The 133,649-nt window shown below is 33.8% G+C and overlaps 7 protein-coding genes across 9 annotated transcripts in view; 4 read left to right on the forward strand and 3 right to left on the reverse strand.

Annotated features, from left to right (window-relative positions):
- The first annotated feature begins 2,301 nt into the window (after nucleotides 1-2,301).
- LOC149424697 (chitin-binding domain protein cbd-1-like) lies at nucleotides 2,302-56,146 on the forward strand. The gene is made up of 2 exons (XM_089631467.1): nucleotides 2,302-2,993; nucleotides 53,440-56,146. The coding sequence occupies exons 1-2, from the start codon at nucleotides 2,948-2,950 to the stop codon at nucleotides 55,392-55,394; spliced, it is 2,001 nt and encodes a 666-aa protein (XP_089487593.1). The 5' UTR covers nucleotides 2,302-2,947; the 3' UTR covers nucleotides 55,395-56,146.
- A 1,788-nt stretch (nucleotides 56,147-57,934) lies between these two features.
- Wdfy2 (WD repeat and FYVE domain containing 2) lies at nucleotides 57,935-77,146 on the reverse strand. The gene is made up of 8 exons (XM_089630944.1): nucleotides 76,962-77,146; nucleotides 76,571-76,751; nucleotides 76,234-76,400; nucleotides 74,606-74,719; nucleotides 71,895-72,020; nucleotides 70,516-70,712; nucleotides 69,286-69,427; nucleotides 57,935-61,420 (listed from the first exon to the last, which is right to left on the reverse strand). Exons 1-8 carry the CDS (start codon nucleotides 77,120-77,122, stop codon nucleotides 61,270-61,272), a joined length of 1,239 nt encoding a protein of 412 aa, XP_089487070.1. The 5' UTR covers nucleotides 77,123-77,146; the 3' UTR covers nucleotides 57,935-61,269.
- A 1,047-nt stretch (nucleotides 77,147-78,193) lies between these two features.
- Nucleotides 78,194-83,789, forward strand: LOC149424699 (endonuclease/exonuclease/phosphatase family domain-containing protein 1-like). Its single transcript, XM_089631468.1, has 7 exons — nucleotides 78,194-78,351; nucleotides 78,436-78,733; nucleotides 79,225-79,933; nucleotides 81,439-81,594; nucleotides 81,951-82,123; nucleotides 82,232-82,399; nucleotides 83,346-83,789. Exons 2-7 carry the CDS (start codon nucleotides 78,463-78,465, stop codon nucleotides 83,591-83,593), a joined length of 1,725 nt encoding a protein of 574 aa, XP_089487594.1. The 5' UTR covers nucleotides 78,194-78,351; nucleotides 78,436-78,462; the 3' UTR covers nucleotides 83,594-83,789.
- Nucleotides 83,790-94,983: 11,194 nt separating this feature from the next.
- c11.1 (maestro heat like repeat family protein c11.1) lies at nucleotides 94,984-114,413 on the reverse strand. Its single transcript, XM_089631096.1, has 11 exons — nucleotides 114,160-114,413; nucleotides 113,605-113,776; nucleotides 105,076-105,265; nucleotides 101,993-104,846; nucleotides 101,763-101,916; nucleotides 101,413-101,673; nucleotides 100,500-100,714; nucleotides 99,861-100,058; nucleotides 99,221-99,500; nucleotides 98,146-98,383; nucleotides 94,984-97,302 (listed from the first exon to the last, which is right to left on the reverse strand). Exons 1-11 carry the CDS (start codon nucleotides 114,411-114,413, stop codon nucleotides 97,109-97,111), a joined length of 5,010 nt encoding a protein of 1,669 aa, XP_089487222.1. The 3' UTR covers nucleotides 94,984-97,108.
- A 1,122-nt stretch (nucleotides 114,414-115,535) lies between these two features.
- Nucleotides 115,536-117,153, forward strand: EMC5 (ER membrane protein complex subunit 5). The gene is made up of 3 exons (XM_089631470.1): nucleotides 115,536-115,953; nucleotides 116,049-116,101; nucleotides 116,329-117,153. The coding sequence occupies exons 1-3, from the start codon at nucleotides 115,878-115,880 to the stop codon at nucleotides 116,548-116,550; spliced, it is 351 nt and encodes a 116-aa protein (XP_089487596.1). The 5' UTR covers nucleotides 115,536-115,877; the 3' UTR covers nucleotides 116,551-117,153.
- Nucleotides 117,154-119,932: 2,779 nt separating this feature from the next.
- Gar1 (Gar1 ribonucleoprotein) lies at nucleotides 119,933-121,027 on the reverse strand. The gene has a single exon (XM_089631471.1). The coding sequence runs from the start codon at nucleotides 120,843-120,845 to the stop codon at nucleotides 120,108-120,110; it is 738 nt and encodes a 245-aa protein (XP_089487597.1). The 5' UTR covers nucleotides 120,846-121,027; the 3' UTR covers nucleotides 119,933-120,107.
- A 10,873-nt stretch (nucleotides 121,028-131,900) lies between these two features.
- LOC149424703 (uncharacterized) overlaps nucleotides 131,901-133,649 on the forward strand; it is a 14,728-nt gene continuing 12,979 nt past the window's right edge. For all 3 annotated transcript variants that reach the window (XM_089631472.1, XM_089631474.1, XM_089631473.1), the window contains exons 1-2: nucleotides 131,901-132,023; nucleotides 133,555-133,649. The exon at nucleotides 133,555-133,649 is cut by the window's right edge and continues 71 nt beyond it. In XM_089631472.1, coding sequence (XP_089487598.1) covers nucleotides 133,556-133,649 — 94 coding nt within the window. In that variant the 5' untranslated portion in view covers nucleotides 131,901-132,023; nucleotide 133,555. The remainder of the gene's footprint in view (nucleotides 132,024-133,554) is intronic.

A 133,649-nucleotide genomic window follows, 5' to 3' on the forward strand; every position in this document is an offset into this window, starting at 1 on the left:
CAGGAAAATTTTAATTCGGAGCCTACTTATTATATTATACACCAATGAAAAACTCTGAAGGTTTTTTCCTTAGACTTTCAGAGTTTTTCATTTGTGAATATAGTTAGGCAATCATGTGACGTCACAATATTTCGGTTCCAATTTTCGATCGGAGTTATACCTCCCTGGGCGATGCACTACGTCGTGCAACATTTGTAATAAGGCCGCTAACAATAACACGATGGCGATATTGTTAAAATTCCTGCCTTACACCGGTCGCCTGTTTTCATTTATGCAAGAATAAAACTTCACCAAAAAGGAACAAATATTTAAATGTTTTACGATCATTTTCTAAACAACTTCATTTTTGACATTATACAATTACACCAAAACTGAAAAAGCGCTCGTAAGCAGAATATTTTGAACTTTAAAGCAATTTTTTCTGAGCTTTAAAAAAAAATGCTCGATTATTTCAAAGAGGAAGATGTGTAATACTCGCAGTATACTAAAATATTTCTAAGCGATAAAATTTTCTAACAAAAAACACATGATTTTACTTCGTAGTCAATTCGTAGTGTTTCGCCTTAAAGTCAGTTAGTCATAATCAGAAAGATGCACACCTGGATCAAAGCGCTACACTATTCAATACCACGGACCCCGCATTTCAACCAACAATAACACAAATATGACTCAATATTATTTTTTTATTTTTATAAAGTAATTTTTAGTTATCAATTCAAGGGCACTTAAATTATTATAGTAGGTATTGTAGTGTTCAAGTTGTCTCAATAAACACTTAAAAAAAATAGATCATTTCCAGAAACAAATAAGGCAATATAAACAATTGAAACATATCACTTGTAGGTTTTTACTTTTCGTAATTTTTAATAGGAAGGTATGTAAGTCCGCGGATTTTGAACTCATATGAACTGGGCAGCAGACAGCAGGTAGCCACGTTGGTTGGAATTAGATCAGGTTTATATACTCCCTTTGATGTCGGGAAAAACACGACAGTCAATCAACGGTCAATTGATAAAAGGGATAACCATTGGTCAGGGCTTTCCGATCGTTTAATATCGACGAGTGATGGTGTGAATTCATCAAAAGTGGGGAATTATTTCAATAAATGTTTTGATTCTATTATTAGGATACCTAGGCACAGTTTTAAAATTGTTGCTATATTTTCTTACAATCAAAAAATTGCACATTTCTCAAATATTCATAAATTTATCATTTTCATTAATCGGCCGTCTGACGGTGACTTATTTTAAGTCGGGTGTACGCTAGCCTAAAATCAAAACTTCATAGGAAAACAATAATAAAGTTGTAAATTTTATAGATACCTAGGTAGTTTTCACAATGTTTTCACACAGTCAACAAATTTTACGTTTTATACATGATTTATCAATTATTACATTAACCGGTCGTTGCGACGCCGACGGTGACTTATTTACCGTCAGGTGTCCGCTAGCCTAAATCAAAATCTCTCAGCAGATCAATATATTTTGAAAATCTTATCATTATTTTTAAAACTTTGTCGCTGGGCTTTTAAATACTGAGCACGTTTTCCACAGCTTTTAAATAATTCGTAGTTTTACGGTTAGATCTACAAGTTGACAAAAACCCTACCAACCGAAACAAAGACCTTATAACTTATACGATTTCAGACATCTATAAAAATAATGATAAATATCCAGAATCACTGGACATCGTTTGAATTACCATCAGCTTAATTACAATGAGATAAAACTTATTCAATCTCCGGGGAAAGAAAATAATGCATTTTAATTATACCGTTTAACTTAATATACGGATTATTTAACGTATTTTGTTCGCGGAAGTTTTAACAAAAGAAAATTGTTTATTTTAGGCTTATCCTTTTTCTTTTTTAATTAAACTCAAATTAGGTGAGAATCTATTTCAGGTCAGTGTTCTTAGTTTGGGAATAAAGATCAAGAAAAACTAACATAGAAAATATTTTTAACATTATTTAAATGTTATTTATTTCAATTTGAACGAATTTAATTTGTGTAAAAATGCATCAATTTGCTCCTCCTAGTACTTTCACCTCATTATAATTGAATTGATACAAAGATTGTTTTTTATGATTTGTGTTTCCGATGTATCTGAATATTTACCAAATATTCTACTATTTAACATACTTGTACAACGTGTGCGACAAAACATTGTAATATATAAAGTGTGATAATTCGCAGTGTAACAATTACACAAATATTATCTCCTCAGTCGGCCCTGCTTCAATCTCCCGCCCACTCGCTATAAAGTGCAGTGATTGTCTTTACCGACCGCCAGTAGGTCCCTCACTCCGGACAAGAAACCGCGCGTAGCCATCTTGTATTTTACCGCGCTCGTTACGAAAATATATTCCGATTAACAATCAATCAACTCGGGACACATGTCAACACACTCAACCGACTAACTTCAATCGTGTTCAATCTTTCCCTGCCTCTAAATGTTACAATATAAACTAATTTGGGACATGTCAACATTAGTTTTGGAATAAAAGCGCGGGCGGAATACCTGGAATTCGCTAAACTTTCGGGAAGATTCCAGAAAAGGAGTTACTAAATAAATTCTCCCTTCTCATGTGTACGTGCGGCGCGGCGGGAAGCGTTGATCTCTTTAGTACGAAGTGAATTTTATTTCGTCTTGTTCCTCTGAGCGCGCGGTTGATCTGATTATGTACAAGCCTGGTTAACATACCTCTCGGGTATATAAACTGTAATTTTTTAAAAACGAACAGTTCACATCTGAGCTTCGAACGATTTGGACCCTCAGAAAAGCCACAGCTTTCACCAATAGAAAATATTTCAGATCGATCCGTTGAACTTAAATAAAAAAAAATAAAACTTTAACAAAACGTGCTTCGAAGTGAAAATACCTTGACACAATATTCTTAAAAAGTGCTTCGGTTGCTGAACTTGTCAAGACTTTTTTGGCAACAATCATGGCTCGCCAAATATTTATATTTGCCGCTCAAATGACGCTGATAGGTAAATATAACATTTATTTATATATTAATAACACAAACTTGCATTATTTTAATAATTAGTAAACACTAAACAACGTTCTCACTCGAATACAATAAGAAGCGATTGTTAGTTGTGAATGAAGGATACAGTAATTGACCTTTTGCCATTTAATAATTTATTATTTGGCCAATGTTTGTGTTTTATGTTCGGGGATCACATTTCATCTATTCGAGAATGCAGCGGAGGAAACAATAATAATTATTAATGACCCTGAAAATGAATTTTATCAATTGATGTATCAAACAAATAGTAATAATGTTGAATCCGGGATCAACATAACGACTTTGTATTTTTCTAATGTTGAGTTCAAATAAAAACATCAATTTGGTTAAATTTTCATAACATTGTAATTTTTGTAACAGATCTAACTGAGTAATATTTCACCATCGCAATGTCAAAAACATCAGATTGTTTCACAGAATTTGAACATTTCATAAAATTTCGAAGTTAATATTCAAGTTCCATAAAAGTTCTATTCAAGAACTGTGAAACCACTGGCACATAGAGGTATAGTAACAGAACTTGAGTAGAACTTTCACAGAGCTTGAATATTAACTTTTTAAATTTTTGAATTGTTTTAGTTCTGCGTGAAACAACTGGCTCTAAGAAATTGAATAAATCATTGAACTTGACCAACATAAAAATTTTATTAATGGTGTTAAAAACTTACAGCGAATTGAAACGTAATAATTCATAATATTCATTAAAATGATACATAAACATTAGCTGAGATCATAATAAATTGTAACAAACCTGAATATAGGAACCTAGTTAAGTCAATTTTTGATCTGCAGTACCATGTTATATTGTACATACTACCTCTATGGTATAATTTTTTACTATTTACAGGTAGATATTTGTAAAGGCATCGTAAATTAATAGAAGCAATAATTTATAAAGGTTTTAAACGTTTTTATTTACTAAGCTACTTCAAATCTGCAGCTCCACGTACATCGGTATTTATAACGCAACCAAAACAATGCTTACAGGAAACTTATTTATTAATTAAAATTACGAAAAGTTTGTTATTTCTATTTTAACTCTAATAAATATGTAACTACCTTGAAATGTCAAACAAACGCGATAAACTTTACGGAGTTTCTACATCCAATCATTTAATTTCTATTTCGGTAACTAGACCTAGATACAAAATAGAATAAAAACAGTGGAATTTATTAAGATAAATTATTCTAAGCTCACATTTTTGTTAATTCCAACATTTAAATACCTACCTACGTATCCCATTGCGAACAACTCGATCTTATGGAAGTTAATATGAGATTAGATCCAATATAGTAAAAATACTTACTCGAATGAAAAACCGTGAATTTTTCTTCTTTTCCGTACATTTCCCTTCATTTTGGCCAGTGTAAAAAACAACGATCATTTCATTGCTTTTTTTTACTAAGGTGAAAACGACAAACTACAAAAAAACCTCACTTAAACGACTCTATTTTTCATCGATATTTTTTTGTTTGGAGAAAAAATAGCAATTCACAAAAGGCCTTAATTGAGAATTTATAAGAACTGTAGATTAATTGACGAAATAAAATATTACTTATTTTAATAATGACGCTTTAGAATAAAATAATAATCAATGTGAATAGCAATAATCATCTCTCAATTCAATAAATATAATATCTCAATTTAATACTCGTATTAAATATTGAATAGTAAATAGGGATTTCGATAGTCAGAGATTTAGATTCAAGGGCACAAAAGTACCAGTAAAACAAGAATATGTGACACAATGAATAGGCACCTTCATATTCTGCCGTAATAAATACAGTACTTAATGAACACTTTGTTGTAAGGAAATAAAATACATTATTAAGTGTTCCTCGTGGAAGGAATTTTAATAATATGTAAAAATTAGTTGCAAGATAATTTTGTTAATTCTGAATTTTAAATATGAGATCGACCAATTTGATGCTTAATAATTAGGTCCCAATAGTAGAGTAGTCAAACAAACCTGGTTGTACCGGTATTACAGAGATTCTGGATTCGATTCCCAGTTGAGCTACTAAAGTAATTGCTATATATAATGTTTAGACTGTATTTCTCTATACAAATCTCTACATAATAAAATTAAAAAAATAATCAATGTTCTTAATAACAAAATCTATAACTCTGTGATGTGTGGTTTGTTTTGAAATAAAAATTATTATTTCATCAATTTCAGTAGTCGTAATAAAAGGATCGCAAAATATATTTTCGTTATGATATTTTGTCGTGTTTCTGTATTATAAAAACAATGGATTTTCATTTCTAGTAAACTCATGCCATTGTTGGTTTTGAAGTAGAGAAAAAAATTAGTAGACAAACAGACGGTTATGAAAATACTATAAAGAATAGGTTCAGTGTGTTCAATACAACGGTTAATCATATTCTCTTCCTTAGGCAAAACATAGCGAATTTTGTAGATAATATTGCTACCTACTCGTACATCAATTTTAAGAAAGAAAAAAACAAAGTGTCCAGACAAGATATTATATCCACAAAGAATAATATTTATGTGTTCTTTGTTTCACCGAGATTGGACATGAATGTGTGTATCTAGTTGTGACGTGAATCACTCCATGATGCGCAAATATCGGTATTCAATGTGTAAACATGACGACACAAAAAGAATATCTCGCTTCTGTGTGATATAAAGACACTGTGATTGCGAGGCGCCTCGCTTGTTGCTGTCACGGGTCAATGTGGAAATCATTGATACCCTTTATAAAACTAAAAATATACTGAAATATTGTATTTTTCTTGCAGAGTGCGTCATGGTGTATTTACTAGTTGAGACCACAGAAATAACATCTGCTTTAAACACCATAAACAAAATATAGTACAGGGGTACTGTGGTAAAAAATGTTAGTGAAATTATGGTCTGCGGTGACATTTTTTAAAGTTATTTTTTAAAAATTAAAACATTAAAAATCAGTAAATAAGTATTGGATTGTTAGGGCCGTGGTATGGGGTGGGGGTTTTGCGTTAACTAGGCAATGACAACACGTGGAAGTTGTTTTTTTGTTTGGTTTAAAAAAATCGGATCCAAAATTTGGTTTACATTTTTACTCCAAATAATGTCAGGAATCTAGAACTTACCTTAACACCTTTTATAGTGGAAACACAGTATTTGTAATGTGTTAATATGTAATGTTTAGTGCACGTTTGAAGATTCCCCTTTTCCTTGTATTTTTCACGTAAAAGCATCCGTGTATAACTTACCAAACCTCAGAAGTAATCAATTCTCCCGTGACGATAAATGGTTTTTTTTCAGTAATAATTTTTTTATAAATGTTGATTTTAAATTTTGTTAATTTTAGGTTTAGTGTTATAGTGACGGCTCTGCTGGTTAATAATATATGAAGTTCTACAAAATTACAACAATAAGCGTTATATTTATTGCATTTAGCTTTAAAATCATATGAAGTAATAAAAGTAGGTACCTACCTATTTTAATATTATATTTTTCTACGTATTCGTAAAAAGCGTTTACTTTGTGGCGTTCTATAATTTTATGATACAAACGCAAACATTTGATTACATTGTTATATTTTCATTTTTTTTTGTTTTACGTATTTACTTACATTATTCTGAATAATCTCAAAAAAACATGCTTCCATGAAAGAAAAAGTCAAATTTTGCTATATTTCAAATAGCTTTTTTTCTTGATTTGAAATAAAAATTTGTGGCTTGGATGTAAATTTCTAAGAATAATAACTTTTATTAATACAATGATAGTGCAAACATCAAATTAATGCAGGTATTTCATCATTTGCCAGCGGCGAATTATTAGGCTTTTGAAAAGTAGTCTGACACGACAAATATTGTGCAGTATCTTCTCAACATAAGTAATTTAAACACGTCCAACCAAGCATATTTTGAATTATAATGCTACGTATACGTACGCGAGCCGAACTGCCGAACTGAACCTCAACTTATGGGAAAGAAACGAAGCAACCGCAAATGGCGCGAAACGCTGCTTACAGTTGCTTCGTTCCTTTCCCGTAATTCGTGGCTCGGTTCGTAAGTGTATACCTACCATTATATTTAATCTAGCCAACATTGCACAGTCAAATTTGGTTGGGCGCCAAACCAGTTTTTTTACACCAAGAAATTTATCTGTACCTCATAAAATATAGGCTACTACCATTGACTAAATGGTTACTACGTATGTTTACAGCAATTATACAAATATTCCCGGAATTTAAACTTTAAACCAGTTCATCTATCAATCATTACATAAAAAATAACATGATATTATGACCATGTTAGTTAGTTGTGTACTATAATTAAATTATAATTAATTATTTACAAGTTTCGTGATATGTGGGGAATTCTAGAATGTTTGTCCTGAGATTTTCTGGGTTACGTTTTCTGGAAACATTGGGTTACGCACGTATGTTCGGTTAGATAAATTATAAGTACTTAAAAACTCGTTAGTTTCGTATATTATTTAATATCAGCATAATTTGAATTGATCCATTGGCAGAAAAAATCTTTGTGATTGATTGAAGCAAGCCAATTCAAATTTCATAGAAAACATTCAGTATTGAAAATGGCTCACAAGATCGAAAATTCTAAATGATCGCGGTTTTTAGTCATGTTTAATAACCACGATCATTTAAAGATTTCGATCTTGGGAGCCATTTTCAATTCTGAATGTTTTCTGTATTGAAAATGGCTCCCAAGATCAAAATCTTTAAATGATCTTGGTTTTTAAACATGACTAACTAACCATCACGCAGTTTCTCCGCAGGGGTAGGCAGAGAGTAGCATAGAATGTCTTGACACACACCCCTTGCTTCAATCACATTAATTTACGCCTCAAACACACTCTTCTGTGTTATTTTGACTATTGATATGTCCCTACCCAAGTATTTGATTCACTTTTTCGTGCCATGTCTTCCGTATTTAAGAATAATTATAATAATACGTACATTATTTTTTTTTTAATTCTACCTTTTTATTGAGTAAAAGTCTAGTCGTAGGTAGGGAAATCAAAAGTATACCTAAATAGTTACCTTTACAGACTATAATAATAATACAGTAAATATTTTCCACTTGTTTATTTTTTACTGCTATCATCTACCATCTTTATAACAGTCTGAAGATGCTCGTTGCAAGGTGAAACCGGTGCGGTCAAATAAAAACATTTGGAAAAGGTCACTCAAAAAGACATTTGAAAATGGAATAATTCTACCATGAATTAACAGTTTTAAAATTAAAAATAATCTATCAACTCAACAGCGAGCTTTTAAGCGAAAAAAACTGTCACGCGTAAAAATATTCACACAGCAGAACGTTTATAAACAGTTTTATATACAGGGTAAATATTATTTAATATACAGGGTGTTAAGGGACGTACTTAACTTACTTTTACCATTGATTTTACTTAAAAACATAGAAAATCAGTAGGGAAGATAGAGTCTATGTTAGCATTTGGGTGGAAGTGGAAGATTTTTTTTAATTGGTTTTTAAATAAAAAAAAATCAAATTTAAAAAAAAAAATACAAAAATGTCACCGAAGACCAAAATTTTATTGACAATTTTTACTCCAAATAATCTCAGAAATCACTGGTTAGTAAGTCTAGTACGTCCATTTAACACCTCCATAAAAGAAAACTTAATAATATATTATTTACCTGCTGTACCTACCTAATTTCCTAGGACGATTATGGTTTTGAGAAACGATTTTGCAGAATTGTAGGTAAAGTTTCCAGTTAATTCTCTTCGATGTCGGCCTTTTAGTGCGGTTAATTTAATTATTCGAAATTAACTAATGATTTTCCTGTGAGAACTTTACAAGCTGGTACCACTTGCCACCAGAAGTGCGAGATCATTAATCATTTCCAAGGTAGATTCAAGGTAGGTACTCTGCCGTCATTACCCTAATATTACGTTCTTTTTTATTCGTTATAGGTATATTATAGAAAAAAATATGTTACCAAATAATCATTTGATATTTTTTAAGGGCTCACATACCCTTGCACGATGAAACGGGCAACCTCGAAACATAAAATATTGAAGTATCCTTCGTGGCCTCTGTAACTATCAACTAGTGTATTTTTACCACTTGCCGCAAAATAATAAAATAAAAAGTATTTAGCTGTAGTCTCGAGTATTGATAAGGAAATTGCACTTATATGCAGCCAGACCATAGGCCCATTACTACCTCCTAAAATTACCTTGACATCACCCCAATTCCTTTTAAAGAGTTTACCAGGGTTTTCACTGGGTATTCATTCAACTATGTTTTCTTGTTTAAAAGCATATCCTCCCAGATATGAGACTTCTTCCGAACATTACGTATCAACATATTGATCCTTCTAAAATCGAGTTGCCCTATGTACCTAAAATTAATATATTTTATCTACAAATCTGTTACTTTACAAAGTGATCTTTTAAAGTCATATAATATGTGTACAATTCGCTTTGATCACTATCAATCCTACCTAAAGTATATCACCTACCTACCTAAAGTACTGATAACCGTCTATACAAAATATGTATTTTTCTCCAAACAATCAAAAAAAAAAATCATAAGAAGTATATTATAAAATTTTCCGCACCTTAATTTAAACTCAATATCATGGCCATAATCAGAACATTTCAATAATCGCATGTTGTAACATAATTTAGGTAGGCACAGTAGAATTATCTTAGAGATATTCTTTATTTTAGGTAGGTACAGTAGAATTATTTTATAGAGATTCTTTATTTTAGGTAGGTACAGTAGAAGTATTTTAGAGAAATTCTTTATTTAGGTAGGTACAGTAGAATTATTTTAGAGAGATCCTTTATTTAGGCAGGCACAGTACACTTATTTTAGAGAGATTCTTTACTTAGGTAGGTACAGTAGAATCATTAGAGATTCTTGTTTCCGTTGTGGTGCAGTGTACTACTGCGAGGTAAAAGGATACTGAGGGTGGATGTTCCAAAATATTTCGAACCAGTTTGCACCACTACCGCTATACAAAAATACATTCAAACGTGCGCTCATAAAATGATTTGCCGTAACGCAACATCATTCGATTGTTAAAATGTTTCGATTATTGCCATAGTGTTAAGTTTAAATAATAGTACAGAATATTTTATAATAAACTTCTTGGGGAAATTTTATTGTTTTTTTAATGAATGATAAGAGAATGTAATTGATTTATTATTTCTTAATATATATCACGAGTTGATTAAAACTAAAACTGTTACAGTTCGTTGCGTGTTAAATAGTGCAAGAAAAATAAAATTTCCTTGCGGTTGGGTTTACGCACTCTGGGGAAGTCCACACAGATGATCGGTTAGTTTCTTGGAACGTTTTGCATTTTTGTGGTCGGCAATCTTATGTCAAATTTGTCATGTCATATGTCAATATTGTCATGACCTACATTTATTTTATTTAATAATCTTCGGGAAATCAATAGTTGAATTTGAACACTTATTGCATTATATCAAAAATACAACTAATTATACCTATATCTCCTCCTTGTGACAAGAAATAACACAGAAAACAAACGGAATGATGTAATGATATACTAAGAAGAAAATATATTAAAAAATAATTTTAAAACTGAATTTATAAACAGCAATAGATAGTTAATCATAAAATTTCCGAAAAACTCTATTTTATGGAATTTTTAAATTTATACAGCTCACAATTGAAGTTGGCCACCATCCACTGTTTAAGCAAGAATTTTGTTCACGGTTTGTTTTATATTGATCCGATTTGAATAGGACGGAAGAGCGTGTGGAGCGAAATATCAAACTGTGTGATATTTAGCAACTCCAGGCATAAAATATTTACTTTCTTAATCAAATACTGCAGATTGCTCAGATTTTTTGTGATAAATTAGTTAAATTCAAGTTATTAAAAAAACTTGTTTTAAAATATATCCATTTGAATTTCACTTCTATTTTCGGTAATGAATTAATGCAAATCATGGAAGCGGAATTAAACCCACTTAAGCTGAAACTCCGCAGATGGACTCGTTGACAATGCATTTTTTCAACTTTTGGTGGAAATTACTTACATAACGCGTTTCTCTGAAATCATGATGACATTACAGCAGTTAATGTACGAAATAAATGTCGGTCCTACCCAATCGGCATTTTTCGAGTTTGGTTGGTTGGTAAATATATATATGTATTGTAACCAGTAAAAAACCTCGTTGATGAGCTCAGTTTGTTGTTATTATGAGGGATTTTTAAAATTTATTTTATTGTATTGGGGAAACATCAGTTTCACAATTTTATATAAATAATTACATTTTACATGTTGCATTAACCAGTGAAGTTTCCACAAAAAAATCATGTTACATGCAAAAAGAAACATAAAGAAATAAAAAACACCTAATGAAAATAACTGAGATACATTACCTGATAATTCGGTAAAACCCACCTGCAAGAAAGAGTTCTTTGTGAGCATCGCTTGACCCTATTTCTTAGAAAATATCGGTACCTAGTGCATAAATGAATGGGCGGAAAACATTATGTAAACCATTGCAAAAAAAAAGTTTGACTAAAGAATACCGCGAAAAGTAGGTATGTTTTCCAAAATTCAACTAAGCTGATGGATGACACTGAAAGTCAGTAAACACGTCAATCGATGTCCAAGGTTTTGAATAGAACGAAAGTCATAGGCCCGGTATGTACATGAGTTGATTTTAAGCTCAGCTTGGTTGGAATGTCGAGCTTAGCACGTTTTGGAACATAATTCGTATATAGGTGGTAAGCCTAGATATCAGTAATAAGTAACTACTGTCTACATGAGTGATCTATGCTCTCTAATGACATCGCGAATTTTCAAAATGTCAGCGACAGCGGTTTTTATTTGGCGGATATAATTTACGAGTTGATTTTTGATAAAGTTACCCACTTCAATGATCATGGTGCCATATGAGAGCATACTAATTTTAAATAGTCTTTGTTTTGCTGTGTAGTGCACACTCTAAATGAAATTTTATTATACCTTATTAATTTTATTAAATTAAATTAAACCCTCAAAAACAAACCGTCCTAACTATGAAACATTTAAAATCTTTGTTATAATACCATACCCCACTATTTTATTTTAATAACATGAACATTCATCATTACTCGATGCATATATTAGTCAATACTGAAAAATTGGGTAATTTACGTAAATTTTGGTGAGACGCAAATTTCACATTTGGCATGTGTTACGCTAATACCTCGGCCGCCTCGGTGTCTAAATAAGGAACTATTCTGCCGCTTATGAAGGCTTGAGCAAAAGATTTAGCCCGCTTAAATTTGAGCAAGGAATGTCGTACGTAGCGTGGATACTAAGACTGACTGATATACTGGGCCACAGTAATAATATGCATACATTTTAAGTATATAATAATGGTATGATATTTTTCATTAATCATCTTCTAACTTAACTAACACAAATGAGTCTTTCAAGCTTTACAAGGTCACGGAGCAATCTGATAAAGCTTTACTAGGTCACGTAGCAATCCAATCAAGACTTAATAGGTCACGTAGCAATCCAATCAAGCTTTAAGAGGTCACGTAGCAATCCAATCAAGCTTTACTGGGTCACGCAGCAATCCAATAAAGCTTGATTAGGTCACGTTACAATCGAATCAAGCTTTACTGGGTCACGTAGCAATACAATCAAGTAGATGTACAAAAAATGAACATTGGAGTGGGAAAGTTGAGGGTTTTTCAACATTCAGACTAGACCTATTTTTTTTAATAATAAGAGTCTGGGAGAAACAGTTTTAATTCTGACACTTATGATTTGAGGTTTTCACGTTCATATTTTTTTGGGTTATTTTACCGTTTTGCTCTTTTTTTCGGGCAGCGTTACAATGGGGTGTAGATGCAGAAGACCAGGCAGGACAGATGTAGGTGCAGAAGACATCTTAGGGCAGATGGACACTGTAACGCTGTCCGAAACGTTGGGTAAAGGATGAGGAAACGCAACAAGACATAATAAATTACACAATAATTAATCGCGATAACTTTTAATTCTGGTTTAATTTATACCATTTCCATTAATGCTTTTCCTCAAATAATATTTAAAATGTGAAATGGCTAATAAGAAATAATCAAATTTTGCTTAAGTTATTATTTTAAAAATTCATTTTGTTTCGCATTTAGCTTGTGTAAAAACATGTATATAGTAAAAGATACTCTCAGAACCCCTGGTAAAAGACAACAATTGACAGAAGTTAAAAAGACAGAAATGAATCGTTCATTGAAATGGTTTCAGCTGTGTTTGTTGACCAGATCTTATTTATTAATTTTCTACTAAATTTACATTACTGTATAAATAATAAGCACCAGTTATAAATGTTAATAATCAGTAGGTGTATGGGTTGGTAGGAATGTTTTGTGAATAACTGACTAGGAGAACCTGCGCTGAGGTGTTCGCATGTTTTTCCACCCGTTATAGGCAGTATTGTATACATTCCAGGTACTTTCCCACATTCCTCTTCCTCATCTTCTACCCCTCCCTTACTACCTTCAGCCTTACCGTATTCGATGGATTCCAGTGCTTCTCTGCTTTAACTTAATTTCATTTTCTATTTAATTTTTAATTTATTAATCTCTTTTTATTTATTTTACTATATGTAAATATTATTTGTACTTATATCCTCTATGGGATGTGTGGGATTGCACTAACCTCCCCACATCCTGGAATAAAGAATTTATTATTATTATTATTATTATTATTACAACTTACAACACACCCCGAATTAGGGATGCCGTATTCTCACTGGCTTCAGACGGTTGAGAGCAGTTGGATCTTTTGTGAAGTATTTACTTAAATAATCTAAATAAATATATACCCTCCTGCTTGCTGAGCATCGTGACGTCAAAATTAATAATCATAGAGCACGTGATAAAGCCATAAATTTAATGTTCACTGTTACTAATTTGTGATAGAGATTGCCGCATTCCACTTTCGTCAGATCTGACCATTGACGTCTGTCCATTAAGGGAACAACATCACCTGAAGTGGCCAATTAACGGACGTCACGCCGCACAGTGGTCAAGAGGCGGAAAAATACGTTTTTTTAAGTAAGTAAGTAAGTACCCTAGCTTTCTTGATATTGTACTGAAAATTCTTAATTTTGGATCCGCTCACATAGTACTAAAACGTTTTTTAGGTAGTCATTGCTTGCCAGCAGATGATTGTCAATTTTACCGATCGACTTTTTAAAAATTGTACTGAAAGATTCAAAGTCAAATCCAAAGATTTTTTCCTTTACTTTTTAAATAAAATTTTAAACTTATGTTTCTGAAACAAACGTTTTTCTTTTTTAAATGAGCGGAATCGTGTAATTGTTAAATTCAATAAGGGGTTCAGTCAACGACTCTGCGTTTTATGTAATAATCATACTTGTTATAAAGTAATTGTGATATTATTGATATTAGTGTATGAGCTCACCCATAGATGGCACTAGATTAGTCTATTTGGTTATTTGTAGATGAGGTTAACCATAAATTTGAGTATTGTATGGACCAAAGGGGATAATAAATAAGGTGGGAAACTCAAGGTCAGGGTCCATATTATTCCAACCGCCTGCTAATTAAGATATCACCAATTAAGATTCCTACCAGGTCAGTACGGTACTGTTTAATATCTGCCTGTACAAAATATAAATAATTGTAGAAATGTATCATATATTTGTACAGCGCCCTTTAAGTGATTTTGCACAAAAACGGCGCTACACAAATCATTAAAATATTATTTTATTATTATTATCAGTGCCTATTAATTTGATCACATTAAGGAGGGGTTTTAAATTTAAACTATTACAAACTTAGGAAGGGTTGTTTCGGAGAATTTGAAGAATTCTTCAAATTTCAAAGTTGATTTTCAAGTTCTGTTATTATTTCAGTTCTGTCAAGTAACTGGCCTATAATGATGTAACAACAGAACTTGAATAGGACATTCACTGAACTCGCAAAATAACTTAGAAATTTGATGAATTGTTCAAATTCTACGAAACAACCCGTCCTTAATATTCAAATCCTATTCGAGTTCTCTTATTATCCCAGTACTCTGAAACATGATGATGATGACGTACAGAGCTTAAATAGAACATTCACAGAAAATGAAATTTAACTATGAAATGTGATGAATTATTTAAATTCTGAGACACAGCAAACACGCTGTGTTTGCTGTGTCAGAATTTGAAAGTTATTTGTTTTTGGGGTTTTTGCCGTGTTGCGCTAACTTCTTCTTTAGCCAACGTTTCGGACAGCATTGCAGTGTCCATCATCAGGGCAAATGTGTTATTATGATGATGGATGTGTTATTATAGATGCGCAACACGGCATAACACCCCAAAAACAAATAGCAAAAATACTTTTGGCCGTGAAAATCTTAAATCATATTTGAATTTGAAAGTGTTTTGTTAAGGCCGGAGTATTATTTAATATGAGGGTTTGTTAGAAACCCCGGGATACACAACAGTAACAATATCAAAACGCAATTTCTTTTTGTTTCGTTAAATTTCATTTTATGTTAATCGAAATTATGGAGCACTGTGTGCCGGGGTGGCGCTCGGCCCGGGCTAGACCGAGGCCCGCTTCCCGCGGCCATATTAACTATCAACATCAACTATCAGTCAATCAAGCGTGGAATATTTTGTGTATTATCGGCAACTAATGACCTCAAAACTAATTGCATTTGGAAAGGAGTTTGATGTTTGCGGAAGTGACAATTTCTTCTTACGGATCTAAGTCACATTCTGTAGTGACGAGATTATCAGGATCTGACAATGATTGGTGTGAACACAACGTAACTGGTGGATATTGATTTATTAATTTATTGATATTAATTATCTATAAATTACGTATTTCGAATGTTACTTTCAGTACATACAATGAATTTATGCCACCGTTCTTACAATCGTTGATGGTTGTAATGGTCAGCCTTTCAAGCAGTTGACCGGAGTTCGATTCTCAACCGTTGTAAATTTTTGTTTTTGTTTATTTGAAAATTTTTATTTTATTTTAAATATCTTCTTACCCGTTTCACGCAGCCGTGACAAGTTTTTTTTTGCATTGGAAGTAGACCGGCGTTTTTTTAAAGAATTCTGTTACTAAAACTGTTTTAAAAATAAGTTCATGCTATTTCATTATTTTTCCAAATTTCCCTAAATTTAAATGTTTCAATGAGACCATAAACATAAACTCTTCTAGATAGATAGGTACTTACCATGATTAACCTACATTATTTTTCATGTTTAAGGCGATGCACTACGTAGTAATGCAAAATCATGTGTTTTTGGTTTGGAAATTTGGTCGCCTAGAAATGTTGCAGATGCTTTAATTAAGTACTGCGAGTAGAATACATCTTGGCCTTTGAAATAATCGAGTATTTTTTAGATAAGTCTTTTTATAAGCCCAGAAAAAAAGAATGTATAAGGCCTATTAAAACTGCTTTAAAGTTCAAAATCTCCTACTTATGAAACCATTTTCGGCTATTATTTTATTGTATAATGTGCAAAATTAAATAAAAGGCACTTTTTGGCCATGTTTTTTTCTTGCATAAATCAAAACAGGCGGATGGTGTTAAGCGGAGATTTAAACCTTATCGCCATCTACGTAAGGGGTGTTATTGATAACGGTCCGATTTAAAATGTTACTTGACGTAGTGCATCGCCTTAAGGTAAAATAAATTGGCACAATTTAAGTTTTATAATCTTACTTAATACCTATGATTTTTATTTATGTTTTAGTTTACATATGAATTTAGTTTTTTTTCGCACTTTAACTAGTATGAATGACCTGTATAGTATAAAATTATTATCATGCTCACATGAACAAATTTCTTAAACAAATTCCATGACTCTAACGATTAAATATTATTACATAATGATAATTGCCTACAGTTATATTAAAACTCTCAAACAGTAGTTGACCTATAAACTCATCCTTGACCTTACAGTGGTTATTTGTTATATACGACTGGTTAAGTTCAGAGCTTAAGAATCCAAGATCCTGGATTTTTAATGTTTAATCAAATTTATCTACAAATAAACGATTGAAAATAGCTTTGATTCCGGAAAACTCCTAAAGAAGATAAAACGCAAAACAGAAACAACGAATAAAATAAGCAAATTACAACCATTATTTAAATATAATACACATTTAATTTTTCATTCAACTCTGGCCCATTCAACTTTATTGTAATTCCGGACGCTAAATGGCCATTTAAATTAATTTTGCTATCAATAAAAATGCAATTTGTCGTATTCTAACGATATGATTAGTGTCGTGTTTACATTGGCGGGCCATCAATGAGTAAATGATATCCCGTTTGAGACAATGGACATAAAATTATTCAATCTGCTTAATTATTTAGCGCCGCCATTATGTCGGATGTTTATGACATAAAAACTGAAGAATTTCGGAATCTAATTTCTAATGGATACAACAATGGCGCCAGCATTATTAGCTGAACGACATTCTGGCATCTGATTTTCAGTGCTACCGGATTTCTATTATTCAATTTGGATTTTCCATATTTTACGAAAATAATATCCCACACATAGACATATGAATATTCATATGTCTGTGATCCCACATCAATTTATTATAAGTATATCAAACACAATCAAAGTCTCCCAAGAAAGTCTACTAAGATTCAAACCTATAAATGTTGCTTTGTTTGAACTACTATTTTTGTTTATATACGCCAACCGGTTTCGTAACAAACGTTCCTTCCTCAGAGCAAAGCTTTTTATTTATTCAGTGAAATGGTTATTACAATTATTTGGTATATTTAGACCACCAAGCTAGGCACATACCCGTGGTGTGGTGGCTGATTATATATACAGTACATTAAAATAATAAAAAAATATGAAATATAGAAGAAATTAAAATAAGTATAAAAAGTATATTATATAAAAGAAAATATGAGGTATGGAGTTCAAGAGAATATATGTAGTATACAACCAATTTACGAAATAAATGTACTAATAAGAAAAGAAAAAAATAACTGTTGAACTTTTATGTGTGGGTTTTATATCGAAAGATTGAAATATAAAGGAATTTAAAAATTATAAAAAAGTATAGAATATGAGACATAGTAAAGAGTTAAGAATTTATATATTTATACTTTCTATATATCTAAGAAATTATTAAAATTATATATATATATATATATAGCATTAAAGTGTTAAGCGTTAAATTATTAACTTGACATTACAAAACAATGAGTGAACATAATATATTATTACCAAGTGTTAAAATAGAGAATATATGGTGCGAATGCGAATGATAGCAGAAGTCGGGGACGCCCGAGGATGATGGCACGATCAAGTGAATCAGATACTCGAGTCGGGCCATTTCAAGATTCAGAATAATAGAATAGTATGCATGAGACGATGTATGAATGTGAATGAGGCAAGAAGTGTGTTCCAAGACCGAATCGTTCGGTGGTCCGTCCTCTCTGCCCACCCCTGAGTGATAGAAATAAATAGAACCAATGGTTAAACATATCTGAGATGGGTTTCTAAGATAATATTTTTTGTTTCATTTATAGATAGAATTCAAAAGCATTATATTAATCTTTTTATTTCCTTGCCGACTAGACTTTCACAATCTTGTATGATTGTACGAAAAATTACTTTCAATAAGCACAGTTAAAAATTGGCCATGTGCAATGAACAATTTGAATGTTGTCAGATCCTTGATCGAGCAATCAACGGCAACCACTAAATAGATAATACACACTTGAAATGCTTTCCGTATAGATTTGAATGAAAACTAATATCGCCACTGACTTAAGAGGAAGCTACAAGCCAAAGATGTGTATATTTTTGGCATACCTTATATTACAGGTAATAGGCATTAAAATCGCTTGACAAGCGGAGTCTATCGTTCGATTTCAAGCACAAAACTGGTTTTTATTTACTTTGTAAATAATTTTATAAGAAAACAAAAAAGTTAATCAAGTGAAACTGTCACAGATAATCTTAGCTATAATACTGTATTTTTTTAAGTTGTTTCCTCTACATGTTCATACATTTCTATTGAAATATATATATTTTTTTTGTTTACATATATTATTTATTGAGTATTTTTTTTAATTTGTATTCTACTCAAGCGAAACGATAGGAAAACCTTCAATTTATCTAAAACATGTTTTTTGGTATTCATAATGTACACCAATTCGTTATAAAGATTAATCAAAATAGTGATTTAGCATTAAGCTTCGCCTTAATACATTTTGGTTCTAACCCATTCATCGTGGGCTCTGTCTTGTTCTTGCCTGACATCTTGTATAGCCATCCCATTTGAATTTTATAATGATGATGAAACACAGTTTTTTTTTTAATTTACTGGAAAAAACTTTCGAAGAGGCGCCCTTTCGGAGATGTAAACGGCATTCTATAAAAATGTATTTTTTTGATTTCTGTTGGAAATTCCCAGTTCTTGCATGTAAATAATTGCCAATTACTTACATAATGTATGCCAATAATTCAATCACCGCGATCTATTTTTCAATATATTTTTTTAATGTTTTTTGTGGGTTTTCCGTGAATATAGTCGCCGTGCAAGAGTTCAATTTCGACAACAAACTCTTTGTCATTTTGCAGTTAACATCTATTTCATACATTTTGTTCATCATCTACATAATATGTATTACTGTACCAACACACGATTTTATCACTAGATAAGTATCGGGTTAAATCTTCTGAACTAACTAACCATCACGCCGTTTTCCGTAGGGGGTAGGCAGAGAGGATAGTCAGCCACACAACTCTGTCTCGGTACACACTCTTTGTTTTATTCACCTTATAATCTCTTAGGATGGGTTGTTTTACAAAATTTGAAGAAAACTTCGAAGTTCAAAATTGATTTTCACGATCTGTGAAGGTTCTATTCAAGTTCTGTCGTGATATCAGTTTTGTGAAGCACTGGCCAGTAATTATATAAAAATAGAACCTGAATAGAACCTTCACAAAATTTGCAAATCAACTTCTAAATTTGATGAATTGTTGAAATTCCGTGAAACAACACATCCTTCAATTCTATTATTTTCTTTTACATTGCATACTTTCTATGTTTCTTTTAATATTTTCTATATTTCATATATTATTTTAATGTACTTTATATATAATTAACCACAACCACACTAGCATGTGCCTAAATTGGTAGTCTAAACATTCTTAAAGACTGTAATAAACACTGTACTGAATAAAGAAAAAATTATAAACCTTCAAATATATGGTCTTATAAATTAGTATGTACCAACATAGTATAGGTATACGCGAATTGCCGCTTTAGGTGATATTGAAGTTAATTTCGAAGAAACATCGAAAGATAAACTTCGTGACAAAAATTACATCAAATTTACTTTCGAAATTATAAATAACTCTTCAGAATCTTTCCTCTTGGTCTGTTCATTTCCAAATAACCAATTAAACACCCTATTTATTTATTATTTTATTAACGCCATTTATATGGGCTTCTGTGCCTACTCTTCTGTTAGACTGACTCTTGACTTAAATGTTTAATTCACTTCTTCGTGCCATGTCTTTCTCGGGTGTCCCCGACTTCTTCTAACATTAGCTTCCGCGTCATATATTCACATTATGTCATATCGATAAGGAAGAATAAGTCTGAATAAAAACTACGGATACATTTAACACAATCCTTACCTTCCATTGAACTTTAATATCACATGGATATAAAATAATCTTTCATTCATTTAACACTAGCTGACGTGTACCCAGCGTTGCTCTACTTTTCTCTACTATCCATAAACATAATATACATGAATGTATTATATACAGGGTGTATCGGCACGTACCCGTCAAACTTTAACCAGCTATTCCTTAGCGCATTTGGAGTAAAAAATGTTATGGGCACTTTGCTGGCCGGTAACATTTTTTTTAATAAAAAAATTACCATTCATATTTTCACCACATGTCACCAATGTTTTATCCTTTGTCAAAGTTTGAAAACCCGTCTGGCAATATTTTTTTCGAATTTCGTTGAATAATGTACGTACGTACCTACATTGGCGCGCTTTTACAATCACAACGAAATGGCATGGCACCATTCGTCCCATTTGTAACTATTATTATTTAGTGTGTACGAAAGAGTGAGGACACTTTTTGACACACTCGCTAATAACAGCTGTTGAACACGAGAAACAATTCCAATGACAGTGACGGAGTGTGGATTTTTTGTTTTTAATTGATAAACAATGTTACCAGACAGCAAAGTGCCCATAACATTTTTTACTCCAAATGTGCTAAGGAATAGCTGGTTAAAGTTTGTCGGGTACGTGCCAATACACCCTGTATACAAACCTCCCGGAAGAAATTTTCTAAATGATAGTGAAAACCCTATCAAACTCCGTTGCATTGTTTAGAAGAACTAAGCGCACAAACAAACAGACGCGGATAGTAACTTTTTTTTATACTATTTAGAGATACCGCTACCTAGCAGTGATCAACCGTGATTTTTATTTAGCTTTAGTGGTATTGTTATTTTAGAAGTTTTAATTTGTTTTGACTTCTTCTACTATTCATACAGCTATATAAACGTTCCTGACACTAATAAGAACAAACTCTATTAGTTTTTAAGTCTACAGGGCACACACATATTAACTTTGCGTTTTATTTATATAGATTAAATATTCCGATGATTTGAATGGCATTGTAATGAGTAATATCTACCTACTCCTGTTCTAGAAAACATGTCTGTTTCACAACAAGTCAATGAATTGATAGGAAGTTATGACGAAGGTGGAAATGCAGGTAGACGAGGTAATTAACATACAGTAATAAACTAGATCGGCCCTCTGGAATGAAACAGTTCATATTTTATTTATTTATAATGTATTACAAAAAACATGGTAAGTAACACATTATTCCCAATGAGTTGAGATAAAACTCATTACGGGAAGTACAGACATAAAATACATTTTACAAGGATATTACACTTTTAAAAAAATACAACATATTGAAAAGGAAAAGAAAAATAAATAAAAAAGGAAAAATACATTGTTAAGAATAGAGATTTTAGAAATACTGAGAGACATCTATACACATGAAACATAGTAAACCAAACATATGAAAGCGAGCGAAAATTCACTGGTTTAAAAACATTTTCAGGAAATAATCTTTAAGCGTTTTAACTAATATTTTTTTGTTAGTTACTGATTGCTTTATTTCATTAGGTAATGCATTGTATTGTCTATATGCAATATATTGTAATGAGTTAATACCAAATTTTGTTGTGTGGGTAGACGATGCTAGGTGTATTAGATTTTGGGACCGTGTTTTGTGCTGGTGTATGTCTGAATTAAATGCTGGTTTGATGTTAGTGTGTGAGGATCTATGTATGATTTGTAATATTGTACAAGTGATATTGTATTTAGGTAGAACCGTAAAAGGAAGTATGTTTGTCTTTAAATATATATCTTTGATATGTGTATCCCACGGTAGACGGTAGATATTCCTTATTGCTCGATTTTGAATCACTTGTATTTCTGATATTTGTTTTTTAGTAATAGTGCCCCAGATACTAACTAAATAATATTAATAATTATAATAATGTCTTCATGAAAGTCCATAATATATAAGCTACGAATCAACGCACGATAGTATTTTTATACCAAAATCTTAGCGTGGCAATCACTTTTTAAATGATATATTGAAGCAATTTTAAACTTTTTTCCACATATTTTTTTTTTACCATTACCAATTTCAGCTTATTATCGCCATTTGCAGACTGCTACCTACAATTATTCCTGAAACTATGATTTATGGTTCCATGCAAACTCAACACAGTAACTATTCAACACACTTTTAAAAAGTGATTAAAAACGGTGAAAAAATTTTTTTTAACCTAACCTACTTAACACAGTTAATAAAGTTTTTTATCACTTTCCATGACTTTATATAAATTTTTAAAGATGTGATGAATTATCATTTTGTTGATTTATCCGGTCACCATGATTTATACACACAACATTTGGGGGAGGGGTGGGGTTTCACAGGGATGATATACAATGATGTTAATACAATTGTATGAATTTTCTTCTCTCCGTCGCTATGTGATGTTTTACAGCTGAATTTTCAATATTTGGGTTATTACCAGCAGGCATAATACCTTGATTGTATAGATTAATTTACTATTTATTTGGGGAATACTCTACTATAATGGTTATAATCCAATTATTACAGTTATCAGGCAGATGTCTGTCGCTTTTTAAAGTTAGTCGCTTCAGGAAATCGAAGTAAAATAGTTTAGATTTTATATAAACCCAAAAGAATAATTAAAACGATTTTATTACAAAACACGTTCTACTTAATATTACCAAAAGAAAATTCTGTTTTTTGCAACAAAAAAAATCTCTCTCAGACTACCTGTATCTGTGAGTTTAGACACTTTTCAGGCCGAAGATTATCTCTCAATGAGGGTAGATAAATTTCTTTAAACGTTTAGAAACTAAAATCTTGATATTTTAATCACACACATCGAAACGAGGGCAAGGGTTCAGGTAGTATATTCTATGTCAATGGATAAATGTTACTGATTTTTAATTAAATTGGTTATAATAATATGATATTTATCTTCTTGGCAGCATAATAAAATAACTACAATATTAATTTATTGTAAACATTAAGTTTCCTTTAGATTTAGTATGTACTTATGGAACTTAAATCATCGGTTAAACGAGAATAATCACAATATACAGGTACAGGTAAAAATACGTTATTTATGATGTTGTTACAGCTGAAAAGAAATATATTTTCCAAAATTTGATTCAGATTTTTCAGTTTGGGGAAGCTTTGCGCCTTTTAAAATCTTCATACTATAGACCAAAAATTAGTAAATAAAAAAATATTTCAGCTTCAACAACATTAATGTCGTATTTTTCAATCTTATCACTCTCACTGAACCGCCACTGGTACCTACCGACTTATTGACCAAAATAACAAATTACATCGTTATTTATTGAATTATTATGCAAATTTATACCGAGGTGCGAAAATGCGGTTTCGCTGTAGAAATAAATAATGAAAACAATTATTACAATAATAACGTCAATCTGAATGAGGTTTGTCTACAATATATACATGTTTTAAACATGATGTTTGTGTGTCTGTCTGTTTTTTTATTCTTTAAGCAAACATTTGAAAAGGTTTTGTTCTTTTAATGACCAAGTGAAATCTTCCTGTTTAAATATAAGTATAAATATAAGTAATATTAATCGCAGGCAACGCCGGGCGCCGATTTATGATTTCCAGTACAATGTATCTGACCCTAATTGTTTGTTTTTCCCAATGAAGCTGCTACAATGTCTGCGGTAGATAATAATATAAAGTATCCTCGACAAAACGTTTAAATATTTAAAGCTAATGTTCTCAAATGCATACAAGTATATGATGCATGTATGCGTACCATACAAATATAGCTAGATTAAGTTTATAAAACTGGATTCATCTAGTTAACATCAGTTACCTTCATCGACCAAAATTACATTCATGGTTACATTACACACTTTAATCATTCGTCCTCTTACACCATTGGCTCTAAAACCCTTGAACATCAGTTAGATGCATCGACCAAATATAACATCCATGGTTACATTACACACTTTAATCATTCGTCCTCTTACACCATTGGCTCTAAAACCCTTGGACATCAGTTACATGCATCGACCAAAATCACATCCATGGTTACATTACACACTTTAATCATTCGTCCTCTTACACCATTGGCCCTAAAACCCATGGACATCAGTTACATGCATCGACCAAAATCACATCCATGGTTACATTACACACTTTAATCATTCGTCCTCTTACACCATTGGCTCTAAAACCCTTGAACATCAGTTAGATGCATCGACCAAAATTACATCCATGGTAACATTACACACTTTAATCATTCGTCCTCTTACACCATTGGCTCTAAAACCCTTGGATATCAGTTACATGCATCGACCAAAATTACATCCATGGTTACATTACACATTTTAATCATTCGTCTTCTTACACCATTGTCTCTAAAACCCTTGGACATCAGTTACATGCATCGACCAAAATTACATCCATGGTTACATTACACACTTTAATCATTCGTCCTCTTACACCATTGGCTCTAAAACTCTTGAACATCAGTTAGATGCATCGACCAAAATTACATCCATGGTTACATTACACACTTTAATCATTCGTCCTCTTACACCATTGGCCCTAAAACCCATGGACATCAGTTACATGCATCGACCAAAATCACATCCATGGTTACATTACACACTTTAATCATTCGTCCTCTTACACCATTGGCTCTAAAACCCTTGAACATCAGTTAGATGCATCGACCAAAATTACATCCATGGTTACATTACACACTTTAATCATTCGTCCTCTTACACCATTGGCCCTAAAACCCATGGACATCAGTTACATGCATCGACCAAAATCACATGCATGGTTACATTACACACTTTAATCATTCGTCCTCTTACACCATTGGCTCTAAAACCCTTGAACATCAGTTAGATGCATCGACCAAAATTACATCCATGGTTACATTACACACTTTAATCATTCGTCCTCTTACACCATTGGCTCTAAAACCCTTGGATATCAGTTACATGCATCGACCAAAATTACATCCATGGTTACATTACACACTTTAATCATTCGTCCTCACCTTACACCATTGGCCCTAAAACCCATGGAAAGTGGAGAGTACACATTTTAATGCGCACACGGGGCTTTTAAATTGGTTACATTGAATTGTTAACAATTTTGTACATAAAAGTTATAAACAATGGTTCCTAAAAATATTTTTTTAACACAGTAATGGTATATATTATAAATTGATATTATCATAAATAATAAATTGACATAAAAAAGTTTAAGTATGTTTGAAACCAAGAATTTTTACATTAAAATGTCGATGTCATTGGTATATTCATTTCCTAAACTTTGAAGGAGAGGAATTGGCGTGTTTTCTACATAATTTGTTTTTGAATGTTGAAATTGAAATAGGTCATTGTACCTAGTGTGTCGAGTAGGCACTCTTAAATTGACGAGACTCAGAAGTTTGTTTATCCTATGCCGAAAAATAAAAAAAAGAATAGTCATTTGGTTCTGATGGAATATTCAACACAAAATTAATAAGGGTGGGATGTTTCAAAGAATTTGAACATTTCATCAAATTTCAGCGTTCATTTTCGGTTTCTGTGAAAGTCCTATTAAAGTTCTGTTATTATATCATTATAGGCTAGTTGCTTGTCAGAATCTTTCAAAGAACTTTCACAATTAACATTGAAATTTGAAGAATTATTCAAATTCTCTGAAACAACCCGTCCTAAATCATAAAAACTTTCGTTTAAATATTTAGGAAGATTCTCGACACTATTATCGCTCTTAAAATAAATCACGTACAGTTATTACATTTAGTACAAACTATATGCAAACATGTAAAAAATTATTGTCAAATAAACGTTTTTATTATTATTATTATTATTATTATTAATCGTCACTGATTTAATAAATCGAATATTATAAAATATGCTATCCCGGATTTGTATAAATTAAATATTTACTTACTCCAAAGAACTACAAAAACATTTTGCGGTTGATTGAAATTACCACCAGTTAAAAAACCACATGTTTACAAATGGAGGTGATAAGTTTTTAATAAATAAATCGGTCTTATAGTTTTTTGGTTCTGCGAAATTATTTTATTTACATGAAAAATGAGAACAAATGGTTTTATTTAAGTACAGGGTTTTCCAATAATAACGAATAACTTACTTCGGGGGGTGATCCTAAATTATTTTAGAAGTAGAAAAGAAAAATAACTTTTTTCGAAATTCCAACCTTTTAAGATAGTTTTTAGGTTAAAAAGTTGAATTGTTTGTATGGGAAAATAAATATTCCCTTCTGGAAAAATATTTAAGTATGGGATGTTAGTGCACTTTACTCCCGGACAAAAAATTCAAATATATAATTATTGATAGAAAGGTCTTCGCAATATTGTTGTGTTTTGTTTTTAATTTATTATTATTATTTTTGTATTAATTACCTTTTCAAAATAAAAGTACAACAAAATTACGGAGACCTTTCTATCAATAAGCGTAACATTATTTATGCAGTAATAAAACAATTCTATCATTGGATTATAGTATTATTATTTTAATTTATTATTATTATTTTTGTATTAATTACCTTTTCAAAATAAAAGTACAACAAAATTACGGAGACCTTTCTATCAATAAGCGTAACATTATTTATGCAGTAATAAAACAATTCTATCATTGGATTATAGTATAGCCAAGTTAAAAACTATTGTAATAAATATGGTGCAAGCATGACAGTTCTAAATTAATTCCTAAATATAAAATTTAGGAATTTGACTTAGTCATCGCAGCTATAATAGTGTTTACCTTCCGCCGCAGATAATAATAATACGTTGTCTGACTTCGTGACAATTGAAATGTCAATACACTAGAGCAGTGGTCGGCAAACTTATTGGCCAAAGAGCCAAATATGTACATTACAACGATTAAACAAAAATTCTCGTCGGAAGTCGGAAGAATTTACAGTATCACAGGGACTTAAACAGGGGGACAGTCTGGCTCCCACTCTCTTCAACATTGTGCTCGAACATGTAATACGAAAAACACTAATAGACACTGGCTCCAATATTTGTTTCAAGAGCAGTCAAGTTGTCGGATATGCGGATGACATCAACATTGTCGGAAGATCAATTTCAGCCATTAAGGAGGTCTTCGACCCTTTAGAAATAGCGGCGCGGGAAGTAGGACTGCGAGTTAATGTTGACAAAACAAAAATGATGGTACAGAGCAGGAACCCTTCGCACAGAAGAAGAAGTAGTGCACTATTTAAAGACAACTACTCATACGAAGTGGTCGATCAATTCACCTACCTGGGCTCTAGCCTGACAGAGAACAATGAGGATCCAGCAGAAATCAGAAGAAGAATCACAGCAGCCAACAAAACATACTTCTCTTTGGTGCCAGTGTTTAAGTCACGTAGTGTCCACAGAAAAACCAAAATAACCATATATAAGACCATTGTAAGAACTGTATTGGCATATGGATGTGAGGCGCTGACACTGACAGTAAAGATGGCTGAAATGCTGGATACTTTTGAAAGAAAGGTGCTGAGAAGAATATGTGGACCGGTGAAAGAGGACGAACAGTGGCGTATCCGGCACAATAGAGAATTGTACGATATATATAAGGCCCCTAGCATCTCTGCACACATGAGACTCCTCAGGCTGAGATGGGCTGGTCATGTACAGAGAATGCCGGATACACGCGTCCCAAAAAGAATTCTGACTGGTCACCCAGGTGGAAAGAGAAAAGTGGGAAGACCCAGACTGAGGTGGGAAGATGAGGTAAGAGGGGATGCAGCACAGCTTCTCCAGGTGACAAACTGGAAGTCAGCCGCTGAGGACAGGAGGAGTTGGAGGCGACTGTTGCAGGAGGCCAAAGCTCGATATGGGCTGTAGCGCCATCGAAGAAGAAGAAACAAAAATTCTCAGAGCCAAATCCGTTTTAATTTTAGTAAACCTATATTCTAATTTTAGACCTTCATTAAATTACGGGTACACTGAATAAAACTTGATTTCACAAATCACACTTAATACAGATTTATTCGTTGATAAACAATAATATGAAACTAAGGTATGCATAAATTTAAATCATGACAATGACTAACAAACACTCAATGCGAACAATGTCATTGCATCTCCTTGGAAAGATTCAGCAAGTCAGGTTTGTATATAGTTGTTTTTAATTTTAGGCATGATTCCAGGTTCTCATCAATAAGACAACCTCTCAGTTTACTCTTGATAAAGTTCATGCTTGAATAAGATTGTTCGCATGAATATGTAGAACCAAAAAGGGAAAGAACAGCAAACGCGAGTTTTTTCAGCTGATCGTAAGAGTCATGAATAGTATTCTTTTCGTTGAAAATGATCATATTTTTCCTTCTCCAGGTCTTTCAAACAGACCCCTTGTGCTGTGAACTAAGATCACATTTTTTCTTCTCCAATATTTCCAAATCAATACAAAAACGTGAAATTTAGAGCTCCATATGTCCTTGTTTTTTAAATCCTGCAATTGTATTTAAAAGTTACTAATGTCAATGCCAAAAGGAGAAATTTTCAACTCAGTTATCGTAGCATTAAGAGGATTTTTGACGAATGCTAACTAAGGTCGCTCTGCTGTTAAACTCCTAAACTCCTGAAACCTGCTGATACCTGCTGTCCGTGGATATTTGTGCCAGAGCCTCATTCAAGGAGCCAAAGAGCCGCATGCGGCTCCGGAGCCGCACTTTGCCGACCACTGCACTAGAGGTTTGGTTCGTATGACCGCTATTTGTTGTTAGAACCATAAGGTCAAGTCATCACAAGGTCGCCAAAGAAAGTAATTTTACCCACAGGTAAATAGTGAACAATCAAAGTGAATCATAATTGGCTAGCAACGTTTGTATTCGGTCCCTTCCGCCTTAGTGTCCTGTTGTATAATCTCTCGATTCCAGTTTATTTTCTCGTCTAGACAATGTGGCACATAAATAACAATTAGATAGTGGGTGGGGTTATGGAGTTACTACCCAATACAGCCTTCGCCGTTTTCCGGAAGCCGGCGAGCATAAATCTTAACCGGATATACCTAGTTTCTACAGTTACTTTGTAGGCTTGAGCGGTTTTTGACATTCATTTTATAGTTTGATTTATAACTTAAGAATGCTTCATTGCGTATAATTTGCTGTCTTAGAGACTTATTGACTGAGCATAACTAAGTACTGTTTGAACACGGCCCTGTTGTATTTCGTCTGCCTTTAAATTTCCGTTTCAAGATGGTGACCGTTTTAATAATTCATTAAAGATTTTTCAAATCGGAAGTCATCGTATTTATTTTATAACATTATTGTACCTACCTGCCTTAAGAAAGTTTGATAGAGTTAGATAGTGACGTTTCTTTGGACAAAATATAAAATTCCTAATTTGAATTTTTTTTAATGTTGCATAAAATAAATCATTTATATATCAAGTAGGTGGGTATTTAAGTACCTACTTACAAATCTAATGATTTCAGAGGAAATTCGGGTTTTGATTTATTAACATTATTCTGTTCACAGAACTACTAATTTTATCAGAGATTTTTTTAATAGGTACCTGTATAAAAATATTCTGAAATCCTTTACCTTTTTAAGGAGCAGAAGTTTAATTTTTGTCGGTTTATTTAACGAGCTTGCCATTAAAATTTAGTAAATTCCAGATTATATTTTTAATGATCAATTTGCAGCAAAAACTCGTAGGATGGACGGTAATAACTTACATGAAATTACTTAAGTAAATCTTGTCGCATATTTCCTTGGAAAGGCATGCAATTTGCCTTAACCGCAAATTAGCTCTTACGACACCTGCAAGGAAAAAGGCCGCCTCCGGAAATGGTCGGAAATCCGAATTGCAGAAGAGTATTGGGATTCCCCTACGCGGTCACTTTTTGTCGGATTTTATCTGATGTTGTCCGAGTCTACTGAGAATTACATTATTACACGGAAAATTGGTTGTAATATGATTTCAGACAAATAAGATTTTGACTCCACGGGGATATGCGTAGGTATCTTTATAAGAATCTTTACCTATGACCACACGCTTTTTCAATCTCCTGGAATCTACGAAGTAACGCAAAATCATATGACTTTGGTTTGAAAATTTGATCGCATAGAAATATGTCAGATGCTTTAATTAAATACTGCGAATAGAACACATATTGGCCTTTAAAAAAATCTAACCCTTTTTTGATAAATCTTTTTATAAGTCCAGAAAAAATAAAGTTAAAACTGCTTTAAAGTTAAAAAATCTCCTACTTCGAACTCATTTTCGTTTATTGTTTTTGTTGTGCAGTGTGGCAAATTAAGTTTATATTAAGTAAAATATTTATATACTTGTTCTTGAACTTCGCAAAATAAAATATAGCACACTTTTTGGCGATGTTTTTTTCTTGCACAAATAAAACGGGCGGCTGGTGTTAAGCGGGAATTTAAACCTTATCGCCATCTACATAAGAATAAATCTACCTCATGCCTTTATTAGTACATTTTCCTCTCTGGGTTTCTCACGCTCGATGTAACCGCTAATCATCTTCACAGCACTTTCATCATAAAACTATTGCTGGCGATCAGAGGTGATTTAAATATGTTATATATCACATTGGGAGATCAATCGGATGTTCAAAAAGGGAGAAAAGAAATTCACTCGTCTATAAATCTTATGATTTAAAAAATAAAATTTAAAAAACTCATTTTATAAATATGATTTCGGGTTTGCATCTACGGAAATATTAACAGAAATTGAATAGAACCTTCATAGAACTTGAAAATCAACTTTGAAATTCGAACAATTCATCAAATTTCATGGTTGATTTTAATTGTTCAAATTCCGTGAAACAATCCGTCCAAAGAATCATAACTTTAAATAGTTTACCTAATACTTCTAAGATAAGTACTCCTAGATTCTAAGCTGTTTAACATAATTTACCGTTTAAATCAACTTATGCATAAATACGTCATCGTACTGCACGGTCTTCATACAATTATTGTTGTAATGATTTAACTTGAAACTGATGGAGACGTGGTGAACTTAACATTTTAATTATTAGCTTTGCTAACATTTTCTGATATTCTACTACAGTATAAAATATGTGTTGGTGCCCTTTCCCCATTTTGATTTGGCATCATCAGGACAACTACGATTAATATAAATTAATGTACAAACATATATTGTGTGAACGCGAAAAGTGGTATTTTTATTTCATTAGTACCGCATTATATCCTAGTTTTTAATATATTTTTTAGGATCTCTTTCATTTTTTACAAATCTTTCGCAATCAAACATATCATTGTTTTAAAGTATAAATGCTTCGATATCGAAAGTCCGATCGGCTGTTTACAAGTTGCATTTTATTGAAAAGTAAATCGATAAGTACCTACATGAAATAACAAAAAATGTTGATTGCAATGTTAACTTCATGTGTCCGAAAACTACAAAACATTTTTATTATTAACTAGCTGTCATTTCATATGTCATCCTTCGGAGCTAGACATATACCATCGGGAACTTTTTTGTAGGCCTTTTGAAGATATATAATTCCGTATTACATTCTTTTGATGTGTATCGTAAGAATTAATCAGCTTTAGCAATGTAAGCTCCCGAAAATATTTTTTTACGACTTGATTACAAAACATCGACTTTCTGTAAATAGTATATCCATGTGGTATATACAGGGTGTATCGGCACGTACCCGACAAACTTTAACCTGCTATTCCTTAGCACATTTGGAGTGAAAAATGTTATTGGCACTTTGCTGTCCGGTAGCATTTTTTTTTCAATTAAAAACAAAAAATTCCACACTCCATCACTGTCATTGGCATTTCTTTTCGTGTTCAATGGCTGTTATAAGCAAGTAGGTATGTCGAAAAGCGTCTTCGCTCTTTCGCAAACACTAAATAATAATAGTTAAAAATGAGACGAATGGTGCCGTGCCATTTCGTTGTGATTGTAAAAGCGCGCCAATATAGGTACACACGTGCATTATTCAACGGAATTCGAACAAAATATTGCCAGATGGGTTTTCAAACTTTGACAAAGGATAAAACAGAGGTGACATGTGGTGAAAATGTGAATAGTAAATTTTTTATTAAAAAAAACCTTACCGGACAGCAAAGTGCACATAAGATTTTTTACTCCAAATATGCTAAGGAATAGCTGGTTAAAGCTTGTCGGGTACGTGCCGATACACCCTGTATATAAACCTTCCGGAAGAAATTCTCTAAGTGATAATGAAAACCCTTTCAAAATGCGTTGCATAGTTTAAAAGAACTAAGTGCACAAACAGACAGACGTGGATAGAGACTTTATTTTATGCTAGATTATAAGACAAAGTCGCTTTATAGATACTTGCTTTTATAGAGGTTAATCGAAATTAATTGTGAACACTTGATGAGAAATTATATTTGTTCATTTCGATTCGTAAAATACCAATTCGTTGTACGTATCTCGATGACATCCATATCGGGGCCGTGGATCTATCCGTCTGTGAGTGATTGTAACTCTGGCTCAATAAACTCAAATATGTTTTGAATTTAAGTGTGATTTTCAAAATCGGAACTGATTGTCTCTAGAATTCAGACTAGCGATACTTACGATAAGTACTTACATATAATATATTTTGTTTGACCTCTAATAAAGAAAATTATTTTAACTCTATATTTGAAATGTGTATTTCTTTTGTTTAAACTTCTTAGGGTCGACAAGTATAATTATTTATTATTGCATTTCTTGATTTTTCACGCGTCTTTTTTAAAAAATTAATTCCCTCGGCACAGGAGGCCTCGAGGAAAATAATTTCACTCGTCACCTTTGGGGATGCATGAGTGGAGGGTATTTTTGAGTAGTGAAACGCATGAACTACCTGAAATCCCCGGCATTTCCCGGGCTTTTCGTTTATTTTTTATATCACGTAGAAATAATGACTTTTCTCTTGTTTTGGAGTAATAAACTATAGATTTTAATAAAAATTCGATTCACGCTGCCCGCCCGCCACAGACTATCTTCTTTATATGAATATGGTATTAGTGGTCGAGATGTCAAGTCACGAACTTTCGTGCCAACTTCTGGGATTCAACTTCATCCTCGGCCTTCGCGGAGTTACATAAGCCCTTGGTGAATACTTATTGCTGCTTACTGCTTACTGCTCGGCTCACAGCAGGCGTAGGTCGCGGTCGTGGACTAAAACCAATGTAGGTATCTACCTCCTTGCCAGAGAGATGAGCGGATTGCTGTGCTATTCTACAGTCGCAAATAAATTATAAAGTTTACCAGCCGCAAAACAAAGCGTGGATACGCTTTGTGCGATGTTACAAAGGTTCAGATGTACAGATGTTCGCCATTATTATTTTCTTTTCTGGGTTCATTCACTGTTTTGAAACAGAGTAATTATTATGATATCTTGTCAATTCGGTTATGCACCAATATATTACAAAGAAGATTACAAATTTAAGGTACATGTAAGTATAAAAGAACATGGGGACAGTTTTATTATTTTGTGACATACGTGAAAACATATTTGCAAAACTGTATGTAATTGACGTTAAAAATGTTGATGGTCAATGCAGAACATGAGTCGCTCTGTTGATTGGTGAATTTTAACAGGCAGAAGTCCTCGCTTTCGGAGTATAAAAAAGTGCACGGAATCTTCTACGAGTATACTTGAATGGCGCATATAATTTAACATCTTTCAATATAAGTATCGTTCCAGAGTATATTTTTAAAAAAATTCGGCATGATTCTAAGGTGTTTAAATCGAGCATTCTTGTTAAGAACAAGGATGGATACAGGAATGGATAGTACGTATATTCTCTCATATGTAGTATGGGATACACATTTATACTTATGATTCCATATTCACGTTTTCCCCTTTTTATTCTCCTTTAATTCCATATACACAAATTTTGAAAAAGATAAAACAAATAATTTGTTGTTTAAATATAGGTAGGTACTAAGTACCTACTTTATCCCTTGTCTGAATTATTCTTCACTTCACATCAGTTCGAATTTTTAAAATGACACTTATGTTCAAATCAAATTTGAGTTCATTCATCCAGATTTCACGCAGTATTAACGCACAGGTAATCGAAATTAGTATTTTTGATTCTAAACAATAATAGGACCTTAAATCGTGCAGAAATTGAAAGGATAATATTTATCATGCTAGGTGTAAAGAATATATACGTCAAGATGTTTTAATTTTTTCAATATCTTGGACAATACTTCACATGGTATCATTTTTTTTTTAAATTCAAAAATATATTTCTTTTAAAAATAGGCATTTTTTACTAAATCACCGAAAATCACAATTTATAAATTTGAAACCGCTGTTCTGATTTTTTTTTAATATGTAGCTGGTGTTTATTTACCTGCTTTTTAACTTGATTGATATATTATGCACAAACATGTTATTATAATGTATTACAATTACAGTAAATAAATTTTCATCTTTGTCCGTAGCCATACAGCAAATGACTAAATAATGATCGCAGAATTATAAAAAGTATATTTACTATTTACCTTTTTGAAATGTAATTTTATGTTCAACGAGTAAAAACTTTATTATTTTTCTCTTATTCCGCTTCACTCTTAATACGCAATATTTCACTTTCAAATAAATGGATTTAGCTTTATTAATTCAAAACATGATTTATTTTGTCGGGGGAGACGGAAAAATACGCACTTTTAATTTTAATTTCGTTTATTAAGTCACTTACGCGATTTGTCAATTAGTATGCGGCGCCGTTATAGTCACAGCCGACGGCGACTATGTTCATATCAAGAGTTGGATTATATTCATAATATCGTATTAGAATTAAATCACAAACCAGTCTATACAAACCTAGCGTAGCCCACAAACTACTTGAAAACTGGGATATAACTCTAAAGGGGACGCGAGCAGGCGTTATTAAAGGTTCCCCAACATTTATAGTAACTTTTAGTAATAATATAACTAAATTCAAGTATTAATTCAAAGTCAACATTCCATATTTACCGTGAAGCGGAATTCGTAACCTTTACCAAAACTTTGACTGCAGTAAAACGTTCCCCTAGACTCCAGTGCATGTTTCTTCCTAATGTCCTTATGTCACCCTCGTCTACCACAAGTTTTAAAATAAATCTTTATTGAGGTTGATCGGATTTCATATCAGTGGGGTGCAGTGGCGGTTCGTGGTCTTTTTAACAGGGGGTTCAGAAATTCAAGAGAAGATAAACATATCTAATTAAAATTTACTTACTGTTGTCCTACGTCAAATAGTCGAATACGGCAGCAGTCACACAACTTAAATAAAGTTAGTGGGAGGGGTACCTACATATTACTGTTTTTAAATCACTTTACCTAGACACAATTATTAGATAATGAGAAAAGTTTTATAGGAATTAAATTGTTTAATGTTTTTATAGCACTCAATGTAGGTACGTTGCTAATTATTATTGTTTTTTAGAGAAGAATAATTTCGTAGAATATATAATAGATATTTTAAAACATCAAAAAAAACAAATAAAGGTGGCACGAAATAAATTTAAAAATAGGTAGTAGATTTACAAATGCCATAAGCAAACGGTTGGAGAAATGCAGAAACAAGAAAACAAAAATATGTACAAAAATGACTACAAAGTTAAATACCATAATATAACATAAAAAAATAACACTTAACTTGCATCCCTATGGTTCAAAGGTTAAACGTCGGCCGCGAAGTTCTCGGGTTTCTTCGGTTACATTCGTCAATGTTCGGAGGTCACGTGATATCACAACGCGTGTTCGGCGCACACAATTTGTCTTATTTTTGCAAAGAAAGACCAAATTTTGTATATATCACCGTCATAGGGTCTGTACCGGCTAAGATTATTTTGTATGGAGAGTTTGGCGCGGATTTTAACTCGCACAAATTTGGAATAGGCATCGTATTTTTCGGTGGCGCGGGTTTTGAAGGCGAAATTTTAATAGCGTGCTATCTATAATGTGCTTATATTATTATAAAACAAGGATGTTTTATTTTCTCATATTTTTAATGGGGGTTCGCCGCACAAACGCACTTTAGAGAAAACCGCCACTGGTGGGGTGTAATCGCATAAAGGTTTTTTCCATTGCAAAAAGCGGTTTCTCTTGATAAATCAGAGATTGCATCGTCGAGTCCATAAAAATTACAAATGTATGTTTGAATATCTCTGCTGGAGAGATTGTTCGGTAACATTATGAACCGAGGGCGCTACACTCTGCCTGGTGGGGGGAGGGGGGGACAAACAACAGCCAGCACTGAGCTGAGCAGTGTCAAGGAAAACCTGCGCCCGCCAGCCGGATGTGGATGCGAGTGCCACAGCCTGCAGTGCCGCAGAGCCTGCGATCGGAAAACAATAGCTACAGTGGCGCTCAACCGAACCAAGGCTGTTCTAAACACTTCACCATTATTTGTATTTATTGTTGTTACTGTATCTAACGGAATCGATTCATTCAACCGATTTACATGGAAAATCTGCGAAGAATCAATTGGGATTTACGTCTAAGCTCATTAACTCAATCCGATACGTTATTTAGTTATCTTGTAAGAATTATTACGTTCGATTTGTAACCAATTTATTTATTGACATATTTAGCGAAAGCCCCCCGAAATAAACTAAATTTCTTGAATCGCTCATTAAAACTTAACTCATTCTTCTCTCGTCTCTTGTTATAACTTAACTGAACTCAAACATTATTGTCTCTTGTTATGACTTAACTAAACTCAAACACTATTGTCTCTTGTTATAACTTAACTGAACTCAAACATTATTGTCTCTTGTTATAACTTAACATAACTCAAACATTATTGTCTCTTGTTTTTGTTGTTGTTGTTTACATACTATTATTTTATGTTTTCATACACCGTTATTGTGCGGTTGGTATTTATTATTTGCTATTTTTTACGTTACAATTGTTAATCCTCTGTCTGTTGTATATATCTATCTATATGTATAAATAAAAATGTAAATGTTCGTTTATTAAAATCTTATTTTAAATCTTTGAAAGTTCTTCACCGGTTGCTTTGAAATTTTGACACAACTTTGCATTAGAATACGCGTGTGTTTTTATATAGATGTCACCTGTGACAGGTAAAAACATGCAATTTTAGGCAATATGTTGGACAAGCATGATGTTTTTTAAGTGCTATGTTTTGGATGTAAAAGCAACACGCGCTTTTGTTTATCTATCTATACAAACAGAGTGTACCACAGAAATGCGTGGCGGAGTACAGCTAGTTACTAAAATAAAATCAATAAAAGAGAAACCTGTCCGGTATTGCCTATTACGTTGTTTTTTTTTAAGTATGTACGATAACCTAACTGACACATTTGTACGTGTTTGCTGAATCAAAATCATTTAGAACTATGAGATCTAGGTCAACGCAATTCCAATTCAACGTCATTTCTATCGTGAACTTTGATATTTCTGAAAAAAAAAAGATAAGTATCCACTGTTAAAATTTATAATTCAATAAGTTGAATATGTTTCTTAAGAATAGTTTTGAACTATCGGGCGAAGACGAGTATAGCTACCATTCAATGAAACATTTTTAGCGTTGCACTGCACTAACATTTTTTTTTGTTCAAAAGAACAACAAACATTCCCGGGTTTCGAATAACCTGCCAATATTTTTAAATCTCCTACTACCACCACTGTAAGCAGAAAATTTGGGACCCAAATTTGGTGGGACCCAAACGCGATGCCAACTCAGCCTCTGACCGTTCATTTCAATCAATCCTTTGTGTTTTTAATTCTTCTATGAAGATCAGTATATTAATATGTAGTATAAAATCTCCCTCGAGACGCTCCATACATTAAATACCTTTTTTAGATTTTTTACACGACATTAAAAATGTCGCCGTGAATGAATCGGATAACGAGGTTATTATTTTACCATTTCACTAATTTATTATTAATATAAATAATCCGGTATCGTTAACATGGTCTAATCGGGCATTGATTATGATAATGACCGCCATCAAATAAACGTTTGACAAATTATAAGCTTTGTATTAGCATTCAATGAATGAAAAAATTAAATAAATAATAATGCTGTTTCGTCTTCGTTTTCATATCCTGCTCGGCGCAGAGTTAATCCTGTCCCCGCTACAAACACTAGTCGCTAGCGGTAGAACCATTCTGCTTAAGATAGGGGCACCATCTTTTATATAAATACTATCCAACTAATAAACGTTCAAATAGAAGAAGAAGATTACTGGAGATGGTTCGAAGGGGACGTTATTATGTTTGACTGAGGATTGAACCTTTCTACCCAGGAACTGTAGTCAACAACTCTACCAACGGACCAAAATCCCGATTGGATAAGAACGACATGTATTTTAAGAGCCACCGTAAATTACAAATAAGCATAGCTCTCATACGCACATACTACACACGCTGCCACAAAGCTATAACCCATAAATGTGTATATTCTTGGTATGCCTTATATAGCCACAAATATAGGTAATAGGCATAGACTAAATTAGACTAGACACGGCATATTCATTTAAAAATAACCCCAACACAATTTTGGTTTGGTTCACGTGCACATTTATGAAAAGGCCCACGCACTGTGTCGCAATGCGAAATGGGCACTGTGCATTGCGTTTTACCTTTTGTTGGTCTAGAGTAAGCTATTTTGCTTCTCAGCTATGCTGAGCAGGTTCATTTTTTCAATCGCAAAAATAACCCAGTTCCAAATATTTAAATTTGAATTATGTCCAAATTACAACACCTCTGACAACAAATTCTCCGTGGTTTCGCGTACGAGTTTGAACGCTTGTACAAGGAGTTTAAACAGAGTTGGGTTGTTAAGTTCATCACCATATTTGTGACGTACGCTACGTGGCGTTATTTTTAAAATGAATTTAACTAGACAGGGCTAATCTAGTATAATACATCAATGGTAATAGGTAATAGGCATTAAAATGACTTGGGAAATGGAGTCTAAAAACGCTTGATTTCAAGCGACTAAGATTTTTTTATTTAGTTTTTCAACAATTTTATAAGAAAGAAAAAAAATAATCAAGGAAAACTGTCACAGATAATCTTAACCATAACATTGAATTTTGAAAACTTCTTTCTTTTATGCGTTCATTCAATTCTATTGAAAAAATGCGTTTATTAGTAGTTTAAATTTATATTTTTTTTATTGAAGAATTAATATTTATATTTTAATTCTACTCAAGGGAAACGATGGGCAAAGCTTTAATGTAAACCAATTCCTAATAAAGCTTACTGGAATAGTGATTTAGCATTAAGTTTCGCCTTAACGCCAAAATGTTATTGAATTGCGAAAAAATGTATATATGTCCTCGTGTGTGTGCGTGATTGCCACCAAAAGTTGATAGAATGCATTGTCATCTACTAAGTTTCAGCTCAATCGGATGCCGAAAAGTAGGTTAATTTAAACTTCCAAGATTTACATGCATTCTTTTACGAAAACAAAATTCAAATTCAAATTTATGTATTTAAGTAATAAAAACGATTGTAATTAACAGGCATAAGCGAATGTTGTTAAAGTATTGAATAAAACACGACTTATTTAAATAGAGAAAAAATCTCTGGACATTTGCGTTACGTAGAATTTAAAAAGACACCGTGATTTTTTCACACCTATAACATGTTAAATAATGGATCCGTAAATATGTCTTTTATATAATTTACAGAGCATATCTTGCAATTTAATCCTACCGTATTTCATATATATATATATATATATGTTATGGTTAAGGTTTTCACGGGTGTAAGATGTAGAATAATGTTCTCGGTTTACCCGCGTAAAGTAGTCCTTAAAAGGACTTTTTAATTTCTGACGTTTCGGACAGATCTCACTGAAGATGGACAGTGAGATCTGTCCGAAACGTCAGAAATTAAAAAGTCCTTTTAAGGACTACTTTACGCGGGTAAACCGAGAACATTATTCTACATATATATATATATATATACTAGAAAAACCAAATAAATACTCATTAAAGATACGTGAAAAACAGTGTGCCTGTTTTGTGGCTAAGATATAAGAAAAAAAAAGAAAAGTATAAAAATCTGAAAAACACAAGACGGAAAGCCGAAAAATACAAAAAAAAAATAAAAAAAAATAATGAATTAACGATATTTAGTAAAGAGTTGATGAAACGGTAATCCCCTTCTTGCTAGCAATCTAATGCAAAATTTAACCATAAAAAGACGTTTCAATTTCGAGTTTCTAAAAAACACCACAAAACACTATACATGCTAAAACTGCATTAAAATAATCTATACGTAAAATACCTACATTTTCTGGCTAATTAAAAAAAGTATGTCAGTTTTTTAAGTTATCCAAAAATATGTGTACCTATAATATTTCTCGTGTAAGTTAATTTAACGAATTAAAATAACTAATTTTATTTGACTGTGACATACAACTATCTGCCAATTTCATATGAGAGATCAATATACTATCTACATCAAAGGCGTCATTTTAACGTGTTTGTTAATAAACAATGAAAATATGTACATCCTCCTTTGTTAAAGAATTTTTGTCCATTTGAAAAATAAGGTCATAATATAAATAACGATTAAATTTCAGAAATAAACATTAGTATAAAAGATTTCCCGGATATATTTGTCTAATGTGTAATAAATATTCAGCTATTTGGTAAAACGAAACTCGTTTTCAGTTATTCTTCGTCCTTGCAACAATGATATCGGAATTTCCTCCCGTTGTGTACCGGATCAAGGTGTCGCCAAATGTCGCCAAATGTCGCCTGTCGCCTGTCCCCTGTCGCCATGTGATTCCACGGGAGTTCATTCAGTCGATTAAAACAGATAAGATCCGTCTGCATTCATGTCAAAAAGATCAAAACACTATTAAAAACCTCGTTAGCCGCATATAAAGCGGAATTATCTCTTTTGCCAACAAACCAAACGTGAAAATTCCGCAACAGATCAATAGTTGATAAAATATTCGGACTTTGAGGAATTTTAATTAATTTATTATTTTGACATCAGCGGGTGGTCACAGCCGCGTGCATAAATATCCGATGGCTGTTGGAATGAAATGTGAAGGCATTTGTTTTAATTTTTATTTCAATGTTAATGCGATAGGTCCGGCAACCTTTTCAATAACCTTATTAAGGTAACCCCACATTCAATTTGTCACTCAAGTCGCATTGTAAACCCGTTCAACGTGTATCTTACTTTGTTTGTACTGAAAATTCACTCATGAGCTCATTTAATACTTGGCTATTACACGGACAGTCACTTGAAGCAATAATTATTATTTGTCGATTATCATTAGGTGCATAGTTGTTCTGTAATTAAGGTGCATATCCGGCTAGACAGCTATCAAAGAAGGGATTTTCTCTCCCATCTCTATCACAGGTATTTCCTAATGAGACATAATCAGATATTCATTAACTTCTCCAGCTGATGTTTTCTCACTGAGCATCACAATTGAGGGTCACAATCTTCAGGATCTCTCCGTCCTCAGCAAAGTTCATAGCACTGGTAGCGCCAGACCCAGACGCCCATGGTCCGTGGAACTTCGTAGACTTCTTTCTGTTTCTGTCGTTTCCTACCACGGGGAGCTATTCCACACGGAGAGAAATAAGTATTGCTAATTAATTCAAAATCACTTTCTGAAAATTAAACGCTTTTTATGCACCACTTTTAATATTAATTTAAATATTTAAAAAAATATATCCGGATAAAAACGGGATTGCAGGCCGTTACCTGATAAACTTTTAGTAAATTCCTAATTTATCGGAACACGAAAGGCGAAAATATTAGGATTTTTATGAACCTATTCCGACATCGTGATAATTCATTCGTTTTTTACTAAGCTTATCAGGAAACCTATCAATTAAGGGCCTGCAATCTCGTTTTAACCGGTTCACGAATTATTAGAAGAGATTCAATAAATTATCAATAGTTATTTTTCTTCGTGAAGAAAGAATCGAATTATGTTTATATTTTTTACTTTTGGCATTTCATCTGTCTGTAAATGTGTTTGTGTTCGGTTTCCACTTTCGATGATCTGCTGCATCCACTTTACCACTTTACTATCCAAACAAGCCTCAGTTTGACTAGACGGCTAACTCTTACTAGATGGCTAATTCTGAATAGATGGCTAACTCTGACTAGATGGCTAATTCTGAATAGATGGCTAACTCTGAATAGATGGCTAACTCTGACTAGATGGCTAACTCTGAATAGATGGCTAACTCTGAATAGATGGCTAACTTTGACAGTAAAGATTTTTTGTTCAGAAAATTTCTTTGTTCAGTAATGATTTTTTTTCAAATATAATATTAAATGTACTACCACAACACGGGCATTAGCCTAGTGTGATAGTCAAAAGGAAATGTACTGCATAATCGTGTAAATATTTATTAATAAAAAATAAATAAATAAATATCGTCGTGTTTATTTTGATCGCATTTTTTCAACATATAAGCTGCTCATGTAGACCATGTTAACTGACAAAAACATATGAGCTACTCGGGTGTAGACCATGTTACCTGACAAAAACATATGAGCTACTCGGGTGTAGACCATGTTACCTGACAAAAACATACGAGCTACTCGGGTGTAGACCATTTTACCTGACAAAAACATATTATCTACTCAGGTGTAGACCATGTTAACTGACAAAAACAAGTTTTGAGATAATATATCATTTTGAATGTTTGAATGCATAAAAATAACATAATTCGTAAAAAATTTAGAGTCGTCTATATTCCTTATTAAACTTTTATTATATGGCAGTACAAAGTTATGGTCATTGAAGCAATATGATTTGAAACAAAATATAAAAAAATAAATTAAACCTAAATTGGGAAAAAATGTTGGTTACCATCTTTTACATGAACACAAGAGCCAATTTATGGTATATAACATATGTATATGTTGCAAATCTTTAATAAGTGCACAAAATGAATAAAATAATAGTACAAAGTATATTAAAAGTGATATTAATGTTAGTTCAAAAATGATATAATTTTTCATCCACGATTAATCATCCGGATCCTCGTGAATCACAGTATATGTAATCGATTGATAACATGACATGTTATGAAATTTTAAAAAAATCACGTAAGCAATGGCATGTGCAAGTAGACATCAATAAAAGCCTTTTAAAGCCAAGTTGTAGCGTGTAGAACGTGTTAGTTGAAAACACTTAACATGCTTTATATGAAACAGGCTAAAAATGCATCAACATCTTATTGTGGTCATATCTTCACTACTTGAAGAGTTTGGGTTATTAGTGGGTGGTTTATTTATGGGTTATTGTTTTCGACAGAAAACACGAGATCTGTTACACTGTCATCGCTGTCAAAAGAATACACAGAATGTATAATGTTTGCAATCACTTCATCCAAAAATTGTGAGGACACAGAATTTGATGTGTCGGCCATCTGCCATCTTGCATCACTTACCATTCTTTACATGAAACAGTATATCAGATACCATTGATTACATAGCCAAAATTGTCTGTTAAAACACTCGTACTACTACGAGAGTGATCCCCAGCACAAGAAGACGTCATAAAAAACCATTTGCACGAATAAAACTATTTTTTGTAAAAATGTTAGTTAACATGGTCTACACCCGAGCAGTTCATATTATGGTAAGTACCAGCCCAAAGAAACTTCGAAAAACCAATTGTGACGTATCTTTAGACAAATTGTATATTTCCTTTTAATTATAATTTATTTTTTACTATATTATATTAAAAATATTTTTCCCGTGATTTTTCACGACTCTGCGCTGTTATATTAATATTTTGTATGGCTAATTATATTTTATTTAATTTGGCTTAAGAGCACCGTCTGTATACTTGACGATCTCGACACAAGAGTTCGGCCAATAACATCGGTTCAAAGACTTTGGGATTCCCCTCTTGAGCAAATATTATAGAAGGTATTATATTGCGCCTACGTTAATATAATTAAATATGGTAATTTATTAATAAATCTGAGATGTCAATATTGATTAACGACTATATTTATAGAAACGACTATAATCGGTAAAATCATAATGCTTCTTTTGATGGATGCATGGTCGACCAACGCGCAACGTTCGACCTTTAGACATTCCACGTATTTTTATTTTGCACGGGCTTTATACAAAGTTTTTAGAAATCTGATGTAGACAGTAACCTTCCTCTTGTTTTGAAGGTCAAGTGTGCAAAATTTCATCAGTCTCGGAATAAAACTGTAGATTTGTACACAAATCATATCCATTCAGCCCGCCCGCCCGGTGTCCGCAAAAGACAACATTATAATCACAGACATAGGAATTATTCATATGTCTATGATTATAATGAATAACCCGTATAAAAAGTCCTAAAATGTAAGAGAAACCATGTTAACTATTGTAATATTTGAATTACTACACTATCATGTAACAGATTTTTAGACATTAATAGCGAAATCCCATATACTCGTATCTGACAAAAATGAAATACTTCGATTTGTTCGTCGTAATGCGAGATCATTTACTAACGGAATTACAATATGAAGCCTTTGTTCGCAGTATCCTGGAATATAGCTTCATTATTTGGGCCCCTTCTGAAAAAACCATATCCTAGAAATAGAAAAGGTACAAAAGAGGTTTATGCGTTAATTATATATTAAGAAATATACTTAGGTACTATCCATCCCTGTATCAGGAATGCTCGATTTCAATACATTAGAAACACGCTGAAAAATATTTGTAGGCAAACATATCAAAACTAATCTCTGAAACTATACTAAATTACCGTTTTATGTACAACGCGAATATGCACATGAAAGAGAAGAGAAACTAGGCATATTAATAACCGAGCAATTGTTTTACCTCGTCGTGTAGGTCACCTATGAATCTAGGCTCAACCGGAGAAATGACCAACAAGTCTCAAGTACCTGCATTGCTATTTAGTTGCCGATTGTTTCGATCTCCAATTTGCCATTATTGTTCAATTGTTCTAACAGCGTTGCTGGCGTGGAGTGGGTGGCCGATTTTAAATAACTACACATCAATAAACAAAAATAAATGAAGCCGTATAACTACATGATGCATATATAATAGAACAGCGCGTATAGTGGAAACATCCTAGACTCTAGAGCAGAGGTTCCCAAAGTGGTCTGTATGGACTCTTTGCTGCGATTTCTACTTGATTGGAGTCCACGTCAGCAAAAGAAAATTGGGGGTCCACGAAATTACGTCGAGTAACCGTCAACTTTCGGATGAATTCAATTTACATATTCAAACGACATAATACACCCAACCCAGATTTTGTCTACAAAATACAGAAATTACTTATTTGATGTATCATAAAATTGTTTATTGAGATATGTAAATAGAGTATACGTTATTTTTCTTCAGATAAAATCGCCTAATCATTCTATAAACGAATTTGAACTGCAGACGGTCACACGTGCCCCTTTTTTAGCAATTCGTACTCTGCATCAATTAACGAATGATGAAAAAACCTTCAAAAAAAATAGTAGCAGATACAAATGCTGATGCCTCAATATGGTGGTGCGGTCCGCACTTTATCAAGAATTATATTGAAGCAAAACGTTGCACATTGGAAGTCGCGAATTTTCCCAGTTCCCAACATGCCTTTGACAAACGTCACAACGTAAATATACTTCACAAAACTAGGTTTGAGGATGTTTGACTTTCAAAATACCACACTGGATTATAGATCCATACGGTGACATTGAAGATTCGGATATCATATATTATGACAAAAATAACTGATCGGAATAAGCAATAATAAAGAACTTAATGGGCTTAATTAGAACTTATTAAAGAAAGTTGTTGAACTTTTCCTTATTTATACCTGGTGAAAGGGATTTTAAAAAGAAAAATTTAAAACACATTTGACCTAAGTAGTGAAATATCCTTGATATTAATGTAAAAGCTCACACACAGATGATACTAGTAGTAGTCTATTAGGTTACCCATAGATGACCCGAGTGTATAATAATTAAGGTGGGAACCTCACATAATAAGAGAGTGTGTGATGCAAAGATATTAGAAGAACGAGATGTGCTATGAGCAGTTCGTACTGTGTGGAATTGTTTTGCCGAGTGTCGCCGGTTTTGTTCACCAATACTACTGCACACCTTCGCTCACGCTAAGGTAGCCGCACTAATACATAGAACAGATTTCTGTGCGTACACGTCCCGATACCGTTCAAAGTACCCTAATTAGGTAGTACTCCGCCTACGGTCCGACGGACAACATAGCATATCTCGTTCTTCTAATATCTTTGGTGTGATGTAAACCCCGGAGACACAACAAATATCTTTAGGAAAATTCAATATTCGACAGGTGGTCTACGGAAAAAGAGTGGTCTACGGCGCAAAAAAGCTTGAGAACCTCTGCTGTGGAACGATCAGCAAGGTATTTGTGTTTGGTTTTGGGTAGAGCACGCCCTTGATAGGTCACCCAGTTCCCGCGCTCTATGTAGACTAGTGTTGTAGCAATGAAGATATAGATATGCAGTGGGTAGGCACGGAACGTAGTGAAGGTAGTATTTTGATATTTGTGACGAAATGCGTCAGGCCCCTTTTAACTCGAAAGTAACCGATTGGGTCTATTAAAACCAAGCTTTGTTGATACATTTTTGTGATTCTACTAAAGTCTTACGTCTACATTGATCCTATCGAATTTCTCATTTGATTCGATATTCTATTATGTAAAATCATTCTTCAATTCCCCACTGAAATTAGCTCGGCCCCTCGTAAAATTTGTCGTTTTTTGTGTTTAGCCATGGTTTAGCTTTTTTGCTTTTTATTAGTAGTTCTGTGAAAAGTAGACATCGCGTTCAAAAAAATCAAAACCGAAATTTCCTCTCAAATCATAAAATTTGTAATTAGCAGAGATATGCTTTATTTCAAATAAATCCATTTCAAATGGGTATTTTCCATTTTGCATTTTAAATGCTTTTCTCAATGCATTTTCCATTTTAAATGCTTTTTTGCAACATTCTTCCTACTATCTCCACTCATCTTTTTTTCATAAGCCCCAAATATCAGTCGTTCCTCAACCTCGCTATGAGAGATAATTTACATTTGTCAAGTTGCTCCCTGGCAATTGAGTGATACCATTACAAAAAATACTGATTCAAATACTGAACATGGGGCCATGACGCTGTAATATTAAATGTTAGATAGCAGTTTCTATGTTTTTACGTTGGCAACATTAGTCCCGCGCAATTTTTTTGTGGTTTTTGGATTTACCATCATGTAATAATAATAATAATAATAATAATAATAATAATTGGATAATTTGTATAGCGCCGTTTTTGTGAAAAATCACCTCAAGGGCGCTGTACAATTTATTTCCTAGGATCTACATTTGTTATTTAGACCAACTGTGCCAGCACGAGGTTCGTCATCCGTTCAGGCATGTGTCTGCCGCCAATATAGCGCTGACATGTATCTGCTGCCAATAAAGAGCGCTGACACAACATCCTCACATAGACAACAAACCTTGGCAGCACCGCTGTGACGCTCGACGAAGACAGAAGATGGAGACTCTGCTGCAAGAGTCCTAGGTAGCGAAGGAACTGTACCAGCTGCTGCAGGGAGAGAGACCACCCCGTCCACCAACTGTGCCAGCACGAGGCTCGTCATCCGTTCAGGCATGTGTCCGCCGCTAATATAGCGCTGACATGTGTCTGCTGCCAATAAAGAGCGCCGACACAACATCCTCACACAGATAACAGACCTTGGCAGCACCGCTGTGCAAAATCACCTCATCCTAGTTTACCTTAGTCTCTCCAGTCACCTCCCAGCCTTTCATGCCACCTAGTGCATCCTCTCGACCCTTTCAGACTCCTTCCTGGCTCCAATACATTCTTTCTATTGTCGTGATCCGACGATTTCACACCTCTGTCTCAGACCCTTAGGGCTCGCTTATCGCAGGCTATCATAAGCAAAATCTTGAACCAAAGTCAAAGTGAAGTTTATGAGTGTCATCTGTAACAAAATACATAAACAAAAACAGAAAAAATAAAAACAAAGACAAAAACTTTAAACAAAATATGGCTTATCTGTCCTCCATGCAGACATCCTCGGTTGAAAAGGTCCCGTAAATCCCAACACCACTTGACACTTGAGTCAGGTATAAAATCTTCGACTGCATTGAGAAATCTTCGTTCTAGCTTCACTTTTAAAAATTAATCGGTTTAAAATGCTATAATAATTGCAAATTCCGGCTAAACGGTAGAAGTTACGCACATTTCGTGAAATAAGAAGGTAAGCACTATATAAAACACGGATGCTGAACAATTTTCAGCGATCTCTTAGCAAGGGAAACCTTCTGAAAGGATCAAACAAACCGGAGCGGTTAAAACACGTCCGCAACGAAGAAAAGAAGTATTAGTGTTGTTTGTTCTACATTGATGTCCATTATTAAATGACAAAAAAAATTTTAAATTCTATAATTATTTTAATTGTTTGACATTAGAAACCATTTTGCATTTTCAATGCATTTTGAAAATAGGTATTTTGCATTTGAAATGCTTTTCTAAAAACCATTTTGCATTTTGCATTTTCAAATGGAAAAGTTTTGACCCATTTCTATTTTGCATTTCAAATGGTTTTGGGTACCCATTTTGCACATCTCTGGTAATTAGGCACGTGAATACCTTAAATATAACTTAACTGGAATAACTTAATTATAAACCTTTTATTTTGTGGCGTTTTTTTATTATTTCAAATAAGTAATTATTCAATTTGTCCTAATGAACGTCAATAACAAATAACTAACAATAACTCAATGGAAATTATTTGTTAACTTTAAAAATACTGTGTAGATTAATTAGGTTAGTTATTAGTAGGTACCTACCTACCTACTAATAACTAATAATATTAGGTTCCGATTGTTTTCGGGTTAGTTCCATTTAAAAATGAATGTCCTCTCCCCGCTACGGAATGAGGTTTAGAGCATTTGACTTTCAGACTTCTCGGTGCACATCCAACCAACCATCTCCGTTTAACCTAACCTAACCTAACCCAACCAACACCATCTCGATTTGCATTGTAAAAGTGCGCTTGAACTTTGCCGAGTCGCGAGTCACGACGCGTCGGCGTAGTACATAGCAAGACACAAGAAGATCACAAGTTATTCGCATCAGGAACTCCTAGAGACTGAGAACAATGCGGTGGAATGGAGTGAATGGGAGATGGCAGCAGCAAGTTAGTTTGAAGTATCAGTCTACCCGGACACGCTTAGAACCCAAATATGATATTATTGAATAGGCGCCAGATCGTTCTCCATTACCCCCAGACAGAGTTAACTGATCTTCAGCGACGATCAATATTTAAAACGTGATTAGCGCGCCATGTTTACCGCTTAAATTATGATGTCCCGTCAGCCTTCGATGGCGATCAATTCTATCGGTCGAGTCCGCTAACTCGCTCTCGACTTTCAGCGAATATCAAAACCTCCGACTCGTGTTTTTTAAAATTGTATGAATTTAAAAAACGCACAAAATTCCCATCTGCCACTGCCCAGTAGAAAAGAGTCAACGCCAATTAGGATGTTGCATTAGAATTATTAGAATGTTGTGCAACTGAAGGAAGCGGGGAGAGAAAGAAGACGTAGAAAAGAAAGGTTGTGAAGTACCTACTAGTGCCCACTTGACATAGCTAAAGCCATTTCGATTCTGAATAGTTTTCTTTTACCAGGAACCTCTTCTTTCTTCTTCTTTAACGTATGTTCAAACTGTAAATGGTTGTGTAGACAGTCCTGATTTAATTAACCTCATTGAATTTCATACACCTAAGAGAGCTACTCGTTCCAAAATACTGTTTAAATGTAACAATACCAGGGCTGAGCATTTCAAGCACTCGCTTGCACGATCGCATGTGGCGAATCTATTTAACTGCACGGAATGTAGGTACAAGAAGGAAATACTATCATATCTTCTCAATCAATATTAATTTAACCTAAGTCTGCTTATACTTGTTTATTTTATTTTGTATCTACTCGTATATGCTACTTGTATATCCTTCTAGAGCTTGTATTTATTTTATACTTTCTGTCGTCATTTTACGATCAAATTGCCAGTTACTTGTTTTTTATTATTTCTAGTATTTGCTTATTCTCGTATTTTGTATCACGAAATTATTGTTGTTTGGTATATTTATACCATGGATATTAAATAAATAAATCCTTCGAGGTGGAAATATAATCTGATTTAAGTTATTTGCGAGATGGACAATACTAATTTTATTATTTCAGTTATTATAAACATACTAAGGATAAACTAATAACAAAATGGTTTTATATACATTTTTTAACACTAAATTCGAAAAACTTATTAAATACTAATTAGCATAAAACAACAAGAAACGCCTAAAGCAATACAAATTATCATCCAGTCTAGGACAAATATACAACAACATAACTGCAATAACTTAAGCCGAAATAAAATACTTGGGCATTACAGTAGACCAATGCCTAAAATGGTCTACACACATAAATAAACCATTCACTATATCGATATCTTCGAGCTTTTTGTATGAAACAAATTGGTCCTAAAAAACCATAGATATATCAATATATAGAAAGTAAATTCTCATTCAGAGCCTACTTATAATATAATATACACCAATGAAAAACTCTGAAAGTTTATTCCACAGACTTTCTGAGTTTTTCATTGGTGGATGTAGTTACGCAAACATATGACGACACAATATTTCGGTTGTTCCAATTTTCGATCGGAGTTACACCCCCTGAGACAAGAGTGAGGAAACTAATATACATTTAGATAATCATAACATCTTTAGAAGTCTAAGACATATACTAAATAAAGATTTACTCAGAATGACATACTTTGCTTTCTGCCGATCAATAATACAGTATGGCATTGTAGGATGAGGTGGAACTTATAAAAAAAACACACACAACAGCTTTACATAACACAAAAATAAACCATATACATATTCATCAGAACTTTTGGTTAAAGAATTTAAAGTCAGAAAACTGAATACGTTATACTTCTACCAAGCAACATTACAAATTTACAAAGATAATATTCTAATTAAAAATGCACAATTTAAAAACAATAGATTACTCTGATAAACGTCAATTTCATCAAACTCCCAATTCCTAAATGTAAAAAAAACAATGGGGCAATTCAACTATAAATATCTTGGAGTAAAATTTTTTAATGCATTACCAGAAAGTATCCGAAATGTAAATAACAACAAAGATTTTAAAATTCTCATTAAAAACACACACTGAAAATATAAACGGAATACTTTGGCGTATACCTACATAAAAAATAACCAACTAAATGGCACATCCCCACACACACACAAGTCTAGCTTTATTATAATGGTACATATTACGTATAAATTAGTTGAAATAATTACTATATCTTCTGTAAATTTGTAACATTGTTTTTGAATAAACATTTTTAAACAAATTACTTATGTATTAAAAAAAATAAGATTCGCTTATCTTGAAAAGCGAACTGCTCTGTCAGCGAGCTGTTTCGAATGCCTTTTTCTGATTATTAGTAGATAATAAATAATAAAATAACTTTTGTTAAATATCAAAAAACGAAAGATACTGACACTACTAATCTTAAATATTGTAAAGTGTGTGTGATGTCACCTTGATTAGTTTATTTCCTATTGAGCTTTAAATGCTTTTACTAGGATATTTTCAGCCTTCAAAATCTTTTCCTTTCATCTTTTCCTTTTCCACGGAAATCAGACAAGCAAATATAAAAATTTCGAAAATTATTTTTTAATTGGAACATATTTATTCCCTTTGATGGAATGCGATATCCAGATACACACTGTCCAGATATAAAGGACAGAACCTTCGGAAAGTGATTCTGCATGAAGATGGTAGAAAGAAAACTTTTTCAAAGTCAATTCTCGTACACACATATCAACATTTTTACCTGAAAATAATCTCTATCCTGTTTAGTAGAATCACCTCACAAAGTTACTGCACTCTGCACTTTACCCCCGAACACCTCGTGTGTTACAAAAATCATGCCATTTTGTTTAGAAAGGGGGGTTGAGGCTTTTAGTACTACTTCTCAAGTCAGAGTTTTAGATATCTTCATTGTATCCACCATCGCGGCAGATGTTAATGTAGAATAGACATTGAAATAAAAATATTCGGGAAGAATGACTTCGAGAGAAAACTAAAAACTATTCAGAAGGCACATTTTTAGAATCACTGGTGTTTGATCAAGTTACGTGTAAACACTGGGTATCCGGATACACCGATAATATGATAGAAGATGCTGTTTCCTGATTTTTTAAATAAAATATTACGAGACCATTATTTATGTAGTCACTTATAGCTATAATTTTGCGCAAAAAGTTGTTTGTTTACGTTCGTGTTGGAGAACGTTAACTCGTTTCACGTGGATAATAAAGGTTCGTGTTAATTCAATCGATTAGTTATCAATTATTTTTATTATTATTATTGAGTAGGGTACTCGGTAAGTTTTAGTAACCTGGCGTTGAAAATAATTGAGGAATTCTCGTCTTCTAAATATTATAAATAACTACATAGCTCCGAAATCAGCTTCTTCGAATAGCACACAAAACCATCCCTTTATTCGTTTCTTCGCCCAATAATATCACAAAAATAAATGTTACACGGTAATATTATACAGGGTGCTAAGGGACGTACTTTACAGGAATTTGAAATTGGGTTGACACAATATATTCATTGCTCCTATCATCACATTGGTTACAGTTAGAAAACTAATGAAAGAACGAGACACAAATTATTATTAATTTAAGATTTTAAAATGTGATTAAAAATAAGATTTTTTTACAGGTTTGATAGCCGCTAATCACATACCGGAAAGTCCCGATTGCATCGGAGACGGTTTGCAGGCCAACTACACCAGCGGCTGCCAGCAGTACTACCGCTGCTCCGAGGGCAGCGTGAAGACCTCCTACAGCTGCCCCCCCGGTACGGCCTTCCAGCCCGCCGTGCGCGAGTGCCTGCCGCAGACCGACGTGCCTTGCGTGCGGCACCTGTGTGCGCCCCGCGACACCGCACAATACGCCGCCCCCGGCACACAGTGCCAGTTCTACTACAAGTGCGGGGGCGGGGTCGCCGCTAACTTCGTCTGTCCCTCGGGCACCTGGTTCGACACCAAGAAGCAGGACTGCTCCCCCGCTGCCGGGGTGTGCTACGAGCCCGTGTGCACGGGACAGCGCGACGGCCGACACCCCGACAGCACGCAGAGCTGCCGCCGGTCCCTGCTGTGCTCGGGGGGCAGCCTGGCCGCTGTAGACAGTTCGGGCGACGTCCCCGCGCGCTGTCCTAGCCCGCGCTCCACCTCCGTGGCCTTCCCCATCACCGGCAAGGACCGCTGCGCGCACCTGCCGGACGGACGCCACCCCGCTTCGGCCGTGCGCTGCCGTGACTACGTGCTCTGCAAGGACGGCGAGACCAAGGCCTCCGTGCGTTGTCCCGAAGCCTTCCACTTTGACGGAGAGAAGTGCTCCCCAGCTGCCACCACTCCTTGTGTAGATGGCTGCTCACACCGAGACAATGGCTTTCACGTGGACCTGGCTTCCGGCTGCCGAGAGTATTTTTACTGTTTAAATCAAAGCAGTCTTCTAGTTGCCATGTGTCCAGATGGAAGTCTCTTCGATGGTCAGTCATGTGTACCGTCTACAACTTACAAATGCCCAGTGTCTGCAGAGAAAAACCCTTGCTCCAAGCGAGAAGACGGATTCTACCGAGATTACAAGGATTGCTCTTCGTACATCTACTGCTCGTCAGAGCGAGTGATGCTTCGAGAGTCTTGCGGCGATGATGAGGTGTGGAACGGCAAGTTGTGTGTCAAGTCTAGCGACTTTCGCTGCGAGGGTCCCGAGCTGTGGTCGGGCTGCGCAGAAAAGGCATCTGGATACTATCAGGACCGCAACAGAGATTCTGACTGCAAGAACTATTACCACTGCAAGCGAGGAATGAAGATGAGTTTTAGCTGCTCTCCGGGGTTAATATTCGACGGAGAACAGTGCGTTCGCTCAGAGACCTACACCTGTCCGAGCTTGGAAAAAGATTCCTGTGACTTTAAGTCAGATGGGTATTACCCGCAGACTAGCGGTGGCTGCAGGGCTTATTACATGTGCACTAACGGCTACAAAGTCATTTATTTATGTAACGAGTCTCAAATGTTCAATGGAGAAAAGTGCGTAAGTGCAGAGGACTACAAATGTCCATTCCTATCTGAAGATTGCAAGGGAAAGTCAAACGGCTACCATCAAGACGTCCAGTCTAACTGTAGAAAATACTTTTTCTGTGAAAATGGAGAAAAGTTGACTACTATACAATGTTCAGGAAGCAAAATTTATAACGGCCAAAGCTGCGTCAATACCAAGGAGTATCAGTGCCCAGTGGGTCGAGGCAATAACCCGTGCCTCTACAATCCAGACGGCCACTATGTCCAGAGTGGAACTAAATGCAGGAAATATTTCAAATGTACAGACTATAAAGTCATAGACCACTACACGTGTCCATCCGGCCAAGTGTTTGATGGACTGGACTCCTGTGCCGTGAGGAACTGCTCCTCACAAGCCATCACTTGTGAGCGAGACGGGTTCTTCCTGGACCTGCCATCGCGCTGCAAAACTTACCACATCTGCACCGACAAGAGGAAGAGCACCCTGCAATGCGAGGGGAACAAGGTGTTTAATGGACAGCTGTGTGTCCCAGAGGACACATTCCCCTGCCCGGACGAGTGCTCGCAGAACCATTGCAACAACACCGTATGACTGCTCACCCCTTCGCCCCGAGGCATCCAATAACAGGTGACTTTTTTCCCCACAAACAAATACCTCAGTAAAGTTAATGGAGTACGCTTGTTGAAGTTTACTCTCGTTATCTCAATACAAGAGAGTCAATAATATTTGTTGACAAAGTCGTGTGACGATTGACAATATATTTTTTAATTTGACGAGACACAGCCTTCAACTGTTACAGATATTGGACTTCCAGGGTGTTGGTCAGGACGATCGGATTGTGTCATGTGTAATATTATTTATTTATTAGTAGACTAAGTACAAATGTTCCTAAAGTCAACAATATGAAAGTGAAATATTTATTTTTGTGAAAAAAATGTGTTCAACATTTATAAGTCTCAAATTTTGATATGTACTTATTTTATATCTGTATGTAATTTATTATAAGCCTCCTCGATATTTATACATTTAGTTAATAGTTAGTATATTAAGTTACTGTAAGTAAAGTGAATATTGCCACTGTTTCTACCACCGCATACCGTAAGTCATCCGGAAGTCGCATTTGATGTTTGGCTGTATTATGTATTTGTACATCACTAGAAATTAAATCAGATTTTTCCCAATGTTTGGGAATGATTCTACAAAAATATTATTTTTAGTTTGAAATCACCGCAGAATTTTTGTCACTTCCAGAAAGGGGCCAAATATATTAAGCAAAGACGGATTTACATCGACGAAACAATAAGATTAATATTTAATAAATTATATTTTTTTACTCAAATAAATAACAATAAATTATGAAATATATTTTTTTGTTTTATTGCATTGCATGAACTTCCTAAGATAACCATTCATAGGCTTGCTTTACACACACATTTTTTTCTCATAAGTCACTTATGCGAGTGACTCATGGCAAATTACTCATGTAAACAACATTGTAAGTCACTTACTTTAATTTATAGAAAGTTATTGAAGTCGTAAGAGGCGTGAGTTTTTGACAGGTCAAAAATACATAATACAAAATTGTCAATAAAAGCGAGGAGATCGGTTTGAAATAACAATGCAAAAGCACACTTTGAAGAGTACATAATATATTTATAGACTTATACACATACAATATCCAAAATAATCCTTTACAAAATAATATAGATAGTACACAACATCTATTGCACCAAGGGTTTGCGGTGCGGAAAATATGTTGTAAAAGAAAATGCTCTAAAAGAAAGTAAAGATGATCACTTCAAAAATATTTAATAATTTAATCTTATTTTTATATATTCGTTGTTATGTATGCACTCTAGTAAAAAATTGTTAGAAAAATGAAAATTATTAATAAATAAAATCAAAAGAAAAGAGATTTTCAGTAAAAAAATACAATAAAAATCCAAGTACTGTGAAACAACTGGCCCATGATGAAATAATAACAGAACTTGAATTGAACTTGAATTTTAACTTTGAAATTTGATGAATTGTCCAAATTCTGTGAAAAAAACCCGTCCTTAGGCATCAAAAAAAAAAAACAGAAAAAGTTATCTCCAGAATTCTTTCCTACAAAGCAATTAATATTTTTGTGACAATTAAAAATACCAACCAAAATCTGTACATAAAATCAAAAAGTACAGAAAAAAGGGTTCCTTGATATTTCATCAAAATGAAAATTCAACACACCTTTAGAAAATAATATAGAGTCATTCAAATTGATGAAACAAAAACTAGGTTTAATAGTTTTTCTATGTAACATAGTTTTTGTTTCATCACTTTGAATGACTTTATATCACTTTTTGTAGGTGTGTTGAATTGTCATTTTGAGGAGATACCCGGTCACCAGAAAAATGTCATAATATACATCCAAATTAAGTAAATATGATAAAAACATATTTTATGAAATTATAAAAAAATTTTGTGACTTACAATAAAAATAGTTACATTCATATTTTGTAGCTTTCAGTACTGTAAAGAATATATTTCAATTTTATGTTTAACCACTTGATGGCCGAAATATCTATAAATTTGACCCGTTGAACGCCTATGTATCCACTATCCCCGTGTATCTGACATTACGTAATACATTTTGCTGGTGGGATTTTCATCCTCAGCACACTATGGAGGTATTAGGTCGCAGGACCTCGGCGTTCCAAAGATTTTAGATTTTATTAGAAATGAAAAAAGGTTTTCATAAAGTCAATAATTTATTATGGAAGAATGACGATTATCCAAATGTCAATTAACCGAAACATCCATTTAGCAAAAGCTTCTTGAAAAAATGTATTATTTAGGAAAGGCAAAAAACAACAGAAAAAGTAGATAACTTTACTTATGAAAGAGATTTTACAACATTGAAAACTGCAATGTTTGGATAATTGACGTTCTGCTCAATTATTTTAATTAGTAGTTTTTCAATTCCATGCTTAATATTTATTTATGGTTTGAAAAAAAATTAAACATTAAGAGAGAATAATTAATAATTATTGTCAATTTTATAAGGACAAAATAATATAAAGGCACATACTGTGTAGGTTATTTTCTCGGGAAGTGTGGACAAGAGGAAAAGAAAGAAAAAATGTTTTAAATAATTGTGTTTAAAGGTGTTAAAGAATATTTAATATTTTTAATGCAGAAAACAAAAGTTACAATATACATATTATGAAATAAATAAAATGTTCCAAAAACAGTATTTTGGTTTACTCGGAAATCAATTTTGGGATTTCCCTCTTGAAAGCCTATGAATTCTATTAAGTGGTTTAACTTATGAAACCGAGATATAAATAAAATATATTATGAAATACCTAAATGAAATGATTAAATAATAAGCTTAAATACACACTATCACATATTGTGTTGCAAACGCTATTTGTATCTACAACGACAACTAAATAAAATAATGCAGAAAACTCTTTCTAATAATTTTATATCCAGAAGTATTTGTTACTTTTAAACCTTGGAAATGGAGTCACGGGTATTCGCTGTTCTTAAAACTTAAAACAAGAATATTATACTGTTATTTATAAAGCTGAAATTGTTAAATATAATTTGGAATGCCACATCGATAATTTTGTTTTTATGAAATAACAAAACAAATCTTATTTTGAAAAAAGTCCCAATCTGTTCACAGTTTTACTGTTAAAGTCACAATATAATCAGAAAATGCATATTTTTATATAAACTATTTAAACTCAGTACCATACAACATTTTTTTTGGTTTTCTACAAAGCTGTTGTTTGCCTAAAGAAATCATTGACTAGTAAAACGATAGAATTTATGTAATTTCAATGTTTGCAGGAGGAGCGAAATTCCTTATACATTTTTTACATCATTTTAATTAAACTACACACTTGCAATGAGAAAACAGTCAGTTGGAAGTATATTATTTTGGTTGTATGTATCACTCTCCAGCGATTTACGGCATTATTAATACATATGTGTCGTATAATTTCAAAGGCGGCAATCTGACATTTTTGAGAAAAATGAGTTAAGAATGTGGCAACATATCTGTATTAGAATTCCAAACCAAAAACTTGCCTGAAATACCCATACAAATTGAAAAAGATAAAATAAATGCCGCTGACGGGAATTAAACACGCATTCTTCTGATTGCCTGTCAGCTGCTCTACCAATAAAGCTACGACGGCTTATTCCGAACCCGCCAAATAATTCAAAATGTACTAGTATTTTTCATTCAACAATTATTGCTTATTACATTTTTTCACCTGAAAATAACCAACTTTATTTTTATAGGAAAGGCTTTGTTAGTGCTGAATCACCCACTAGATGGCGTCGAGACATATTATATCTTCATTTATTGATTTTTTTGCAGTTTGTTTGTATGGAATTTCAAGGGACTGAAAACAAAACTTCTTGAGCGTGAAACTTCTTAAGTGGGAACTTCTTATGCGAGTTTCACTATATATATTTTTTAAATCCTTTAAACGAACCAGAAATAAACAAACCTATTTCACAAAAAGCAGTACATTTATGTGATTTTATTCAAGTATTCTGAGGTTTTATTGGTCTGCCGAAAATATGACGTAACATCAGATTGCTGCCTTTCAAATTACACGACTTATACGAACCAAACTCTCGTACTATTTTACAGAAAAAGTAAAATTATAGTTATATGTAGCACTTAAATTATAATTAATAAACCTTTTTAATACCTAATAAAGAAAATATGAATATTTCGAGGGGTAATTACTATGTACAACTAGGTAACTCCCAAATATGCATCAATGTCAGCATAAATCAACATTATTTCCTCGCTCGTGTATGCCGCAACACATATTATGACATCTTGAAATAAAGGTACGGTTTGTGTCACCGCCATCTTTTACTAACACAGGCCGTGCTGTAGAAAAAGAACCGATAGTTAAACATCTGCTTTCGAACGTTTGCACCGGATATGGTGGTAAATTTAGTATAGGTTAATAGCAGGGATTAATAACAAACCCTGTTAAACCAAAACCTCCTAGATAACAAGGCCGGGACACTGAATCTTTTTTTTTTAACTCACCAAAACATTTTCAGGTTTCAATAAAGAAGAATAAATTGAAAAAAAAAATTATATAAAATTTTTTGTAAAATCCCATACAAGTTAGGAGGCTACTTTGAATAAGTGTCCCGGCCTTGTGATCTAGGAGGTTTTGGTTAAACCCATTGCAAAAATCTAAAAACAGGTCTCTTTAACTGTCAGTTCATTTTCTACAACAGCATGTCCTGTATTAATAAAGATGGCGGTGTTTGTGTGTAACTCAAAACGCGAATGAGAGTTACCTAGTTGTTGTAATTACCCGGCGATTCATCAATATATTTTTTTAACCAGTGTTCAAAACAATAGTCAATTTTGATTTCTCTATCTAATATTTATAATTACACTTAAAACTAATGCAAAACTTTTCCTTTACAATGTATTATCCTTACATATTGTGTTTGAAGAACTTGTCTTGCTAACCCAATTGCATCCTTCGTGAAATAAAAGTAGCATTGAACACTTTAAAACTACTTAGCCTAAACTACAATACATAATATGTATGTTACAAGATATATTATTGAACAAACATGAAAGTTGCCATAAAGCAGCCCTAACCAATATTAGGAATATATCAGTCGTTGAGCCATTCACTGAGGAAAGAAAATACCAAACAGAATATAAACCCATATCAAAGATTTAATATAAATTCTGAGAAAGCAGGACAAACTTTCAGTATTAGGCTAAGGCCAAACGAGCGTAATTTTGTGAGTTGTGTCGCGTAATTTACAGTGCATTCGGTTTCATATAGAAGTCCGGTTTGTGCCAAACGGCGACGCAAAATGAGTTGACTGCCGACCCAATCGTGTAATTACGCGTTTCACGAAATTAAGCTCGTTTGGCCTCAGCCTTATAATGTACCTTTTCAGTTTTAAAATATTTCTTTAGACAATTACTTCAGATCAAGAAACTAAACATAAAAGGAAATACAAGAAATTTCATGACACATTAATCAAATTGTTCTTGAAAAGTAATCATCACAGTACATTAAAATCTCAAAAAATAATTATGTCCAAATTCAATAGTAAAATGAAAAAAACTCCCAAAGTCTACAATTCACAGCAACAAGAGATTGCTTGGGCTATTGTGGTTTCATCCCCACAGTAAAGTTGACTGATAATGGACACAGAAAGGCTGGTCAAAGGAGAAGAAAGAGCAACATGGCTCAAAAACAAACAAAAAATCAAAAAAAATTAGACTATTTGCAGTGAATATCTTAAATCACTTCAGGAGATTTCTTTTATATAAGATGAAAAATTCATTAAAAAAATTATATAATGCTTCGTTAGGATTAAAAATGATTAAAAAAATATGCAGGCGTTCTACGGTGGTTAGTTTGATCTTCTAGGGGTTAAAAGAAAGCTTCCCAAAGGTGTGGGGACACAGTTAGTTGGGGGCGGGAGTGAGCAGCGGGGAGATGTCCCACAGTTTGATAACGCGGTCGTGTCCGGTGGTGCACAGGCGGCCGGTGGACTCGTCCAGGTGCATCTGCACCACGCTGTGCTTCACGTCGTGGAAGGAGGCCAGGGATTCTCGTCTGCAATAAGACAGAAGTCTTCAATATTGTAATCACCTTCTATTTAATTATTTGATTCTGAAAAATCATCACAAAAATCGAAAAGGCAAAAATTGGATTAATCTTTGGTCTAAAGATTTGCATTTGTACATAATATAATTTCGCTGGCTATAGACGTAGCCAACTCTTCAGACATATTTTCCATTAAATGGTTTTGTACGTTTTCTGAACACATGCAAACAGTACTTTATATGAAAATATTCTGCCGCCATAAGCTAAAAAGCAGCTAGGAATTTGCAATAGTCACATTCTGATCTTTATCAACCTAAAAAGCATATCAGTTCAAATTCCCAGCTACCTCTTTGCTTATGACGGCAGTATTGACAATATCATTTTTCTACATTAATAAAACCAATTTTCACCACAATCTACACGTCTGCTCTGATGATGGACACTGCATGGCTGTCTGAAATTCTGGCTTAAGGCGAATGCGGAAAATGGCACAATACCCAAAAATCTCAATAAAACTGAGTATAAGTATATGTTTTCTGATTTATTATTATCATGAGCGAGTTTTTGGCATTGTTGTTTTTACAGGGTGTCCGAGGGTAAAATGCACCAACTACGGGAGGTGATTCTACATGATGGTAGAAGTAAAAAAAAAAAAAAACTTTTTTCGAAATTCCTATACTTCACTTTACACCCTGGACACCCTATATAATTCTGTAATGAACATAATAAATGTTATTTTATCTTCTCTTCATATGACATCTTCAATTTAACCAGAATTAGCTTCATAATTTATTTATTTTCACAATCAATTTTATGTCTCTTTAATTTCACTATTTTTTATGTTTTTGTATTGGAGGTAAAGTCACAAGGAGGAAATCTATAATTGGTTTTATTTTGGCTATACTACATATGTAACTAACTGATAAAATATAAACTGTCGATTTTCCGAAATTAACACATTGTAGTCGGGAGCTTCAAACAATAGACTCTAGCCTATAGCGGGTGTTTTTCGCAATTAGCGCAAAAATATATCGCTTTCTTAAAATTGATACAATTTCTAAACCAAATAATATTTTCAATTGAAATTTTCAAAGAAATCGTATATGACATTTGATCATCAAAAATAAATTATAATTGCTTTGATTACATCATAATTTCACCACATTTCAAAGCTGAATATAAAAACCTTATATTAATTCAGTAAATAGCATTCAATATTCAATATTTGAAAATTCCATGTAAAAGATAACATGTTTTTTTATATCATATAGTTATATAATAAATAATAATATATATTTGCCATGCCCGCAATTTTACAATCTCTGGATGTGTGAAATCTGATCGCGTAAATATTGAACAGTGTCGCCTAAGGCCGAAGGCGAACACTGAATAACTCATTTTAATTGCTTCTTCTCAAAAAAGAGTTGGTTGCCTCGCCTAATTGAAGAGCCCATTCCACTTATGAATGATAGTATTTATTCTTTCAAAAATCAGTACACTTCATATTTTGATAATCCATCACACACCATAAGTGCATGTATCATTGGCTTGTAAAGACATTTTTGTAGGGATAAAGTCCTATACAATGCTAATATGAGTCGTATAGTTCCTATCTACGATAAGTCCACTATTTTCCGAAAATGAACTAATGATGCAGTTTTACTCTAGCGGCTCTTTAGCACACTAATCAAATATCAATGAGTTCAAAACGGCCGTAAAATCCTACGAAAAGTGGATTTAAAAATCGCAATGAGTTCCAAACAACGATAAATCCACAGAGCAGTATGTTCCAAAAGTCGATAAGTCCACCGCTCGTGCAGGCAGCCAATGAGCGAGAAAGATTTCGTCCAGGCAACCAATGGGGGGGAAGCATTTTTCAAATTCTAACATGGCCGCTGAAGCAGTTGTTGGTGTGGTGTTTTGTAAAAGTGTCTGCCTTTTTATACGTTTTTACAACTAAATAATGTCCGATCTAACCACAAATGTTGTTCAAGTGGCGGGTAATACATCTAGAAAGCGAGTCATCATCAAGGAATCTTGGAAAAAACACGTTGATAGCCATAATAGGTCCTTAAAAATCTCCTATTTTGAGTGGAATCATTCATTGAGAGTCGGTCATTACTGGGTGATCCCAAAACTTCGCTCAGTTGTTTTTAATAATTTTAAAGTTTGTATTTATTGTTTTCAAGTTTAATTTTTATTACAGTTTTTTTATTATTATTTCTAATAATAAGTAAGGTACACAATACTATTAACAAATTAACAATTTTTTTTATTTTATTTGTTTATTTCTTGTAATAAGTAAGGTACATAATATTATTGGCAAATTAACCAAAGTTTTTTAATAAAAATAATACACTTGTTTTGTAAAACCACGAGTTTTTATTAAGAATTAATAATTGAAAATATCTGTTTTTGAATTTATCGAGATGAATACAAAAAAAAATACTATCATCATAAAATTGCTACATTTCTTTAATCATTTTAATAATACATATTGTTCTATAATTTAGTTTATTCGCACAATAGCTTTTGAATTTATTGTGATAAATACAGAAAAATTGTAATCACAAAATATTTGCATTTCCTTTTTTATAATATTGTTGTGTTTTGTTCTATAATTTAGTTGATTAGCACAATAGTTTTTGAATATTTTGTGATAAATACAGAAAAATTGTAATCATAAAATATCTGCATTTACTTTTTAATAATAACATTATGTTTCGTTCTATAAATTGGTTTTGTTTAATTCTTAAATATTGCAATAATTGTTTACTTTTGTTTAGAGTACAAAAAATATTTTGTTTATTTTTTAGGAAAAAAATTAAAAAAACATTTTTAGGTTTTCTTTTTGTAAACACATATTCTAATCGGCACGCACAAGCACATAGATCATTGTAAATGCCGATTTCCATTCTCTTCTAATGTTTTTATTTTGGTGTGAGAATTGGATTTTGATTTCTAATCTTTATTTTTGATGTAAATTTATCTTTATTTTAATGTTGTTTTTTGTTTAAATGTATAAACTCGTATATTTTAAAATGGGGGCCTCAGCACGGGTGAACAACCCAGTGAGGCCAACGTTGCTGAATTGAAATGTAAAGTACTGTAGAGTAATGTATCAATAAATAAATCCATCGGATTTTTTTGTAAAAAGATATGAAAAAAAAAATCGAAAAAAAAAATTACGTAAGTACCTACATTTGTATTTTATTTTATTTTTCTTCTATGCACTTTTCTTAACTAACTTTTATTAAAAAAAAATTATTAAATATTTTCGTTTCCTTTAACTTTTTCGCCGCTACGCGCATCAATTCATGCGAAAATAATTTGTGCCCCCAGCGCTACGCGCATCATATCATGCGTTTGACTTTAGCGGCTGTATACTACGTAAATACGCGACGAATTTAGCAGATAACTGAACCAAAAAATAGTTCAATCCTTTATCTTACTGACATCTTGCGTTTGCTGGTTAAAATATATTAAATTGTTTACATAAAACATTGTGAAGGCCATGATTCGTTAAATCTTCATTCAGTCATTTGAATGTCGCGCCGCTGAACCGTTGTGTCATCCATAGTATTTCTTAGGTGATCCAATCTGCTTTGATGGACTTATGCGTCGATGTAAAATAATGACCGCTTTCTATTTTGCGAATCTTTTTAAGTATTTTATTTTTCTGTGGTACATTAGTTTGTTTGTGAAATGAAGTGAAGTGACGTGTTTTAAAAATAGTTATTTTACTCAAGACTTTTTGATTGACTTTCTTTTGTGATTTTATTTCTAAATTTAGTGGACAACCTAAATTGTAATATATCTGTCTATATTTATAGGCTTACCGTTTATTTATCAAAATTGAACTCCCTTAAAAATGGCAAGCCGCAGTCTTACGGAAGACGAAATTTATGAAACATTTTTGGACATTGACTCTGATTTAGAAATAAGTGAAGATGATCAAGATATACCAATTACTGAAGAAGTTAGTGACAGTGAAATAAACGCCCCCGGGACAAGCCAAGATCATGACTCTCGTACACCTAACTTAGACTATACCGTAAATGCAGACTGCTTTTCTTCTTGGACCTCTGGTCCATTTATTCCAATAGTTCATGAATTTGATGATTTTGTGTCAGGTTTTGATCCAGCCACTTTAATTTCCTGTAATTCATCGGAAATTGACTTTTTTGAATACTTCTTGAACAAAGAAATAGTGACAAAAATTGTGATTGAAACTAATCGACATTAAAAAGCCCTCATATCAAAATAAGAACCTTCCCAAAAATCCAGACTTCGTTAATGGGTTGACACATCTGTCGAAGAAATGTACATTTTTTTGCACTGTTAATGTTAATGACTAGAAACCGACATCTTACTATCGAAGAACACTGGTCCACTGACCCATTGCTCGCTAGGATCGTTACGAAATTATATTGCGAATGTTACACTTCTCAAACCCCGACACTCAAATTCCTGGTGACCGACTTTACAAAATTAAAATCCTAACTGACCATACCCGAAAATTGTTCAAAAATACTTACCTTATGAAAATTTACGCATCCATGAGAGCATAATTGTTTTCAAAGGGCGTTTAATTTTCAAACAATATATACTATCCAAACGTCACCGGTTTGGAATTAAAATGTTTGTATTGTGTGACGTGAAGACGGGTTTTATATTAGACTTCATTATTTATTGTGGCGAAGCGACTGACATAACTGACTCTGAATGTCTCGGGGTTTCGGGGGCTGTAGTAACGACACGACTTCAAGATTATTTAAATAAAGGACATAATCTTTTAATTGATAATTGCATGTGGTACGGTGCGGAAGACACGAAAAGACATGGCAAAATTTAATAAACTTAAAAAGGGTGAAATGAAAGCACAGCATGGTGGACCTCTGTTGGCTTTAAAGTGGTGCGATAAAAGAGAAGTTCACATGCTAACAACCTTACATGACGACTCCATGGACATGACGGGAAAAGTTGATTGGAAAACTCGTCAACCAATTATGAAACCCAAGTGCGTTCTAGACTATAATAAGTGCATGGGTTCTGTTGACAAAGTGGACTTGATGTTAAGTAGTATTAATTGCCTGCGAAAAACAATTAAGTGGTATAAAAAGTGGCCTTCCATATTATTGGTCTATATTTATTGAACTCTCATATAGCTTTTAAATCAATTACAAATAAAAATGTCAGTTTAGCAGATTTCCAATTAGCCGTAATACGATAATTGTTGCTGAGGCATTAGCAAAACATATGCCCCACCCAATAAAGGGAAATAATTCTCAAAAACTTCACAGAGCCTGCCGAGTGTGCGCCATTTCTAAAAAAAGGAAAATGTCCCAGTATAAATGCCCAGAGTGTGATGTGACATTGTGTGTGTGGCCATGTTTTAGAAACTACCACGAAAAACAAAAGTTATAAATATTTCTCCTAGTGTTAACTTTTTATTAAAACTTTTTTTGTTAGTAGATATAATAATAAAAATAATTCTGTCTTGATGATATCGGCGCAGTGGTCCAAATCCCATCAGACCGGGTAAGTAATTACTATAAACAATAAAGCAGTGTGCATGCGTATGGCGACAGTTCTTGTGGATTTCTTGTGATGGGTCACTGTTTATAATATTATATCTGTATCCTGTGGTTTAGTGTTTATTTATGTGTTTCAAAAAACTTCAAGAGCATTAATAAAGCTTTTAAGATAAGCAAATCATAAATCTGTCAAAAAATAAGAGATTTATAGCTGTTTAAAGTGGTAGGTTTTGATTTTCAAAGTGAGTACCGCGTATGAGTGTAATTTTCGGTACATTTGATCGCGGTGAAAAGGTTAAATCAAATTTTTTGTTGGCCCTATACTTGTCATTCACATGTCAACGGTGTTGAGAAATGAACACCGATAAGTCACAGGCTGGTGAGTTCCTATATACGATTAATTTGACAGTTACTTTCAAATGCCGATAAGTCCATCATTATTTGCGTAATTACTCCTTAACTATTAAGAAATTCATGGTTTTATCTTATTATTTACATCCGTAGTTTGACAACAAAGCCCACCTAATAAATAATTCTCTCGTTTTTATTTAAAAAACCTTTTAATTAAAAAATATCAATTTGCCAACATTTCACGAAAGTGGACTTATCGTAGATAGGAACTATACGACTCATATATTCAAATAATAAAATAGCAAACAGTAAACAAAACAGTGCGAGCGGTATGAAAAATAGTCCAATACGTGAAATGACTCAAACTAAACTGGAGATTGAGATCGCATAAAAACTGTAGATTTCTGGCGACGCCTTTACAAGCGGCACACTAGCCAATCCGGACAAGGCATCTCAAATAACATCGACAGACTGTCGCTTAGCACCCAGGTAGCAAATTACCCTTCAAGGTGTTTTATTTCACGCTGATAACAAACCCGTATAGTGCCGATTCCCGCCAAAAACCGACAGTCGACAAAAACGGCATTTGCCGTGTTCCGCAGTTGACCGACAGTCCGCCAAAAACGGCAAATGCCGTGTCCCGACGACAATGTGTTAATATATAAATAAAACTATTAATGTTTATTTAGCAATTCTATACATACATTATATGATATATGTTAGCAGCAGTTGTTTTCTTTATCAGCGCAGTTTTATGACTAGCTCTAATCACAAATGCTATTGTGTTTAACCCCTATTATGCGGCTGGCTACATTTGCAGTCCAGTGATATTATGACTGTCTCGAGATGCACTGCAGTGTGCAGTGTGTAGAGCAAGGTTTTAAACGTTTTGAATGCATTTCATTACTGTCCATGAAACATCCAAAGTAAAAAAGATAATTTTGTAGAAGTGTGTCTATTATTTAAAATTTATTTTTCAATATTAAATTTGGATTTAAGAAATTTGCAAAATTTTATGTCTCCTAGGGGTGAAATGACTACACCACTTATTTATCTTTTATTGTCGTAACTAAGCATGTCTTTACTTCACGGCAGAAATATTATTATGGCAAGTTCAAAAAACTTTTACATGTCTCCTAGGGGTAAAATGACTACAACACTTATTTATCTTTTATTGTCATAACTAAACATGTTTTTACTTCATGGCAGAAATATTATTATGGCAAGTTTGCAAAAACTTTTACATGTCTCCTAGGGGTGAAATGACTACAACACTTATTTATCTTTTATTGTCGTAACTAAACATGTCTTTACTTCACGGCAGAAATATTATTATTGCAAGTTTGCAAAAACTTTTACATGTCTCCTAGGGGTAAAATGACTACAACACTTATTTATCTTTTATTGTCATAACTAAACATGTTTTTACTTCATGGCAGAAATATTATTATGGCAAGTTTGCAAAAACTTTTACATGTCTCCTAGGGGTAAAATGACTACAGCACTTATTTATCTTTTATTGTCGTAACTAAACATGTTTTTACTTCATGGCAGAAATATTATTATGGCAAGTTTACAAAAACTTTTTGAGCGATCAAATATATTAAACCTAAAAATATGGGATAGGCGGCGAAATATAGGTGGATTCATTGGCCTTAAACCACAGCAAGCAGTTCATATGTTTCCATATTAATATGTTGAGGAATGATACTAATACAATCAATCGCTCGGGTGGATAAGTCCATTTGTAACATTAAAATCTGAAAGAGTCATCTGCTTTTAAAACAGTATTAATTTTGGACACTAAAAAACAGCGAATCTATTGGAAAATTAATGTCAACCAGGAATATTGCTAAATAAATCATAAATATCTGACAGATCATTTAAAGTAACATGACGACAAAATCTCAGAATACCCTAGAGGTTAATGGTTAGATAGAATACTTTAGATGTTTGTATGTGGTGTTGTGTTGAATAGATACTCACGGTTCGTCCTTGAGTGTGACGTAGCAGGCGTTACAGATGCGCTGGGGGAACTCGAAGCCCATGACGGGCAGCGGCAGGCGGCCGGGGGAACAGGCATCGCACACCGCCACGCCGCACCAGCGACAGTGGTGCTGCCGGAGACCTGCACAGACACATGGAAAGGGTTGTTGCGTCAGATCACACTAATAACAAGGAACTATACATCTTCATTACAGACGGGCAGGAGACTTTTAAAACAGTCTCCAGTTAACAATAATATGAATAAAATATAAAATTATGTATTGAAATATTAAAAATGATTACTGATCCATGAAAAATCACAGAATAATGTTTTTTTGTTAAGAATATTATATTATAAATATATGGTTAGGTACTTTATCCATATCTGAATTCTTCACACAATTGGTTCAAATTAAGAAAATGACGCTTGAATAAGAGTTATGCAGGAGACAACCAAAATTAGTATTTTTGATTAATGGGTAAGTGCCCCAGTAAAAGCAAACCAGAAGCAGGTTGGGGAAAAGGGTAGATAAACTTTGTGGAAGAGGATTGGAGCAGAACGGGAAAGACTGAGGCCTGGAGCATTTGTGAAGGAGGTCAAATCCTACCATGGGATGCAAGGCTGCGATGATGATAGGGAGGTGTTAGATGGTTCGTGTTTTAGGTTATTTTTTCCAATATATTGGTATTAATGTATCATTAATCATACAACATAGAGAATGTGGAGTGTTCAGAAAGTGGAAACACAACCTGCAATAGCCATCCCATGCCAAGATGTGAACCATTCTCAGGCTAAATGTCACTGGGGAACTGTGTCACGAACGGTGCCTCTCAGATACAAGGTTACATCTTGGGAGTATTTAGACCTTACCCCAGCACTTGGGACTCTGCCGAGGAGGACCATCCATTTTCCTAGATACTTGCGGGACCAAAATTGGACCATTCAAACAAAAAAACTATCGGTATTTGGGGAACCAAGGAGGATTGGAGACTACCTCATTAGACTCTTCTCTCATGGGGCATTCAGGGAACCAAAACAAAAGGGGACTTCCGATGGAAAAACCCTTACCAAGACAGGATCTACACACGATAAAACAGGGACTGTCACGGGGAATGAGGTGAAATGATAGATAGCACAATGGGCTCATGGCCTGAGGGTACTCTCTGTAAAGAGCCTCCATTTTAATAAATAATAATAATCATTAACGGTAATGCTAAAAGTACACATACCAAGCTGCCTCTGGTCCATCATGGCACGCAGATTCCAGAAGAAGGGCTTGTGGCAGAGGTGGCACAGGTCAGCCTCCTGCCAGGTGGGTGTCTCGCGGCGCGGCTCCGACATGTCCCAGCAGCCCACTGCACCATCCGCTCCCGCCGACAGTAGCCGCCGACTGCCGCCCGCGTAGCACAGCCCCGTCACCTTGTTGCTGCAACACACACCCGCCCGCCACATCTAATTATTCACAGGTATTCTATATAACCAGGGTGGCAGGAAAGAGAGAAACGTAGAAATAACTCTAGAAATGTTGTAATAATGAAATTCCGCTATTGTCTAGATATTAGCAACACAGGACAAGGGAGAAAGGTATTGGCCTCGACAGACGTAATGTTAATTACCTAAAATCTTGAAAAAAATTTCATTTCAGTCACAAAAATAAGGATTAACAACTTCAAAATTTAATATTACGAATTTTCAACATTATGTGCTTGTGTATTTTGATTTGCGATGGCAGCAACTGGAGAATGTTTTAAATATGAGATTTGTGGAATGGCCAGCAAGAATGCTATTAGATAAAAAGATTAATAAGCAAAAAAGATTACCATAATGTGGGGTGACATTTGTGATTATATGTCGACTTTGATCACACCGGATATAATCTATAATAATTCTCCCTTCCCAACGTGGATGCAATAATGCTTCTAAACTAAGTGTGAAATTAATTGTACATTTTATAAATACCTCAACGATTATAATAGTGTTGTGTTATTTTTATTAGTGTCTATTGATATAACCACTTGAACACTCGTATTTATTTTTTTACATATTATTTTGAGATTGGCGTAACTTTGTAATAAGCGTATATAAAGCTTTTTATAAATGTGCATATTTCACTAGTTTCAAAATATTGTGCAATGATGACAATAAACATGGCTAAAAATTTTCTGACAAAATATGTTTATAAAAAAGTTTTTAGTTACAAAGTTAAAAATTGATAAAGTCACCACATTTTACAGTACTTATAGATTATCTTCATCATTCTTAAAGATTTATATGTAATCTAATTTAAATAATTTGAAGACAACAAAAGTTCGACACTAATACTACTATGGATGCTATAGAACTATGTATTTTGCTACCATGTCAAATTAATTTATTTAATAATCCTGTAGAGTATTTAACAAGCGGCATTCTTCTTCTTTAGTTGTTGCCTCATTGCTGAGAATCATAACCCCACTTCAAGAGTCTTGATGAAACGAGGCTCCTTCTTGCCTCACGGTCTTGCACACCATGGAGAACAAGCTCTGCTTCTCCGGCCTTCCATTTTGCCAGTGACCTAACTGGCATTGCGAGTGATAGTATATGACTGATGGAGGTTAAGGTAGATTACCTGTGCCCCTGGAGCTCATAGGCCGTGCCCCGCTGCTCGCCGATGTCCCACACAATGACAGACTGGTCGAAGGAGCCACTGAACAGCAGCTGCGGCAGGGGGGCCCACGTCAGCGCTCTCACGGAACTGCAAATAAATAAGTCCACCAGGTTGTACAAATATACTCAACCGACCAGTTGGAGAGGACAGAGGGTCTCTCCAAATCAGCCTCTCCCGATCTGGCACACCACGCAGATAGTGGCCAGGTGCATCCTTAACACACCTCTCTTACAGTTCTTGACCCTGTTCGGGGACCACAATCACAATCTTGACTACATCCAATGTACAATGTATTGTGTGTGCCTCTAAAATCATGCATAATAGAATTCTTTAATGGCCTATATACATAGACTAAATTAAACTAGACACGGCATATTCATTTAAAAATAACCCCAACACAATTTTGGTTTGGTTCACGTGCACATTTATGAAAAGGCCCACGCATTGTGTCGCAATGCGAAATGGGCACTGTGCATTGCGTTTTACCTTTTGTTGGTCTAGAGTAAGCTACTTTGCTTCTCAGCTATGCTGGGCAAGTTCATTTTTCCAATCAAAAAAATAACCCAGTTCCAAATATTTAAATTTGAATTATGTCCATATTACAACACCTCTGACAACAAATTCTCCGTGATTTCGCTTACGAGTTTGAACGCTTGTGCAAGGATTTTAAACAGAGTTGGGTTATTAAGTTCATCTCCATATTTGTGACGTACGCTACGTGGCGTTATTTTTAAAATGAATTTAACTAGACAGGGCTAATCTAGTATAATACATCACTGCCTATATTTCATAATTTAAAACACAAATAAATAAAGTAGCATATATACATAATAGATATACGCTATACCTTTTGATTAAAAAAAATTAATATGTATTCAGTTTGGTTGGGAATTTTTGCCTTGCAATCCAAATTTAAATTTTGTATGAAAAACGCCGAACAGCCATTCCTCATAATGAATCATTAAGACCTGCAATCTGCAATAGCGAATCATTTCCTTCATCCCCTCCCTTAGCCCACCTTAGAATGTTACGTGTTCGATAAATATAGTTCCCCTGGCATTACTGTGTAGACAGGAAAAGGAAGGAAGGACGAAAGAAATTTTAAAGTAATAATAATGTGTCCTCCTTTAATTGAAAATATTTTAAAAATCTATGAAATAAGTAATCACCTACCAACAAATTAATCATGTTGCATGTAAATTGTTGGACACCTATATATTATAATATACAAATCAAATAATTTCTGATAAGATAACGCCTAATCTACATAATGTGTCAGCAACCTACATGCACTTACCTAACAAAACAAAAAAATTAGATCAATCAGCTAACATTGTATTAGATTTGATTTGATTTGATGAAATTGATGTTTCTATTGAACCACTAGAGTCATTGCGGTGAAATCAATGAGTCATGGCAATAAAATCAATGAATTAAAGTAAAGTACCAATAAAGTTGGATTAAATTGTTAACTTAATGCTTGTGAAAGTGTTTAATATCATGGCACAGTGCCATTTGAAGAAAATGTTCCATTAATAAGTGAGAAAATAAACAATGTTAAATGTTGACATCACAGATTTATAATGCTGACAACATAGTTTGTTGACAATGAGTCACAACGTCCTACATTATCGGCTACATGGAAACAAAAAAATATGTCTTGAATTTGGGGCCATTTGCTACGAGAAGTAATTAGTTTAAAATTTGAAAAAGTATGTTAACTACATTCGCTATGATATTATACTAAACTCTTTTTAATTTAAAAAATGTTGCTACTGGTTAACTCATAATAGATAATACAGAGGGATAAGAATAGGTTAGTGGAAAACGTTACTCATAATCTCGCGCATGCTTACTGCGTATACCGGCCGTAATACCGCAGTATTGGTGGCTGACAGATTTTGGGACCCCCAGAATTAGGGACATATTACGATCGTATTAAGGCGGAGATCGCGGACTTTATTAACAATCTGGTTGATTGGACAAATATCAATCAGTTGCGCAGTTAAAATTTTAAAAAGCAGTAATACCCATTTGCGGCACTATCAGAGGAATATTTTAAATCGAGATATCGATTTACCCAAGCAAATACGGAACGCATAATCGAATTGGCCAAATTTCGAAGCAATTCAAAACAGACAGGGTCAATGAAATCGCAAATGTCATCTGAAGAAACGTGAAATTAGCAACGAAACGCGAAAATGACCATGCTTTTAAAGATTGGAACAAAGTGTAGCTAGTCTAAAAAAATCTTGCATGAATTATGAGTAAAGATTTTAATCCGAGCAGTACAAGTCCCTCTTCACCGTATAGATAAACCATCACTGCAGCGGTGTATTAGGTAATCTTTATAAGTAATACTGTATATGTACAGTTAAGCTATGCTGATATTGTTGATTATGATAAATTTGTAAGCACTATAATATTAAAAAATGTGAATAAAAAAGTCCAAATAAACACGACAATTTCACATTTGAAAAACGAATCTTTACGAAACCATTAAGGCCACCATTTTCGAAAGGAAACGGGATGTACAAACAAATTTACAGACGAAATGCAAAACTGTCGTGTTAAAACAGAACTTCACTCCGCTCAGTCAATAAAAGAAAATGAATTAGAAGTGTTATTCTGAAATACACATGATATTTGTAATAATGAAAAGTTGAACATACCCACTGTGTCCCTTTAGAGTTGTGACAAGGCTTGCTCCATTGTTGTCCAATTTCAACATACTAATCTGTCCGCTGTAGTCTCCAATGAAAGCGAGCTTTGACTGGGAATCAAATCTGATACCGATAGTTAAAGAAACTACACATGTATTAAAAATAAGCACAGTTCTAAAGGGAAAAGAAAGCAACTGAATAGTATCGTGAAGAGACTCAAGTTACGGGGAAAGCAAACGAAGTAACAATAACCAACAGTACCTGACATTGACAGCTTAAAAAGCATGCCGAGTTTTTTTCCGCTGGTGAAGCATTTTTTTGACTTTCCCATCTTTTTTTTTGTGAGCACTGTCCCAGATAATGCGATGTTGATTAATGTGTTTAACGAACCTCACAAAAAATTGTTTTGCAGCCATTGTAACAAACCATGATAAATAAATAAAAACCTTTATAGTAATTTATTTTTGGGAATTATGCAGTGTTGCTTTACCTCCTTCTTTAGCCAACGTTTCGGACAGCATTACAGTGTTCATCATCAGGGGAGATGTGCAAAGATTATGTTGAAGAGTGTGCTTATGTATGTAGATGTGATACTGTGTGGCCAACATTTGATATTACAGTATAATTTTAAATGTTTTTCTGCGTTTAGTTTTGGTTTAGCTGTCAATTACTGGATACCAAGAACTATTGAGCTTAGCCCCATCGTCTTTATTAATATTAGTGAGATTTTTATGAATTTCAATCGCCTCCATAATTAGGCGTGCTCTGTGTTTTGGGTTTTCCCAGGACATCAGGAACAAATCCAAAATGGTGGCCAGTTGCAATTAAATGCTCGTCAATTGCCGATTTGTCAGGGTGGCCGAGTTTACATGCTCGAAAGTGTTCTGATATCCTTTTGGAGATTGTCCATTCTGTCTGGCCTAAATAAAATAAAAACCTTATTTTTTTATTAGGCTCCTAAAAATGCATACATATGTCATAATACATATATGGCCTTTAGAAGAAATTAAGCAACAAGTAAGCTCTATGTAAATATAATCTTACAAGAAATGAAAAGAATATCTAATACTCAATAAGTGTACTGGGCTTGTATCACAATTATGCAATATTATTTAATTTATTCAGTCAACAGAAGAGAGAAGTGACCTTTACTTTCAAGTTACCTATTAGCATGCCTGTAATTGCCTTTGTGCAGAATCTCTAACAATTTATTTGTTTAACGCTAATTGCAAATAAAAAATGGTCACACTGTAAGTTAGCCATTATTTACTCTTTTTCTTTCCGTATCATTATTAAAAAGTATTCGGTCCCACATTCACAAATTTAAATAAAATACCAATCTTATCAAACTATTACATATTTAATTTGCATAATGCCAAGCCGCTTATCAAGGAAATGCAAATGTATGTGGGTAGGTACCTATATTTTCACTATAATACTTGTTTACCTTATCAAAGTAACACCAACTTATATTTTGAACAATAATACCACCAATTTTATACCAATGTTTATAGTTGAAAAGTGTTAATAAATAATAAAAAAATTAAATTAATGTAAGAGAATTAGCGTCAGGAATTTAGGAAAATATTTAGTTCTACTAAATAAAAGTAATTTTAAACTAAATTTATAAAGGATACTGCAATGCTGTACACCAGGCTTCGAATGTGTATCCTCCAAGCCGTCTGCCGGTTTCATTGCAATGGTAGGAGAAAAGCTTGTCACGACCAACTGACAAAACCCACTCGCAACCAATGGAAAACATTACCCCGGTCACGCGAGATGTGTGCGCCAAGTATTCTTTTACCTAAAAAAAAATTACCATTAGTCATAAATATTGGTAAAAAAAATTCTGTAATTATCCATAGCTATGGATTATTGTTTGAGAAGATAGAGTATTCGAAATGAAATGTAAACACGGGCAAGGGTGAGTCAATGAATGACAAAGCATAATATTATTACTATTATGAAAATTACCGGGTTGATTCTATTGCAATCAGTTTCCAGTGTGAATTCAGAAACTGTTCCATTCTCTTGTCCTATAAACAGTTGACGTGTTTCTGGCGTGTAGAACATCGAAGTACACCCGGAAGGCATGTATTGACAAATACTGGGCCAGTATTGCCCAGAATCCCGTTTCAGCCATACTCGAATAGTTCTGAAAATGTTAATTTAATTATTTATTGCGTTGTCGAATTATACACAAAAGATTGGCTAAAAACGTATTTTCTCAAATGTCAACAATAGCAAATGCGGTGCCAAATATAAAAGCGGGCGGGGTTCAAACGAATTATTGTGATAAGACGCAACGACAACACTTTTGTGCAATTGTCATCTGTCAAACACAAATAATAAATACTATATTTACTTGTCATCGCAGACGCTGATCACGCCGTCTTCGCCAGGAATAATTACTGCTCCGTTAATATCATCGTTACAACCTTCTAATTTGCTTAATAGAGCAGGTTTTTTCCCTGTAGAAAACCTATCACTGACAGTACGAGGAGCTGGTTTTATTTCGGCAGCCATGTTTCTAGAAATTAAACTGCTCAGATAAAAAGTATATTTGACAATACCCCGGTGTTGCCAAAAGATTGAATGCAATATAATGAAAAGATAAAAGGTCCCTCTCATGTTTGGAAAATGGAATTATTTTATGGTGGGTGCGGGAGACTGGGGGAAAATGCAACTCTTGGCTTGAATCAGAATAATGATTAGCTGATGGCATGGACTTAAAAAGCCCTGGACGCAGCAATTCGACAACAATTTGAGGCGGTAGGGTGAGGGGGAAGATGTATGGAAATGCCAAATCTACTTAATTTTTTTAATGACATATCCCATTCCTTGTCTTATCAAATACTCAACAAAATTCATAAACCGATATAACTGCATTAACTACACAAAATAAAATAATAATAGTTCATTACGCGCTACTTTGTCCCTAGTCTCGGGCTTTTTAGGTCTATGGCTAATGGTGGAGACATTACTAAATACTAATATATTACTATGTAGGTAAACCTTTTTTCATTATTTGTTGTGTTAATAAATAGTTGTTCATACATTTTTTTTTGTATTATGCATATCCCCATAAATAAGATGGGCATACAATATTAATAGATTCTAAAAAATATATATTTTGATTTTAAGGTAGGTACCGACAATGTGTTTGTATTTGTACTGTGTACTATTAACGAAACGTTTCTCAATTGAATAACACTGCGTAAGAAAGGGGAATAAGGGATTGCAGAAATAAGTAAGAGTAGTGTTAATCCAATTCTCCGAAGCCTCTGATCAAATTAATAAAATCGTGAAATACTTCTACAAAACATTTCAAAACTCTAGAATTGGGAACACTTCTACAACATCGTGGATATAATTCAGATAACTCAACGACATGATATACTTTATTGCATTGATATTATAATTAAATGCTTATTGTAAAAATAAAAAATAAAAACGACCTATGTGGCGGCCACGGCGGTCAGTGAAATTTATTTTGGCGCTGGAATTTTAATGTTGCCCTATATACCTAATACCGAACATTGATAACATACGTCACTTTAATCTGAAAGATCTCAAAATTGTATTGAGTTTGCCCTTTACGTCAAATCACGCTAAATGTAATGATAGCGACGGGTTTGTGCGTAAAAATCGGCCTATGGACTTGACAACAACTAGGAAATGGATATGTGACAATTTAAATAATGTGTTCGCTGAGGAAATATGTTCACATTACTTATTCAAAGTTATTTTCTCAAGTAAGTGATTTGTGTGATTTTGTGTAAATGAAATATCATATGACTGAAACAGGTTCATTGAATAATGTGTCCATAATGTTTTAGGAGTTTTAATTCATTTTTAAAACCGTCATGGGGCAATCACCGAGTAAAGCTGGTCGAGTCAAAAGTGGCAGGAGAAGGTCTCTAAGGTCCCCTCACAGGAAATCCAAATCTAATCTTAGCCATACATTCAGTTTCTCTGCCATCAATGAGAATGTGGAACTTATCAACGTCAACCATGCCAGTGAAGAACAACTGATGACCTTACCAGGCATTACGAGGCAGGTGGCCCAGTCCATAGTCGACCACCGTCAGGCCATTGGACGATTCAAGAAGATTGATGATCTGGCTTTGGTATCGGGTGAGCACACTTTCTATAAATACTGCCATTGTTAAATTCCCTTATCTTTGATTAGTTACAAGATGAATAATTTATAGAGTGTTTCCGCTCTATTGGCCTTTAGAAACTATTCCAAGTACTATGTACTTTTAGTGATTCTTGTCTTTGAATACTTATCATAATGTAATCCGATACTTATTCTGTCACACAACCCCCGAATGGGCATGCCTAGGTATTTATGTTTGATAAAATTAAATAATACACGTAAGTTGGTGGCGTTAGTTAGGTGCCACAATTAAGACCCTTATTAGTATTATTACACCTACTGAATTTATCTGTGATTCTAATCAGGATTAATGGTATCTATTTAATTAGTTGTATTACGTCTGTATTCTAAAAAAATTAGGATTAATCACATTGTAGAAAAATTTTGGTGCAAAAAATATTTCCTTTGCGTAGTAAAATACTATTTTATGTATGTTTTATAAAAATGAACTTTTCTTGATATTAAGGAATGGGAGCAGAAAAACTGAACACAATCAGAGCAGAAGTGTGCGTGGGCCGCAAATTAGTTTCAAGTTCCAATTCGAGAGCTCAATCTCTTGACAGCATCGGGAGCGTAGAATCTGCAAGAGTTCAACTGAACATCAACACGGTGAACGTATTTCAACTTCAATGCATTCCCGGACTAAATCAAGAACTCGCAGCAAACATAGTCGACTACCGGAGCAGAAAGGGTTTATTCAAATCTCTAGATGACCTGATCAAAGTCAAAGGAATAGATACCATGAGACTAGGCTCCATTAAATCGCATTTGAGTTTAAATCGCGATGATGAATCACCTAAAACGTTGACAGATAATTTAATAAATCATCGAGTGAATGGAATAAACGGTACACCGGCGATGCATGTATCCAAAAGTGCCTTATTGAATGGATCTGCAGCGTTACCCAGAACGCCGGGACATCGTAAATCTTTGTCAGTTCCCATTAAATGCACAAACAACTTGTCTAATGGATTTTCAATGGCCCCTGTCAATGACATATTTGACTTGCTGTCAGCCTACTCGCGGAGACCAATCATAGAAGAAGAATTTACATATGTAAGAGATGGCAAGCCGGCATACAGAGTGGCCACTTGGAATTTACACCAACTGAGCAATGAGAAAGCTAACAATCCCGGCTTCAGAGAAGTTGTTTGCAGAACTATTTTAGAAAACAAGTGAGTGTTGATCATTGATATAAAATTTTATTTAAACCATATCTGCCGTCTGTTAAGCAATTAAATTTAATTGGCCAATTGATTTTTTTTGCCCTTGCAAATATTCATTGCTCCAGTAATATATGTTAAGTGACAGTCGTAATTGTCGAGGAGTTCAGTTCAAATTGCAAATGAGAGGTGTTGTGGTCAGGTATTAGCCGCAACTCATATTACTGACATTCAAATTCTTTGTTTCGTTAAAACACTGTCGCTTCTACTACATTAGCGAACAATGACACTTACATATCAAAATTATATTCTTTCTTTGCATTAGTTAAGATTTATTTATAACAAGAGAACACTATAAGTTTTCTATAGTCTAGTTAATATACTTATCAGACTACTAACATTTGGTAAATTTTTATCACAAATTTCCATCTTGTTTCAACTATGTATTTTCATTGTTTTAAAGGTGAAAAAATAATTACATATCATCTTATGAACTTACCCATAAAGTTTAGACTTTGCTCCCATTTTACAGATTTCGGATATTGATTAGTGTATCTTTTTTAATGATACAATGTTAAAACTTGCCAATAATAACCCTTTTTGATCTAATAAATAAAATACTGCGATAAACGGCTTACCTTAATTATAAAAGATAATGAAATACGTCTACAATCTTGATTTCGTTGTATAATGGGTTTTTGGTACTTATACGGACATTGCAAATTTGGCTTTGTGATATTGATTCATGACAGCTATTAGTCATCGAAGAGTAGTTCATACATTGATGTTATTAGTAATAATATTATGAATCAATTTAATCAGATTTTTCCTATATTGTCTTACTTTTACTCATCTTGTTTTCATTTTGTTTACAAAATAACTGAGCCCAATAATAAATTAAAAAGTACTTTAGACGGTCTAATCCTATTATTCGTAAATTCACGTGACCAAAAAATATTTTCTTTGATGATGCTCAGATGATTCAGTTTTAGTTTATAAACTCTCTGTTAAATGACATTTGAAATTAACAAAGTGTGAACCCTCTTTGAACAAAATGGATCAAGTTTTTAGTTAAAAATATTTTTTAATTTTTGTCATTCAATAAAAGTTGATCAACTAAAAATGAATCATCAGAGTGCGGCAATTAGGCATAGCAGTTTGTTGGAGTTACTGATCTTCTCAAGTTTGTAATATTAAATATGCATATTATGCACTTAAATTATTTTTTTTATTTGAAAAATATATTTGCCAAATAATGTGTTTTTATACATTTATTAGCACACACAACGATGTGAGCTAACTTAAGATTAGTTAAATAAAAATAAATAATACATGATGATTTTCAGTAGCCTCAATAACCTCTTAGGGCCTATGTCATCTTTGGGAATTTGTGTCTTTTTGAGGAAGGGAAGCAGTGAACCTAGGTCTTAAAGAGACCCATGTTGTAGAAGAGAGGAAACGCAGAGGTCGGCCAAATCATTCCACAATTGTTTATCTATTTTTTTGTAATTTTGTAGATTTTCAATTTTGGGCATTCAAGAAGTTCTAGAGGAAGACGCGCTGAAGACAATATGCAATGAACTGAATGCACCAACGTTAAGAAGGGTGTGCGAATGGAAGGAGAATAGCAAGAAATGGCAATATCACATCACACCAAGTCAAATTGAAACTGGGTAATTAATATTCATCATTCTCATAATCAATCTCACCATTCTCATAATCAATCTCACCATTCTCATTATCAATCTCACCATTCTCATAATCAATATCATCATTCTAATAATCAATATCACCATTCTAATAATCAATATCACCATTCTCATAATCAATCTCACCATTCTTACAATCAATATAACCATTCTCATAATCCATCTCACCATTATCACAATCAATCCCACCATTCTCATAATCAATCCCACCATTCTCATAAACAATCACACCATTCTCATAATCAATCTCAGTGTCAGATTGTATCACTTAGCACGGACACAATCTGTAACAAATATTTAAAATGTTCTTTTTTTTTCAGACAATACTTTGGCATCATTTACGATGAGTTTAGTGTCAATATCCATATAGAAATTTATCCCTTTAATAACAAGACTGAAGAAAATACTAGTGTTTCTATTCCCGAAGAAAATACGGACGAAGAAAAAATATTTGAAGATGGACAATATTCTAATCTTAACTATGCAATAATTGGTAAGCTATTTCAAACAGATTTGAATCTAAATTTAATATTAATTTTGATGCACTTTCTGGAAGTGTTAATTTTTTTTATGTTTAATAAATACGTATTGTATTTTTCAGATTGTAAGGTCAACAAAACACATATCCTTTTGGTAAACATTTATTTAGCTGGAGAGAACAATCCAGAGTACAGCACGACTCTACTCTGTGAAATGATAGATAAGTTATTGATAAATAGAAAAAACATTATTATTATTGGAGATTTTCATTCTTTAAAAAATGTTGAAGGTAAGAATTTTTCAAATTATTACTATTTACTAATATTTATTTTATATGCGTTTTAACCTTTCCGTCGCCAACTGGGGTAGTTACCCAAAATCTCTGAAACTACTTTTGTAAATAATTTTAAATAGAGACCTAATAGTTTTGTGTAAGTCTTAAGAATAATTTGCAATACAATTAATGGAAAAATGGCATTAAAATGATAAAATCCATGGGGTAACCGAGTCACATCTCCGTGGCAACCCAAGTTTGGTTTTGCATCTTGGCATACCGAAAGTTAGGTAATCTATACACTTCAAACAATAGTTTTGACTAACTTGGTTCATGCTATATAGTTGGTTTGTACATTACATAAAATATATAAGTAATATGGTTGAAATACTTCTTGCAAAACAATCGACTACAAATAATAACCAACCTTGGATTAAGTTACTTTCACACTGATCACATAAGCGATTAATTTCCTTGTTTTCATAGAAAAAAGTAATAAAAAGATTCTATTTCATTTATTGAATCCTGATAGTTTGGCATTCTGGAAAAATAATTGTTTGTTAGGTAAAGTTCTTTGCAAATTGTTGTGTTTAAAATAGTGTAACTTTGCTCTGTGAAGGTGTTTTTGTCTTATTATATTTAATACATTCGGGTCAGGGGTTTACGGGTTAGTTATTACATGGAAGAAATGGGCGGTATAAAAATCATTATCGATTTTTTTTAAATAAATTGTTTTTCAATTTCTTACTTTTTCCGCCATAAAAAAAAACAGTCGGCATCTTAAATTTTCTTATATTATGATGCCAAAGAGCCATTTTTTAGTGATCGCTTAATTTTCTTTGTTTCTTTTAATGATTTTTTAAGTAGATGTCGAAGTAGTTTGTGTAACGGACCTCTCATAATGTAACCAATATTTGCACAAGTCGAATTACGTATGCATATGTTTTTTTTTTGTTTCCAGACTTAGCTTCATGTTACAAGTCTGTGATAGACCCACTGTGCAGCACGTTTGTGGACACGTCAGGTGGTGCGTCGCACGTGATCGGGCGCGCCGCCATGTTCGTGCCCAGCGACAGCCAGCCCCTGCATGCCGACAAGTCCGGTATCGTCAGGAGCGGCCTCAGCCATCTTGCCATCCCCCACGGCTGGTCCTGGGGCGGGCCTGCCTCACCGCACTGCCCCATCTGGAGCGAGTTCTTCACGCACTGACGCTGCAACAGGACATGCAGTATACGGGGCCCACAACGTTTAGAACCTGCAACATACAGGACCTGCAACAGGCAGGATCTGCAATATACTGGACTTGCAACACACTAAATCTGTAACAGATAGGACCTGCAATATACAGGCTCTGCAAGGTGGCGAATCCAGCTTCATCTAACAATACCAAGTTTATGATAATCCTATGAGTTTAAAGTTCAAAGATAATTTATTTAACAAATTATTCAAAATGTATGAATTTATAATGTCAAAAAAACACTTCTTTGAATACATCATATAATTAATAAAAAAATTGTGAAAGGTTAACTGATTTAAAATAACTTATATTATTCAATTTCCATATATATTAATAATCTAATTAATTTATTCACAACTGAAAAGGACAATCGAAATATCTAATAACATATATTTTTTTAAAGTCCTCCAGCTCTCCATAAGTTTTTTTTAACTATTGATGAGTTAATTCTGTCATTCCTTTTATAAATTGTTTTTTTATGCAGAAGATATTTACAGAAAGTAAAATAGTATTGAGTGTTGTATAACTAATTCAATTTTAGGCAATGAAATGTGACCAACAATGTTAAATGACTTTGAAATATTTTTTTATTGTATTCGCTTCGTGTGTATGTACAACATGGTTAATCATTTTATTGCCCAACAAATATCTATTTACATCTAATTTAAACAATAAACGACATTGTAATGTAAACATAACATAACAATATTATGATGTAATGTATCTGAAGATATAAATGAATGAATTTAATTTACTATAAGTTTGCTCAACTAAAGGTTTGTGAAATGTTGGTTTCTGATAACATTTATTTTTTAATCTCTGGTTTTCGAAGTATGTATTATACTTCTAACATAAATATTATTCTTCTCCAAATCACTTACACTTTTACAAATGTATTGGCAAAACTGTGGAAATGAATGTAAACTATTTACTAGGCAAGAATTGCATTCTGTAATTTTATTTAGAATTTATGCTATATTAAAAGCGATACACTTGAAAGATGTTAAAATGCCTTACAAAATGTGGTGTTGGTGCGATGAAGTACGTAGTGAGTATATTCTGTGAAAAGAGTCTGAAATTCGGATTAAGGATTATTTTTTTTCATTTTTTCTGGCTCCGATATGCAATATGTTGACATAAAGAAGCAATTAATGCCTTATATATAAATTTCGTAAAATTGTGAATAAAATGAATGTAAATTAATAAAATTAAAATTAAAAGCCATACTTTTTCTGACTAGATATTATTTGTAGGTAACTGCGTTATTAATGTATGTGATGGTTTTGTTTCTGAGGCAAGTTATCAAATTAACGAAGGTGGGTCGAGGAGTTGATACTTTCATATAACATTCCCTCTAAATCGCTACAGTTTGCCTTGCGGCATTATAGTCCTGGTGAATGTTTACATTACCTCCCAACCATATTTTTAAATATTGTGTACAATATACTAGCATCGTCAAATCGATGTCTTAACAATATTAAATCAATAATTGACGGTGATTTTCATTCACTTCAGATTGATAGTCCACATGTACTTTTTGACATTAAAAAGAATTAATTATTGTTCAATGTGGTTTTTAGCCATAACTCTTGATATTCTGAACAACTCTCTGAATTTCGTTTCTCCAAGCTAGAACGGATTAAATTGATCGCGTTTACGATGTATTTCAATTCTACAAGCTTCGTTATTCTGCCTCCGTTCATTAATAAGCCAATAATTTAACTTAACGAACATTATTCAGAAAGTTGTATATATTGACAGTTAACCGAAGCTTATCTGCCACCTTAAATTCTGCACTAAAATTAGGCGGCTTTTGTGAATCAGTTGTTGATATATTTTATATGTTGACCGTGTTTGCACATACCGCCTAATAACCATAGATAGCAGATTTAGTCAATATCATATTGATACTGAGTTTTTGATCGACCGTGCTACTACTATTGACCCCCTAATGCTAGATGCAAAAATGATGAGTTAGTCAGAGTTACTGCGAAAATGTCTTCTGTTCACTTTCGATGATCATGCTACCTAACTCTGTCTGCCTTTGAAGAGATATGTCCCATAAGCATTCAGCTACTGTGTAATCTCTCTGATTTAATCTTATTCTTTTTAAAGTGTAGCCAAGTTCCTTTAATAAAGTCATTAGTGTTTAACGAGGCCCGCTGGTTCACAGCATTATTCCCGAGATCTGACCCTTTTCCCCACCAGGAGTGGTCATTACCACCATGGATTAGTTTTAATGTTGAAATTTGACATCACAAAGGCGTTTTGAGCAATAAAGTGTAAACTCTGCTGATTAAATAGAATTGTGGAATATTTTCACAGTGAAGTAATTGCATAGGTAGAGGGAATGTTGTTTACGTTTTTATTATTGTGATGTATCTGTTTATCCAATTATTTTCACCCAATAAAAGTAAGTGGGCATTTTATAGAAAATGAGTAAGAGCAACTTGAAATTAGTAACAGTTGCCACTAATCATTAACTGTATTGCTGTATCGTTCCTTTTTCTTCCATTATTTAATGTTTTTAACTAATATTCTATATTTTAAACAAATGGATGTTTTGAAAAGGTATTACTGAGTGTGGTTGTGGCTTTTTTTTATTTTTACTTAATATAGTATTTCCGTGTTTGAGGAAAATAAACAATGCAAAATTTTACAATAATTATAAAGTATCTCAATAAGACTGTTGCCAAATGAAGGGTAATTAATTCCCTTCTGAAAATAGATCCCGAGAAAATAGGAGGAAACGACATTTTGGGGAATGTAAGGATATTCACAAAGTTACCATTTTATTTAATTTTTATTATATGGCCTCACCAAGTCCAAATGGTGTATTATGAGCAACTTTCAATGACTAGTACGTTTTTTATTTATTTTATTGTAGTCATTAATTAGCTCGTTAATGAATTCCGGTAGCCGAAATGAAAATGTTATGGGCATCATTTTTAGTCACATTTAAATTCTTTATATTTAAGCAAAACCTTTTTTCGTATTTTCGTATGACATTATAAATGGAATACAGATACTTTGTTTTCAACACAAGTTATTAATATTTCAGATTCTACATGCATTCACATTCATAACAGAATGATAAATTTGACAAAAAGGCAACTTTGAAGAAGAAGAAAATTGGAGAAGCAAGTGTGTAAAAATTATATCTGGTCAGCATCTAAAATATTAATAAATAAGGCTTTAAGGGTTAAACGAAGAAATTCTAATTAATTATTCATTCCTCATTTACGCCATTTTATTAAATTCATACCATGACACTGCTAGAAGGATAGATCTCAAATTCTGAAATAGGTACCTACCTGCATATTCATTTATAGGAAAAAAAATATTTGACTTGAACAAATTATTAGCGGAGAATCCCTCTAAGTATGTATGTATTCACCTAATCATAATTATTTTGAAATTGATTATAAATTTATCCAATAATTTCATTTAATTTTTTCATTAGTAATAAATTTCAAAATCTTTTATTGAAACTTAAGTTTATTTTTATTATCATGAAGCTCTTCTGCGATAAAATGGTGATTATAAATTAAATGTTAAATAACCTTACGAAACATCTAGCATTACCATTAAATCCATCAATTTTTATACTGTTTTAGTATTTGTATTTGATACATTAATTTTTATGTAAATTATTATTATTATCCACACATTTATGTAATTTTCTCTTTCGCACTTTATTATTGAAAATTAATCTTATTGTAAAACAATGAATTAACAAATTTTGTAAGTGTAAAGTGATGAATGGATTAAAACATCAACAGCTCTTTAGAGCACTTTCGTGGAAGGATATAAAATATATTGTTGCATGTTTGTGTGTTTGTAAATGTGATAATTATTTTAAATATAATATTATTGTGAAACTACTTCGTAAGTGCCTCATAATATTATATTATTATTAATGTTGTTTGTATGTTTCTGAATTACCTACATAAAATATTATTTATACAAATAATTTAGTTAGTTTGTTCGTCCATTATGCGTCTTATTTTTTCTAGGGGCCATTTTATTAAACTTTAGCGTGGGATCTAGAAAAGTATTATTTTTTTTTAATTTGTTGTTTTTTTTTTGTTTATCATTAAATGTAAATACCTATCTTTATAATTGAAGGTAGTTTACGTCACATTAAGCGCCCTTGAGGTGATTTTCTCACAAAAACGGGGCTATACAAATAATCCAATCATTATTATTATCGCAATATTTGCGTAACTAATGTATTATCATTTTTGTGCTTGTTCACGTACATGTCGCAGGTGCTCTGGTTTTGGTGTTTTCGTGTTCAAATTGCGATTTAGCCGTTACTGAGTGGCTTTAGAGTTACTTTTATAGGTTACTGGGTGGCTGTGACTTATCGAAGGTTGCTATATTGGAGGAGGAGATGAATTTTCCTTTTGCAGTAAGTGTAGTGCGCGATAAATCGAAAGAATCCAAAGAGGTAGATTTGGATCACGGCTCCCGCCATATGTATTTAAACAAGCACTTTATCTATTAAATTTACCTCAATGCACAAATAACAAGTATTTTTAATAAACTAACTTAAAGTGTCATATTCATTGTTAATAATAATAGTTCTCTATTAAACTATCTTTAACATTAGGCTAGCTTTAGACTTGTAAGTTTTTTCGTAAATTTACGACTTCTAGCCAATGGGCATATTGTATTTTCAAAATGCAATATGTCCATTGGCTAGAAGTCGTAAATTTATGAAAAAACTTACAAGTCTAAAGCTAGCCTTAAACTATATTATGTACTTGCAAAATACTTCGCAATGTATTAGATATCGCTGGTTTGCTGCAATAAAGGCACAATTCAAAATAAGCGTATTTTCCGGAAACGAGTTTTGAATCATTTTACTTATTTTAATAATATTGTGAAGCAATACTGACAATTACTGCTGTTGTGTACCTACTTTTGGTAGTTAGTGTATGTCATCCTACTATTAAAAAGTAAATTGTTAGTTTTGACCAGATAAGTCATTATATAGATATATTGTTATGTTTGTTTAGTTGCAGCAAACGAGCGATATATATGTTATCACCTAGTTTATTATTTGTGGAATGAATAATTTTATCAGTTAATTGATTTAACAATAAGCATATAATTAACTTGCAATGCCAAATGATCAATCTGACAAAGAACCTACCTCTTGTTGATGTCAATTGTAGTTAGTTTGGTGTTACGGTTGTTTCACACGTGGAGTTCCTAAGAAACGTTATATTGTCTTTCCTTACCTTTTTTCCAGTGGTATTCAGTGATGATTATGGATCGGAACTGATTCTGTTTCATTAATATTTGTTGTAACCCGTTCGTTAACTTCCACAAAATGTTCCACAGAAGTTGTTAACTCTGTTGCCGCTTCTTGAAAAAACTTAGGACCTTACTAATAAAAGTTTTTTTTAATTTTACACAACTGATAAATAACCAATAATGTAGAATAAATGGTGTTTATCAGCTGAGTAAAATTTAAAACACATTTATTAGTGAGGGAGTTAATATTTACGTGTAATTTTATATTGAGTTAAAATACTGGCATGTTTTTTTTTGCATTTTAAAATAAAATAATACACAAATCCTTGAAAGTAGCAAGTGCGTATTATGCACTTGTATTATTATGATTTTATTCGATTACACAAAGAATCCTTTTTCATAGTACCAGGTTATTATTTTACTTCATCTAGCTGCGTGTCGACAGTTTTAGAGGCGAGTATTGCCAACTCAAAAAATAAATGAAATATCGTAAGTCATACGCAACACTAATTAAACTAGGAACACAGCGCACTTTGCACCCGCATCCGTCACCCACAAACTAACATCGCAAATGTTTATATGTATTATAATATTAAAAATCACTTTTTTATAATTGTTGTTTATGGTGATGATAATGTTTTGTAGTAATAAATGAAAGCATCTAATTGCGATAGGTGATTGATCGAACTAGCATTCTGGTTTATGTTTTATTTTTTTAATATCTATTCTTTTATCACATTCATTATATTTGGTGTCCCATTACTTCTGGACGACATTACAAGATAGTCTTAGTAAAACACTAATTTGTAAGACAGTGTTTCGACACTAAATTTATTAGTTTGATAATAACTTACTTCTAAAGCTGAGTAATGATTTTGCTGTGAAAACAGGATGATTTAATTTAAACTTAATAAATTAAATTATTCCTCGTTTATAAATTTGTTGGACCATTGTAACGTGTGATTGGTTAGGGTACTTAAATATGGATTAATGATAATAGATTAGGAACATTTCAATGTGATATCCCCCGTTTGTTATCATCCAAACCGAGATGTGGAAAAGTTAATTAACGAATGTAACGACAGTCATAGAAATATATTTATCCTTTTGATGGGAGATTTTATTTTTACAAGTGAAATGTTTAAGAGTTTACGCTCGGGTCACCATTTGTTATAACGAATATCATAATTAGGGTTGATGGTTGCACATTTGTGTATTTTAATGTCCACCATTGCATTTACAACTAAATATTTGTTCTTTTTATCTTTGTGTATAATCTGTTACTTGCCTTTTGTACAATTCATATTATATGTATAATTTACAGAGTTTATCTTGCACACTTTACTTGCCTTTACAGAAAGAAGTTATTTTTGAGTCGTTCTAATATAAGTTCTTTAAGTATTTATAGGTTCTTGCACCAATTTTTTTTCATTGCAAATATTTTAATATTGGAAACTCTGTCGCTGCGTGACTATTATTATACGCAACGTGTTTTGTGAAGATTTCCCTCTAATTTTAGTACAATTATTGTTATGAACCTATTTACAAATTACTTCTACTCATAACTGTTTTTTCTTCCTAATTAAATGTATTATCCTCTTTTTGACTGAACACTTTCGACATAACTTTTTTTTACATCGAAATTAAATTTACACATTATTTCATTAAAATTAACTATACCGTCTTTGTATTTTTTTTTACCTCATAAATAATATCTACGTACCTACAAATCATATTTATTCAACACTATGGTTTTTCACATAAAAAAACTTCAGATATGAAAATATGTATTTAGTAACTAAGCATGTACCTATTGAATTTAATTCTTAATACACTGATAATGTATTATCGTTTTAGTCCAAAATAATTTCAATGAGTAAATCTGTTTAGTGGGATTTTAAAAAACATGGAAATTTTAAAGTATCAATAAATGAATACAAATGAAAGTTATCACAATGTTATTAAAGTACCTTCTTAAAACCGACAAATATATTTTTATTAAACTTATTAAAAAGTATTGTATAAATACATACAATATTATGTACATATATAGCTCGTTGAAATGTTAAATATGTATAAGAAAGAAAGATCATTAATGTAGTAACCAAATTTTCCGTTTTTAACCTATAATTAATTTATTAATATTTATAAAATTAATAAAATCTTTTCAAAGAAATTATATTGAAGAAATTTATGTGTTCACTTTCTTCCTACTAAGACAAATCTCTTTGAAAAATAATAAATTTGATTACCCTTTGTACTTTGTATATTGCAAAGTACCTATCAATGGGCTAGCACACATGTGCTAAGTGCAATTTTAAGTAAAAACAATTACGTCTTTTGTAAAGCATTTATCTAGATTACTTTGTAAATAGATCTTTGGTAGGAAATTTATGTTACTTATTTCATCTAGAATGAATTAAAAGCGTATATTCACATTAATTTTGTTGCTTTACATCCTGAAGTATTCTTATAAATAGAATTTTGAAATTGCACTTAACATGTGTGTGCGCTAGGCCATTGCCTTACATTATAATGGTTATACATACCCGGAAATGGGGGTCCATATTATTGTTCTTGTAAACCGAGAGTATTTTTTTATGTACACACAATAAACATATTATATTTATTTGAAATCTGTCGTTATTTTTCTTCCCTAGCAACAAATTTACTGTTTTCATAATTTTTATGAAGACGTTATTTGTACCAAAATCATGTGGAATCACAGAAATATTACTATTTTATCATTCTGTTTAAATTAGATTTTTATTTTTAAATGTTGATTTATTATAGTAATATTAGTCCATTATTTTTTTAATGATAAAGTTATGTTTATAAGACAAGGTTTTTTATGCATAGCACAAAGGATAACAAATTATTATAAGCAATAATAGTACATATAAAAAGTACTAGTACATATTGAATTATTTGGCGTGTTGGGAATAAGCCAACGTAGCTCAGTGGTCCAGAGCACCTGACCGGACATCAGAAGGTGCAGGTTCAATTCCCGTCGGCGGCATTTATTTTTACTCAGGAGATATTTTCAATTTGTATGAATATTTCAGGCGACTAATTATTGCTTATAATAAATATTAGTCCAGACAGAATGGACAGGGTGGGATATAAGATATTTTGATTTCATTGTATGAATGAGGCAAGGAGTGTGTGCCAAGTCTGAGTTTTTAGCCGTCTGTCCTCTCTGCCTACCCCTGCGAAAGAAAAACTAACTAACTAACTTTACAACTAACTTACCTACCCCTGGTAAGTTAGTTGTAAAGGTTGGAACCCTGATTAAAAAATCCAAGTTTTCGACTTTGGGTGACCTTGGAGTTAGTCGCCATCTCGGATGAAAGAAGCAAAAAAATAATAATCCTCAACAGTTTAATCCTATGAAAAAATTTACCTATTGCATGTTTTATCAGATTTGACAAATCCTATCAGGTCGTATCGAATCGGAATGAAATCGGAGAAATGTCAGGAGAGGCATTATTTTACGAGAAAACGGTGCATTTAAACACATGTTACAACTTCACTTCAATTTTTGGCTCAGTTGGCATCAAACTCAAAGATCCATTTATTTTTCCAAAATTTTGTTAGTCAAATCTTCCAACTCGCTGAAATGCTCTACAAGAGTGAACCTTGTTTGTGACAAGTCAAAAAAATAAATTACAGTAATCGGAATAAAAAGACTCTCGCATATGAAGAACTTATTAAAAAAATAAAGTGGATTCAATGGCCGACTTGGAGACAGTTACTAAAAATATCAATTCCCTGAGATCTGTTTGTAAGAAGGAGGTTGGTAAAGGAAAAGCGGAACGAGGAAGGTACAAGGCCAACTATTGTAAAAAATAATAATAGTGCTTTTTACATGTTCCACATAGGTATGCACATCACAACGCAGAAGTTGGATCAGAGAACTGAAGTGGAACGGAGGAAAAGATTTAAGTGAATACTTCACAAAAAATTTGTTTTGTCTTCCTTTTTGCATGACCGATAAAATGTACGATAAGTTGTAGCGTCTAAACCAGCCTTAAAAGAAAGTAAAAGATGATAAAATTGTAATATAAAGTTAAACTCTCAAAAAACTTCTTTAAGTGGGGTCCAAAATTGGCAATTTTTTAAAATGAAGACTTTTTCTGGTATGTACACATAGTTATGTATTTTTAAATCTCGTAGGTAAAATGAATTAAAAATATTTTATTGTTTCCGGCTACAACAACATCAATACTTCAGTATTTTTTCAATCACAGTGTACGGGACGGCACTGTAGTCGCCGGCCGCACAGACGATATAGCGGGAGTGGCCGGCTGGCCGCTTCGACGCCTTGGAAGGAAAATCGGGAAAAAGGAGGGAGAATGTTGAAAAAAGGGAAAAATGGGTAAAAATATGAGGAAAGGGAAAAATGGGGGAAAATATAGGGAAAGGGAGAAATGGGGAAAATGTGGGAGATTATGGGAGAAAGGTATAAGGCAGGGGGGAGGAAGGTAGGGGGGAACCTGCGCCCTGACAAGGGACGCTTCGACTATTGTGAAATGTTTCTTCTTGGCGAGCACCAGGGATCCGGGAGAAAGAAGAAGGCCAGGTTGAAGTGAAGATCCCAAGGCAGAAGAGGCTTGAAGAGGCAGTCAGGGGCAGTCCAGGAGAGATGTTGATGGTTCGATGGTTGCTGGATCTCTGCCGAATTGCGCAAGTTTTCTGCCTTTTAAAGGACCAACGGGCTTAGCTCTCCCTTTGTTAGCGAGAAATTCCGAGAATTTATTTTGGGTTCCCGGAATTTTCACAGGGAAGAGCGCCGCTGTTGCGCAACTCGATTGGGGACGAATTTGACTAGGTCCCTGACTGTTCTTCAAACAACTTGCCCGGGTCATATTTTATTTAAATACATTTTGTGAGTGTGCACAAATTTACATGTTAAAAGGGGAATTGATATCTAAAAGGCAGCTTTGCACAATATTCAATTTTGTGAAAATTTACGCATTAAAGGGAGTTGGTATTTAAAAGGGAAGCTTTGCACAATATTCAATTTTGTGCAAACGGCAAGTTTTGTAAAGGAAACCGCGTCTGCACAATTTCAAATTTCATGCAAGTCTTCCATGTTTTGTACAAATTTAATTTATAAGAAGGTATTTGGGGGGTCAAGCCTTTGTTTTTTGTCTATAATGATGACTGCTTGACCCCGTGGTTTTATTTATTAATCAGTTTTTGCATATAAGATTATAGATTTTTATACAAGAGCAGATAAGATTTACAGTTTTACACAAGTTTTTAGAGATGATTTTGTTGCATAAATTCGAATATGCGCAGAGGTGAGTTTGTAAAGGAACTGCCTCTGCGTAAATTCAGATTTATGCAAATTAATTTAAGTCGGTGGAGGTACGTCCGGTACACACAGCAAACACAAAAACTCGAGCTACCACTGTAAATCACGTAAATTGCTTCAACAAAGTTGTACATTTTATGACTGTTGAAAAAGGGTTAATTGCAGGTAATGATAGTTTTGTGTTTAGGTAGGTTTTGATACTAGTTTCGGTTTGTAATGTTTTACTGCCGAACTTCTAAAACTTCATGAGACAATAATAAAAATGATAAATTTTATATTTTATTTTATCAGTAGGATTTATAGGCCCTGTTAGGAGTTCTACCGAGCCGAACCCTCTGATATGAAAATATCTGGAGTCGGTGAATTATTTTCCCATTTGATCTCTGGTGAGTTGACGTGTTGTTCTTGTTTTGTTTTGTATTTATTTTGCTTATATAATGCACTTGCATAATGTGGATTGACTAGATGATAAAAGTGTGTGTAAGGGTTTAGTTTTTCCTATGGGGAAGATTTAACCCGGACTTTTGTGAACTTATTTCCACACTACCACGAGGAACACTAAAAGTAGCATATATTTGTGTGGTTAAAATAGATTATTGAAGAGTAATCAAAATTTGTTTGCTGTGGTCCTTGGCAAGGAATGTATTTTTTGTATTATTGCAGTTTCTCTTGTCTCGAACCTATTAGTATTAACCTACTCATTATGAAATAGAGGCATGGAAAATAATTAATATAAAATAAAACTCAACAATATTTTTACTTACAATATATTTTTGTAAAATTTAAAAGGCGACTGTAACAGGATCAGGCATAAAAATTGAAGATTACAATAAAAGGGGTACATCATAACATTAGCTTATATCACACCCGAAGGAGTAAAAATATAAAATGTTTTTTAGAGGTGGAATGATAAATAATGCCATATATGAACATTGAGATCATCTCTCAAGTTTAAAAATAATAAATAATAATAGTAGAGTAATAAATTTTTTAATTTCTTCATTAATTCTAATTTTGCAGTCTTCAAATTATATTTTTTTTTTTGTTTTCTTTGGATTGAAAGTCTAATTTTTTATACACTAACCATTCAGGCTTATTTGTCCGCTTTTGGGAACAACTCATAAAGTCTCACTGAAATCGTTGTGTCTCTTACTGTTGTGGAGAGAAATATGATATGATAGAAATTTGTTAGAAAGAGAAAACACCACGCTTTATTTTCAAATCTTGAAGTTAACCACAGAAGAATTAAAATGTGCACCTTTATGAAACAAAATGTTCTGAACGTAATTTGAAAAAAAAACTTATGAGACTTATTTTTTAATAAATTATATTTATATGAAACGACAAAAAAGTGAGGTAATTTTAACTTTTGTCCAGTAAAATAAAGTTTTTAGATATTTTTTCGAAATGAGTAATTATTTTAGTGACAAAAAACGAAAAGCAAGTCTTTTTAAAGTTCATAATTCATTCATAATTTTAACATTTTTAAAAATATGTTTATTTCTAATAATTAAATTTGAAAGTGTTTTTCTTCACCTTTTAAAAACAATTTCTGTATGCATTCAGAAATATTTATTTGGATTTTATTACAAAGCAGAAATACTCCTACCTTCTGACAGAATATGCCTGAGGCCTGAAGAGTTAATATGTACATAACGTAACAAATTAAATACTTATAATTCTAAAAAAAAACGTTATTAGTGTATGCTACGCCAATATGGACTACATTACATACCTGCATGTAACCCGAAATAAAACAACTATTAGATACATCATAAGTTTTTTAAAAGCAGTCTTGGCAAGACAATATTAAATTAAAACAATTCATATCCCTACAATTTGTTGATCAACCATAGAAGAGTTAGAAATAGGAAGGCATTTAATTTAATTATTAATTACACATATTATTCCTGAAAAATTGATATTCATCCAATTGGATAATTTATGAGAAATCCATAAAAAATACATCAATTACGTATATACACAAATATGCTGCATTAAAGTAACATGTTTTTCAGACAGTGTAGGTACTTTACATAGTGCATGTCAATTTCTTAAAATAAAAATTTTTGACTTGACTTAACCTCAAAATATTTGGGCTTATCCACTGACTTTCCCCCATCACTTATTTGCAGTGAATACATAAGCAATATTATTTCATTTCATAGACATATTGTCACCAGACTCTATTACGTAAACACACATCTTTCAGCGCATCTTAACAAACTATTATAAAAACATAATAAATAATTTATATTAACAGATAGATGATAGATAACAAAAAAACATGCACATATACATAAACGTTCATGAAAGATGATAAAAATTTGTTAAAAATTATTTAAAAAATATTTTTACGTAATTAAAAAAAACACATTCTTTATGGCTGTTCAACTGAATTCTGTAGTAATTCCCGATTCAGTATTTGCCCTGATCTTGTTGTGTTTAACCTTTGGAACACCAGACCCTTTTGGGAAATCAAAAATGGAATCAAAAATGAACTCTAAAGTGTTTCAAGTGCAAGCAATTCTGTTAAAAAACTTTATGCACTTTCCATGGCATACAGGTTTAAATCGCGTATCAAAAAATTACAGCTAGGATGAAATTTCAATGCCAACAGCGCGTAAACAGTTTGTCAGCGAGAAAAAATTCTTTTCACTGGTGCGCAAACGGTTTTCCAGAGGAAAGAACAATAAATTGATTACGTAATGAACATATAAAAAGCATAAATGCATATTGTAATGCTAAATTCTGACACTTAATCATTAAATAACATTGTTTTAAATTTTTATTAATTAATGTTAAACTTTTTAATTTAATTTTAATGATGAATTTACAGAACAACAGTTTTTTAAATTTCGACAATTACACATAATAATATATAATATTGTTGGTCTGGCATTTAAATTAGATCTTTTGTATCAGGAGAGAGATCGGTTTTAGAACCATTTAGATAAAGGCTGCTGAGAGCCGTGGCAGTTGAGGATCTGACTCTAGCGTTAGAGTCCTTCATGAGTTGCAGCAAACGCGACATCAACAGCTTTTTATTATCTTCGTAGTTCTCATCTGTAATGCTGTAATTCGAAAACAGCACACCTACAAACAAATTAACCATTAATATTGATAGAAACCATAGAAATCCAAATTAATAGACTTGTCCTAAGATGAATTCTGGGTATCATTTCTACAGGTTGGAGAAAAACACACATTTGTAAAAATAGTGCAACAAAATTTTCACTTTTGTCAATCAATTTGTGATTTGTAGTAAAGTTTTTTACACAGCCAGCAAATGGTGATACATATTACAATGCGAGGTGCCTGTATACTGTCAGATTCATTTACTGACACATCACAGAAAGGGACTCGTTTACACCACTCCCCCTGCTCCGCACAACTCGGTTTTTTCCCTTCGTCCTCATGGGCAGCTCTGGCTCTTCCTTACTAATAATAATAGCATTTATTTTTTCCTATCTTATAATTAAAAGAAAGACAAACAACATTCCCGGGTTACAAAAAATAACCTTTCATATTTGAATTCCTCATACATACTATGTACCATCACGATGGCAGGAAAATGTTGCTTGAGCAATGATGGAGTACTTAGCTCGGCAGAGGTTGATGCCAGGATGCGTCAATTAACAGGACACTCCCACCTCAACACACATGCAGCTGTTGGGAGTATAAAACACCAACAGATGCAGGAAAAGGATGAAGAGACTCCAATTCACCTTTGAAGCCAAGGTTCCACCCTGGTGGGAACAAGGCACAGATACCTGGGAACCATTGCGGACCAAATATTCAATGACAACCATGGTGGATTTATAAAAGGACCGGGTTACCGTTAAAGGAATGTGGTGAAATGGGAGATTGGAAGCACAATGGACCCATAGTCTGTGTATCTTGACTGTTTTATTTTTTATTAAATGTGTAATAACTAACCTGTGATGAGGGCAGCGTTAGCCCTAATACTATCCCAGGGACTGTTCAAATAATTGAATGTGTTCTCGATAAACTGTGGTACAGATTTAGGGAGCTCTATTGACACATTCTTGATCAAGTCGATTGTGAAATCCACCAAGTGAAGTCTGGCCGAATCAATCAGGTGGTTCTGAATCATACTGTTGGTCTTGTGGGCTCCAAACACAGGTGAAATCTTCTTCAGGGTTTGTTTGCAAGCCTGGAAATAACAATGTTATTAACTATACATAATTTGTTCACCAGGTGGGGTAAATATAGCAGCAAATCAAACAATTTGCTCATTCCCTGATTAGTTTAGATATTTTTTTAACTGTCAGGAAGGCACTGGCAGTTGACCGCGGGCAATAGAATGTATAATAAAAAGTTAACGGAAGCAATCCCGAGAGAACTCTCTTCCATTGATATACTTGGATTGGCTCTAAGTGACCAGCTCAGGCACGGAGGCTCCATCGAAGCCAGAGTTAAGCCCCTCTCAGCAACTGGGCATACTATTCTTTAATAGTTCACAACTGCAATTCCTGTACAAATCGCAAGTGTACCCCACGGTTGAATTTGACAGCCACCATTGGTCTGGGAACCCAAAATACCTGAAAAATTCCTTCATTCTGTGCAGAAACGGGCAATCTTTTTGAATCTTAACAAACGGATTGCAATCTTTAGCACACAGGCATCGTGAGTGGAAATGCTGTCCTTGTTCTACCAATTTTTCAATAGAAAATGCTTCGAGGAACTAGCACAGTCACTGATCTTTTCGGCACTGGTGCACAATCGGGAAACACTCCCAACGCGCTCCCAACATTTGTACACAGTTGACATTTTTGTCACATGAGAACGGGTCATTTCTATGAGTTCAACAGCTCGGCTCTGGCATTATATTCCGGCCTGCAGCACCCCCAAACATAACATAGGCCTGAGAGAAATTATTTTCCTCAGGGCCTTGTATGTGGAAACAAAATAGAATATTTTGTTCCAGATCTGATAACACATCCTAGAATGCCAGAACATAGAATGAAATTGAAGGAGTGATTGAACTCACTTTAATAACCCTAGCGTCATCATCTGCGAGATGGAGCAAGAAGCAGGGGAACAGGGCCAGAGCTTGATCCCGTAAATCTTCTGAACTTTTGGTTGCCACGAGATCACCAAACAGCAGTACTGATGCTTCTCTCAGTAACGGATTCTCCGTGTTGAAAAAGGATTTTATCCTTTGGGAGATTGGCGGGAGGGATGCCATGGGCTTGTCCTTGACGGATGAAGAAGTTAATAGTGCATTCAGCCCTGTGATGGAGATCAAGGGGATGTTCGTCCTCAATGTGCTAGAAAATAAAACAGAAACGTTACAAAATTCTCTATGCAAGTTATATGCAGCTTCAGGTTCAAGTGACCCAAGATGAAATTTGGTGAAATCAATTCGAAAACTAAATGCTTCCGTAGAGTAAAAGTAACTCTTAATATAATTATTACTAGATTTAACATATTTAATGATCAGGAGCCAGTACAATGAAGGTACCTACCCTGATGTATGGTCCATCTTCTCTGCCTACTTCTAATGTTAACATCATCTTGTAAATTCGATAGCATTATACAAATAATAATATTAAAAACAGTGCTATTTCATTCAGTGCACCGCTTATTCATACCAGTTGTTGTGATGCTTCCACTTGGACAATACATACCTCCCTTGATAGTCATCCAGGCCATTGTACAGTGCCATTATGACAGGAGACAGGTAATGTTCGCGCTGATCTTCCTTGAGGAATCTGATGTTGCTCATTCCGGAGAGGCTGACGGCTCGCACCTCCAGAGTGGTGTCCTTCCAGCCCGTACTCAGGGTCGCCATCACGGTTTCCAACAACACCATGTTGTCATTGCATCTGTCAAATGGCAAATGGACAAAATACACAGTAAGACAGTGTTGTACTCATTACATCAACTTTACCTGGTTAGCGCCAGTAGCTATAGCATGGGGTGTATTGGGACATTAGCACTTGGCAACCTACCGTGACATTTGCACTACATCTTACAGTATACCAGAATGTTTATACTCAGCAACCTATCATGACCTTTGCTCTACAGCTTACAGTATACCAGAATGTTTACCCTCACCATGCGGTTAAAAAAAAAGGGCAAATAATATGTTGAAAGAACTCTACAGAAGTAGCTTTAAAAACTTCAAATAACTTTGAGAGTCAGATTATCTAATAACATTTCTATGGCCAAAATTAATAAGTTCGATACTGTTTTTGAATTTTCATCATGAATGCCTTTTTGTCATTGATAAAGTGAACACAGTTTATAATTCAACTCCAGCTCACCTGTACGCCACCAAGTGACTGAAGAAGGCTGCCACCGCGATTCTCTGCGGGATGAAGGTGGCTCGGGAGTAGATGTTGAGGGTTGAGACCACGGGCACCAGCCGCTGTGGATAGTCCTTGCAGAACACCTCCACCAGGTACATCACCATGTCTAGGAAGGAGTTGAGGTGGTCTCCTGACTCCAGCTGGGTGCACTGCATACAAGCCTCTGCGGCCTAGGAACCAACAAACCAACCCAACATATTTGGTAAAATAATTGATAAATTATAATGACATTATGAAAATATAAGCCTTGTACACAACAAAGGCATTTCATACATTTATTTCAATTTCACTTTTGTATTCGGGAATGAATCAATGCATATCATGGAAGAGGAAGTTAACTCACTTCCTGACATCCGATCTAGCTGAAACTCGGCAGATAGACTCGTTGTCGGTGACAGTGCATTCATTTGCAAAAAACTTATTTTTTCAATCTGAGGATTTTGAATTTTTTTCCATTTTTTTCTGCAATTGAAGGGTCGAAAAAAACTCTTGGAGCTGTGTTTCTAATTTTTCCTAAAAAAATTACAACTTTGGACTAGATTTACTCGAAAAAGAAAACTCTAATCAAAAAAATTCCAAATGTGATATAGATTCACCAGTTTACCGCTTATACTATGAATTTCCGAACATCGCATTTAATATTACATTTCAGTATTCACTTGCTTTGAAATGAACTTTCAAATTACATAACACAATGTAAACCTTTAGATCCTATCATTGTCGAAGGACAGCTAATCCGTAGTATCATAAAATTGTGTCTCTTTCTTTTTGTTACAGAATTAATATACAGGTTTTAACCGAGATGATAAATTATATCTACTAAAAGTGCATACTTTTTCTATTTGATTTCAAAACAAAACAAAATTACCTTTTCATAATTAGCATTTATGAGAAAATATTTCAGGGTATCGAGGGTAATCCTTGCTGGAGATAGTTTGGTAGCTTGGTGGTTCGGCACAAACCCATATTTGTCATTCTTATGGGAAGACAGGGCTGCGTGGGCAGGAGCATCGGAGCCAATGAAACAGGCCAGGATTGTATACAGCATTGAAAATATCTCATTGAACTTTTCAATGCAAATTGGTTTCACTTCCGGTTGACTGAATATCTCGGAAAGTGCACTCATAGCCTTAAAAAATATGTAAGTTATTATGTAATGATAAAGAAATAATTCATTAATATCTCATATTTCAATGCTACGAAAGTCAGTAAACTTACAGCGAGAGTTTGGACAGACACCACTCGTCCATTATCGTATTTCAATGATTCCTCAAATAGCGGTTCAATCATTAATATCTGATTCAGTTGTTCAATGATAAGTGCCGCAATTGATACATCATGAGCTAATGAGCGCCAGCAATCAATGATGGATCTAAAAATGATTTGAAGGCATTCAGTTAAAGGTAAAGTTGTTTATGATAAATAAGACACATAGCAAATGAACTAACTTTTCAAATGGCAGAGGCTGCAGCAGGAGGTTTGCCACAACTGCTTTCGGGTGATGTCTCGTCAATGTCAGCAAAGCATTCAGCAATCCTTCCCGAACATTTCCTTCCACGGAAATCAACGAATTCAAAATGTAATCCATTACATCATTTACATTTTGATGCAAATCTTGACCTTTAATTTTGATCAAATTGCTGAGGACAATATTACACCCGATGCCCGACATCTCGTCATTATAAATCCCACTCAATAAACTTTCTATCAACTGAATTGTTTGCTGGTGCGGTACTCGGTCACTGATGATAGTGGCCAAGTGAGATATCAATACGGAAAACTTCTCAGGATCTTGTGTGCCGATTTCACTCTGTATATCACTCAATTTTTTGCATACGTCTATATTCGAGTCAGATGAGCGTCCTTCATAAAGATCAATTATTTGAACGAGAATTTTGACACAATCAATGGCGGTGTATCGAACAACACTGCTAACATCAGCACATCTGGGAACCATTTTACCCATTATCAAGCCAGCCTGACCAAAGCGGCTTGGATTTTCATAGGTCAATTTAACATTTTGAATGAAAAACATGAGCGTTACTTGTACTGACCGAATGGTGGCAGTTCGCACTTGTTCATTTTCATTATCGATCCATTCATCCAGAATGCTGAGAATATCGTCTAATGTGCTTGGGCACACTGATTGCAGCATGAATTCTTTGATCAATGTATTGAGAGAACCTAGGCTGTCATTCATGATTTTGGCAAAGGTATTATTGGAAATTTCTTCTTCGTCGCTTCCAAATTTAGTTTTGAGGAAACTGACAGAATTATATACTTTTCCGCAAAGTGTTCTAATAATCAAATTTCTTTCTTCAGGAGCCAAGTATTTGGGAAGAAGTATGAGCGCGGTTGTTGCTTTAATAATGGGTGGATATAACTCTACACTTGACACTTTGAGGGTATGTTCAAACATTTGGTCTAAAACTAAGTTGACTAGATTCCAGCGATCCCGAAGCGTGATGTTAGTGTGTGGGACGGAGGTTATAGCCTTGGCAAGAAGTTCCACGGTAGCGAGGGATGCCTGGATGAGGGGAGGCGGGTTGCTACTGTGGCGCAGCTGAGCCACGGTCCAGCGCATGGCTCCCCCGTGACCTTCCACATCTGACCCCACCAGTCTCTGCAGCACACCTTCATCCAGTACTTCTCTAGCCACCTCTCCATAGCACAAAGTTATTGAATATTTCATATTATTGATGTCATTTTCATGCTTAGAATTTTTCATAAAGTTAAAATTCAAAAACCTACTTGACTTTTTGGATTCTATGGCTTTGGCCAAAGCATCTAATTTCTCAAGGATAGAAAGCCCGTGTTTGATGGAAATAATGCCCAAGGCTCGAGCCAACTGTTTGCTCTCGTAGGGTAAACTATTGCTGAGGGCATTGAAGAGAATGTCCAACGTATATCCGATGGTTTGGGCATCTCCAACATGGCACAACAGAATGGCCAGGAATTTATACAGAATTCCTTTTCTTTTGATATTTTTCTCATTTTTAGGAATCTGTTCTAAAATTTTATGTAAAACTACTTCGATCCATTTATTGTCATTCACTTGATATATGGAAGAGCGAAATAGATCCAAAATTAGAGACTCCCACGTGTCAATACAAAAATCACTGGAATCCAAATACACTCCTAGTTTCTTTAGGTCCATATCCCACGACACTTTAAGATCTTTGTGTACGTATTCACAATAGCTTGACATGAAAGAAATAAGATTTTGAACCATTTTTTTATTTGTATAATCTATCAAAAGTGAAAGACTGCGAACGTAAATAGATTCATTCGATGGCACGGTGATTTCATTTCTGTCAGCGGAAATGTTCTCCTGTTTGTGTTCGACATTCACAAGCTGTGTGAGGCACCTGCTAATTGTTGACAGAGTTTCATCATTATCACAGTTTAATAAAGCCTTGAGCAGAAGGGGCCACAAGCTGGGCTTTATATCCGGTACAGTGGAAGATAATAGGAACAGGGAGTTTTCACAATCTATTGTGAGATTGCTTAGTTCACCCTTATCTGATGGTGAACTATCGTAACTGCATTGAGTGATAATGAAATCCAGTAAAGTGGCATCTTCTTTCTGCTCCAGGTACTGCCGGTATGCCAGAGCTACAATAGCTTTCAAGAAGATTCTCTTCATCCTCAAGCTGTGTTCTACGGCGATCATTGTCTTTAAAACGTCGATGAAACGCGGAATTATCTTCTTGACCGACGCTTCTGAAGAAGTAATGAGATGCGTCAACACGATCACGGCTTTCATTTTTTCTTCTTCATTATTATTTTTAGTTTGCTGGAATAAAAATTCTACAACAGTATCCGAAAAATTTACCACGAATATATCGAAGCAGCGTAAGAGTTCAAAGTGATTTTTAATTTTTTGAGGCTGGTCATAATCCGGAGATGTCAGAATCTGGTTAAACATAGCGTGAACCATTGATTCAATTAGCATTATAGGAATCAAGTTGTCTTCCTTGACGGATTCAATTAACATGAGGGTTAGCGCCTGGGTGATAAAATATGAATCCAAATGTGATTTCTTATAAAGTGCCGTGATTGCTGGAATCAATTTTGGTATTAACTCTTTCATTTTCTCGGATGGGAGTAGACTGAACATGGGACCCATGGCTTCTAGAACATTCTCAACTACTTTTGGTTCAGAAGAATATAACCAATGTATATGCAGTACATCGAAAGCTATAGATATTTCCGTTGAGAAATTGTTTTTCTTCAATTCGTTATCTTGGTTTTCGTTGTTCCCAAAATAGTCAATCAATGCTGTTGAAAAGTGTCCCAGTGCTGAAATAGAAACATCATATTATTGTATGAATCACACGTATTGCACAAAACATGTGATAAAATAATAACAAGAATTATTAGAGATATCAGTACCAATAAAATAATAATTCCTTTGTACTATGTACTTACAAATAAATCGCAAATAATAATTTGTGAATCACCTTAGGATGATTATTGAATTATCAGTTAAAAACTTGAGGACTTGTTATAATTAATGATAATGTTTTACCATATGAGAAAGCTTGCTTGAGCGGGTCTTGCTTGATCATCCCGAGGGTTGGCAGCATCTTCCCGAGGATGGGTTTGATGAAGGGGACTGTCCCATTTATGTTGGTGGCCGCCAGTGTCCCCAGGGTGTGGATGATGGTGTAATGCGGCACCACTCCGGGCTTCACCAACAACCCAAGTGGTTCTACTACCTGACGACAAAATAACATTTACTTCATTCATTCAAACACATATATATATATACAGATTCGAAATCAGCACATTTACGCAGTATTCAACGCCAATTTTAATTTATTCATATATATAAAGTGCCCTTAACCACTCAGAACATTAGAACGTCAAAAGACGTAAATATGATAATAGCGGTCAAGACATTAGAACGTCTTTTCACGTAAACGCGCGAGATTTTACAAAAATCGATTTATTTCCATCACTAGTATACGGATTGCCATGATTTAAAAAACAGAGTATCGATAATGAATAACGCTACGCGTCTGTATTCAAGAATATCTATGGAATCTAGAGGTGCATTATCTAAGTTGATTGGATCTGTCATCTTGTTCGTTCATAATTTATTGCGTTTCTAAATAATTTATTAAAAATATTTTAGTTTGGACGGTTAATATTTTGAGGTGACTAATAGTTTTTAATATTTCTTCAATATATAAAGTGTTATTTCTTTATGATACTCAGAAAAAAGTACATTTTTCACAGCTTTGAAATAATGGTCAGCGATTTTTACATATTTTTGACGTTTTCAGAAAATGTATATTTAGAAACGCAAATATTTACGTATAACAATATAATACGATAGTGAATTTCATAATCTTTCCAAAACATCTTTTAGAATGAGGCTACGTTTCCCAAAACGTGAGTTATGAAGCTTTTAACAAAACTCGTAAATATCACAAAAATTTTCACGTTTTGACAGATCGCAAAGGAACACAAAGTAAATAATAGTCTTTGTCCGAGAGGTTAAGGTGATTTTTCACAAAAATTGTGCTGTAAATGTATATTAAAAAAAAAATATATATATATATATATATATATATAGGTCCCACAACATTTATTGCGTCCGTGCGTAAATCCGTCTTTGGGCGTCCAGCACTTCTAGTTCTTTTTTTTAGATTGTTTTTGTGAATATTGCACTATGTTTTACTCACGATAATCGCTAATATCATATTTTTTTAATATTCATAATAATGCAGGTTTTGATGTTTATTACACTTTCATACATTTCTAGCGTCACGTACATACTCACGTCCGGGTGTATATTTTTTGTATATTGAAGGTTCCTTTTAATATAGGTTTCACGTCCGTTCACTCTAATTTAATTGTTACGTCTGCCGTATATTGCTGACTATTCTAATAAAGGTTTCACGTCCATACTGAATAATATATTCTTGCGTCCGAGTGTATATTATTTGTTTGTTACATGGCGTTTTGAAGGTCGATTTAATTTTTACGTCTTCCGTATATAAGGCCCTTAAGACTCTTGGATTTGTTTTGAGAGTTTCAAAAGGTAAATTTAGGCCGTTGTTTTGCCCCTTATATTATTAAACCCCTTAGGATTACATGACTTATTCTGATATGGAAGATATATTTCACCTTAAAAATAATCAATATAAATATTGTTTATTTTAATTCTTTTATATATCGAGACAAATAGACATCTATAATTTTTGCAATCTTTTCTTTATTTTGAATATCTACTTATGTGAGACTTCTTATCATTTTTACCAATGTATCTTATTTTATTATACGCTTTTGTTGTAACATTTTATTTTTTTTCATTCTATTTTGTTTTCTCTATTGATTTAATTTTGAAGAATTTATAATAACTGCGATACTCAACTATTAAACAAGAATGTAAATGTCTATTAGGTGTAATAAATAAATTAACAAATAAATAAACAACACAAAATATTTCTTACTTTTCTAGTGAAGTTTTCACGTTCATAGTGAATTAATTAATTAATTAATTAATTACAGCATCTGTGATTGAGAGATAAGACTCTCGACTCGCAATCCGAAGCCCGTAATCTGACGGTCAAACCCGGCGTGCGCAAATAAATTTTTATTTGTTTGTGTTATTTCACAATTAATACATTAAACATAATATAAAGTGTGTTTGCAGCACTTTCCAGAGTGAAATATACTCTCAGTATCGCCCTGGTGTGTGACCACCATTCCGAATGGAAACGTTATTTCCAAGCTTTTTCCGTGTTTGGTGACCAGATATAAATAGCCAGGTACTTTTCTACATTTCTCTTCCTCATCTTCTTCCCCTCCCCAATACCTTCACCCTAGTACTCAGATTGGGGATGCCACGGTCTCGCTGTTCCAGACGGGAGCGGTTGAGACTCTTGTGCGGTATATAAAAAATATATGTATACATATTTATGTTTTATTTTTTTGACATCCAGAAACACACCAGACCTGACAACAAACTGTCTATTGATAGTGAGAAGTTTGAATGAATATTTTGTTGCACCTTGTATACAAACGTACCTACTGGGCGCAGGCGTGCGACAATTTTTTTTACAACGATATCCTTAGTAAAAATGTATCATTTCATAACGCGCCAGTTCGCTCCATTGCAGAGGGCGGTTGGACATTTTTAGGTCGGGATATCAATTTACCGTCCACTGTAAACCATCTTACAAAAATTTCCACCCGCGCAAGGCGCTTTTTAGTTCTGAGTGCTAAGTGGCAACGTTGTAAATGAACTGAATGTTGCCAAATCTGGCGTTTTGCTTCACCAAGGACTCAAACAATACATAAAAATGTACAAATTCGCCAACGGCCATGGGGACGCAATACTATCGACGAAATGCGTGGACGCAGCACGGCCGTCGTTATGTATACAAAATAATATCTACTCGTGATTGGTCACGAGGATACAATACCATCGACGCAGATCTTCTGTCGTTACGTATTCAATATAATAATATCTGTTTTTATATTTAACTTAATTAGTTCAACCTCAAATTGCAATATTTTAATTAATGAGTTAAACTTATTAATACCATTAAGTTCAAAATAAAAATATTTTTTTTATTTTTATTTCTTAACATCTTTAGTGTTACAATATTTACAACATAATATTAAATAATATTTGAATCATTTTTCTGATAAGTAAGATGCTTGTGCTTAGGAGAGGACAACAATATATTTTTACATATTTATATTGCAAATATTATTACAAAAACTATTAATAGCCTTACAAGAAAATACAATAAAAGTAATAAAAACAGGTTAGTTATAAATAATACCAAGGAATGATAAGCAGAAACATAATATGTGGAGTTTATTAAGCAGAATTGATTTGAAAGTACCTACACGGCACACACGCTCATGTAATCTAGTAAAATAAAAATGCTTGTCTTAGAAGAATATGTTCAACATATGTATAATAACATTCTCTCTGATTCTATCTTCAATGTAACCAAAATAAATATAAAAACTATATTAAAAATGTATTAAACGTGTACCAAACTGCAAAAAATGTTATTATATTATGTAATGACATATATTATGTAGTATTACGTTATAATAATCTTCTGTTTTAATAATCTCCTGTTATAATAATCTCCAGTTAAAATAATCTCATGTTATAATAATCTCCCTCTTGAATAACGTTATATTTTTTACAAAATGAAACAATACTATGTTTTAAACCACTTTATATTTATTTTATACAATATTTGGGTTCAATCCAAACCGGTCGACGAAATATAAATAAAAATAAAGTGGTTTAAAACAAAGTATTTGTTTCATTTTGTATAATGTCAAGCCACTAAGTGTTTGCTTTCTTCGATAAATTTAATCTTTTTTAGTTCTTGTAAGTATAGTTTTTAAATTTTTACATACATAATAGAATAGAATATTGCGGAAATCTGCAATTGGTTTCTCAGTTAGGTAAATTACACGTGTATAAATGAACCACATTGTAAACTGTTGATTTCCCTGAAATAAAATAAATAAATAAATAATTTAAAACAATAAGAAAATTTATTCGGTGGTATTAGAGAATTTTAAATTGTTTTTTTTTGTAACTGTCATAATTTTCCTCAGATATATCCAGGAGTAATTTATTGAATAATTTTATACCGTTAAATAAATAATGATGTTTTTCTGTTGTAGTTCGAACTAGTGGTACGGTTAGTCCTCCAATATAAATAATTATTTAGCTTAAAATTAATCATGGAATATTATTTTTATCAAATAAATCTTTATATAATTGAAGTTCTTAATGTACGAGTATTTTTGTCATAAATTTTTGTGAGAAGGGGAACCGGGAAACCTTGGAAAACATTTATTGTTGGATAGTTATATGGCTTTTTAAAATATTATTTTTATTAATATTTTTTGAATTGTCACAAGTGGACGTAGGTATGATTTATACGCACCCCCCCCCCCGCAAACCACGATTTCATATTGTAGTAGTGTAGAATGTGCAAGTGCAAAATAAATACCTTTAAGTATTTTTAATGATACGGTATTTCTAAGTCTAAAAAACATAAAGATGAGTTTTCTCATTCTGTCTACTGTGGAGTTTATTTGACTTTTCCATTTGATGTTATTATCGATAATTATTCCAAGATGTTCACAGCCTAAGCACCCTGATCAAGTTTCTGAAGGAATCGCTTGGGTACCTACTGGACTATAAGGGTATAATAGAGCTATGTATTCGATACATGCGATTATATTAATTGGCTAATTATTTAGATTCATTAATTGACAAACAGTTTGCGTTACATATTGGTATTTCGTTAACATTGATATCAGTAAATTTTTCTTTAGCATAGACTACAATTCCACTACTTTTATTTTTGTGATAATTTGTGACATATTGTTTGTAGTTTGGAATACATGGTATATTTTTATGTATTGCATGCGAGTGTGCCTCGGTTAGTATTAAAAAATCTGGTTGTGGACATAATGTTAAATACATAGGTATACCAGAAGTTCGTCCATGTTTCAAATTATACTCCTTATGTTTAAGTGCAAGATTGTTAGTAGATTTATTATATTGTTCTAGATTTTAGTGCATTCGCTGTATGTTTCACATACGTATTCTTCTATATTTTGATTTTTTGTTGATTTCATTTAAGTTAAAGTTTTCATTCCATTTATGAAGGTGTGATAAAATATATAGTTATAATTCTATAAATATATTAATAATAATCCTCACAATTTGTGTTAAGATATTCTTGCTAGATTTCAATTCATATCTTGAGGTTTTTATTTTATTCTATAAGATTTATTTTATATTCAGATAACATTCGGGAACTTATAAATTGTTTGTTTAATTGACAACAATATTTAATTTAAAATAAAACAATAACTTTGTAAACACCACTTTTATTTTTTATACTTTGTGCCGACCGGGTTTCGCTCCCAAAAAAACGCTTTTTCTTTTAAAAAAAACAACAACGGACGCAATACTACCAACGTAATGCTTAAACGCATCACGATCGTCGTTATGCATTAAAAACTACGCAGGATGCTTCTTAGTTCTTAGTGTCAAGCGGCATCGTTGTAAATTAACCCAACGTTGCCAAATCTGATGATTTACTCAACCAAACGCTCAAATAATTTATAAAAATGTACTCGTGAATGGCCATGGGGACGTAGTACTATCGAAGTAATGCGTGGACGCAGCAAAATCGTCGTTATGCATTAAAAACCACGCAAGACGATTCTTAGTTCTGAGTATCAAGCGGCATCGTTGTAAATTAACCAAATGTTGCCAAATCTGATGATTTACTCAACCAAACGCTCAAATAATATTTAACAATGTACTCCGAATGGCCACGAGGACGCAGTACTATCGACGTAATGCGTAGACGCAGCAAAACCGTCTTTATGTATTCACAATAATATTTCAGCGTGATCGGCCATGGGGACGCAATACTATCAAAGTAATGCGTAGACGCAGTACGATCGTCGTTATGTATCGAAAATTATATCGACCGTCGTCGTATATTCAAAATAATATCTACTCGCGATCGTTCACTGGGACGCAATACTATCGACGTGATGCATGGAAGCATCATGATTGTCATTGTGAGTTAAAAATAGTATATTCTCATGAGCGGCTACGGGGACGCAGTACTATCGACGTAATGCGTGGACGCAGCACGACCGTCGTTATGTATATAAAATAATATCTACTCGTAATCGGTCTCGAGGACGCAATACTAACGATGTAATGCATAGACGCAGCATGATAGTCGTTATGTATCGAAAATTATATTACTTCGTGGACGCGGCAAGATCGTAGAAATGAATAAAAACATACACTGCTCGATATATACATCGTGTAGCGAACCTGTCGGCAAAATGTCAAACGTTCAATATTCGTTTCCAGACATTCTGAGACATTTTTTGCTTCCACAAAAATTTTTGCCATACGATTCTAGATGGGGTAAGCATCGTTCTTGCCAATTTTGAGCTCAAAACATTGTAGCGTCCGTATATCGGACGCTGTAAGTCGGTGGACGCTGCAATGCTATGGAGTTTTTAGGGGTCGGACGCAACAAATGTAGCGGGATATATATATATATATATATATATATATATGATTTATACGCACCCCCCCCCCCGCAAACCACGATTTCATATTGTAGTAGTGTAGAATGTGCAAGTGCAAAATAAATACCTTTAAGTATTTTTAATGATACGGTATTTCTAAGTCTAAAAAACATAAAGATGAGTTTTCTCATTCTGTCTACTGTGGAGTTTATTTGACTTTTCCATTTGATGTTATTATCGATAATTATTCCAAGATGTTCACAGCCTAAGCACCCTGATCAAGTTTCTGAAGGAATCGCTTGGGTACCTACTGGACTATAAGGGTATAATATTTTATATATATATATATATTTTATAAATAAAATGTAGAGGTAACATAAAAATTTCTTTTGAATTTTCTAGACGGTGTCCTCTGAGCCCCATACCTGAGATCCACTCTCCAGAATGCTACGCACTAAGCTAAAATATAGTATTACGCAGATCACACTTCCATTGGTTTTTCTCTTCAGCGTTCATCAGCATATTGATTTAAAAACAATGTCTCGGAACCAAAAAGAAATTTGATCCTCGTGTGCTTCACACAATAGTAATATTGTGTTTCTATGAAACCACAAAATGGAGTCTTTGCACACTAACAACGAACCTTGCGCAACTCATCTTTGACATTATAAATTAAACATTATGTAACGGAATTATTAAATAAATGCACAATTTTAACGGTGAACACAAATAGTTATTATTTGTATGAAACATATTTGTAGCAGTTCAATGATAATAAGACAGTGTAATAAACTTTAAAACCCCTCTATGGGTTCACTGAGGAAACAGGTTACACCTGTATCGTTCTTCCCAAAGGAACGTAATATGTTCCATTTCACTATCCAGGTTAGCTGATCTCTGAAGCCGACAGTTTACAAAGCTTCGCTTGAGTCAGACTTGCCAGAGGTTGCCGAAGTTAGGTAACTTAACTTTCTAGAGCAAATAATGACTTTTTATCAGTTGACAGCTGCAGTTAAGTAGTTTTACCCAATTATTCTTTCAAATTTCCAATAATATCAGCCTTACCAAAGAAGATTTGTAGATCAACGTGGGACTTATTTGGGTTATAATAGATAATGCAGCGGGTAAATATACACAAAAGTGGGACTTGGTGGAACTGCTCCGAATCTTCTGGAGCCAGTGAGACTATATCCCTAATTAGGGTATGTTGGGAGGCTGAAGGTTGTGGGGAGATGAAGGAAATGTGGAGGAGGAAGGTGGGGAAGTACCTGCCTATTCAGATCTGGTCACCACACATGGCCAAAGCCATTTCAAGCAACGTTTCAATTCTGAATGGTGGTCTTACACCAGGGCAATACTCAGAATATCCTCCACTCTGAAACGTGTCGCAAATACACTATATATTTTTTTAAATAAGTAATTTGTGAAATAACACAATTTAATTTAAGTCAAGAGCCTTACCCCTCGACCACAGAGGTTGTCAATATATTATGGGCACATTTTATTTTAAAAACACTTTATATCAGTGGCAATCAATGAGGAACAACTATTTCAGTAACGAAAATTAAAAATAATGCATTTTAATAGCTATTTCGTCAAAAAAAAACTGATAAATTGACCACTTTTCTTTGCGCATTGTTTTGGCATAACATAAAACAAAAACAAAAACCCAAATTAAAAACCTATTTTAGGTTCTTAGGTCCATAGTTTGTGTTAAATAAGAGAAGAAAAAAACTATCCTTACAAATCTCAGATCAATAACAATGGCCGGCAAGTAAACAATTTATTTTAATTTTAAAGAAATAACTATTAAAATGAATTATTTTTCATTTTCGATTACAGAAATAGCTGAATCTCATTATTACCTAACAAATGATTCCCACTTTTCTGCATATTTACCAGGAGCAATACTGCAGAAGTAGCAGATGCTGGTTAAATAACTCAATAATATTATGATGAATAATAATAAACAATTAAAATGGTTACATACTTCAGCACACCAGTAGTTTCCGATTGCAACCAAAATTCCCGAAGCTGGCATTTGAGTCTGGGGAACATAGTCAGTTGTTAAGGTCATCTCTTTGATGGTGATATCAATTATAACTTTGACTATATCCGACTCTAAGTACTCCCCTTGCTGCATACAGATCTGCTCCAGAACCCTACAGAAGAATATTATATAAAACTGTACTCAAATGATATCACATGACCCTTAAAAATATTTTTTTTTTAAACTAGAATTGTTTAGCAGTCGTAAGATAAGTTTGGTAAATATTAACAACCACCGCACTTATGATGGGCACAGATTATGAATATCAGACTTCGTTTCAACTTAATTACTACAAGAAACAACTATTTGCATAGGGAGAGATGGTAAAAGATGCAATAAAGTTTAATTTTTATTCCAAGTAAAAAATTAAGTTTACAAAGTGTAATTTCCAAAGCTTGTTCTTAAAAGTTTGGCGGTTAGGTAAATTTTTGCCATTAGTTTTTAAAATTTCATGAAAAACATCTTATAGTTCTAATTCAAAAGTATAATAATTACCTTAAAATATTTGCAACGTGGTCATCGTCAAGTTTTTTTTTAGAAATTCTATAGTTGCAGCATATTGTCAAAACTTTGTTTGAATTTTGACCAGCTGCAATTTTGCACAGCGATTTGTGAATTGAATCAATAACTGTGTCATCTTGGTCCTTCAGTGAATCCAACAGAGTTATGACCCCAACTGTAATGTGGAGAAAGCAAATTATATTATTAGGCCAATCAATATAAATCAACGTCTCTACGTCTTGGTACATTATATTTTCTAATTGCATATTATTTTCACTGATTGGTTTGACATTATTCTATTTAATTTGATGAGATCTACTATCGCACGAAGTCAAGTAGATAACTACCTCTACCTAGCGAACGTTGAACTTTCATGCTCTCACTTTTCTTCTCAAAATAACGCAAAATCTCAGCAAGTGGGCGTTTCTAACCGGTGTTCGTTCCTTCCACCCAAAACCAGAATCCTTATGAATACAACCATATTGCCGTATTAAATAACATTCGATCGATTGATAACATAACTCTAAAACATTACTCGCCTTTGAGGTCGGCGTCGAGGTTCTCACTAGCCATATTTGAGCAATTCCCTAAGAATCTAACATATATTAAATATTCACTGACTCTGATACTTTTATTTGAGCTTTTTGATTATTTGACAGATTCACAAATTAAATACGCAGTGACAAATAAATCAATGACAACAGCAGACAACAGATAACGTTCGTTCAATTTCATAGATGAAATTAATGTAGATATTTTGATGACATCTGTCAATAAATATTTCTCTATGAAAAGGCCCATACATATGTGAATACTGGCAGATCACAGTAGTTTTTTTTTACATAAACCGGTTTATTTATGCATGAACCTAAAAAGCCCTGGAGAGAGCATATATGCAATTTTGTATGAACGGCACTGAAGCCAAATTTAGGCTAAGGGGAAATTGCCTGACAGCCATAAATATACCACTCTCATCAGCTGACAGCCATCTACTTTTGAAATGATTTGTATCCAAGTATTGGTATTATTACAACTCTTTTGTTCTTATTTTTAATACAATTATAATGGCTTATATTTTTTTAGGTATTTGATGAGACAGAGAATGGCACATGTTATTAAAAAATTTAAGTTGATTTGGAATTTTTCGTACATCTTCCCCCTTACCCCACAGCTTCAAATTTATCTCGAACAGGTTCAGTGCTTATTAGGTCCATGTTCTTTATCGTCGCAATTTTTTCTTTGTCCATCCGCTCACGGGCAACTGAAAAAAAACAATTGGCAACTCATGTTGCTATCCCGTATATTTCAATGGCGGTCTGCACACGGCGCAACCAGTTTTCAACTGCGACGCAACTAGTCACTCGCAAGTCGCTTACGCATGCCTGCGCGTATGTGAATCGTATATATTTGAATGAAAATATCTTGAAGTGAAATGACACTAAATTGCGCTATATAAATACTATGTTATTATTATTATGAATGGTATCTAGCCTCTAGACCCTAGATTCTCTAGTCACGCGTTAATAAATTATTGAAAAAGACCCTTCGTGAGTGGTTTATTTATGCCCTTATCTTTCTATGGAATAATTCTGAAAATCTGTCATCCACTGTCATCCTTCTGTCATTAAATTATTATTTTTCGGTTTTTGTCGCTCCCGAGCACTTACGGGTGTATAATATTGACCTGCAAACATTAATAATTTCATAAGAAAATGACTTCATCTCACAAACTAGCCCTCATCGTTGGGTTTATTTTTCTTTTTCACGCTGCATATTCAGCTGCGCAACGTAAGTTAACAATTAGTTAATAATATTGTTGGTTAACTGCACACATAAATGCTTAAATTGAAACATTAATCTAACGTAATTTACTTTCCTTTCAGATCGATCATATCTACGCATAACCCAACAGGAATTCACGAGACTTCCTATTGATGTAAGTAGTAATTCTGTAATAATCTTTTCACAGTCGCAAGCTCAAAGTACCATAATTGCCAAACTAGAATAATTCATGCTGCATAATATTAATAATATCCTCCATGTCTATCTCAACATTTTAAATGTATATTCCAAATTCTATACTAATCAAACTGGGTTTTCAATGGTTTATCGTTAATATACATAAGTAGCTAACAAGTCAGAATCTGTATCTTTTTGTTACAGATAATCACACAAGGAATAGCCAGCCTTTTCCTGGTCATGTACGGAGTGCTTCACGTAGCCGGTACCTTCAGTGAAATACGTGCCACCGTTGGTCTGGAGAAGAAAACTTGGGAAGACCAAAGAAACATTCCGTCCTTCTACACATTCAACCATCGAGGGCGAATGTTCAACCCAAATTATTGCCCACAGCCAGTAAAGAGTGATTTGGAAGATTTAGAATGAGAATAAATAATGGTCAAAAATAAACATAGAATGAACGGGAAATATGAACAAGTACGTATTATGGAAAATATTGATTAATAATTTAAAAAACATTTTTTAAATCAATTTTCGTACACATTGAGAGCTTACCTTTTTTATATTATCTGCAACTATTCCAACCCAACTAAATGCGAATACAAATTGCAAATTCAAATTATATAAAGAAGAATAAATAATTTAGGTAAATATTTACCTAACCGCTGCAATTTTAATAGGCACATTTCAACTTTTACTACTAGAAACAACTAATTACTTTTGGAGAGATGTTATATTGTTACTCTAAGGCTAAAAGATGCATTAAAGTTAAAAATTTCCCTTATGAAATGATCCCTTTGCCGCCATTTTGGATACAACACAAGAATATCGTTTGTATTATTACATAAATCTGGTTGGTGGCGAACCAATGATCACAGGAAGGGTCTTCTCTTCTCACTTACCAAACTGATGATGGGTTTCCTTGTGGAATTGGTCAACCTTGTTTATTCTTTACGAAGTTATAATAAGTATATGGATTTCTTATGTTATTTATTAATATTTGATAAAATAAAATTAGTTACTGGTTTACCTAGTGTTTTTTCTTGAGTTGTGTGATACTCATCTGCTATTTTATAAACTCCTCCATAATCATATATTTAATATGTTTATTTGTTAATGTTATTTGATGGAAGATTGTAATCAACAATGTACCTAGAGAGAATGGATGGAACCCCATACACTGGACAGTACACACCTGTCTTGGCATTGACAGGTTTTGGAATTTAATTGACTTCATAATGTCTTCCTGGAGCATTCCTAGCTTCTTCTTTTATCCACTTGTGCATCATATTACTTTCTCCTAACCAGCAGCAGCTCTTCACGGGGGACACTGGGGTCCATCCCCACCAGATATTCCCGAAACCTAGTAAAATAAGAAAAAAAAGTCAATGGTTTGTCTTCACCAAAATGAATGAATTCTTTAAACATAAAATTTGCAGAAATGTAACACAAAAATTCATTTTATGCTCGAATTTTGATGAGATACTAAGGTGACAGACGACCGCTCCGCGCTATGTCTTGAAGCTTACTAACGACGTGAATCCTCAGTCAAGGTCCTTTGATACATTTCTCAGTACGCAGAATGTATCATACGCATGGAGGTGTCCCTTTACGCATTTGGATGCACTCCTTGGATTTCTTTCTTGATCCTAGGAAATATGCGAAACTGCACATCACACTTGTATGTGAATATCATTTGGCTGGGGGACAAACCATTAAACACCCTCGTGACATATGATTGGACTGTTTGTTTTAGTTGAAGAAAGTTATGCAGTTTTGGTGGCAATCATGTAAATAACCTTGCCAGATATTACATTATTTTTTTCATTATACATTGGTATATATCAGATGTTCCCAAACTCTTTTGCCCCGTAGACCACTAGCCAAATTTTTTTTTTTCGTAGTCTCCCTGCCTGCCGAATATGGAATTTTCCTAAAACTATTAAAGTCCCATGTGATAATCATTTCTTTTTTTCGTAATAAGATTTCCTTCCCTTGCCTGCCCAACAACCGGGTGGCGGTATAGTTCCTCTGTCTTTACATTCTGCAGACAGGGGCGCCCATAAATAAACCAATCACGGGGCACCCTTGTGAGGTGTTATACCAAATGAAAATGAAGCAGGATAAGTAACGGGAATTTCCTTCTGTAGCTAGAACTAAACTTTGTCAGTGCTTATTCAGATCATTTCTTCTTGTCGTATGATATCTGATTCTTCAACGTTCCATTTCCATAGTGAAAATGTCCTCAAACTTAGTTTTGAAGTCTGTGTGAAGTACATTTAAATGTTGAACGTAGACCAAAACGTTATTGCCCTGGACGTTTTTCAAAGACAAGTTGGGGAAGTAGAAAAATGCGCAACTTCCAATGTGTAATGTTTTGCTTCAATATATTAATTCCGACTAGAACTTGGACTTCTTAGACGAAATATAAAATTACAAATATCAAACTCAGTCTATTATTAATACTAATAATAGACTGAGTTTGATATTTGTATTAATTCTGACTAGAACTTGGACTTCTTAGACGAAATATAAAATTACAAATATCAAACTCAGTCTATTATTAGTATGACGCAAAATGCATTATTTGTGTTAGGTGTATTGTGTCATTTACTGAACTCCTAAATGTTGACTTGATGTAAATGGGGGTCCGCCCGTATGTCATATTCTGCTATTATGAGATTTGATCTCAATCTACCTGGTACCTGTTAAATACACAACCCTGTGGAAAGCATTTGACCGTCTTATTTTATTCAAATTTACTAATAAGATTGAATCATACCTCGGGTGTGAAACACTGTAAGAAGATGTTCCCAGTATCACTCATTTTAAACTAGGTCTAAACATTATACAGGGTGTCCGGTGGTAAAGTGAGCTAACTTCGGAAGGTGATTCTACATGAAAAAAAGATAAATAACTTTTGGCGAAATTTAAACCTTGTGGTACAAAAGTTGAATTGTTATTATGGAGAAAATACTTTTGTGTGGGAAAAACAATGGAATTTCGTAGTTATTTATTGTTTTACTTCTACCATCATGTAGAATCACCTCCCGAAGGTTGTGCACTTTACCCCCGAATACTTTGTATATTGTCACGATATTTGCTGATGCTCGAAAAATTCAATAACCTGTTCAAATCATCAACTTTTCTGAATTTCTTTTTTGAGTAAATTTGTTTTATTGCAAGGATTACTCAATGGTAAATAATGTTATTTGGGTACAATAAATATTAACGAAAACAATTTATTAAAAATAGATCTTTATTCGAGCATAATAAATGAGTTTCGGTAAAACTTTAGTCAATTTAAGCATGCTTAAATACTATTTATTTAATGCAGCGACAAAAATGTGCCCACAAACCATAAATTTATAATACTTTCTTCAAAAGTAAAACATTGTTTATTCCTATGGTGTACATAATATTATGATCTCCTTACATCGATAAAAAATATTAAAAGGAGCGCTTTATTCAACATTTGAAATGCTGAGCTCCCATGACCTAACACCTCTGCAGTGCTGATGGTAAAATACCCACAAACAGAAAGCATTGTTTTCGGATTACCAATTCGATAGCCAGAGCCCAACGGATACAATTTTTTCATATCCAATGGGTACTTTTGGAGCTTGAGAAATTATAAGTCTTAAAACAAATAGCATACAGTTGTTAAGGATCTGGATTCCTTAGTTCCATATTGTTTTACAAAAGACAACTGGGTTGCTGTGTCCAAAATGAAATAATAACAAAAGATAGTGGCAACCATGTGCCTGTGTGGCATTATAAGTCATCAGAATATTAAGCACAATAAAAATATATATTGAATAGATTTATTAACACTTATATTACTTATTAAAAGTCAAATTAAAAACATTAAACTCCATTTACAAATGCGCCTAATTTGATAAGAACATAAAAACACTGCCGTCGTAATCGAAGGCAACACGTACAATGTCAAAATATTTAATATTAAATAGTCTGTGGTCACTTTAGTAACTTCCGCGTCCACCGCCACCTCCTCGGCCGCGGCCCCCGAATCCTCCGCCTCCTCGGCCTCCGAACCCTCCGCCGCCACCTCCTCGGCCCCCAAACCCTCCGCCGCCCCCTCCGCGTCCTCCAAATCCACCGCCACCTCGCCCGCGGAAACCTCCGCCGCCCCTACCGCCGCCCCCTCGGCCGCCACCCCCTCTGCCGCCAACGCCGCCCCTGGGGCCCCCGCGCCCTCGGCCACCTCGCCCGGCACCGGGAGGTTGTGGTAGAAATCTGCGCAGGGGTAATAGCTTGGCCGGGTCGATGAACAATTCTTGTTTCTCAGCAAAGCTCTTGGCCTTGATGTTGTCACTCAGCTTCACCGACACGTAGTAGTCTCGGACGTTGCCGAATATTTCGTCTATTTTTCCAATTTGTTCCTTGTTTTCTAAAAATATAGGAGCGTTGAAATATGGAACGTCTTCGATGTTTACTTTGCACACGAGGTCATCCTGAACGGAGTAGGCGAAGTGTCCTAGCGGAATGACTGTCTCCGGGGGGCCCTGGTCGTAGCCTCCTCTGCCGCCACCAAAACCACCTCCGCCTCCTCGGCCGCGGCCCCCGCCTCCTCTGCCGCCGTATCCACCGCCGCCACCTCCGCCGCCGTAACCACCGCCGCCGCCTCCGTAACCACCGCCACCAGCACCGCCGCCATAACCTCCTCTACCGCCACCACCTCCGCGGCCGCGAAACGACATTATGCGTTGATGATAATGTTTCTCTTTTGTTTATTATGATATGAAATGGTTGGGGGTTAATATTTCCCACCTTAAGCGTACACAATCCTCGCAACTATTTTGAACTTTTAAGAATAAATATCTTATCTGACATGCGGCGCAAACACACGTGCTAAACCATAGATACAAACTCAAAGAAAAAACACCGAAGAGATGCAAAAGCATAAATGAAGGGAGTCGCTATATGCACAACGACTAGTCGACAGAGGGCGTGGCCAACATATCCGAGCATACTCGAGGGTGAAACGAAACGTCAGAAATGGCGTTGTAATAATATAATGTAAACAAACCTTTTTAGCTACGCTAGCAGAGGCGGATTAACTGTTGAGAGCGCCCTAGGCAAGCACCTCATCGGCGCCCCTCTAGCGACCACATATTATAAATTTTAACAAATACCTAAAGTAGCCGAATTTGTAGTTAGGTGGGTTTTACGTGAAAATAAAAATTTCGTGGGAGGGGGGGTGGCTAGAGAATTTCAAGAAAATAAAATTTGTCCCGAAAAAAAAAATTCATGGGGGGGGGGGGGTGGCTAGAGAATTGTTTAAAATTGATGTTTTTACGTGAAAATTATGTTTTTAACTTGACTCTGAAGTAGCCCGACCAGTCGCCTTTTAGATTTTTTCAGCGCCGATTCTCGTTCTGAGTAGCCTAAATGGCGATATATCGCCCTCGTTGGCAACACTGCCAGCTATCTTTTTTTTACATACCAAGTTTCATCACAATCGGTTCAGTAGTTTTTTTGCATGAAGAAGTAACATATACCTATACAAACACACACATATACACTTTCGCAGTTATAATATTAATAGGGATAATTAATAAAACATAAAAAATTTAAATGATCAATTATTTATGTAAAGGAATAAGTACTCACTAATAAGTACCTACCTAGAAATGCCTAGGATCCCTTTGTGTTTAAATTACGAATTTTATTTTATGCACTTTTCAAATATCACTTATGTGTTGTCTTGGTTACACTTAAACAGCATTTATTTATGAACAGCATTGTGTACTCGCTATGTGGCTGACTGAGTGACTAATAAAAATAATGTAATTTTTTAATATAAAAAAGGACGACAAATAAACTTTAAATGTCGTTTCTTTGTACTTCAGAGCAACGCATTGTTTTATTTGTCTTATAAAACGATATTTTTAGTGAAGAAAAATGGAAAAGTTACGATTCACATTTACAGTGTTAGCAGCATTGGGTGGAAAAACCGGTGTGAACTGCATAACTTCAATCGAGTCACCCGATGAACATTTATTTGATATTCCTGATGATTTGAAACTTGCAAGAAAACACACCGCCATAACAACTACGGACGTTTTTACTAAAATTCAGAATTCTCTAAAGAAAAAACATCAAACACGGAAAATATTTATTAACCGGTATTTCAATGGAAGATGCTCCAAGGAACTAGCATCATTGATCCCCTCGGCACCGGTGCATAGTCGGAAAACACACCAAACGCGCGCCCAACATATGTACACGGTTGACATTTGTCATGTGACAAATGTCGAACGGGTTGCTTCTACGACTAGTTATTGTGTTCAACAGCTCGGCTGTGGAACGATTTGCCGGGCTCTGTGTTTCCTCCTTCCTACAACATGGGTCTCTTCAAGACCCACGTTCACTCCTTCCTCTCCTCAAAAAGACCCTCCACACAGCATCTTCAAAAATGACAGAGGCCCTGAGGGAAATTATTTTCCTCAGAGCCTCTTGTGTTGGGTTAATGTAAAAAGAATATAGGAATTACCTTAACTTTTGAGTTTTAACTTTAAGTTTTAATTTTAACTAAATTTGAGGAAAATTTACTTAGATGAAGGTGGGAATTTACAATTTGGTGAACAATACCTGGACGAAATTAAACATGATACGAGACTTTCTGAAAATAATAATAGTAAGGGTAGTGAAAATAAAAATCTAGGAAAAACAGCAGAAAGATTTTTACTCGAAAAGTTTTCAGGAAAAACATCAAGTGTTAACCAATGGATCAATGATTTATTTATTTATTGTTTGAAACACTTACAGAGTGTTAACTTATTAAATTATTACATTAATATTATTGCGTGGGAATGTGCACAGATATTAACACTCCAATTAAAAATGTTCACAGCATGCGTAAACAAGGTTCAGTTGTTACTAGGCGAAGATGCTAGTAGTGAGAAAAAACAGAAATAATAATAGTCAAAAAGAAATATAAAACATGAATATAAAACACGAATATAAAACATGAAATATAAAATATAGTGAGTGTACAGAGAAAGATGAGGAAGAAAAAAAAGGAGAATAATAAAGCTAATAACTGTTATTAACAAATTATAACTGTTCTCCATGACATATTATGGTAGAAGATTGTTAATTTGTTTTTTAAAATGTGCGAGACTGTTTGCGAATATATTTATAAGGTCGCATTCAACTGTGTTGTACAGACGACACATTCGAGACAGTGGATTGAAGTATGCAATATTGTTATTAATTATTTCAATATGGAATATATTTTGACTCCTTAAATTAGGTATGTCTATTAGGAACTTTAATATGTATATATATGTATATATTTTTTTAACCTTACTTATTCACATTTCTTTGTACATATAATGTATAATAGAAAATAGTATATAATAACATAATATAAAATAACAAATTGTATGTAATAACATAATAAGAAAACAAGAAATGAAAACCCACTAAGGCACTGCCTGAGTGTGGGTAATATTAAAACAAAATATTATATTTCCAAGTACCCAAAGTATAAAATAGACTTCAAAAAACATAGTATAAAAAGTTAGTATTACAAAGGTAGAATAAGTGAAAAGGGTTTTTTCAGCTATTATAAAAATATGACAGACAGAAAACAGACAGATTTTGAGTTTTTTTTTTTTTTTAGTTATTATAAAAAATAAATAAACAGAAAACATATTGTACTACAGTATAGAAAGTTACAGAAAGTGAGTTGTAGAAGGATGGATAAATTTATAGAAAAAGCGTTTCAATATCAACATTATGCAACCATAATTTTACCTCTTTTACATATTTTATCATTTTATTTGTCATTTGAGTTTGTAGTGGTAGAAGGTTAAATGTACGAGGACCAATGAAACTGCTATGTGTCTGCAATAATTTAGTATTGGTTTGTGGGGTGTAAAATATATTATTTATTCTTTTGCTCATTCTGTTTTCATTTATTTCGAAATTATTTTTGTTTTTAAAGACATATTTCAAAGTTTGTAATATAAATAATTTACGTATATTAAGTATTTTAGTTTCTTTGTATAATAAGTTGGTCGAGAATGTTTTATTTTTGTTAAATATTACTTTATTTATGTGTTTTTGAATTATATTGCTGAGACAATTAGTGGTAAGAAGTTTATTAAGAATCCTTACTAATATTATAAACGCAAAAGTTTGTATGGATGGATATATGTATGTTTGTTACTCTTTCACGCAAAAACTACTGAATGGATTTTAATAAAACTTTACAATAATGTAGCTGATACATCAGAATAACATAAAGGCTATTATTTATTTATGAAGCTATCTATTTTTCATATATTACAAATAATTATTTTTTAATAGAAAATGTAAAAATTTGAGAATGACATTTTCGCGGGAACGGGTGGGAAAAGGTGGAGGGGGTAATGGGTACCGTATGTTGGGGGGGGGGGTTCGCGGGAAGGGGGGGTGGAGGAGGGAGTGGGTACCGTGTGAGAGGGGGGTGGGGTCGCTGGAAACAATGTATTTATTTAATGGCATTGCAACGCACGGGAACTCGCTAGTAATTTTATATAAAAATATTAAGTCAGCAAATTGTCTTCTTTTTTCCAATGTTGTAAAATTAAAGTGTTGTAGTCGTTCCTCATAAGATTTGAGTGAGACATTTAATCCAAGTTTAAATGATAACAGTCTTAAGAATTTTTTTTTGCACAGATTCAATAGTTTTAGAATATTTCAAATAATGTGGGTTCCAGATAACACTCCCATATTACAATTTGCTTCTGACCAACGAGTTGTATAAGGTTATAATGGATTGGGGGTGTTTAAATGGTTTCGATATTCTATGAATGAATCCAATCATTTTCAATGATTTACTTATAATACCAGTGATGTGTACATCAAATTTATGATTTTGAGAATGAATGTACACGTTTCGAGATATTAAATGAGACAGAAAAAATTGAGGTTTTAAAGTATTTACTTGAAAAACAGTGCCTAGATTGGTACACTCGTATGTTAATAAAATGTACATTAAACGCACGATGAGCAATATGGAAAACATTTTTTTGTGGAACATACGGAAACAAAGGTTGGTCACAAGTTAAATATGCATTTGCATTTAAATTTCAAGCAGGTTAATTACGGGAATTAAATTTAAAAATTGGTATATACTAATCACAAAAAAAATTAAACATCTCTGCGTCTACATTTTTGTTTTGCGAAGTTGTCAATAACATCGTCATAGTTTAAAGAGAGCAGTAATTTGGATTCAATGTTAAGTATGGGTAACGAATTTAATCTCCTGTCTGTCATGGTTGAGCGAAGATAATTTTTCATTCTCTTTAGACAGGAAAAACTCCGCTCGCCACTGCAATTGCTGACTGCCGTCGATACGCACATTCTTAAGGCTATATCAATGTTTGGATAAATTGTTTCAAGTTCTTTTTTTCTTAGAACCTGTAAAATCGCTTTGGTTGTTCGGGGCAGATCTCCATCTCGAGCTATCGTTCTTAAATAAGAACGTAGATGGATACATTCATCAACAAAGCACTTTTCTAAATCACTAGAATATATTGTTACCAACATACTAGCACTATTTTGAACTTCTTCGGTGTTCAAATTGACCAAATTGCTTAAAAACGAAAATTTGGTATAAAAATTGCTGTACGCTTCTCGTCTCTTTTGAAGTTCAACGACAAGTCTGTCTATAATTACTAAAGATACTGTCACTCTAAATGTTTCCCGACCAGATAATGAAAAAGTAATATCTTCGGCAGATTCATCTGCTGTGAGTTTTCTCTTCCGTATCCTCTTGATGTCCTTTTCATATTCTCTGACTAATGCGAATTCTAAGGCTTGCTCTTCATATTTATTAAAATTTTCCCTTTCTGAAGAAATTATTAGAATCAGACTGTCATACATTTGAATAACTGTACAAATATCAATATCAACGGACTGTAATTTTTTATTGGTTTTATTCATGTGAACTAAAATAAAACCCCAAAACACGATCATGAAAGCAGTTTCTAGTCGTTCTAATTTCAATCTTATGCCTTTAGCTTCACATACAACAGAACGTTTTTGCTCTGTATTGCTCTCGATAGCAATTAAAGCATTGCAAATTTCTGGAAATGACTCTTTCAAACTTTTGCAAGCATCTGCTCGAGCTGACCAGCGTGTGTCAGATGGATTTTTGACAGTAGTTTTATTTTTTTTATCATTACCTAGGATTATTTGTGCTTGTAGAGTTTGCCATCTTTGAGTTGAAGCTGTAAAAAATGTGTAGATTTCTTGAAGGAGACCAAAGAACCAACAAGCTTCTTGAGCGCATTCAGCGGCACATTCACCCACTAGGTTAAGCGAATGTGCAGAGCAGGGTATATATTCTGCTAGGGGACATAGTTCTTTTATTTTGGCCTGTAATCCATTGTAAATGCCTGACATATTTGCGGCATTATCATACGACTGGCCTCTACAGTCTAATATATTAATTTCAATCATGTCCAATGTTTTAATAATAGCATTTGCTATGTCTTGTGATTTGTGACCGACATTTGCGATAAACTTAAGAAAACGTTCAACGGGCGTACCGTCGGTTTGAATGTATCGGATCACGAAAGTTAATTGGTCAATGTGGGAAATATCTGGTGTTGAATCCACTATTATTGAATAATATTTTGATATCTTGATTTCATGTTTTATTTGTGTTAATATTTTGTTTGCCATCAATTCAATAAATTCGTCACACGTTGTAGAACTTAAGTAATTGGTATATCCCTTTCCCTTGCCGCCATATTGAGCAATATGTTTACTTAAAAAAGATCAAACTCCGCTATGAGTTCCAGCGTCATTAAGTAATTTCCGTTATGAAGAGAGCCAAGTTTTTCGTCATGTCCTCTAAAAGGTAAACCACGCGATGCTAAAGATTTTACAGTGGCAACCACTCGTTTTAAAACTTCACGCCAATAAGTCATCTCTTCTAGAAATTGAGCGGCGAGCTCATGATCGACACGACCGTCAATGTTAGATCTACGTTGCAAGCTCAAAATACATGTTTTATGTTCACATGAGTTTTCGTGGCTTTCTAATCTATTCGATGCGTTCTTCCAATCATTAAAACCAACATCTTGTTTTCCAAAACTAGTTCCACCACCGAATAATAAACAAGGTCCACAATAAACTTTACCTGTGCTTGGAGAGTAAATAATCCATTTCCTTGGAAGTTTTTCTCTATTTAACAACTTTCTTTCAAACATTATTTTTGTTAAAAAACGTGAGATTTTATCTTCATATATTCTCTTACTCAATGAAAAATCTGCATTTTGATTTTGATTAAATCCATTAATTGCAATGTATTCTTGTGTTTCGTTATTGATATTCCACTTGACTGGGTCACATCCCACGATAAACAGTCTATTTTGCGACTGCCTCACAACTTCTACGGCTGACGGAGTAGGCAGCATGGACAAATCGTGTTGTTTAGAACTAGTAGGAATTTCACATTGAATAGACTCGGTAGAAGACGCACTGTGAATTGCGTTAGAAAATTCCGAATCATCACTTTTTAATTTAGAAAAAAATGTCTCAATATGTTTCGTATGCTTTATAATATTTTGATTTTTTTCTTCTTTTTCCTTAGCCTTCCTTTTATAAGCTGCACCACTAGGTTTCTTCTTCAATTCACTCATTATTTGGGTAATGAACTAAAACGCAATGTACTAATTAATTCACACAAATACCGCTGCGAGTACGTAATCAATAGAAGCGCGCGTAACCGGCGACATCCAAGCTGAAAGTGATGAGTGTGACTGTCACCCCGTCATCCGTTCGGAAGTCCGGTGCCGGCCGCTTAGCCCCTGCCCCCGCTGCGCCCTTTGCCCTGCAATCTAGCAACGCCCGCGAACGAATCCACGAGCGAGCGGTCTTCTATTAAAAAATCATGCGATGGAGGCATGGAGGAATAATCAAGAAGGCGAGTATGCTTTGGAAGCTCTGCATCTCTACAGAAGTAAATAATCTTTTATATTGTGTAAGCAGGTGCATACTTACTTACAAAATTAAGTTTATATATATATTTTTTTTAATTCTAGGGGCGCCCGCCGGCGCCCCTTTGTAACTGGCGCCCCTAGGCACGTGCCTACTTTGCCTTAGGGTTAATCCGCCACTGTACGCTAGGTTTGTGTAACATGGTTTGTGATTCAAAAGAAAGTGTCCCCTTAATACCGCCTGCTCGCGTCAAGGCAAGAAAAACATCCCAGTTTTCAATTAGTTAAGCGGCTACGCTAGGTTTGTGTAACATGGTTATTGGTTTGTGATTCAAAAGAAAGTGTCCCTTTTATACCTATACTTCACTTCGGGTATGCTCGGATATGTTGGCCACGCCCCCTGTCGATTAGTCGCTGTGCATATAGCGACTCCCATAAATGAACCACTCATGCAAAAGCGTAGACCGTAGACTACACTTTATAGTGATGTTTTTAGTCGATTATAGCCCAAGTTGTACAGGCAGGCACTTTTCGGAAAAAACGCATCGGGCCATCCACAAGCTCCTGACGTAGCTCGAAGACTAGTTGGAATCCGAAAGGAAAGATATCTTTCAATTTTCACTGCGTATTTTATTATTTTTGGTAAATCTAAGTTAATTTCCTCGCACTTATGTTTGTACATTAAAGTTGAATTAAAATCGACAAAATGTTAATAATGTTATGTACTACCCACTTTTTAAGTATTTTTTTGGTATATCTTTCCACGCACTTACATACTGTCGATATATCACCATTACATCACATTGAACGACTGTTGAATTTAGCAGCCACCTCTGGTCTGGAGTCCCAAAATACTTAAGGAAAAAAACCCTTCACTTAAGATGACATTATTGGTTTGATTTTACATCATTTATCTCACGAGTACGGGTCGTTTCTATGACTAGTTCTTGAGTTCTACAGTTCAACTGTGGAAAGATTGTCGTAGAGGGAGGCCTCCTACAACATGAGTCTCTTCAAGACCCATTTTCATAACCTCATCTTTTCAAAAAGATCCTCCAAACAGCATCCCCAAAGATGACATAGGCCCTACGAAATTTTTCTTCTGTGTGGAGTTGATGTTAAAAAATACTTTCCTTTTTTTTAAATCCACCTGGAAATTTGGATTATTTTGGTATGATTTTGTTGTATTATAAATAAATTGTATTACTCCATTTAGCTGTGATGAAAAGAATTTGGGCTATTATGGGGAGGGGAAGGAAATGGGGAAGAGGAAGGTGGGGTAGTAACATTCAATTAATATTCACATATGGTCACCAAATACGACTAACGCCATTTCAAGCCGATTTTTAAATAAATACAAGTATTCTCAACAGATATGACAGGAAAATCTTGTTATGATAGTTTGCTAAATGAGACTTTCAATTTGAATGTCTTCAAAGCCAACGTGTACAAGGCGCTAATAAGTAACCTCGATTCTACACCAGAAATGCATAAATAACACTGCAAATATTTCCTTTTATTCCGAACTTTAATATAAAATATAAGTTTTAATATAAAAATTACTATAATATTACCAACGCTTTATAAATAAATCATTGCAAAAGTTCAAATCTCCCAGTGAAAAATGGTCTTATATATAGACTTTCTATCCAATCACAGCTCTACGCCCTCGATGAGCTTACCTTGTTAAATACGTTTTCTGCGAACTTGGGATAGCCTCAACAATTTGATTTATATTATTTTCATACAAAGAAAACTATCATTATCATGCAACCTACCCTACACCGTGAATTTCAGCATTATTTTTTTCCGATAGATTTTTAGAATCTCATGCTTTGCAAAGGCGGTAAAGGCTTAACCAAATATCCTGTAATAATAATAATACCTCCAACTTCTGACATTTCCCAAACGTTCTGATGGCATCATGCTACACTAGCGCCTGGTAGCGGCATGGGTTGTGAACCTTGATTTTCTTTCATAGAATTTAATGGACTTTATATGAAACGAATTTTTTTTATGCCTATAAATTACGTGAAGGAAATGAAAAAAAAATTAGATTACCCACGTACGACCTCGTGGACTTAAAAAGCCCTGGGCAGAGAATAAGTGCGATTTTATGCGAATGGCATTGAATCCAAATCTAGGGTGAGAGGAAATTACTATTATTTTATTTTTGTGTTGTTAATGCAGTTATAACAGCTTATGATTTTTTAAGTATTTGATGAGACAAGGAATGGGAAACTTCATAAAAAAATTAAGTAGGTTTTGACATTTTCCATACATCTTCCCCCTCACCCTGCGGCTTAAAATTGTTATGGAATTGCTCCGTCCGGCTTTTAGGTCCATGTACAACCTTGCCATAAATAATCCACCAACGACCTTATTGCTTTTTTGCTCATGCACAAAAAATATTTAAGCGTTTATTGCGGCTATTAACTCTATCTTTGATGGCTTCGAAATGTACTAAAATACCTACTTATATAATGTGAGAAATTTTACAAAAAGATTTCAATATTCTCAATAATATTAATATTTAATAATACATTCATATTATATTCGTATTACATCAATATTTAAGATGATTTATGACTTAAACATCAACATAGAATGCCACATTGAACTAACCCAGCTTTACTGAATTAACCTTAAAATGTGTATAATTATATTTTCATGGTGTAATCCACTTTTTACGTAATTAAGAACATTTTATTTGCTAGGATTTAAAAAACTCGTATTATATTTCACAAACTTACCTGTCAACGTTTTTTTTGTTTTTTGAGGGCTTTTGTTGTTTGTAATTATTACATCCGTAAAATGCAATCATTCAACCTACTTTTTGGTAATTTTTTTATCAATTTTGATTTAAAATCAAATTAGTAAGCTCAAAACACCGACAAATAGTAAATAAATTCAATTTGCCGCCATTGAAAGAAACGCCAGCGTCGATATGCTACACCATCGCCGTTGTTGATTCTGCCAATATTTTACTGGACGTATCAATATTATATGGTTTACACACGGGCCGAGGAACATGGCTACACTTTTTGAAGTAGTCTAAATCTCAATGATATTTAGTATATATTTAATATGTCAAGTGAGTAATAGCTTTGCTCATTATGAGTGATGCTTATGATGGGATATTTATTTTGAAGATGAAAAAAAAATCTTTCAGGGCCTATATCATCTTTGGGGATGTTAGGGTATTTTTTTTATATAAAGGAAGGGGAGGAAGTTCTGGGAAGGAAAAAGGTAAGAGGGGTGAGTAGGAATATGGAGGTCAATGTGTTCAGGAGTGGCGGACGTATGAATCCATCCCTCCCAATTTGGTGCTAGGCGAGAGAGTTCGGCTGGAGAAGTCAAAAGTTCTCCCTCAAATAGTCTCTCCCGATCTGACCCGCCACGCAGTACTTAGTCAAATGCATCCGCCGCCAAGACCTGGACAAACCCCACCCCCAAGAACCCGGAATCCCTGCTAAGTCATCAAACGTATCAAACCTCTTGTGTGAATGGTAAATTGTTCCCGGGGCGGCGGTACCCATACCCGCTTCCGAAATGTTAAAAAATAAACAATACGAGCATTCTAAATATATGTGCTTAAAACATTAAATTCGAATGAAATTTTTTTTTTAATATTTTAATTTTAAAGATATTTTTTAGTTGTTTGTTTTTTCTTGGCCGTGTTCGGGCACTGTATTAAATTATTCGATTTCGAAATCGGATGATGCGATTGCTGAGACCCATCACTAGTCACTAGTGAATCAGTTTCGCTCCACTTCTTTTCTTCTCTTTGTTTTTACTTTTACTTTTTGTTTTGACGGTTACAGTACAAGATCTATGGATTAATAAATAAACTGAAAACCGAACGGATGCCATTTTTCTGTTTCGTATTCGGACAGTTTTACTTTGACAAATAAGTTATTGACATATTATTTTAAGGTAAGAAATCATTATTAACTCTTTTGCAAAACTAAATCCCGAACGCAGTGTTAGATCTAGAACATCATTCATTTGCGGATGTGTGTAATATACCTACTAATATAGGGATATCATTTCATATTTTTTTAAAGTTAATAATTTTAAGTTTTTTAATGCATTATGTTATTTCATCCGTTGTAAATTTGTATTTGATCTTATTATTTTCGAACATGAAACGTTCACTAGTTATTAAATGTCTTCTTCAAAGCCACGAAACGGTAATATGTTATTCTTCAAATGTTGAATATAGGCTGTTATTATAAATGTGTTCAGTGAAGAAATCAAAAACTACCCACACCACGCTCATTTAATCTCCTAGCCACTCTTTAATTGGTCTTATAGCCAGTTTGAAACATAGGTATACGCTGACTACGAGTGCCCAATAAAATTTAACACTTTCCCGACATAATTACTAATTCCTGATGATCTCAAACTGTGCCCGTGGTATTGTTCTCAGGTGCAAAGCTTTCACTTAGAACAAATTTCACTTCGTTTCATTTTTACACTCAAAATAAATATGACATATTGGTAAAATTTCGATCGCGCTGGCCTCGCTTATTATGAATATTTTTTAGATAAAACCTTTAGATTCACCTTAATTACTGTACGACACAACTTTTTGCATTCGGGGCGGTGGAAAATGGTTTGAAAATGTGTAACATGGTTTGTGATTCAAAAGAAAGTGTCCCTTTTATACCGCCTGCTCACGTCAAGGCAAGAAAAACATCCCAGTTTTCAAATAGTTTAGCGGCTTTTTGTGTAACATGGTATATATATCTCAAAAACCATGTTACACAAACCTAGCGTAGCCGCTAAACTATTTGAAAACTGGGATGTTTTTCTTGCCCTGACGTGAGCAGGCGGTATTAAGGGGACACTTTCTTTTGAATCACAAACCATGTTACACAAACCTAGCGTAGCCGCTAAACTACTTGAAAACTGGGATGTTTTTCTTCCCTTGATGCGAGCAGGCGCTATAAAGGGGGCACTTTCTTTTGTATCACAAATGCAAAAAGTTGTGTTATATAGTAATTAAGGTGAATCTAAAGGTTTTATCTAAAAAATATTCATAATAAGCGAGGCCAGCGCGATCGAAACTTTACCGACATATTTATCAAAATATCCCACTGGTTAGGTTAGGTTAGGTAGTATAGTAAACTTGTAAAAAAAATTACATTATTAGAAATCAACATGGCCGCTTATAATTTGTTAATAAATGTCTATCTCAAACTATTTTCTGTTTTTTTCCATGTTTTTCCTTTATTATTTCAACTAAAATGAAGCATAATACGTTTGCCCCAAGGTAAGTTCATAATTACTTCTCATACCGTCGAGATTTGGCTTAATTTGACAATTTTAGCGCAAAAACAGTGAGGGCACTGCTAGACAGCAAGTTCCAAAACATATTGCACTGATCATCAGATCTCAACTACTTTCTCGATGAATGCACTAAAGAGGAGTTGTATTGTAATGCGTCCTTTTTGTATTTCAGGATGGAAGAAAAGATCTCAACCCCGGATGAAGTTATCCAACAACTTAAATTACAGAACTTTGAACTGGCACAGAGACTTCAGTTTTGGAGATTAG

This window comes from Hesperophylax consimilis, chromosome 4 (assembly GCF_061612785.1).
Source record: "Hesperophylax consimilis isolate HC1 chromosome 4, BYU_Hcon_1.0, whole genome shotgun sequence".
Classification (NCBI taxonomy): domain Eukaryota; kingdom Metazoa; phylum Arthropoda; class Insecta; order Trichoptera; family Limnephilidae; genus Hesperophylax; species Hesperophylax consimilis.

What these genes read in the sequence shown, in the direction of transcription:
- EMC5 (XM_089631470.1), top strand. Translation starts at nt 115,878, where the DNA reads ATGACTTCATCTCACAAACTAGCCCTCATCGTTGGGTTTATTTTTCTT. An exon ending in TGCATATTCAGCTGCGCAAC is followed by an intron (nt 115,954 to 116,048) that starts GTAAGTTAACAA and finishes CTTTCCTTTCAG; the next exon opens with ATCGATCATATCTACGCATA. An exon ending in TCACGAGACTTCCTATTGAT is followed by an intron (nt 116,102 to 116,328) that starts GTAAGTAGTAAT and finishes TTTTTGTTACAG; the next exon opens with ATAATCACACAAGGAATAGC.
- LOC149424697 (XM_089631467.1), top strand. Translation starts at nt 2,948, where the DNA reads ATGGCTCGCCAAATATTTATATTTGCCGCTCAAATGACGCTGATAG. An exon ending in CGCTCAAATGACGCTGATAG is followed by an intron (nt 2,994 to 53,439) that starts GTAAATATAACA and finishes ATTTTTTTACAG; the next exon opens with GTTTGATAGCCGCTAATCAC.
- Wdfy2 (XM_089630944.1), bottom strand. Translation starts at nt 77,122, where the DNA reads ATGGCTGCCGAAATAAAACCAGCTCCTCGTACTGTCAGTGATAGGTTT. An exon ending in ATTGCAATAGAATCAACCCG is followed by an intron (nt 76,401 to 76,570) that starts GTAATTTTCATA and finishes ATTTTTTTTTAG; the next exon opens with GTAAAAGAATACTTGGCGCA. An exon ending in TATGAGCTCCAGGGGCACAG is followed by an intron (nt 70,713 to 71,894) that starts GTAATCTACCTT and finishes TGTGTGTTGCAG; the next exon opens with CAACAAGGTGACGGGGCTGT.
- c11.1 (XM_089631096.1), bottom strand. Translation starts at nt 114,413, where the DNA reads ATGTACCAAGACGTAGAGACGTTGATTTATATTGATTGGCCTAATAAT. An exon ending in CACGTTGCAAATATTTTAAG is followed by an intron (nt 113,777 to 114,159) that starts GTAATTATTATA and finishes ATTCTTCTGTAG; the next exon opens with GGTTCTGGAGCAGATCTGTA. An exon ending in CAGCCTCTGCCATTTGAAAA is followed by an intron (nt 101,917 to 101,992) that starts GTTAGTTCATTT and finishes AATCATTTTTAG; the next exon opens with ATCCATCATTGATTGCTGGC.
- LOC149424699 (XM_089631468.1), top strand. Translation starts at nt 78,463, where the DNA reads ATGGGGCAATCACCGAGTAAAGCTGGTCGAGTCAAAAGTGGCAGGAGA. An exon ending in TCTTAACTATGCAATAATTG is followed by an intron (nt 82,124 to 82,231) that starts GTAAGCTATTTC and finishes TGTATTTTTCAG; the next exon opens with ATTGTAAGGTCAACAAAACA. An exon ending in TTCTTTAAAAAATGTTGAAG is followed by an intron (nt 82,400 to 83,345) that starts GTAAGAATTTTT and finishes TTTTGTTTCCAG; the next exon opens with ACTTAGCTTCATGTTACAAG.
- Gar1 (XM_089631471.1), bottom strand. Translation starts at nt 120,845, where the DNA reads ATGTCGTTTCGCGGCCGCGGAGGTGGTGGCGGTAGAGGAGGTTATGGC.